The sequence below is a fragment of the Sturnira hondurensis genome, unplaced genomic scaffold (genome assembly GCF_014824575.4).
Source record: "Sturnira hondurensis isolate 20B ecotype Veracruz unplaced genomic scaffold, ASM1482457v3 Scaffold0006413, whole genome shotgun sequence".
Classification (NCBI taxonomy): domain Eukaryota; kingdom Metazoa; phylum Chordata; class Mammalia; order Chiroptera; family Phyllostomidae; genus Sturnira; species Sturnira hondurensis.
Window position 1 is genome coordinate 57,994,834 of NW_028079044.1, and position 139,418 is coordinate 58,134,251.

The 139,418-nt window shown below is 56.6% G+C and overlaps 2 protein-coding genes and 1 pseudogene across 5 annotated transcripts; 1 reads left to right on the forward strand and 2 right to left on the reverse strand.

The window, feature by feature from the left end:
- Positions 1 to 23,030: 23,030 nt before the first annotated feature.
- Positions 23,031 to 105,065, forward strand: HPCAL1 (hippocalcin like 1). Of its 2 annotated transcripts, XM_037048708.1 has the most exons (5): positions 23,031 to 23,319; positions 86,630 to 86,717; positions 100,313 to 100,704; positions 102,751 to 102,856; positions 104,203 to 105,065. In XM_037048708.1, the coding sequence occupies exons 3-5, from the start codon at positions 100,327 to 100,329 to the stop codon at positions 104,298 to 104,300; spliced, it is 582 nt and encodes a 193-aa protein (XP_036904603.1). In that variant the 5' UTR covers positions 23,031 to 23,319; positions 86,630 to 86,717; positions 100,313 to 100,326; the 3' UTR covers positions 104,301 to 105,065. The 2 variants fall into 2 exon arrangements, with proteins under 2 accessions (XP_036904603.1, XP_036904604.1); XM_037048709.1 differs by lacking the exon at positions 86,630 to 86,717 and having other exon boundaries at positions 23,155 to 23,319.
- Positions 105,066 to 119,313: 14,248 nt separating this feature from the next.
- On the reverse strand, positions 119,314 to 127,094 carry ODC1 (ornithine decarboxylase 1). Of its 3 annotated transcripts, none has more exons than XM_037048710.1 (12): positions 126,784 to 127,094; positions 124,397 to 124,516; positions 124,172 to 124,305; positions 123,717 to 123,890; positions 123,387 to 123,559; positions 123,016 to 123,150; positions 122,806 to 122,887; positions 122,539 to 122,622; positions 121,545 to 121,707; positions 121,350 to 121,462; positions 121,048 to 121,262; positions 119,314 to 120,327 (listed from the first exon to the last, which is right to left on the reverse strand). In XM_037048710.1, the coding sequence occupies exons 3-12, from the start codon at positions 124,271 to 124,273 to the stop codon at positions 120,183 to 120,185; spliced, it is 1,386 nt and encodes a 461-aa protein (XP_036904605.1). In that variant the 5' UTR covers positions 124,274 to 124,305; positions 124,397 to 124,516; positions 126,784 to 127,094; the 3' UTR covers positions 119,314 to 120,182. The 3 variants fall into 3 exon arrangements, with proteins under 3 accessions (XP_036904605.1, XP_036904606.1, XP_036904607.1); XM_037048711.1 differs by having other exon boundaries at positions 124,397 to 124,519; XM_037048712.1 differs by having other exon boundaries at positions 124,397 to 124,536.
- LOC118989019 (uncharacterized) lies at positions 125,195 to 125,339 on the reverse strand (annotated as a pseudogene).
- Positions 127,095 to 139,418: the final 12,324 nt, after the last annotated feature.

Sequence of the window (139,418 nt, forward strand, 5' to 3'; positions counted from 1 at the left end):
ACCAGAAAGGAGTGAAGAAATGAGAATTCAAAAAAATGAGGAGAAGCTTAGGAACCTCCAGGACATCTTTAAACTTTCCAACATCCGGATTATAGGGGTACCAGAAGGGGGAAAGAAACACCCACGAGTGGAAAACTTATTTGAACAAATAATAAAGGAGAACTTCACCAGTCTGGCAAAGGAAATAGACTTCCAGGAAATCCAGGAAGCTCAGAGAGTCCCAAAGAAGTTGGACCCAAGAAGGAACACACCAAGGCACATCATAATTACACTAGCCAAGACTAAAATGAAGGAGAAAATCCTAGAAGCAGCAAGAGATAAGGGGACAGTCACCTACAAAGGAGTACCCATCAGACTGTCAGCGGATTTCTCAAAAGAGACCTTCCAGGCAAGAAGGGGCTGGAAAGAAGTATTCCAAGACATGAAATCCAAAGACCTACAGCCAAGATTGCTTTATCCAGCAAAGCTTTCATTTAGAATGGAAGGACAGATAAAGTGCTTCTCAGATAAGGTCAAGTTCAAGGAGTTCATCATCACCAAGCCCTTATTATATGAAATGCTAAAGGGACTGATCTAAGAAAAAGAAGATGAAAAATGTTAACAGTGAAAGGACAGCAAACTCACAGTTATTAACAACCACACCTAAAACAAAAGCAAACCAGGAGGACAGCTAGATCAGGAGTGGAACCATAGAAATGAAGAACACATGGAGGGTTAGCAACAGGGGAGTGGGAGGAGGAGAAGGGGGAGAAGGTACAGAAAATACCATAGACAGTAGGTAGAAAATAGATAGGGGGGAGGGCAAGAATAGTGAGGGAAATATAAAATCTAAAGAACTTGAGACACGTGGTTATAAACTAAGGGGGGGAGAATGGTGGGGGAGGGAGTGTGCGGGTGGAGGGGAATGAAGGACGGAATAGAACAACTGTAATGGTATAATCAATAAAATATATTAAAAAAATAGAGGATGCCCACCCTGTGAAACGTGAGTTTCAGACAAACACGGAATCATTGTTTTGTGTGTGTCCCATATGGTGCGTGGATGTGCTGGAGTTTTGCTAATCTGGGAACCTGCTAGCAGGAGACCAGCCCGGGCAGCCAGTGAGTGCCTGTTGGAAGCCGAGTACTCTGCTGACTAGACACTTTCAACTCTGCTCTTCGTTCCGTGGATACATATCGGGGTGGGTGGGCACCTACTCCATGCCATGGCTGGCTGTTCCGGAGCGAGACAGGGATTCGGCAGGGAGCTACATGGAGCATGAACCCTGCCCTCTCAGCGCCGCACTTGAAGGAGGGGCAGGAAGTAAATAGATGAGTAAAGGTAGAACCTGTCAGGAGGTGCAATGGGCAAGGAGGAAATAAAGCCGGCCCACAGGGGAGGGGCCGTGCTTCGGACCTCTGCAGGCCAGAAGGGGGCCTTCTCCGAGCACAGTCGAGCAGGGGGAGGGACTGCAGGTGGAAGGAACAGCACGTGCAAAGGCCCTGAGGAGGCCGTGCTGGGAGAAGTCCAGTCCTGGAGCAGAGTGAACCGGGCCGGGCTACGTGCGCCACCAGAGGGAGTTTAGCTCCGAGCAAGATGGAGGGTTTGAGGCAAACAACGGTTAGAAGGCCGCTCTGGCTTTTTAGGTTTGATCTCACTCGGTCCTCCCCACAGCCCTGTGCACACTTTAGGGGGTGGGTGGGGCATGGAGGACAGTCGCCTGCTCCAGGGGCTCCTGCCCCCACTCCTGGCCCAGCCCCAGCAGCCAGCTGGGGTTGCAGGCTGCCCGCCTCCCCACTGAGAGCAGGCTGGGCTCCAGAAGAAGGCAGGGCGAGTTTCCCACACCTCAGACCAGACCAGGGTTCAGGAGCCAGGAGCCCAGGGGCAGGGGGTCTCTCTTCTTCCTTTGTTTTCTCGATTTTTTTAATTCGTTTTCTCCCACAGCTGTGGACGGGGGCCTGCTGGGTGCTAAACAAGCTACTGACAGGGACCAGGGCAGCGTGGCCGAGAGCAGGCTAGGGTGGTCAGGTGGGGGGTGTCAGGAAGACCCTCTGGAGATGGTGGCGTCTAGGAAAGGGAGGAAAGTGTGGACAGGCGCGTGAGAGTGGTGACCACTGAGCCTGTGCCGTCTGTCACCCGAGGCCCGGATGTGGGTGGGCGTATGGGCTCCAAGTTCCCAGGAGGAAGTGGTCCAATGAGGGCCAGGCTGGACTTGACCTGGGCTGCGGGGACGGAGGCTGCGCTCCTCTAGGCGCTGAGGCCCAAGTGCCCCAGGAGAAGTGGGGTCAGCGTGTAGTGACCAGCAAAGGCGGGCTCTCCCAGCCACCCTCCTCCCTGTGCCCGGCTGCGCCCTGTGGCTCTCATGGTTCTAGGACCACTCACCACCCTCAGGTGAGTGCCCCTGGCCTGAGGGAGACTCCCTCCTCCTGCCCCAGAGCCAGCCCCGCACTTAAAATGGACTCTGAATGCCTCTGCTTTCTGGGCCCTTTCCCAGCTCAGCAGGGTGAGTGGAGCCTCTGAGTTCTGATGAGGCCCTGCCCGGTGTCACCTCCCTGGGCAGGGGTGGCGCTCAGAGTCGCCTCTCAACACCCCCCACCCCCCTCCCCACCCCAAGTCTCAGCCGAGGGGATGAGCGGGGAGAGTGCCAGTCGAGTGCTTCACTGGCCCCAGGACGGCTTTCCTCCCCCTAATTGGCAGGGCTGCTACTGAGTGAGTCACAGCCCAGCAGGGGTCCCGGAGCCAAGGGCCCTTTTACTGAATGGGCTGGGCTGGGGCACAGGCGTTCCCCTTGAAAAACTCGCCAGGAGGGAGTCGTTTGCTGGGCTACGTGTGATGTATGAGGTGTGTGTGTGTGTGGGGGGGAAGTTGTGCCCTGCCTCAGTTTACCCCCCCTTGGGACATCTCCTGTGAAGGCGTACAGGAAAAGTGAGAAGGAGTCCCCCAAGCTAGAGCTCACAGCCGCTCTCTGGAAGGCTGGCTAATGCCCATTTTCTAGGGCACACCTTGATACCTGGTACCCAGAGGAGAGGCGAACAGTCTTGGGAGGGGTGTCATCGAAACTGTCACTGCTCTGTTAAGTTTCTCAAGGAGCACAGAGAGATCCCATCGGCCGGAGAGACCCGTGATTAGAGCGGGACCCACGATCCTGTTTAAACAGCCCCGTGTTTCTGCTGAGCCCTGCGTGGTGGCTCGTCTGCCCAACCACACTCATCTCAGCTGTCCCATCCCGGCCCCCTTTTCCTTGGTCGTTTTCCCCACCTCCCAATTGCCTTTGGGCATTTTTGCTGATTTTGTAGTGTGGCCTTCGCCCACGACCCTCAATGCTGGGAAGGCAGGCTTGGGGTCTAGTTTCCCTGACAGTGGCCCGAGCAGACCCAGGGCCAGACCCCAGGGTCGGTGCTGTGGGAGAGCCTGCAGGGCCGTGTGGCAAAGCTGTGAATACAGGGAGGGGAGAGGGGCTGGGCCAGTCAGGCACTGACCGCAGCTGTGATGGGCCCCAGGGGGCCTAGGCCATCCCGAGGTGACGGGCCAGGCCTGGGGCACAAATCCACCGCTAGGCCAGGGGGTGGCCAGATGCTCTGACAGCCCCTCAGAACCACCTAGAGTTTGGGGAACAAGGGCCCTGCTCCCCAGCTAGAAAAGGGTGGCAGGTCAGACCCCAGAACCCCACGTCCAGCCCGAGGCTCTCCACTCACGCCTGCAACTCCGCATCCAAAACGCAGGCAGGGCTTCTGCCTGGTGGGCTCAGACACGAGCTCTCCTCTCCACTGCCCTGAGCCCCTGTGCAGGTTGTTCTAGAATCTTCCAGGATGGGGTCCTGGATCTTCAACGCCAGCTGCATCTGTCCTGGTGGCCAGGGACCTCCCTCTCTCACTTCCCACAGTCCAAAGCGCGGGCCGGGTGGAGCCAGCTGATTCGGAGCAAGTTGCCCTGTCTCTGGGAGCTGGGGGCTCCTTCCTGCTGCAGGAAGGTGAGCTTCCTCGAGCGCCAGCCCCCAGGGCCGGTGACCTGCCAGCTCTACACTGGATCAAGTGTGAGGCATGGATGAGTTCTTGGCTTCTGGTGACTTAAAAAAGTGCCCTCTCAAATGTCTGCTCAAGGGCCCCCGATGGCAAGAGTGTGAGGGTGGCTTTCCTGGAGGGTGGGATCTCTGAGCACCTTGGGGGTCCCTTCCACCTGCCAGCTGGTTCGAAGCTGGAACCCCCCCCCACACACATTAGCATTCACTGCCATGAGAAATCCATGTCTGCTGTGATGTAAAAAATCACGCTTCTCTGCTCAGTCTTTGAACAAAGGGCACCCCAAGAAGACCTGACACCCAGCAGGTGGCTTGCACGCTCCCGACACCCCACATCGTACCCCATGAGGGCGACGATGCCTGGGTTTCTCAGATGCACTGTTCTTTGTAAAGCGGAGCTTCACCCCTAAACATGAGTCATTAGTACAGGGCTTTTAGAAACTATTTCAGGGTTACAGTAGAAAGACATGTGTGCGTGGGGGGGCTCTTTTGGGTGCCTCTCACATCACCTCCCTCCTCCACCCTCAACCCTCTGCCCTCCACCAGTCAGCCTTGCCTGAAATGAGGATGAATACCCAGACCTTGGAGGCAGACCCCCCTTGCTATGCTGGGGTCTGAGCAGCTTAATTTTTTATTCATTTTTAACAGAGAGAGACAGACAGAAACATCAATTTGTTGTTCTACTTATATATGCATTTATCAGTTGATTCATGTATGAGCCCTGACCAGGGATTGAACCCGAAACCTTGGCGTAGCAGGACAATGCACTAACCAACTGAGCTACCAGGCCAGGGCCTGAGCAGTTCAGAATGACCCAGGAGGCTGCCCTAGTCTCTGGCTTTCCTGCCTTTTACCTTTCTGGAAGGCCCGTGAACTTTCCGGAATTTCCCAACTCACAGCTGGTGTGTCTAGGAGGAAACCCCTGGGGGGCTGCACCAAGCCCCCTCCACAGGCCCCTGGATAGTGCTTTGCTCAGGGGCTTGTCCCCCTGGGCATCCTCAAGGGGTCAGCTCCACTGGAGGAAGAATCCAGCTCATCCCCTCTGAAGACATCCGTCCAGATTTGCTGAGCGTCTCTGAGCATGCCAGCCCCCTCAGCTATAAGTCCCCCGGGGGCTCCATGGTAAGAAAACCTAACATAGAAAAACCCACGAGTCGGCGAAGGCCCGCCATTCTCAGTGTAGATGGAAACTGCACTTGGCAGCGAAGGCACCAGGAGGTTCCCGTTCACTGCACATTTCCAGGTGCCTTGAAAACAGTCGGTTCCACATACCCTTCCCTGGGACCTGTGCTGTGAGGGGTACCATGCTGGGGACCCTGGGGATAACGAGCATGAGAAACACTCCCCAGCCACCGGGAGGGGCAGGGGCCTGTGTCCAGGCTGGGAGAGGTGAGGTCCGCGCCACCTGAGGGGTGTCTCGGGGCAGAAGACGTCCCCTGGGCTCCCCGGGGGCTGCGATCTTCCAAAGGGGCTTTACTGGGAGGATGTCCAGACGGAACTGCTTGTGGGGCGAGGCTCCCCACCTGCTGGCACCGCCCCTCTCCTGCCGCCGCGGCTCTCCACCTGCTCTGAGGCTGGATCCATGGGGACTAAGGTTTCCTCACTGCACCTGGGAGTCGGCTGGGTGCCAGGTCCGTGGCTTGGGGATGGGGCTGTAAGAATGGAAGAGACGTTCTCTGTCCCTCTAGGTGGCCAGATGCAGGCTGACCCAGAAACCGATCGTGCAACAGCTTGTCTCCGGAAGGATGCACTCCCAAGTAGGAGGCAGGGAGACCCACGGGGTCTGTGGGGCAGGGAGGGCTGCCAGGGCGGTGGTGAGCCAGGCAGGGTGGGACGGCTCCTCCTGCCGGCCTGGTCTGGCCCCCGCCAGTGCCTGCACCCCAGCTTGGCTCCCTTTCCAGTCCAGCTGACGTGTGTGGGCCCTCGTGCTGAGAGCAGAATCGTCTGACAGTGATTCTAACACAATGTTCCTGAGTCCAAGGGGCCGCCCTCTGACAGGTGCACCTGTGAGACACCGCGAGAGAACACTGGGGGGCGAGGCAATACAACTGCCTAATGCATTAGGGTTTCACAAATATTACTGTGTGGAGGGGCAGGGGGTGCAGCTGCCGCCTGTCTGGGCCTTGTCTGCCCCTCTGCCCAGAGGGGTGCCGAGTCCACTCCAGACCCCAGACAGGACCCAGGCCAAGGCTGAGTGTGGGGCAGAGGACAGTGTGGCTTTGGAGCTCTGAGTTCTGTGCAAATAAGTGACTTTATTCCTGTTCTGGTTGATCTTTGTGCTCCTCTGGTTATTGGGAGCCCGTGACCAACAAGAAGCTGTGTAAATGGGCAGGCAGGAGTGTACACACACACACATACACGCACACACACACACCCCTGCTGTGGGAGGCTGCTCAGGTGCTGGCCTGGCCCCAGGCTCTGAGAGAAGCCAGGTGAGAACACCTGCCCAGGTGTTCTGACTTCAAAAGGTGGGAAGGGAATGAGGACAGTGGGCTCCTTGTCTGGTCCCCAGTCCTGCAAATGTTCCCAACCCGGTGGAGCTGGCACAGACCGGGGAGGCCTGGCAGCGGGAGGACCCCCCTCCTGCTCCCGTCAGTGCTGCCATGGTAGTAGCCTCTGCCCCCGGGGTCCTTGGGCACCCACAGTTAGACACACGGGTGCAGAGAGGGAGGAGCTTCCGGTGACTGGCCGAGTGACCTTGGGCATGTCCTTCTGCAGGGCCTCTGCCTCTCAGCCGTGGTCAGGAGCCTTCTGTGGGGGACATTGTCCAGGTTTCTAGGTGCTTCTCCAGGGGCTGCCCGGCTCTGTCCGGCAGGCGGATCGTGCTGGCTGGCCCCACCCGGTGCCAGTGCCCATCGTCGGGCCGGCCCTGCCCACTCGCCCTGCCTGGGTCCCGCACACCCAGCACCTCCTCGGGGTGGGAAGCAGGAGCATGTGTTCACTCCCTGTGGGTGCTTCCGTTTCCAGGTTTAGATTGAGGGCACGGTAGCCTCAGAGCCTGCCTCTCCTTCCCAGGAGGGGCCGGCCTCCCTCAGCCAAGCTAATGGGAGGAGACAGCTGTCTGCGTGTGGAAGGCCCTCTCGGGGGCGGACACTGTCCCCGGGGCCCACATCCGTCCCCCCACGCGCACCCCCCACCCCCCACTGGAGAGGAGGTCACGGGCCCTGCTTTCCCTTTTCCTCCGACGGGTCGATTCACTTTTTCCAGGAGGCCCAGCAACCTCACCAACTTTATCGCCTCTGCGGTCGGGGCTGGGTTAAAATTTTTTCCAACTTCCTTTTACTCTTTCCAGCTGATTGAACTTTCCACGCTCAAGGCCAAACTGCACACCAGTCACCCCTCCCCCTCAGCAGTGCCAACACCAGTTCCTGCCTTGGTGGTGGCTTGACCTCTGAGGGCTGGACCTCCCACCCCCTCTGTTCCTAGACGTGGGAGCTGAGGCTGTGGGAGACGACAAGGCAGGGCTGGGCGCAGGGGACCCAGGGACCTGCCTGTGAGGAGGAGGACTTCTGCTTGGCCCCCCCTTCTGCTGCTCTGCATGCAGAGCGCATCTGCCCGCCCCACCGGCTCTTCACCGGAAAACTCCCGCTCGCCTGCTGGGAGTCGGCGGGGCCAGGGCCTGCTCTGGAAGCCCTTCGACCTCCCAGTCTGCACAGGATGCTAGGGTTGCGTGGTCCCCGCCCCACCCCCGCCACTTCAGACAGTGAAAACCCACCCCCAGCACTTCACAATGTGACTGTTTTTGGAGACGGGGCCTTCACGAGGTAATCAGAGTAAAATGAGGTCTTACTATTGGGCCCTAATCCGGCACAACCGTGTCCTTGTGAGAAGAGGAGACCAGGGACAGGAATAGGCAGCAGGACGACCGTGTGAGGACACTGGGAGAGGACGGCCATCTGCCAGGGGAGGAGAGAGGCCTCGGGAGAAACCACCTGCTGACGCCCTGGTCCCCGCCCTCTGGCCTCCAGAACTGAGAGAAAAGAAGTGTTTGCACCCCCAGGCTTGGTTACGAAGCCCTAACACAATGACCTCCCTGGAGAAGAATCGCTCTCCGCTCCTAGGTGCCTGAATCATCAGGTGTTCAGCAAATGTTTATTAGAGCAGACTGGACCATCCTTGGCCTGGACACACACCTCCTTCATCCAGCCCTCCCCAGGGTGTCTTAGACTCCACTTAGCAGATGCCTGCAGCCCCTGACAGTGTCCACAGGGTGCCCCCCACTCCTGGCCACGGCCATCGCCCTGTGTGCCACGTCCATGGGTACGCCTGGTGGTATCTCTTCACCTGGCCATCAGCTGTGTCCCCCAGTCCAGGTTCATTAATGCCTGTTATTATAATGACATTGTGTAGTGAAATGCACATAAACGATGAAATGTGAATTCAAAGAGAGAGTTTTTCTATGAATGCTAAACTAAATGACTGGAGAAAAACTCATTAAAGGTGAGTTGCTTTAAAAATATTGCTGGTGAGTGAAGCCTGGGATGATGGCCAGTCTTCATGATGGTCTTGGCATTCACACCTTTGTGGTGCCTTCCCCCTCGCTAAGCCAAGATTGGCCTGGGAGCCCGAGGGACATCCGGTGAGTGGGACCCAAGGGCTTTTGAGGTGCAGCTGGAGAGGCGTGGCAGCCCTGCCCAGTCCTCTGGGGCAGCTGCTCTGGAGGAAACCGCCCTCGCGTGACAGGCAGGACTCTGGCCTCTTCGGAGAGGCCCACGAGGGGAGAAGCTGAGTCATCCCACCCTCGGGGCAGAAGACACTTGAGTGAGCAGATGTGGAAGCAGGTCTTTGGCTCCGCAGCCCCACCACCACCTAGACTGGGCTCCTGAGAAACCTGGAGCTGACCTGGGGTCCTGGATTCCTGAGCGCCCGAGATGATAGTGAGGGCTTGGTCCTGGCTGCCCTGAGCCCTGAGCACTGGAGCGATTCCTGACACACCCCAGAAGGCCTTTTGGAAACGGACCGAAGAAAAAGTGGTGAAAATATCAATGAGGCCTGCACCCGGCCAGTGTGGGTGCTGCCGACGAAGGAAAGTCTACCCACATCCAGTCACGCTCCCCGGCCCGGGGGGCGTCCCCTACATCAGGGCCGACTGGTGGATGTGCTTCTGTGGGATTTCAGTTACAAATACAAAGTTGAATTGTTTAAAAATGATTTTCCACTTGTACCAACTTTTTGATGAAATAAACCAGTGGCCCTAAAAGGGTGGGAAAGGGCTTCTTCCGGGTAAGGGGTTCCGGACGCACGCAGGAGAGGTTGGCCCTATGGGCCGTGACCCTGGAGACTGAAGGTCGGTCAAGCCTGAAGCCCCTGAGCGCCGATGTCTCACTGGAGAGCTTCCCACCGAAGGCACCCACAGTAGACCCCGGACCTGATCTGGGCTCAGGTCTTGCAGTGGCTTAAAAGGGTCGACTTCTAAGCAGACTTGACCGGAAATCAGGGCGTTTCTGCCGAGAGCTGTTTTCTGCAGTCCCGCTGCGCCCGCCTGCCCTTTGGCTTGGTGGGTTTCATTGAGACCTGGTTCTTTCTTTAAGTTGTCAGGAACTGAAAAGTCGCTGAAAAAGGGCCTGGCCTCCGGGAGAAGGCTGGTGGGGCCTCTGGTTGCACAGCTTTGAGGTTCTGCCTGATCCTCATCTACCCTCCCACCCTCCCCCTCCCCCCGCTCCTCACCGAGGCTCAACCTCCCTATCCCGGCTGCCATCCCACACTCGCCCTCCCCCAGACCGCATCTTGTACGCCCAAGCCCTGCGGGGTACCTTGCAGATGCTCCTAGCTGCCATGACCCTCCTCTCCCTTGTACCCACGCCCCCTCCTGGCAGACAGAAACGTGTCCGCCCGACTCCCAAGCCAGCAGACTGGCCTTCTCACCTCTTCTCTTTCTTGCTGCCTCCCCTCCCGTCAGGGCAGAGTCCTTCTGGTCCCTCATCAACCCTCTCCGCTGTCTTTCTGCCTTCAAGCCCCAAGGACCCACTAAGAGTGCAGCCTCGAGGCCATGAGACCTGGGTCCCCATCCCTGTCCTGCTGGGCGCCAGCTGTGGGTCTCAGGTGGACATCTTCCCCCCGAACCTCCATTTTACCTTGTGGAGGAACGCTTCCATGCATCCGGCAATGTTAAGCACCTGCCGTGTGCCTTGCATCGTTCTAGGCATTGTCCCCGTCCCAGTAGGTGACACCAGGGGGAGGAGGTGGGTAGTAATCAGACCGTCACTGGTTAACCGATCACTGTTGCAGGGGGTGCCTGAGCATGTGAGAGGTAAGACTTTGTCCACTGGAGGGAGGTTCCAGGCCAGCTGCCTGACCAGTGGCACCTAAGTGGGCACCTGAAGAAGGAGCAGGGACTCAGCAGGAGGAGAGTGGGGTCCAGAGCCTGTCAGCAGAGAGCACGATGCAGGTGGGCTGCCTGAGGCTGCAGGTAGGGCGTTGGAGGAGCAGCAAGGGGCTGCGTGGTCTCTGGCATGGGGGGGAAGGGAGGGGGCTGGAGGCTGGTGAGTTGGGTGGGCATTCGGGCCAGGTCTTGCAGACCACGCCACGTTTCTGAGAACGATAGGAGCCTTTGAGGAACTTTAAGCTGGAGAGAGATGTGATCTACCCGTGATTGAGAACTGGTTTGTTCTGCAGGGTGGTGAGGAAAGAGTGGGTGTCAGAGCCAGAGAGAGGCTTTCCCCGATGGCCGAGGGCGAGAGGTGGGGGCCACAGGGAGGGACAGAAACAGACAGGTGCCAGGAGAGTTCTGGACGCTAGGCCAAGGGGACTTGGCGGTGGGTGGGATGGAGGAGATGGGAGAGGGGGGTCACAGACCTCCAGGCGCGGGCCCTCCCTTGGAACTCAACCCCAGGGGACCAGGAGCGAATGGGGGTGTGTGGGAGTGGGGCCACAGGTCGTTGAAAATTATAAGACACTGAAGAAAGTAACGGAGGAGAGCCCTGGCTGGTATGTCCCAGCTGGTTAGAGCATTGCCCCATAGCTGAAGGGTTGGGGGTTTGGTTCCCAGTCAGGGTGTGTGTGATCCCTGGTCTGGGCATGTGCAGGAGGCAACCGATTGATGTTTCTCTCTCCCTTCCTCCCTTTTTACAAAGCAATGCAAAAATGTCCGTAAGTGAGGATTAAAAAAAAAAACATAAAGAAGAGAAAGACAGGGCAACAAATAGAAAGGAGCATGGAATTCTGGGAAGGAATTGTTGTTACTGTTTTTCAGATGGGGGAATAGAGGGTGGGTGTCAGTTAGGCCTGGGTTTGGGGGTGAGCCTATTATGGACTGAATGTTTGTGTCTCCCCAGATACCTATGTTGAAGTGCTGACCCCAGATGTGATGGGGCCTTCGGGAGTTGATTAGGTCCTGAGGGTAGCGCCCCCATGAAGTGAGTTAGTGCCTGTGTGAGGATGCAATGAGAAGGTGGCCAGCTGCAAGCCAAGAAGAGGGGACTCAGCTGGAGCCAAGTCTGCCAGAGCTGTGACCTTGGACTTCCCATCCTCATTGCAGCAGCCCAAGCTCCCCGCTCCAGCCAGCACCCACAGGGTGTCCGACTCGTGGGAGGCTTTTTCCGTCAGGGAAGGCCTGCCAAGGGTGGTGGTCCAAGGTGAGAAGGGGTGTACCCTCACGTCTGCCACCCTGGCTGGCAAGTTTCCTGGGTCACTTATCGTGTGTCTCCCACACACACAGCCCGGCATTATCGCGGCCTCCTGGTTTCCCTCTGGCCCCTGGGCCTCAGGAAGGGGCCGCCTGGTCTCAGCCGCAGCCCTCTGGAGACAGGGTGGCAGGCCAAGATGCAGGAGCTGCCTGGCTTCAGTCAGGGCCTATGGGGAGGGAGCCCCAGCGTGGAGAGGGGCTGGGAAACAGAGAAACAAGAGCAGGTGGCTGAGAACCCCAGAGTGTCCTGCACCGTGGGCTGCGTGCGGGTGCCCCTGCAGCGTCGATTTGTTGAAGCCCAGCTTCCAGGGTGACTGCTTTTGGGGGCAGGGCTTTTATGAAGGTAATTAGGCTTAAATGATGTCGCAAGGGTGGGACCCTCATGCATAGGCCAGGTAACCCTATGAGAAAAAGACACAGAGAGCTTTCTGCAGGTCTGTCTGTCTGTCTTGCTGGCAGCCTTCTGCAGGCCGGGGAGAGCATCCCAACCCCAGGCCTCCAGGCCCAGAACTGTGGGAAATGAAGGCTGTTGTTTGAGCCGCTCAGTCTGTGGTGATTTGCTATGGCAACCTCTGACACTGTGATTTTTAATAAGAAATATATGTGTTTGGTCTTCATTTCCCCCACCCCCACTTCCTGGCACAGAGCTACTGAAAAGCCTTGGAATTTCCTAAGCGATAAGAGAGATAAAGATATCTTTTGTTATTCGTAACCAGCCCCTTTCAACCACACCTGTGGGTGTTACTGAGGTGACTTTTGGTAGGAAAACCAAACCAGGGGTAACTTTCAGTTTTACCCCCTGACCTCTTTGGGGAGGACAAAGGCCAGAGATGGAATTCGCTCCCCAGTGGCCAATGATGCAGTCAACCGTGCCTAACCTAATAGTGTCCCCTCAAAACCCGAAAGCACAGGAGGGCTTCTGGGTGGGTAGACGGGTGGAGGTGCTGGGGTGGTGCACCTGCAGAGGGCGTGGCAGCTCCGGCCCCACCCACAGGCCCTGCCTGAGCATCTCTTCCATCTTCCTGTTGCTGAGTTTCGTCCTTTTCTCCTAAACTAGGGACCTCCCAAGGCAAGTTCCTGCTGGACTCTGTGAGCTGCTCCAGCGAATGAGTGGAAACCTCCAACCCAGAGCTGGTGGGTGACAGCCTGGCCTGGTACGGGGAGTCTGGAGGGGTCAGGGGAGTCTGGAGAGGCGGAACCCCAGCCCGAGGGCTCTGACGCCATTTTCAGGTAGGGAGCCCCAGCACTGAGGCCGCTGGTAGAGCGCCCCATGGTAGGATTGTGTGACGTGGGGAAAACCAATGCCTGTGAGGACACAGGACTTTTTCCCAGACACAGGCTGAGCAGATGAACATGCCAGGTGTGTGTCTAGTGCCACCAGTGGTGAGTCAAGTTCGCCTCTGCTTTCTGCACAGCCCCTAACAGGGAGCCTGGCCCAAGAGCCCTCTGTGTGACTGTCCCAAGGGCGAGATGAATGAATGTGGTCCCAGCAGCCCCTTTGGGGATGGGTAGCAGGGCAGGAGGGCAGCCATCCACGCACAGTGGTGATTCGTGGCCTCCCATCTCTGTGGGTCCTCAACCAGCACACCCAGGGGAGGAGGCCCTAGGCCCAGAGGTGGTTCTGGTACGGGAGCTAGGAAGGGTAGGGAAGAGGTAGGGTGTCACTGCCGTGGCCTTGAAGCAAACAGCATTGTGGTCTGCCTCCTACAGGCTACTGTGTCCCCCTCTCTACACTACTGCTCCCCCATGGACCCACTTATTATGGGAGGTCAGCGAGCACTGCCTGGCTCAGAGGCTTCTCCCTGGCAGCTGGTGTCCTGGGCATCTCAGGGAGGGGTGTGCTCATCGGGGTCGACTCCAGGGTCAGCTATGGATCCCCTGACTTTGGCCCCCTGGGCGGTCCTTCTCCAGGCCCTCTCCCAGCCCCTCCAAGCAGTTCCTCTCTGACAGGACTAGCTCCCAGTTCAGGGCTCTGAGGGTGCAGCCCTGTCCTCCTTGCCCTCATCCTCTTTCTCATTCTCAAGCCCAATACACCCCTATCCTTCCATGTTAGACCCTGAGGGCCTCAGTTTACTTTCTGCAAAAGCCAGGCTCACTTAACTTCCACAAGCTTCCGGGATGGAAGGGAAAATATTTGCATTTTTCTTCTGAGAGGTGTCTTCAACCCTGGAGTGGGTTGCATCCTTGTTATGCAGCAAAGAAAATGAAGGGGAAAAGTATCTGTAGTTTCCCTATCAAACCAGGTCGTGGGCTTTTTTCCTGTCTCATGTCACTCAGACATGTGTTGTCTGGGCCCTGACGACATGCCAAGGGCACGGAGGGGATAAGACCAGTTCCTGCCCTCAGCTCTCGTCAGGTGGATGGAGTCTGAGCAAAGGCCTGTGTCACAGAGCAGAGGCAGTGCTGGCTGGAAGGTGGCTCGGGGGCAGTGACTCTGGGGCAAGGGCACTGGTTGGCCCAGCAGGATGGTGTGTGTGGATGGGGGCAGCTGCCCAGCCCTGGGACACAGAGGCAGAGAGCTTCAGCGTTCCAGAGAGAAGGAAGAACTTGCAGACATGCGGTGCCCGCTACGGCTCCCCTTCAGGAAAATCCTGGGCCCCCATGCCTCTGGAGCTCTGAGACTTGGGACCCTCCAGGCCACCGAATGGAGACCCCCCCAAACCCACACTCCAGGCCTGCCTGCCATTGGGCTGCAGGGAGCTGAGGCTGTGAGGAGCTGGCTGTGAGAGAGCCTGGCACAGGCGCAGGGTCGAGCACAAAGCCACACTGGGTCCTCTTGCTGACACTAGTGAATCCCGTGCCGCCAGCTGAAAACAAGCGCGGGCCTGAGGGAACTGGGGACCCAGCAGATGGGTGACTGTGCCAGCTCCAGTGGGGGCTGCAAAGTCCCTCTCCCCCTCCTCAGGTCTGAGCTCCCTCCCTGCCTCTGGTCTGCACACCTGGCAGGCCCACCTGAGGCAGCAGCAGAGGAGCCTGATTTTTGGTTTGAAAAATAGGACCACAGACCCCACGCCAGCTTGTACCCCGGGAAGCAGGCTTCTGGGACCTTCTTGACCTGTCCCATCCCGACTGCACTGGCCCTCTGAAGCTCCCGCCTGCCACAGGTGGGCTCATCCTTTCCCCAGCACCTGAGAGAGGGAAGCCCAAAGCCACCCTCTGAAGCTGCAGCTGCAGCTGCCTCAGGGCACCCCGCAGGGGCTGGCACCTGCATTCTAGTCCCTGCTTTTTTTCCCTTTTCTTTTTCATTTTAAAGAGTTTTCATAAGGCGCTTACTCAGGGAAATGCAGCCCTGGGCAGTGGCAGGACCAAAATGGACCCTGCCCCTCTCCCTCCCCGCACCATTTGTTTTATGCCTCCTACAGAATAGACCTGTGTATTCTAGGAAGGGGGTGTTCATGGGGAACGAAGAAGGGAGCTGACATGGGGGCTCTGGCACCAGGGTGAGTGGGACGCGAAGGGCACCCTGCCTGGAGGGAGGGCTCTGTGGGGCAGGGAGGGCTGATGGCGGTTTGTGATTAGCCTGGAGCCGTGTGCATTGCTTTTCCTTCACTGGCCACCTGCCCCTCCTCTTGCAAGAGGGGAAACTCACCAGCGCCTCCCCTGGGCCCTCCATGGGGACCCTGGGGAGACCTCGAAGGACAGAAATGGAACTGGCATGTGGAGAGCCACCATGTGGTGTCTCAAGTGCTGTGACCAAGAGGGGATCAGTGTTCTGAGAGCATGTGTCCCCCTCCTGTGCATCTGGAGGAAGGACCCTTTCTCCGTGGGTGGGATGGCTGAGCTGGGAGGGGGTCCTCCTCAGGACTGGAGGGGGCTGGTGGTCTGGAGAGGTAATGACAGGAGCACCAGGCCCCCGAGGTACGGGGGCAGGCCAGGGACGAGATGTCCAGGGAGGGGTGCTGTGTTCCAGCCCCCACTTCTCAGTGATGAGGAAACCCAGGTGCAGAGAGGCTGTGCGCCCACCTAAGTCTGCACAGCAGAGGATGGTCTTTTGGAAGCTCCAGTCTAAAGGCCTAGTCCAGGCTGGCATCTCAGAAACTCAGGCCCAGGCCCTAGAAGCTCCCTGCTGGCTGGCCAGCGGGCTGGCTGGCTGGAGGGTGGAAGCCGTGGCACTCTGAGCAGGAAGCCTGTGTCTAGTGCTGAGTCACTCTGGCCCCTGCCTGGTGTGGGGCAGGCTATGGTGGCCCATAGGCCCTCTGCTCCCCAGGGCTCCCAGCAGCCCCTTAAGTCCTGCCCAGCTGCATACGGGCTGACCCAGGGACCACTGCAGGGCCCGGTGAGGTTCTGCCCCTCCTCACCCACTGATTGTTTGCTGGGTTGGGGCTGCCACTGACAGTGACCGAGCGCCCACATCAGGATGAGGGCAGGGGGCAGGCAGGGAGCCCATTACTGTCTCTGGGTTCCGAAGAGCATTGAAGGGGCTTCCAGGGGAGAAAGAGGAGGAAAAGCTGTGTGGGCAGAGGGCATAGGAGGGACACGGCCTAGAGGCAGGAACGCTATTCAGTTGATCCCTCAAGAAGATACAGACAAATGAAATCTTTTTTTTTTTTGGTCACAGCTTTATTGAGCTATAACCCATGTACTATGCAATTCACCCATTTAGAGCACATGGTTCAGTGGTCTTTCTAGTGCATTTGCAGGGCTGTGCGACCATCACCAAGGCCGACTACAGAACGTTTCTGTCACCCCCAAAGGAACCTTGTATCCTAGAGGAGCACCCCCTCATTGCACTCCCAGCACCGCCTCCTGTCCCAGGAAACCACACACCCATTAAGAAAATAAAGTGGCTTTTACACAGGGTGTTTGATCTTTGCAGACCCTGACCCACCTCGACAGTGTGTACACTGGTGTGCACTGGCAGTGTGCTTGCTGGTGTGTGCCAGAGGTATACATGCTGGTGTGTGCCAGAGGTGTGCATGCTGGTGTGCGCTGGCGGTTAAGCCCAGTGCCCTCCCTCATGCAGCCGCTTGTGGGCAGGTTGTTCTCTCTTGGTCTTGGTGCACTTTATCAAAAGCAACTGACCATCCGTGCCAGGGTTTCTTGCTGGACTTGCACTTGAATTCCTTTCGTCTATGCATCTGTTCATAGGCCAGTACCAGTCAGCGCTGATGACCGTGGCTTTGCAGCCACGACACAGTTCTCCCAGCTGTAAACCAGCATGCACACCCCTTGCTGGCCCCTGACGCTGGTTCTCCAAGTGTGGTCTCCTGAACGGCAGAGGCAGCGTCCCCTGGGAACCCGCTAGAAATGCACATTCCTAGGCAACCCCCACCCCAAGCTCGGGGGTGGGGCCTAGCAATCCAGGTTGTTATGATTCCTTCCGGGGATTCTGGTGCACAGGGAAGTTTGAGACCAACAGGCACTGGCCACATGTGGTTGTTAAGCACTTGAATCACAGCTGGTCCCGGGTGAGAGGTGCTGTGAGGAGAGAACGTGCTGAGTTTCAAAGGTTTAGAAAGAAAAAATAATCCAAATACCTCATTTGTAATTTTTAGATTGAATACATGTTGACATTCTAATATTTTCTGTATACTGGATTAGGTAACATATCATTACCGTTAATTCCACCTGTGTCTTCTTACTTTAAAGAATGCACTGCCATATGTGATGGTGGTTTCCACAGGAACTTGGGCGGTGCTGGCTGGGAGACGGTGGGAGATGCGGGGGGCTGTGGGGTTACTCGTGCCCCCCTTTAGTCCTGGGCCTGTTTCCAGCTCCAGGCAGGGGCCGATTTCTCAGGCACCGGAGTTCTGTTTTCCAGAAGAGAAGCTGTCAAGAGCAGAGCTGGAAAGGCAAGCGGCCTTTTCTGGTTTGAACTGGTTTGCAACAGTGGGCAAAGCGGCTTGCTGGTGTTTGGCTTGGGGTTTGTGATTTAGCATGAGTGACGTGCAGCCAGCCAGACGGACTCTGGGCCGCTCCCGTCCCGGTTTAGCGGCACAGAGAAGGCGTCAGGCCCGCGGCTGGGGGTTTACACTTGGGGTGGGGGGCTGGCGGGCAGCTGACGAGGCGCCCCCTCTTGCACTGGGCAATCATGTTCTGCACGCAAGGCTCACGTAGGGCGTGGACACAGGCCCTCGTCCATCCAGCTGTGCAGACTGCATCAGACATTGGCCCTGGGGGGTCCAGTCCCACCTGCCCAGCCACTCCTGGTGTAGAAGCCCTTTCGGCACTCGCAGTCCTGGGCGAGCGCCTCGGTGGCACACAGAGCCCTCTCCCTCGCCTTGGCACCCCTGGCCTGCTCCCCCCCAGTCACCTCGGTGCAGAGCATTCACGAGGAAACAGCTCAGAGAGGTCCGGTGTCTTGTTCAGGTGACACAGCTGGGACGTGTCAGAGCTGGGTCCAGGCCCTGAGTTTCCTGACAGACTCACTGGATGGTTTTTAGACACTTGTACTAATCAGTCAGCCTTGATGAAGATGAAGATCGTGGACGTATCATTTATTGAGGACCTATCACACCATTGGCCCCTCCACATACATCGGTTGCCTCTTTCAGTCCAAGGGAGACAGTAATATCAATGTTTACATATTAGGGTATCAGAATCCTGGATTAGGGCTGGAGAGGTTACTGAGGAGCATGTTCTAGGCTTGCTAAAGGAGAGGGAGAATTTGAGGATGTCCAGTGTTGCTCATTAAAGCCTCTCCCCCAGAGGTAGTCCTGGAGGTCCAAATGGGGCTAAGGGACCTCCCAGGCCTGCTGCCACGGACCACAGGAGCCAGAACATGCCCCCGGGTCCACCTGATCCAGAACGCTGTTTTCCTTCCTCTGGTGACAAGACGGACCCCGGCCTTGAGCCCTACCAGCAGGCCAGGTTCCCTTCCACACTCCCACCCTGTTCCCTAGAGGTTAAGGTCAGGGAGAGGGTCAGAGAGCAGGGGCAAGAGGGCCATGCATTGCTCAAGGAGCAAAATGAGGTCCTAAAAGCCCCTGGTCCTGAGGACAGAGGCTCAGGGGCCTCCACTCTGAGATTGGAGAGGGGCAATGGGGCAGATGGGGTGGGCAACAGCACGAGAAGATGTACAGGGCATGCCTCAGACGGGCTGCCAGAGCAGGATGCCCTAGGCTGGGGGATGGGGCTTAAACAACAGATACTCATTTCTCACACCTCTGGAGGCTAGAAGGCCAAGATCAATGCCAACTGATTTGGAATCTGGGGAGGACTCTCTTCTAAGCTTGCAGGTGGTCACCTTCTCTGTCTGTCCTCACCAGGCCTTTGTGGGAAGAGGGAGAGACCTGACTTTCTCTTCCTCTTCTTATAAGGCCACCAATCCTATTGGATTAAGGCCCCACCCTTACGAACTCATTTAATGTCCGTCTCCCTCTAAAAGCCCTGACAGGTGTGTAGGGGCGGGGGTAGCGCTTCAATGTATGACTTTGTGGGGGACACGCTTCAGTCCCTCGCAGGGCAGTTGCCCTAGGAGAAGACACACTCTAGTTCGTCATGACCCTCTGGAACTTACAAGGATGAAGAGGGAAGAGGATCCATCCACGTGTGCCTCTGAATCGCACTTCCTGGGTGACCCATGGGGCGTGAACACGGGGGGCCCTCAGACGTAAGCAAGATGCCCTAATGATCCCATGTCTCCACTTCTGATGCATCTCCCGACTCACGGCCAAATCCAGCGACTCTTTCCAGCACATTCTCTGCCTGCTTCCTCTGCTTTGAGCTTCTGGGGTCAGGGGAAGGGCAGGCCGCCAGAGGTGCCACCTCCAGCCGAAAGGAACCTCGCCCACTCTCTTCCGGCAGCCACACTTCTCCCCTCTGTCCTTATAAGTGAAACCGTGTCAGAGCCAGAAGAGGACGTGGAGACACCCGCTTCCTCAAACACTGGGGAGCTGGCGCTTATGAGCAAGAGCCACGCGGATCTGAAAGAACCTCCTTGCTAGGGCGCGCCCTCAAGGGCATTGCAGCGCTTCAAATACATTTTTTTTGGAATAGGATCTTTTCCAAAGCCCGTGTGGGCTCAGCACAGTGACACTGAGTCTGGCTTTTAGACCTGGCTGTCACCGATTCCTGTGTGTGACCCTGGACATTTCACGTCTCCGGGCGTCGGTGTTCTTATCTGTAAAACAGGGGAATGATTTCAAGAATGATAGAGATGACGCATGTCCAAGCGCTTCAAAAATAACATCAGACACTACGTCAGATATTATTATTATTAAGAACAATCAATCACTCCTGCCTTTAAGGTTCTGCTGTCATTGTATGGAAGACAAATTGCATACAATACAAATTGTATATAGCATTGCACCCATTATATGTCAAATTGTTCCCCCCATAAAAATGCTGAAGGCCTAACCCTGGTGCCTATGACAGAGTAACTGCATTTGGAAACAGGGTGCGTACGGATGACCCAGCTAGGAAGAGGTCGCTGCACAGTGAGGGGTCGGCTCTAACACACTACGACTGGTGGCCTTACAAAAAGGGGGCATTGGGACAGAGACTGACATGTGCAGAGTGCAGACAGTGTGAGGGCACAGGCTGGAGACAGCCATCGGCAAGCCAGGAAACACCCGAGGTGACTAAAGCTAGGGGAAGGGCCAGGAACGGACGCTTCCTTCTAGTCCTCAGAGGGAACCCACCCTGCCCACACCTTGATCTTGGACTTCAGCCTCTAGAACCTGAGATAATACATGTTTGTCATTGAAGGCCCCCGGCCTGTGGTACTTTGTTACAGCAGCTTCAGGGAACTAAAGGGCACCGTACCCTGACACGGCTTTCTTACTCGCTCTAGTTTATTAAATGCCAAGGTACTTAATGAGTAACTCCAGCATGCGCTCCATCCATGGATCTCTGGCGGGGGTTGGGGGGGTCTGCAGTCCCGACCCCGAAGATGCGGTAGACACAAGAAGGAAGAGAGCAGGTGGCGTCTCACCCAAGGGAGACATACACCTTCTTCAGAAGTTTCGAGAAGGGAGAGGTACATGTGAACTGAGAGGCTAGTGGTCAGTGGAGTGCCGAACTGAGTGAGCCTGAAGGGGTCAGGCGGGTTCTTGGTTGCCAGGGAGACAGAGGCAGCCTGGCCAGGTGAGAGAACAGCCCCAGGCCTGTTGTGGAGGTCTGTGGGAGCGGCAGAGGCCAGGTACCAGCTCAGTCTGCTTCTGCGCTCTCTAGAAGCTTCCTCGCCATCCACCCCGCCTCCCACCCGCGTCCACCATGACTTCTTTTCTCCTTGGCTTTTAAAAAAAATTTCCACCAGAGGACATGCTTATTGATTTTAGAGAGAGGGGAAGGGTGGGAGAGAAACATCGATGCAAGAGAGAAACATTGATTGGTTGCCTCTCATATGAGCACCGACTGGGGACTGAGCCCGCACCCCAGGCCTGTGCCCTAATGGGGAATCAAATCGCAACCCTTCAGTTTACAGGATGACATTCCAACCAACTGAGCCACACCCGCCAGGGCCTCTGTGGCCCTGTGAGCCATTCCTGGCCCTCTTCCCATGAGCTGGGTTTGCAGCTGGTCAGCGCTCAGGCCCCGGTGACTGTAATTATCAAGCTTTGTGTGGACACCTGTGGCCGTGGCATTGTGTATGGAAGAAGGGGGCCCATTTCTGTAGTGGAGACATCATGATGTGCTCACCAAAGCAGCTGTTAGCTTCTGGGCACTAAGACCACTGCAGTTCCCAGACCCCTTGCATCCAGGGACCCTGTGGACAGTTCTAGTCTGTGAATGTGAGCAGGAGTCATGTGTGCCCCCTTTAGGCCTGGCTCCTCCTGACCCTTGAGAATCAGAGACAAGGCTCAAGATCTCTTGGAGATGGCTGGAAGTAGAGGGCCCAGTGGAAGTTCAGGAGCCCCGAAGGAGCGGAACCTCTATATAGAAGATGCCGGGACTCCTCAGCACCTGTGTGGAGTCTACCCCACGCCTGCCAAACTGCCCCAAAGTGGGGTTGGAATGTGACCACAGCAGACTGTAGCTACCTCTGCTGACCCAGTGACTGCAGCCACCTGGCTGATGGGCCCCGTCTGGGCACCGACGGAGGGCCCTTCCCCTGGAACACTCCCTCGGCATGGGTATACTACAGAAAGCCTCCACAGTGACCTCGGCCACTGGTCTCTGCTGAGAAGGGGAGACGGCAATCCAGTGCCAGAGCTGGCTCCACGTGGCAGGCATCGTGGCTGTTGCTCCCAGGGGGGCGGGGGGGGGGGCCCAGTCCGTATTTCCTAGTCCTTGATGCTCACTGCAGGGCCAACGAGGAGACTGGCTCGTCCTGGGGGTCCCGCCCTCTGCCCGAGGAGAGGGGTCCGGGCGCAGACTACCCGGCTGCCAGGCCCCACCCGATGCCCAAGGAAAGCCACTTACCACTGTTTCTCTCCGCCGCCTCCTGGGTAGTGGGAGTTCACACGCTGTGTTTTTATGGAGGAGGATTTGAGTTTTCCCTAGATGCACTAGCAAGACAGTTTGTCTCAGCCTAACACTAAGGCCCAGCTCCACATTTATGGCTGTTTCTGTGGTTACCTTTCTTCAGGGATGTTTGGGGTGGGCGGTAGAGGTAGTGGTGGGTGTGAGTGTGTATTAGCTCCTCCAAGGCCTCGATTTTCCAGAGCTCCTGGAGAGATGTCCCTGATCCCTGCCCTCTGACGCAGGTGCCCTGGGCAGGCGGGTGGAGGAAGTCCGCCAGGAACAGGCTCTGCTTCTCCCTGAGACCCAGGGGGCCACCTGTCCCTGGGGCTGACATATCAACCAAGTCCCTTCCTCTGCAGAGGCTGAAGACCCACAGTGCGTGGGGAGGGAAGGGCCTGGAGCCTGGTCCTCCTGTGGTCCATTTTATGGGGGGGGGGAGCCGAGGCCTGGGCGCCCGGGTGGCCTGCCCCAACATTCCGGAGGTAGCATTGTCAACTAGAGCCCCAGCCGGTCTCCCTGCTCCGGGCCCCGGGCTCCTGCCCTGCAGGAGGCGCAGGAAGGTTGGTGGTATCTGCTCATGGGACAAACAGCAGGGGTTGGGGGTGTGGGGGTAGCCAGAGGGGCCTGGCCGGTGTCCTGGGGCGACTCGGCCTCTTCCCCTTCTGGGCCACCGGAGCCGCACTTCCTGCAGAGACCTGGGGAGGCGGGAGAGCTGGCGCAGGGCCGGCTCTTCTTGGGCGCCGCCTCCCGGCTTCTCCCACACCCGCGGGCCAGAGGCCAAAGGTTTGGGAGGCGGAAGCAGGACTCCCCTCACCCGAAATGCGGGCGGGGCTCGGACTGGGTTGGGCTGCGGCTCCGCCGAGAATGCGCCTAAAAGAGCTAGGGGCTATTGTGGAAAGGTGCAGGGGTCCGGCGCCCAGGGACCAGCTGGGGCGTGGCCGAAGCGAGGGCCTGGGAGGGGCTGGTATGGGGGCGTGGTTGAGGCGGGGGCAGGTCCACAGGAAACTTGAGCACCCTCCCCGGGCCACGGGCCCCGCCCCCGGCCCCCTCCGGGCCCCGCCTTCGCGTCCCTTCCTTCCCGGGGCGGGCAGACGGGCCTCTGCGTCTGCAGGCGGCGGACGGGCGGACGGGGCTCGCTCCCTCCCTCGCTGACGGCTTCCTTTTGTTTTTCTGGACGGCGATGAACGCAGGGCCGGTGCAGCTGCTGCGGGCGCAAGGAGGCGGGCGCTCCTAGCCACCCTTCCCGGTCTCGGCGCACTCATCCTAGGCAGCGGCCAGCGCCTGCCTCAGCGAGGCGGCGCCGAACTTGGGGATCGGGAAGCCAGCGGACTGCGTCCTGCGCTGGATCAGGTAGGGAAGGGGCGGGCTGCGGGGCTGCGGGGCTGCGGGGCTGCGGGGCTGCGGGAGTGCGGGCGTGTGCCCTGGCGTCCACTGTGACCGGGCTTTCTCAGTGTGTGTGCGTATGCGCGCGTACACGGTGCGTGTGTGTGTGTTTGTGTGTGTGTGTGTGTGTGTGTGTGTGTGTTGGGGGGGTGACTGTGTTTCTCTGTGTGGTGGAGTTGTGGGTAACAGGACGCTAGTGTATCCCCGGAATGGCTTGTCCTCATGCGGATCTGTGTGTGCACATTTTGGGCTACGTTTGTGGAATTGTGTGTCAGGGACAGTTGCTGGTGGGGACTGGTACCGGGCGGGTGTGCAGTGCGAGCGGCTCTGCGTGGGGCGGAGTGGTGGGGTGGACGTGGGCGATCCAGCTCGATGCTCTGAGCCCTGTCCCCGCTGGCCCGTGCAGTGCGGAGCTCCAGAGCCCGCGGAGACAGCTGGGATCCCCAGGGGTTGGCGCGGGCCTCGGAGTCAGCTCGTATTAGCCCTGCCAGGAGGCAGATCCACACGGTCCACGTGGGTCATCTTTGCGCTCTGACCAGGGGAGGGTGCATGTCGGCCATCCGCTTCCTTTTTCCCTGGCGGAGGGGCTGCGGACAGAGCCCTGTTCCCGAGTTAGGAACTCTGGTGTATCGGGGACCTGCACTGTGACTTGGGTCAGACACCCCACCACACCCCATCTTTCTGGGTTGCAAATTGCTTCTCAACCAAATGGGGACAGTTCCTCCCTCGGGGTCTTTCGTGACAGTTAAAATGAGAACGTACTCAAGATAGATCTAGTGCATAGTAGATGATGCTACGTTCATTGGGCTCTCTTTTTAAAACAAAATATTTTCTCTTCTTTATTGTGGGTGGGGCTCTTACATTTCCCCTTCTGCTCGTGTTTTGCGCCTCTCTCGTGGCCTTAACTTAACCGCGAAGCACCAAGATTCGAGAAAGTTTCAGCAGGTAGGCGCCGCCTCCTCCTGCTGGTCGCACCTCCCGACAGAGCCGCCTCGGGTGTGCAGGAGCGCTCAGCGCGGCGCTCGGCCAGTCTCCAGCCACGAAGGCTCCGGCGCCGAGCAGGGGCTCTGCTTCTGGCCAAGCAGCGGCTGCGAGGGTGCGGAGCCCTTTCGTTCAACAAGTGCCTAGTGCGTGCAGCTTGTGGAATCTGACAGCCATGGCATGAAAGTGGCGCTCCGGGCAGGGCCGGATCTCGGGCTCTCGGCGCATCCTGGCTGGGCCTGGTTCCCCCTGGAGGAGAGTGCTTGCCAGTACGCTGCCGAGTCCTGCCCTGGGCCTCCCCGGAGCCCACTCCCTTTGGTCAGGCTCACGCAAGAGGCGGAAGGCCCGTGCGGGGTTCTGCATCCCTAGTGCCACACCTTAGTTTTAAAAACATTTGGTTTGGAAACCTGCTGCTGGTAACATTGCACCGTACAGTGAGCGCACCCACTGCCCTAACCGAGACACCATGCGCTCTCGGGGAGAGCTCTGCCAACAGAGCCAAAGGCTTGCTCAGACCTTGCCAGGCCATCTGGCAGCCACCTTCTGCCAGGGCCACTGACTCCTTCCCTCCCGCTCCCCGGTTTCTTCTCCTCAGGACCCTGCCCAGTCTGAACAACCAATAACCTCTCCCCAAGGGAGCAGCCAACCTTACCACGCAGGAGGCTCTTGTAATGGGGCTGGGTTGGCTGGGCAGGGCTGAGGGGAGCGGGACAGGGCTGCCTCCGGCTCCCCGCTGCGTTTCCCAGAGGCCGGTGCTCCACTGGTGCTCTCAGGGAAGCCAGAATGTGCGGCAAGCTTTCATGGCACAGCCCCAGAAAGCTCTGGTTTGGTTCCTGTGGTTTGTTTTCCACCAGGATCTCAGCCGTGATGGCGAGGTGGGAGGAAGCGAATAAGCAAAGTTTTCACCCTTCTTGGTGCCAGGGGCACACTTAGGATGCAGCCTGTTTCGTAAAATGATTTTATATCCTGGAAGAGAAGGGGCTTTTGGATCCTGCTCTCTTCCCCATAATCATATTCCACAGTACATCTTTTTAAAAATCTGGCTTTCTTAGAAGAGGGACCAAGAGCTGGGTTATTTTCCCCCTGGCTGACCAAGGCCAGCCCTTGGTCTCCAGCAAAGCAGTGTTTTGGCCCTATAGCTCTATTTTTTGTTTCGCTTTTGAAAGGGCCTGTAATCACTGAGCTCTTGGGGTTTTATTGAATAATGTGCCAGAGAGAGTGCCCAGGGGCTGTGCCTCCCGCTCACCATGGGAGGTGAGGCTGGGCTCTAGCCCTGCCTGCCCCCTTGGCGTTCCACTTTACGCTTTCTATAAGGTGGGGGACAGATGTCAGCGTGTGGCAGGCAGTGATTTGGGAGACTTGGTGTCGGGAATCGGATGCCCGGAAGGTCATTCAACTTGAGAAACAGAGGTTTGCCCAAACTGTAGCCCACGATCCATTCATTCCCAATAGTCCCTCCTAGGGAGAGACTCTTAAGAGAAGTAACGGCTTGGACGGATCGCTGCAGAATTTGTCTAATGTCTTCTTCTGGCCACAGGGCTGTGCCAAATGGGAGCTCGGGAGGGACCAGGAGTGGCCTCCCTCCCACCCCCACACACACCTGGGTGCATTCCTACCTGGTGCTACTGTGCAGTTCATCCAGGTGAAGCAGTGCTGCTATCTCCCCGGGCTGCACCCCCTGCCTCCTGGGCCTCACACGCGCAGCTCCGAGGGTTGCCGTTCACAGGAAATACCGTATGGAGTGCCTGGCATCCATCCGGGCAGCCTGTCTCCGCATTACTGCTGTGGTCCTTCCCCAACACTTACTCTGAGACCTCGTCTTGCCATTTCTAAGTGATAGAGTGCCAAACTTACAGCACCCATTTATGAACCAGTGATAATCCAGGATACTTATAAGAAGCCTCAGAGTTTATTTGGCACCGAAGAGTAAGCCACTTGGCAGCTGACATGTTATTGAGATAAGGATCGGGTTTGTATTAGAACTTAGCATTCCAGCCGGTCCTAAATCACACTTGTTTGTTGCTGGGTAATGCTACCAATTTATGAGCTGCCAGCCCAGACTTGATGGAGGATTATGTGTCATTTGCTAGTTTGTAGCGCGTGATGTCATTGCGCTTGGGGAAGGAGGGCACTGGAGACGCTAACTGTGCTCTGCCTGGGATTCACTGCTCACCCCCCTCTCCCTGGGTTTCTTTAGGGTTTTCACATCCACGTGTAAGGCTGCCCCTTCGTGTGGCCCTTTGGGTTGAGTTCCCCATTGTATAATGGGGACCATGGAGCAGGCTTAGGGGTTCTCTCAGTGCCGCTTGCCCCTTGGGGAAAATGGTTTCTTTCAAATCACTTTCCACCAAAACAATAGCATAAAAACAGGTTGGAAGCTAATGGCAGTGGGTTTAATGTAACTGGGTAATCGATACTGTTTGGCAGGTGGACCATTTCTTTAGCACTGGTGTAAGTCTAAGGAATTTTTTTTTTAATCATCTGAAAAGCACAGTAAATCCTTTACGAGAGCCCTACCTTGGCTTTGTCTTTTCAAGTGTAATTGAATTTCTGAGGCAGAGCTTCTTATTTCTGCACTTATGAGGCAGGGCTAACTAGACACCTTCCAAGAGATTGCCAGCTCTCTTCCTGTCGCAGCTCTTCCCTGCCGACATCGGGGCAGCAAAGGGGTGCTTCTTGGGGTGCTTTTCATGTCCCTTTATGAGCCAAGTGTACTGCCATGCTTGCGAACCAGGGCTGTTTTTCCTGGTGTGTTTCTTTGAGCACTCACTCCGAGGTGCAGCCCAGGGAGGCAGGAAGCCTGGAGACTGGGCCCGGGGTGGCGGGGGCGGGGGGGGGGGCGAGGGGGGAGCATCAGCCCTCCTGCCTCACTGGACGAGAAGCCTGAGGAGTGAGAGCTGGGTCTCCGACCCTTGGCTGAGAACACCCAGGGTTGTTCAATGTTGACTCTGATCCTGAAGACAGGAGGAAGGCTTTGGGGTGCAGGGCTCCCCGCCAGGGAGTCCTCCCCGCAGCCTCCACACCCTGCTGCCCTAGCCAGAGTCTTCCGTTGCTCTGTGTGCCCTGGGGCAAGGGAGGTGTCCCTGTGTCAGGCTCGGTGCTGAGGGCTTGGGTGAGCAATGCAGAGCTGTCCCCACGCTCATCCCCAGCACAGTCCCCCAGGACACATCAGAGCAGAGCCCTGAAGTGGCCCCCAGTTCCGAGACCCTTCTGCAACCCGCAATGCTGGGCGAATCCCATCTACTCGCTCGCTGGCCTCAGCCTGAGCTCTCAGGAGTGTTTCTGTGCTCTTGCCCCTTTTCCTGCCGCCATCGAATGGGCCCGTCCTCTCTTGCCCTGGCCTGCCCCTGCGCCTCCTCTTCCAGGAGCGAAGCCTTCGCTGCAGTCATGCTGTTGTGTGGTCAGTGTTTGAATAGGTTTTGTCGTCTCACGCAACAGCCCCGCTGCCCCCTGCCCCTAGTCCATTCTCTTCCTCGATAAGCAGAGCGGCTGTGGACCTTTTCCTTGGGAAGCTGGGCCCTGGCCTCCCCACTGCCTCAGGTGGGGCTGGTCCCGCCAGCCCCGCAGGTGCTGCAGGGGGGTGGGGAGGAGGCCCGCTCCCCGCTGGGGCCAGGGCCTCCTGGAAGGCTGTCCCCACGCTGACACCCAGGACTGGTGCGGGTGTCTGGGAGGAGGCCAGACGAAGAAGTCTGGCGGGGGGAGAAGAAAGGCAGGCGCCTCTGTGGCCCCTGCACAGAGGGTTGGTTCTGGACCTGTCTCGGTCCCTCACTTGAGGTTGGAGGCAGCGTGTCCAGCCGTATCTGGCTGCTCACACAGCTGCTCACACAGCTGCTCACGCGGTGGTGGCTGCTGTTGGTTATTTAAATGTTTTGATTTTTTTTTTTGCGGGGAGGGGGGCAGCGTGTCCTCTGTTCTTAAGTATTTCTTTTCAAACTCAGGGAATTTTAGGCCTATTTTGACCCAGACTGTAGTAGCAAGGCATCTGATGTGAGAGTCTGTGAATGTGTGTGCGAAGGCCCTGGAAGTGAGCCAGGGAGGGGCACCACCTGGAGTCTGGGAGCTGCTGGTTTGGGCTGTCACAGCTCACATCTTCCAAAAAGCATCTCTCGGGATCCTTGACGAAGCTGCAGTGACCCTGAACATGGGGGAGCACAGAATAAGGAGGCCCAGACCCCTCATCCCCCCACCCTCCCCAAGCACTTAGAAGGTGTTTATCAAATTTGGATGTGTGTGCCAGCGGGCCGCCAGGACTCCCGGGAAGGTCGGCAGGATTCCGGGTCTGCAGAGCAGTGTGGGATCGCAGAGGCACCCCGCTCCCGGCGGCAAAACGCTCAGGTCTCAGCTTCCTTCCTGTGCCTTCGACAGACGTTTCCAGAAAATGGAATTGACCACAGCTCCCCACTCCTCCCTGAGCCTCCCATCCTTTCTCTTTGCTGCTCTGTAATTCATGTTTGGAGGGAAGTGAGAACCTCTCAAAATCCATCGCTGGGGTTTAAAAAAGTCATTTTCACCATTGTACCGTTTTCTGTGTTTATGTGTGTGGCTGGAGAGTCGCTCCTGGCAGAGCGAGCGTGGGGTGTCCAGAAGAGCCGCGGCTGGCCGTGGGCGGGCAGGACTGCAGGCTCGCTCCCGCTCACGCTCCCTGTCTCCCTGTCTCCCTCTCCCCTCAACAAAGCGTGGGGTGGCAGTGGCAGGAGCCAGACTTTATTAAAAATCCTTCCGTCAGGCAGTGCCCATCCCAGGCTTGGTGACGCAGCCAGGGCAGCCTGCGTCCAGGGGTGGGGGACAAAACGTGGCCGCTGCTCTGTCTTCTGTCTTCTTGGTGTTCCCTCTGCCCAGTAGGTGAAGGTGGAAACAGGCCTCAGGCAGATGCGAAGGCCCAGCAGCCTTTGGCGTGTTCGACCCCTCCTTATTCTCGGGAGCACGCTCTTGCTCCCTCTGTCTGAAGACGGGACAAAGAACTTGCTTTTATTGGCAGATATTCTTGGTGATGTGCTCTCGCCTGACCTAAAGTAGCATGGCCGGCCGGTCGTCCTCAGAGCTAGCTGGAAGGTGAATGCGTATGCTTTGGGGAATGATTTTCACCATTGTTGGTGGGAGTGGGGGGAGGGGAGATGCAGCCCAGGTAAGGAGTTCCAGGTTCTCTCTGTAAGGGACTCTCACTAAGCACAGGTCTCACTGTGGCCTGTAGCTCCTTCCCCCTGTGTCTTGTCCTGGGCCAGTTGCTGGCTTTCCAGTAGAACCACACCCTTATCTTCATCCTTATTCTCACCATCATCACCACCTCACCCTCATCCTCACCAACTACCATCAGCCGTCACCACCAGCATCAGCACCAAGTCTCTGTGTCGCTTCCCACCCTGTGGGCCGCCACCCCACAGAGCCGTGTTTCTGCAGAATTAGCTGTTGCCACTGGCCTGGGGTGGTGGGGGGCTGGCATACTGTGAGGGGGTCGTGAGGGGAGTCAGGACAGGAAGACAGGTCGGGTGAGGAAACCTGAATGGGTGGATGATGTTACTCTGAAAGTGGCCTCGTGAGAATGATCTGGAAGATTCTTGGAAAATCCCAGCTGTGGTGGTTAATTTTATCTGCCAACTTGTTCAGGCTCAGGGACACCCAGACAGCTGGCAAACGTTGTTTCTGGGTGTGTTCGTGAGGCGTCTCAGGAAGAGATTGGCATTTGAAGTAGTGGACAGAGTACCGGAGACCACATTTACCAATACTGGGGGGGGGGGCATTGCCTGATCTGTTGTGGGCCTGAGCAGAACCCGAAGACAGGCAGGAGGACCGAGCTCTGCCTACGTGAGCCTGGACATCTGCGCCGAGGGGCTTGCTGGGCAGACCTGCCCATGTGTGGGGCAGGTCAGCGCGTCAGCGCTGTTCTCTGCTCCTGGCTGAGTGTCGAGGGTGTGCTGCACGTGCGTTACGACCGCAGGGGGGCGGTCTGGAAGCAGGCAAGGCTGCAGGGGCTGGGGGGCTGACCCCCGTCCCGTTATCGATGTCCGGCTTTCACTGACTGTGGGTGGCTTTTTATCTCCACATCTCAGGTTCCTCATCCGTCCCAGGGAGCTCAGGGCTAGATAACCTTTACATTCTCTCCACTCAACGACTCAATGCAAACGTCTGAAAAGGTGCACTTGCGTGCGAGGGTGCATCCGACCTAAAGCAGCGGGAGGATCTTCACAGCTGAATGGACTGCAGAAAAATGAAAAGAACGAACCTCTTAGGAAACACAGACGCTTCAGTAACTGCCATGTTAAAGAGCCGACATCCTCATTCAGCAGAAAGTGATAACGTTGAGCAACAAATTCGTGGAGCTCAGATGAGATGGAAGGGGCGGGGGCAGAGGGCACTGCAGTGCAGGAGGTGAACTCTGGGGGTTTCATCCGCCCGTCCATCCACGCGACACCTTCTCATCATTTCCTGGGCTGGGAACGGCGCTGGTGCTGGGGCCTCTCAGACCGAGAAGATGGGCTTGGGGTACAAAGGGGGCAGGTCACCGGGGCAGCTGGGAAGAAGGCTGGCGGCCGGGTTGGCTTCGGAGACTCGAGGTCCCCATCTCTGTGTGGCAGCTGCTGACGGTCCCTTTAAGGGGACACCAGCCCAGCGAGCCAAATCCGTGCAGAGGGCGTCAGCTCCTCGCTGTAATGATGCAATTCTGCTCTTTCTGGGAGGTCTGGCCACTGGTGACCTCAGAAACCCGTGGCCTGAACTTCCTTGTTTCGACTCTGTGGGAATTAGAGAAAAGGCAGAATGAGGGAGTATTCATTGGATTATTTTCAGACAAAAGTATCTGTCTTTGTGCAAATTCCTGACCAGATTTCACCTCAAAGTGGTCTTTTTAGTGGATTTCAAGGAATTCTTTGAAATGAATACATTTGTCCTGATAGGCTAGTAGGTGATAGGTATTTGCTGAAGGAGTTGAAAATAAGCGGTGTAAATATTTCTCCTAACTGGGGGGCTGAGAAGCAAGGTGTAGAACTACAGACTTTCACTTCACTTCTGTTCCGGAGAGAAAAGGGACGGGAAGGAAATGGACCGAAGGCCTGATGTGGGTTGATTCTGATGGGATCGTGGTTTCTCTTTCCTGCTTTTTCGTGTTTTTCTACGTTCTAAATTTTCACCATCGGGTATGTATGACTTGTGCAATTAGGAGGGAAAAAGGCTTTTAAAAGGAACCTGAGAACACATTCCTCTGAGAGCCGTGTTTGCTTTCTCTGTTTGCTCAACAAAGGGTTTTACGGTCAGACTGGCCGGAACCCGCCAGTCCTGTACTTGGGATGATTTGAATTGATGGAAAATTGTCATCATGCATCATTAGAATTTGCTAATCTCATCTAAATGCAATAGTGAGTAGCTCTATTAACAGTGACATAAAGAAAAATGTCCTCTGTCTTCCGAGAAATTCCCTGTTTCAACGTGGCAGGGGGCGGAGTTAGTATATGGCCTTGACGGTGTTTCTTCTTTCTCAGTGTGCTTGCATTGGGGCATTTTCTTCGTTTCTTGACCTGGGAGGAGCCTTTGTGGCTCATGCCTTGTTAACCTCGGGTATTTTATTATTTTATCTTTTTAAATTTCATTTATTTATTTATTTTCAAAGATTTTGCTTATTTATTTATTTATTTATTTAAAATACTTGTTTTTTTTTTAAGATTTTATTTATTTATTTATCTTTAGAGGGGAAGGAGAGAGGGAGAGAAACATCAATGTATGGTTGCCTTTTGTGCATCCCCTGCTGGTAGTTAGCCTGCAAGGAACCGGCCTGCAACCCAGGCATGTGCCCTGACTGGGAATCGAACCGCGATTGTCTGGTTTGCAGGCCCGCGCTCAATCCACTGAGCTACACCAGCCAGGGCTTGTTTATTTATTTTTAAAGAGAGGGGAAGGGAGGGAGAAAGAGAGGGAGAGAAACATCAATGTGTGGTTGCCTCTATCATAGCCCCCACAAGGGACCTGGCCTGCAACCCAGGCATGTGCCCTGATTGGGAATTGAACTGGCGACCCTTTGGTTTGTAGCCCATGCTCAATTTGCTGAGCCACACCAGCCAGGGCTATTTATTTTCAGAGAGAGGGGAAGGGAGGGAGAAAGAGAGTGAGAGATACAGTTGTCTCTCACACGTCCCCAAGTGGGGACCTGGCCCACAACCCAGGGATGTGCCCTGACCAGGAATCAAACCAGTGACCCTTTGGTTCATAGGCTGGTACTCAATCCACTGAGCCACACCAGCCAGTGCTACCTTGGGTATTTTCATGAGGTGGTTGGATGTCCTCGTCCCAGCGGCCCCCTGCTTTCATCTTTTGTTATCACCAGTGTTCACGCAGTGGCCTGATTCCAGGCGTAATCTCCTTATTGTCTGTCCTTCAGGCTGATGATTTTCCGCTCCCTTTCTGAAAATAACTTCGCCCGTTTCCCACCCCTACTCTTCCCTCCTGACCTCCTGACCCCCTGAGAGTGAGCCTGCCCATCTTTGGCTTCAGTGAGTTGCGGGACCCTGGGGGGCTAGGGGGCTGTCTCCCATCGCTGGGCTGCTTCTGCTCCCCACTTGGAGTTGACCATTGGGCTGACCGAGGGTTGGCCTTGGGCTGACCTGGGATGGCCAGGGGCTGACTTGGGGCTGACGGACTGTGTAGCGGCTGGCCAGCAGGGTCACCCGGGCTCTCGTTAGAGCTGTTCCTGACTTGTGGTGACTTCCCTCCAAAGACTTCTTAGGCTGTTATTCCCTTCATTTTTCAGAGGTTTAATCTGAGTCCAGGATATTGAATCAGCAGTGGAAAGGTGCTGAAAATGAGGCCAGCCATCAGAGAAATTGACTAATATGAGAGATTAATTTCAGGGTAAATGAAGGAGAAAGATGCCTGGGGACTGGGCTGCCTCTCCAGGCCAATAATATCGCCATAAGATATGAAGAACCAGGGGCCGCCTTTGCTACTAGGTCAGTGATTGCTTGAGGTTTCTTGGATGAGAAGTTTAACCAAAAAAATCACATCTCTATAGTTTGCCGTTTGTATTTACGGTCTTAAGAGAGAAATATAATTGTCAGCAATTCCGTACACATCTGGTGAATTATTTCAGGATCTTCATCACCAGGAAACCATATTTGAAAAAATGAGTGTGGCTCCAGGGTTCAGAATGGCTATTTTCAGGAGCCGGGGCCTCCGGTTATTGCAGGATTCCTCTCGGAAGCTGGGAGGTAGATCTGCCCCTGGGAGCTGGGAGGTTACCATGGAGCCTGGGTGTGCCCCTGTGGGGACCTGGGTCTCCCAGTTGTCCCAGAAAAAAATACACTCCCTGTATGGGGCATATCTGAAACTAGGTGTGAGTTAAATTTTCCTGAACAAAGGTCATGTGTTTGGGTTGACTTAAGATTGGTGGGTGACATAGTTTTGCCCTCTGCTGTTTGCTTAATTATCAGCGTAACCCGTCTTTCTTGCTGGAACACTTAACCTGCATCTGGGGAACGCCTATCCAACCCGGCAAGCAGAACGGACTATTTTAATAAAGCCAGGACTGCGGCTTTCTTTAGTGCACAGGAAGTGACCCCCCAGGGGAGGTTACACGGAGCACACCACGCCTGCTCTGGGCCCGGGGTACACAGTGAGTGGGCCGGTGGGGAGCCCTGGCCTAGTGGAGCTTATGTTGTGGGTGTGATGGAGGCAACACAGCAGGACCCAAGGAGGGGCCAAGGGCTGATCTGCACCCCCCCCCCCGCCCGGCAGACGCCACCAACTACCCAGAGGCTCAGAACCCCCACCCCCCACCCCACACTGTCCTGGGGGCGGGCGGGCCCAGGCCTGGTTGGAGGGGCTCTCCACCAGCTGTTGTGTTGGACCCGGTCTTCATACCCATCGACATTTTCCCATAGACAGAACAGCGCTTTCCCAGCTGCCTCTCCTACATTTAGACACTGAAAACCCCCTCTCCCTGCCTGCTCTCGGGCCCCGCCCCGGCTAAGGGTTTCCAAAGGCAGTCGCTAGAGGGTTAGCTGAATGAAAAGCTCTTTGCACTCGGTCCTGTCAAACACCTGGCACTTCCCATTCTCCTTTCATCCAGTTGGGTTTCAGTGGCCGCTGGCCCGTGGAGACGGAGTGTCCGCTGTGCCAGCTGTGGGGGGTGCTGTGCTGGGCATCCCCCCTTTCGCCTGCCCTGGGCTTCTCTGCAGTCTGTTCACCAGCAAAAGGCACGTCCCCTCTTTTCCCTCCTTTCTGCTGTTTGTCACAGGCAAAGGCCTCCGCCGGGAGGCAGTGCTACACAGGCTTGCTGAGTGGTGGGGACCCGCGCGGGCTCCTCACAGCCTGAAGGCGGTGCACGGGGCCTCGGAGCGGGGTTGCTGGCTGTGCCGGATGTTGGCAGCATGAGAAGGGGGGCAGACCCCAGCCTTTGTGTGCATCGTGACCCGACAGGCGGGCTTGGGCTTGGGCTTCTCCCCACAGAGGTGGCCGCAATCCGAACAAGAACACCAGCCTTGGCCCCTGGCACCCTGGGCGCAGACACGTCCAGCCTTCGTGAGCTCCAGCCGCAGACGAGAGGGGGCTCCTCTTAAAGCTGGACTGACGGACTTACTGTCTGGTGGACAGGAGCAGACCATTCTCGCTAGAGGAAGAAGGCACCTCGGTGGGCGCTGTCCCTGTCCTGCCCCCTTCCCAGGGCACCACCATCACCTTCTCTGTGCAGGTCCCTGGTGCATCTGTTTCCCCATCTGTCAGGTGAGATCGCAGACCCTGCCTCCGGGACTGCTGTGCAGCAGCCCCCAGACCTCCCGAAGACCCTGAGATGCTGCGGAAATGTAAGGACCGGCACCGGCATCAGCAGCCTGGGTGCCTGGGCACGGGCTGCTCGGATGAAAAACACCTGTTCGGATGCAGCCAGTTTGGCTGAGGTCCAAGCATGTACTGAGTAAGCAGCTCCCCTAAACCGCCTCCTGGATGACAGCCTGCGGTGTGGTCACCTCTGTCAGGACCTGAGGGCCAGAGGGGTGGGGAAGGGTGGGGACTGGGGCTGCAAGACTGTCAGGGACTAACTTGTCACATATGACTGTGCCAAGCTAAGGGGCTGATCCTAGATGGCAGTGCACACCCCACAGTGGGCCCTGGGTTTGGGGAATGTGGGAAAGAGAACTCCTCGTGGTCCTCAGCGCCATCCTCTGGGGAGAGGGATGTGTGCTAGCCCATCTGGTCCCCTACCCCTCCTCAGATCACCCTCACAGCTCCCAGCCTTGCCCAGGGCTCGCCTCTACCAAGAAGTCTGCTGGGCCTGCTTGGCCACCTGCTTTTCCTGGCGCACTGCTGCCGGGGCTCCCAAACGTGGCTCTCATCTTTCCTTCCTCCCAGGGGCAGGGACCGTGCATCGAATAGTCTCTGATCAATCAGAGACTGGGCCTGGAAAGGGAATCCCCAGGTAGGCAGAGCTGTTCTTCGTCACTCACTCACTCACTCACTCACATAGCTCCCCCGCATGCCGCTCTATGCTAAGACCGATCCAGGCAGAAGTCCTGCCGTCCCCATAGCTGGGAGCACCGGACAGTAAACTCGGGATGTCGGTGATGTAGGAACAATGTAGTAAGACCTGGAAGGTATAAGACTGGGAAAAAGTAAACTGGGGAAGGGGTAGGGGTATTAGATGGGGGTGGGGAGTGTGGAACACTGAAAAGGGTGGTCAGAGAAATCCTTGTGGGACGGTGACATTTGAGCAAAGTCTGGAAACAAATGAGGGAGTCGCTCCGAGGAAGCTGGGCAGGGGGACAGCAGGCCCAGGGTACAGCAAGTTGAGGGCCCCTCCACTCTGAGGCTGGGTGACCGAAGGCTTCACCCTCCAGCCAGGAGAGCCCAGTGAATTCGAGACTGTCGGCATGCTCTCCTGTCCAAGCTCCCTTCTCGAAGAAAAAGCCCAAGTCCCAAGACAGAAAGGCTTGAGGCCCATTCATCTTCCGCCTGCCTGGAAAGCAGATGTGATTTCTGGAAGTAGGGCAGCCAGCCTGTGACCACGCGGCCGAAAGTCACGTGGGGAGGACAGTGGAGCCGGAGAAGACTCTGGGTTTCTGATGGCATTCTTGAACCGCTGCCCGGGCTGGGGCACAGAGGAAACCCGTCTTGTTTCTGCCACGCTTGTTGGGTCTTACGTTGATGGAACATCCAAACCAAGTTTACCATGTGTCCCTCAGTCGCTGAGACTGCCCACGGCCTGCCCCCACACATGGGCAAGCCTGGCAGAACTTGTGGCCCCTTTTCAGCTTTCCTTTCCCTCTGGCCCATCTCATTGGTCTCCGTTACTGTGGAGATCAAGATCCCGGACAGACCCCAGTCTCTCCGCCCTCACCTGCACTGCACTCGCTGTCACCTGCCTGCGTGCGTTATTGTTGGTCGCTAGAGCCCCCTGCCCTCCAGGCCCATTTCTCATGCAGACCTGGCAGGAGCCTCTCTCGCACACCGCTCAGTGCTGTCAATCCTGGCCTGCAAGGGCAAAGTCAAGTGCTGAGCTCCACCCGGAGGACCCTCCACGGCCCTCCCTTACCAACCCCTCACTTGTCATCCCCCCCACGCCCACATCCAGAACTGCGCTGATTGGCACGCCTCCGGGCCTTTGCACGTGCTGGACCTTCTGCTGGGAATTGCCTCCCCCACGCCTAGTGTGCACCCCTCTTTCTAGAAGTGGGCAGGGCTTCTCCTGCCGGTGGATCCCTTTTCCCTGCCTGTGCCCTGTGCACCTGTACTTGACCATCAGCGTTATAGCACCTCTCAAGGGGAATGGCTTTAAAAAAATACACCTTCTTCCCCCTGAGCAGAGACCAAACATGCCCACCCGTCCGTCCCTCCCGCACCCGGCTTCTCCTCAGGACTGCAACGGCTCCCCGCAGGAGGTGGGAGTTCAGTGGGACTGTGGGCGGTGCTGGGTGACCAAGCTGGGACAGGCATTGGTTCCCCGGGGAGGCCCCTCCCCTCCCACCGGCACCCCTCCCCCTCACCAGATAAGGGTACTGCACCTCACAACGAAAATGGTAAAAACTCACATACCTGGCGCTACTGCAGCACACACCTTAGCTCAGATAGAACTAGCCCACGTTTATTCATTGGACACACCGCTTCTGAGGGCCTGCTCCTGCCAGGGTTTCTTCTGCGCGCCCACTTCACAGGCCTCAAGCTAACAGCCCACACCACTCCAGTCTTTAATTTTAAAATGGGATGACCAGCAAAGTCTGAACCACGACGCTCACCATGCAGAAGGGCCCGCTGTCTTCTCAGGAAAAAAAAAAGGAAGCAAAACACACTCCCAGAAAGTCAGTGACGAATTCTTCCAAACACAGACATTTTAAGTTATTAGCTTTCATCTTGCTGTTTTAAGGGTCCCGCTCTTTAGTAACTCACTCACCCTGTTGTTATGTAAAAGCCAATTAAAGTGAATTAAATGCAAATACTGTTTCATTGTAAGGTTGATTTTGAGAACTGGATCGATTCAAGGTTGTGGAAATGCCAAAGTTGTTAAGACTTCGGTTGCCATGACAACGGCGCTATCCGCGAGGGGTCTGTTATTCGGAAATTCCTCCTGGGCTCGGCCCGGGCTCCGCCGCCTTTCTCCGGCAGTGGGCGGGACTCTCTTGAGTCTGGTCCAGGTGCTGAAGAGTCGCTGACCTCCCTGCCTCGGTTTCCTCGCCTCTGGGAGGGCCGCTCTGCGCTGTGGGTGGGACAAGAGCCCTCCAACCTTCTCAGAACCCACCGCCCCGAGTTTTGGGGGTTGCCATTGGCCTGCTGGGTAGCAGCCCGTGGTCTCAGCTGACCTCTGATGAAGATGTGCTGTATCACCTTGGCTAATGAGCAGTGACTAACAGCCCAGCTCAGGTTTGTTTTGTGGGGCTATGTGTAGGGGGTCTGTTAGGTGAAACCCGTAGCTTCCATCTCCACCTGTTCTCAGGGTTTTTCCTGGGGCCGTAATTGTCTTACAGCTGAGGACACAGGATTTCAGACTGCCACCAGCCAAGGTCTGGATGCAGAGGCGGCCACCCCAGGACTGCTGCAGGCCCCCGAGTGCCAGGCTGGGTGGCTTTCCCTGCACCCTCTTCCTTGCAGGCCCTGGAGACCCGCCATCCCCCACCCCGCGCTAGCGCCTGGCTGACCAGGCCCAGCGCTCTCCTGGGATGTTTCTACCAGGATGTCCCTGCGGAGAAGCATCCTGCCCCAGTACAGGGTTCAGGAAGTCAAGAGCTGGAACTGCAAGGGTCTGGTTTGTGTCTGCTCTTCCAGGTGAGGGGAGGCTGCTTGAGACCCGCCCTTTGGGAGGCAGGGATTGGGCTGTGATGAGGCAGTGGGGGTGTTTAAAACTCCACGCAGGACGTGGGTGTTACCCTGACCTTTGACCTACTGCATAGCGCCCTGAGTGTGCACCCAAACCAGAGGCCCAGGAGAGTACCGAGCGCTGAGATTGAAGGCTGGGTGTTTGCCACGGGCCATCATTTGTCCTCTCTGAGGTGGCAGGGCTCTGTCTCGGAACCGTCACCTGCTCCGTGCTCACTGAATGTATCCTGCATGGGATACACCCCTAGGGTGGCAGTTTGCACTGGGGGATGGTCATTTTCGGGGTGTAAAGGGTATCACCTCAGTCACATTCTCCAGGGGTCGCTTTGAAAGTAAGGGGTCAGGAGTGAGTGCAGGCAGGTCAGCCCCAGCACAGTGCTGGGGGCGGGGGTGGGACGTCAGTTCGTGTGTGTTATAGGCTGTTGGCCTGTCATCCTCCTCATCCTCAGATGCTTAAGCAGTGGGCAGTGGTGGTCGGGGTCGGGTGGTGTTGGCTGGACTCTGGGGCCGAGAATTAGCAGGGAGGTGCTGCCCTTCAGCCCCCTGTGGAGAGAGGTGAGGCCACCACAGGGGACTCAAAGCCAGGGGCAGGGAGAGGACGGGCTGAGCCCTCATGAGGGAATCACAGCCCTTCCTGCAGTGGCTCCCACTCGGACGCGAGCCCCGTGGCCTCTCCCTTTGGGGACAACTGGGGCAGTGTCACTTGACACAGATTGGGTCACTTATGGAGCGCTTGCCCCGCCCCCTCCGCTCGCACTGTGAAATTGGCTGGAGCTGACAGCCAGATGCTCCAGGCTCCCAGCCTGGGCCGTGGGCCACCGTGGCCTCTCGCCCCATGTCCATCCCTCGTTCCAGCTGGGTTGGGCTGCTGCCATCCCCCAGACACATTGGGGTGTTTTCATCATCTCAGCTGTCCCTCTGGCTCAGCCCCAGGCGTCAGCCCCTCTGGGAGCCCTTCTCTGCCAGGCAGGCTGCTGTAAGATCTCCCAGCCCTGGCAGCCGGCGCACATGGCGCTGACCCCGACTTTAATCGTGGGCCCTGTTTCCCAGAGGGAGATGGCGCCAGAACCTCTGGGCCGCAGCATCTCCCAGGGAGTTGAGCACGTCCAGGGTTGCAGCCAGGTGCATCTTCCCTGCGGCCCCAGGTCCCCTCCAGCCTGCAGAAGGCACCTGTCCCCTGAGTCAGCCGGGAACCCAGCTTCCCCCCTCTGGGCTGTGCGGCCATGGTGAAGAGCTGAGAAGATCCTTTGCATTGTTCCAGATCATGTTATAAGATTCCAGAATGTGCATTTTGTGGGTACTAGTTCTGTTACCCGCAAACTCGAGGCTGCCTCTGTGAGTCCTGCGCAGTGACCGGCGGAGGGGTTGGGCCCTGGCGGTCTGCTCAGTGGCCTGGGAGCCCTCCCCATCCCGTCAACTTCTCATCCCTGGTTTGCTCACGTGTCGATGGTGCTGGCCCGGTGAGGCTGTCACGAGGAAGATGCAAGCTCCTATATGTTAAAGTTCTTTATCCACATTAGTTATTTTGTTAATGTTGGGGCTCAGTTGTTGGTGTTTTCTTCTTTCTGATTCATCTTGAAGACTGTGCAGGAGCCAGTCTCCCGGAGGCATCTGTGGGTGTGGGTACGTTCACCTTCAGCCAGGACTTAATTTTGGCCAAGAGCCTCATCTTACTCTGGTAGCGAACGGCGTGGTTCGGAGCCAGACTGGATTCTCGGGCAGCATTCTCTGCAGATGGCGTGAACGCTAATGACTTACTATATTTATATTGCAAGTGGGTGATTTATGGTTAATGCCAGACCCGTAACTTTTCATCTCCTGACTCATGTCGCAGAAGCTTCATCCGTAATGGCCTGTTAGATTTAGGAAGTATAAAAAGACTCAAGTGGAGGCCATTTCTGTCCTCGAGCTGCTCATGCAGTTCCCTGTAGCCCGGCCTGGTTTGCTGGGGAGGGACGGCCGAGGTACTTCTCCGAGGGGCCACAGCTCCGAGGCGGCAGTCTGTGTTGGCACTCGGCGTGTGTGGCTCCAGCCCGGACCAGGTTGCTCAGTGAGATTTGTGGACCAAGACCCAGGTTACTCCCCGACCTGCTCACTCTCAGCCCCCAACGGTTGAGCCTGTGAGGGGTTGATGAGATTATTTATTAAGTGCAGCTTCTTGGTCCCATCCACATTTCTTGTACCAGGGACCTGAGGGTGAACCTACAAAGGCCTGGGAGCTGCCCTGGGCTTTGTGCACCCAGGGGGTCCAAAGCCCCTACCCCAGCTTTGGGGACAGCATCTCTGTCTGTGACTGTCGTGTGGCGGGCGGGTTAGAGCCTCTGAAAGGCTCCTTGACCTAATCCCTGGATCCGTGATGGTGTCGCTGCACACGGAAAGGGCTTTGCTGTGTGCGATTGAGGAGCTGGGATTGAGGAGCTGGACGTGGGGAGAGTGTCCTGGAGTGTCTGGGAGGAGCCAGTGCCATTGTGTGAGTCCCGTCCCACTGTGACTTAGAGTAGCCTGGGATGCATCCCTGCGGCTGGCTTTGCAGGTGGAGGAAGGGGCCACAAGCCAAGAGATGGGGACGGTTGGTAGGAGCTGGAAAAAGGCAAGGAGACGGAAGCAGCCCTGCGACGCCTTCCTCCCAGCGAGAATGCTCTCTTCCTCGTCCCTTCCTGCTCTCCCTGCAGCGTATCCCCCCTTCCCACCCTCCTGGCCATTGGACCCACCCCACGCAGGCCAGATTCCCGGCTGCGGGAACTAATCCCACGGATGCCAGCCCCGCCCCCTTGGCCCCAGATCTGCCTGTCTTTTCTACACGAAGTGGCAGTGGCGGCACTAGGCCCTGTGGTGGTTGGGGTGGGGGGTGCGGCACGGGCCCAGGGCACGTCGAGCACGGGGCTGCAGGAGAGGCAAAGGAGCGGTGCGGAAGCGGCAGGTGCCCTCCCTCCCCAGCTCCCATGGTCTTCAACCCTCAAGAACACTTCCTGTTATTTAAATCTTGGTCCTTTTGATTTTTTCTCTCTTTGAATCAAAGACTTGACTTTGTGCAGTCTTTGAGCAAGAGGTGTTTTCTTTCTCGGCATGGCCCCGGGTGTGATGAGGGTCTTGTGTGGGTACCACGGGGGATGGGAGGCAGGGAAACCTGCTTGAAGGTCCCAGTTTAGACACTTCTGATGAGCAGGAAAGATGGTCCATCCTGAACTTTCCAGGGGGCTGCTCCCCATTTACAGAATGCTTTCCCAGGAATATTCTGATTTCGTCTTTTAGGGAGAGTGATACCGAATTGGCTTTGAAGGGGCTGGGGGCCTTGGGTCCCCTCCTTCCCTCCCCTCTCTTGTTGGGCAAGTTCCTTAGCTACCCCATTCTCAGTGTTTGCTCTGACTCAGCAGCTTAAACAACAGAAATTTCTCTCTCACGGCCCTGGAGGCTGGAGGTTTGAGGACAGGGTGTTGGCAGGGCCGGGTTGTTCTGAGGCTCTCTCCTTGGCCTGCAGGCGGCCACCTCCTGGCTGTGTCCTCACACGGCTGTCCCTCTGTGTGTACCTGTGCCCTGATTTCTTAGAGAGACACCGGTCAGATCGGACTAGGTCCACCCACATGGCCCCATTTTAACTGGACCACTGCCTCCAAATACAGCTACATTCTGAGATCCTGGGGGTCGGGAGGGTGTCAGACTGTGAGTCGGGGGGGACACTGTTCAGCCTGTAGCCTATGGCGAGGAGAGTGCTCAGCTAAGGAGTGTGTGAGGGGTTAATTTAAGTGATGATGTGTGGAACACATTCCTTAGCTTCCTCAAGAGATGGCAAGGAAGAGCACTTTTTCCTTGAGTGCCCCCTGCAGGCCGGGTCTAGGTGCTCCGTGGCTGTCCCCTCACTCAGTGTGCACAGCAGTCACCCTGGTGCCGAGTTTCTCGAAGCGCGGACCCTGACCACTGTCCTGGGGCTTTTGGAGTCAGAAGGGTTGGGGCTTGGGAATTAGCATTTTAAATAAGGACCCCATGCACTCGAAGCCCGGTCAGTCCCGCCTCGGTACTGTGTGCCCGAGCTCGCCCCTCTTGTCTGCTGTCCTGTGACCTCCATCCACTCCTCACCCGGCTCCCGTGGACTGGGCTGTCCACTGCTCTGGCAGGCTCCATTCCCATCTCACGCCCCGCATCTGTTCTCCCAGCTGCAGTAGTGACTTTTCTAAGACACGTGGCCTCGTCGCCCTTCTGCTGGGCGCTTGGGTGGGGGAGGGAGTTGCCAGGAGTCTGCAGGGGGCAGCTCAGCCTGGCCTCTGGCTTGGGCCCACCTGGGCTCTTGCCCACCTCTCCTGCCACTCTCTGGGTGCCCCTGGCCCCTCTGGCTGCCCCAGCCTTGGACAGCCAGTCCCTTTGGCCTCCCCAGCTCTGCCCATGGCCTGCCTGCTGCCCAGGACCCAGGGGGCACCCCTCTGCTGCCTGTCCTCCCGCCCGAGTTCTCAGGCACAGGGCTGGGACCCCCATACCACACTCCATTTCTGAACCCAGGACACACTCAGGAAATCTCAGCTGGCTAAAAGGACACAGAAGTGAGTTTCCCTGCTAGGAAATGAGCTCCCAGCACCTTTTCCAAGGCTGTGTCACAACCAGTGGCAAAGCGGAGAGGGGCACCTGGCTTTTCAGGTGTGTTCTCTGGGCCCTTCCCCACATTGGGAGCCGAGACCGCCTGCCCTTCACTGAGCGCCCTGGACCTCCGTGAGCTCCCATCATTTGTCCCGCTCCGTCTCCTCCTCAGTTCCAGGCTCCGTATCTTCTCCGGCTGCGCCTTCCTACTGATGTTTCTGATCTTCTGTGGACCTGGAGATAAAACATGTGCACTGATTGCTCGTCCACTTCGTGGTGGCCCCTGGCTGAGCTTGTCCCTGTGCCGGTGGAGTGCCCTCAGAAGGGCTTGTTGAGGGAGCTCGGTCACCTGTTCTTGCAACAGGAAGAGCCCTGACACCTGTTGTACTTCCTGCCCTTGGACTCGTGGCTGTGCTGTTACCCAGCGGGCGCTCCTCTGCAGGCTATTGACTGCTCTGCAGAGGCGCTTCCAGGGACCCGAGAGGCCAGGAGAAGAGGCCAGGAGGCCGGGAGTGGCTGGGGAGGAACCAAGCGGGGGGCGGGCTGCTCTGCCTGCCTGTAGGCCCCCGAGTCCGTGTTTTATTGAGGGTCTGGGCAAGGTTTCATTTTAAAATCCTTAGTCAAAATGTGTGAGAACCCTAACCTAGACCATCTCTAAGGCCCTTCCAGCACTCACCTTTGGCTAACAGAACCAACCTCTTTAGAACTCTAGATGTATGTCCTGGGGGTCACTAAGGTCAGGTAGACCTGTCCCTGCTGTCCCGGCCACCCAGGAAGGACAGTTAGCATGGCTGAGAGGGAAGGCAGCTTGGGGGGTGGCAGGCAGGGCTCCCTGGTGTGACGAGTGGACTGGCATTTGTCCTGGCCTTGAGCGTCCACAGTAGCCCCCCCACAGGTCACTTTGAAGACTGAGCTGGTGGGCAGGGAGCTTTGACACTTGCTTCAGGCTACATGGCTAAGCCTTGGGTTCCAGGTGTCCTCACCCTGTAGCCTGGTGGACATAAGCCAGGGAAGTAAGCTTTAGGGGTATGACCACAGCTTTGGGGAGCAGGGTGACATGTGGGGTCCACTCCTGAGCTGCCGGGAGATGGCAGGTGCCGGAGCCTGAGGCTCTGTGGGGTGTGATCGGCAGGCACGCGGCAAGGGTGCCCCGTGGGAGAGCAGGATGCGTGTCGTCTCATGAACCAGGCCCGAGATGAACTGCAGCCTGTAACGGGTTTTCTGAAACCCCCAAGTCTGAAGTCTAAGAACGCCTGTTGACTGGCCTCAGGGTGCCTGGGCCAGGCTGTGGCTTATGGATTTTCCTTGGTTCTCTGAACAGCCAGAGCCTGGCTCCTTATCTCACCCCCTATTCTTCCCCCACTTCTGAAAAGGACGACAAGGGCGGTTCCGGGGAAGTGACCTGCCCGGTCACCTCCTGCTCTTCCCACGCATCCTCCAGCTGGCCTCCTTTTCGCTGCTTCTCTCCTCTCCCGAGGGGTTACCCTCTCCTTCCATTCCAGGCTTCGCTGCCAGAGCGCAGGCTTCATCGTGTTCTCTGGCCTGTGTTTAAAAGCACGTTGAAGCCCCATCTGCCCTGCAGTTGCTGTTCTCTGACAGCCGCCCCCTTCCCCCAGCCCCATCCCACCTCCACCACCCAAGGTTTCTCTTGATTTCCGGCCCCTTCCTCAGGCTGCTCCTGCCTCGATGCCTGGGTGGGTGGGGCCCAGGCACAGCGGGGCCTGGACCCCTCCCCGGGCGTCGGGCTGTTAAAGCACAGTGATCCTTGTACTGGTTCAGTGGTGGCGAGACTTCCCTCAGGACCACTGGGACAGGCGGGAGAGCACAGCAAGGTCAAGGGCACAGCCGAGGCGCTGAATGAAGGGGTCAGTGGGTGGGAAGGTGCCTCATTTTGCTGTGTGTAAGGTGCACCCACATTTTTGGCTCAAACTTTCATGGGGGAAAAATCTTCCATTTTAATTTTTAAATTCAATTATTTATGTTTAGATATTTGGGTTTTTGTGTGTTATAAAGGAATTTTAGCATTTATTTTTGAACGAATGATGGTACAAGAAATTGTATGTAACAGATAATTACAAAACTGTATCTATTACCAGAATAGATACAGAATGTTTCAGGTACTATCCATATATAATGCTCATCCTTATTTTTCCCTCAAAAATGAGGGTAAAACTGTGCATTATACATGGCAAAATACGGCACTAAGAAAGCCAGCAAGGTCAGGGGCGGGGCTGAACCTGTCTGACCTGGATGCTGAAGGCAAGTCCAGGACTTCCGAACTGGGGGTAGGGGAGGGGACGGGATCCGGTATTCAGTATTCAGGGGGATCAGACGTCAGGGCAAGGGGGGTTCTCACTAAACTGACCGGGCTGGGCAGGCTGAAGCTGGGAGCGAGGCCGAGGTCTAGGCCTCGGGGACATCAGGGCTCTGTGGGAGGGCCAAGGGATAACTGGACATGTGGGTACAGAGGCCCCTCCCGGTATGAGCAGGGTCACCCTGGGGTGGGCATCATGGCCGTGGGCAAAGACACTCCTCTTTACAGTTTCTGTGTTCTCCTGGGACAGGAGCTGTGGTCTCACTTGGGCGGCAGAGAGCAGCCTAGAGCATGCTCACGGTCACCTGGTCACAGTTCATGGTAGAAGCTCTCGCCTTCGCTGTGGGAGCCTCCGTGGTCCTTCCGACTGCGCTCTTGGCGAGCCCTCCGGGGAAAGTTCGCCTGAGTTGCAGGTCAAGGGAGGCAGCACCTGGTCTCAGCAGCCTCCTTCCTGCAGCTCAGGCGGCGGGAAGCCTGTCCCTCCGGGGAGTGGGGCTGGCTGCAGCCTCCCAGGTCGCTCCCCAGGGCCCTGGCTGGGGCTCCTCCACCTGGCCACACAGGGGCAGGGGCATCTCCCAGAGTGACCGGAGCTTCTGGTCTTGTTGCTGCAGGAGGCAGGTGTTTTTCTCTCTCCCTGCACCTTCCCTGGTGTTCAACTGGTTTGCTTTTGAGCTTGACTTAATTTTCGAAGAAATTCTTTTTTTTTTAAGCAAGAATTCTGCATCACTTCAGTAAGATTGGAAAATAGAGGAAAGCAAAGAAGAACAAATGCCCCCCCCCAATCCCCCCATATAGCCCCTGAGGACTCACTTCTGTCCACACAAAGGGGTCCGTGCAGGCCAGACACAGAGGCGGGCAGACACAGTGTCCTCACGGACAGCTTCGGTCTGCAGAGGGACAAAAGACTGTCTCCATGTGCACACTTTCAAGATGCCCTGCAGATGCATGAGGTGAGAATGTGGCTACTTAGCAACAATAAGATCACATTTCCATTAAGGATCGATTGTTCATAAAGACCTGTACGCAGGACGGAGCCAGGCAAAGTCCCGCCTGTCCCCCTCTCTGCTTTCTGCCTCCCCGGGGAGCCCCCCGCCCCGGGAGCAGGGATTCTGTCCATGCGTGTGGTGTTCTTACCACCCGTGCACATGGCCCGAAACGGAACATTCGTCTTCACGTGTTAGACGTGCGCATCGGTTATAGTTGCGCTCGCTGCTCCTGTCGTTTCGTGGTCTGCCCGTGACAGCCCGTGCCACATGGTGTGTGAGCTTGACCATGTGGGTCCCCAGACAGGGGCCCGGGTCCTGTTTTCTCTCCTGTGTGAGCTGCTGTGTGGAGTTCTGTCATATCAGTGAGCCGCCGTTTCTTCATCTCCTGAGTTATGTGCAGCCAGTGTTTTCCATTTTTCGGCGAGACGGAAACAGCAGATGGAGGGGCCATCACCTTCGCAGCAGGTTATGAAAAGGCTGTGGCTCCATCTTGGGTGCTTTCTCGCTGCCTCTCTGGTCACTTGCCCCAGAGGAAGCCAGCTGCCATGTGGTCAGGCGGCCCCACAGGGAGGCTGCCAACAATGCCGTGAGTGAGTTTGGGGGCAGATGCCCGCACCCTTCCCAGCCGAGCCTTCAGATGAGACCACAGCCCAACTGGGACCCCATGAGAAGCCCTGAGCCAGGGACACCCGCTGAGCTGCACCTAGATGCTGGAACCAGAGGACCTGTGAGATAATGATGTTGGCTGCCCCACACTGCCGAGTTCACTCGGCTGTAGACAGCCAGCACGAGCGCACCCGGAGAGTCCCTTGGACGTCCTGCCGATCTAGCAGAGGCACCGCTGCATCCTGGGATCCGCTCACGCCCACGCCCCGTTGGGTTGATCTCCGAGTTTGTGCTCCCTGCTGCAAGGACGAAGCAGTTCCTTTGCCCCACGGCTGTGCAGCACTTACAGGTCAGACGTTGCCATTTTACCTCATTTATTTGATGAGTGTAAAATAGTATCTCATGCCCTGGCTGGTGTAGCTCAGTGGATTGAGCGCGGGCCTGCGAACCAGAAGATCACGATTCAATTCCCAGTCAGGGCACATGCCTGGGGTGCAGGCCGGTTCCCTGCAGGGGATGCACGAGAGGCAACCACACATTGATATTTCTCTCCCTCTCTCCTTCCCTTCCTCTCTCTAAAGATAAATAAATAAAATACTTTTCAAAAATAGTATCTCGTGATTGTTTCAATTTGCCCTTTCCTGAGTTCTAGCCAGATTAAACACTTTGTCAGTGTCTGTTGTCTTCTGGTTTCCTCCACTGTGAATTGCAAGTTCATTTCCTTTACCCATGGTGGGGGCGGGGGGGCGTAAATTATCTTTTTCTTACTGATTTATAGATTTAAAAAAATATTCCAGAGACTAATCCTTTGTCAGCAATACTATTTTACGCTCTGCCTTTTAAAGTTAACAGCATATTGAGAATATTTTCTAAACGATGTATACATCGTTTTATTGTAGATGCATATATATCTGTATGTATTATAATGTATCACATACAGTTATATGTATGTGGGTGTATACATATATACATGTAGGTGATTTATGTAGCTGACTGTCTAGGTTGTTAGCAGGTTTGCATTAGGAGGAATGGAGGTTTGCATTAGGCTTCATATCAGTCAGCTACGTTCCACTGCAGTCACCAGCGTCACCGCCCCAGACCTTCGTGGTTTGCAATGTCCTTCGTGGTTTCTTTCTCACTCCAGCCACCTGACCATTGACTGCTGTGACCCTGCTCTAGCCCCTTGTCCCTCTGGGATCCAGGCTGACGGCAGCCCTGGTGACACAACTGGTCTCCTGGCAGAAAGAGAAACGGTGGCAGAACAATATATGGTTCTTTCTGCTTCAGCTCGGTGGCAAAGTCCCCTCTGAGGGGACCTTCATCGGTCCCCTCAAATGTCATTGGCTCAAGCAGACCTGTGGCCTGGTCTGCCCTCAGGGTGGTGTGAGGCATCTCCAGCCCCAGGGACAGGGAAAATTTTGAGTCCTGTAGTTTGTGAACATTCTCCTACCCTCCTCCCCTCCTAATCTGTGTGATTGTGCTTCAGGACAAATTCTTAGAATTGCTGATAGGTTAGGAATCTGTACACTTGTAAGATCTTGCTGTTTAGTATGAAGTTGTGCCTAAATATTACTCCTGATGACTATTTCTAAAGGACAAAAATACTGTCACCGTGAAACACTCCACGGCACCCCCTGCCCCCCAAGCCTGTAAGAACTTCTCTAGCTTGGTCATTCTCGGATCGTTTTCATGTTCTATTTTCTTCTCCCGCCGCCTCGTGAGGTTTGGTGTTGTTGCAGGTGTCCTTCGCGGGTGTACAGATGGGGGCCCGAGGCTCAGAGAGGCTGAGGAACTTGCTCAGGCTGCACTCCATCTGGGGGGAGGAGAGGCCCTGGCTCCCGGGCTCTTTCTCTGCCATCGGGCCTTTGGAAGTTGTGACTCAGATGTCCTTCCTGGTGCATGTCCAGTTGTGTCCAGTACTGGTCAGTCCGTGCTCAGGAAGGTCCCGTCCGGGTTCCTGGGGACAAGCCGGCCACGGCTGCAGCTGCTCAATCTGTATTAAGGTGTCACTGACCATCCTTTGGTGGGGGGGGTGTGTGTGCTATTTTTAGGAAGAGTTAAGGGAGCCTTGCTAATCCCATTAGCAGGCAGGACAGGCCTGAAGAGGTGGGATGGTCTCTTGACGACTGAGACTTTTTCTTAGAGGAGGAGCACTGGAGACCTAGGAGACTGGCTAGAGGGACCTTTGTATAAGGGCTCAAGTCTGTGAACCTCACCACAGGCCAAGTGCAAGGACATGGCCCCTTCCTCAGTTCCTCGAAGACCTCCCAGCAGCTGGTCCATCTCTGGGCCAGAGGAGAATTTGAGCCAGGACCAGTACCTTGCACTTTTGGTTTCCTGGCGGGTGAGGTGACATCCTGTCCACTTTAGTCAGGTTCTCCATTTCCTCTGTGCCTGCAGCCCACTCGTCTGAGAAAGGCTGTGAGGGGCCCAGGAGCTTTCACAGAAGGATGGTGTGAGCTATGAATAAGGACCCACTGTATGTGGGTGCTCCCCACCCACGGCGGGGGCGGGGGCCAGGATCAAAGACGTGGACAGTGACAAGTGCTGACGATGTGGAGAAATTAGAACTCGGGTGCATTCCTGGTGGGCTTCATGGTGCCGAGATGGTGTTCTTTCACTCAGTCGTGTTGGTCTGGTAAAAGTGTGGGCATGGGACACCACGGGCCTTGTTCTCGCACTGTGACCTTCGAACTCTTCAGGGATCAAACGTGGGGGTGCGTGCACCTGCATTGCTTTCTCCCCCCGCCCCGAGCAGAAGTGACACATAGGCCTGCAGGTGAAATGTGGCCCCCCAACAGATGTGTGGCTTTGAGGAAGTGGTTTAACCTCTCGGAGCCCAGTTTCCTCACGTGCCCGGGAAGGCTGGCAGCGCTTCCTTCGTGGCTTTCTGGACCCCGCCCGTGAGGCACAGCTGTTCTGCCGCGGGGCCTGTGGCTAGAACCTCGCCCAGTCTCGGTGAGGATGATGTGTTGCCAGGATCGGCAGGGACACATTCTGTTCATGTGTCTTTAACGTTGGGTGACGCAGAACGTCACTGACAATAGTGGAGGAGGGGACGGGGGCCTGGGAACGCCTGTGCAGGGGCAGTGGCACCCGGTCGTCCCCTGGGGACTGGGCTTGCGGCCACACCAGCCCTGTCAGCAGCAGCGCTGGGCCCTGACTCCAGGCCCCGGAGCTTCACTTCAGGTGCCAGGGGAGGCTCCTTTGAGACTCAGTCTGACCTTGAAGCACCTTTGCGGCTGAGCGTGTGCACGGCCCTGCTCTCCAGCCACCTCTGGGGCCGGAGCCCTTTACTCCCTCCGCCTACCTACCGCCCTGGCCTGTCCGTTTGCCTCTGGCCAAGACGGAGCTTTTATAATCCTGAGGATTTCATTAAAGTAGCCCTCGAACTTCTCTTCTCTGGGCTTAGTCCTTCCACCTCCCCCCCCCCTTGCAACATCTGTTACAGGTTCTAGATACCGCATTGGATGTGTAATAATTTGCCACTACAGTTCATTGGAGGCCCACTCCACTGAGCCCCCTGTGTGCCCGAGGTGGGTTCTCCACTGTCTTGCTTTAACCCGGCTGACTGGGCAGTTTTTCCTAAAGCCTAGTTTAACTCCCCGAGGGTCCGGATTTATGATGGAATTTGTGCCGAAGACTCGCGTCCAGGCCTGCTCTCGGGCCTTCTCTGCTGTGCCCGTGGGTGGGGGCTTGTGGGGACTGAAACTCTGTCCTAGACACATGGAAGGTGCCGGAAGACTTCAGGACCCTGGGTGGAAGCTGCAGGCTTTGCTCTGTGGGAATGGCGGAGGGGCTGGGAGAGGCATGTAGGGCCGAGGCTGGCCCGGCCCAGCACTTCCTGAAGGAGGCCGAGGCCCTAAAGGCTCCACCGGGGATGTCCCCAGGGAAAGTTAGTATTTGGAAAAGATCCAGAAGCTTGGGGTTTAAGGGGCCTTCACTCCAAAGTTGCGCTGTCTGTTGCATTTAGGTGGGGGGTGGTTTGTATGATCTCAGAAGGAACTTGTATTGCCGGTGAGGAGTCTGTGACTCCCCCAGGTGAGCGCGGGGGCGTGTCCCTGTGCCTGTTCGTTCCAGGGTGCACGCTGAGTCCCCCGGAAGGTGCCTCTGGAACACCCAGCCCTGCCTCCGGTGTGCACAGCCAGACATCTCGGGGTCCTGGGAGTTGGTAAGCTGCAGTTGCTGGCCCACAGCTGGGTGGAAGCAGACCATCCTAAAAGCCAAAGCCCATGGGACAGGCTCCCAGGCAGTTCCAGGGGGGAGCAACTTCCCCAGCCCAGGAGGGGCACTTGCCCGGACTTTCAGGGGCGCTAGGCTCTCTGCATGGGGGGGACATTCCTTATGCATTCCAGGCATAAGGAACAGCACGTGCTAAGGCCTCTGGGCTGTAAAGAGCCAGCTGTTTCAGCCATGTGCTGAGCTCCTGCCTGTGGCTCTCATTCTCTCTAGCTGAGTTTCGTTTCCCTGTCACCAGGCCAGGGGAGGCACAGCATGTTCCTGGGCTGGGCCACCATCCCCCAGAGGCTGGCCGGAATGTTCTAGCCTGGCCTCTGAGGAGTCTTGGTCTTTCTGTCCCGTGGCCTGAATCCAAGGCCGTGGTGCGTAAGTGGCCCTTTGCATCTTCCCCACCCACATTGCCTGTCCCACTTATGGGCAGGTTGATGCTCAAGCCTGGCCATGGCTGAGCCAAATAGCAGCAGCGTGAGCTTTAAGACAGTCGGCTCCTGGTCAGGGCCCCGTGTGGGACAGGAGAGGGGAGGAGGACCAGGTTCCTGCTCCCTCCTTCCACCTGCCTCTGTGTGGGGGTGAGGGCCGTGGAGTTTTAGGACGAGGGAAACGTTTGCCCCTTTTCATTCCTCTTCATGCCCCCTTCCCTAGTGTGCCCATTCTGCCAGGCTGCTGTTTCCTAAGGCGCCTATTCCAGTGCCGTGGAGGCCTGTCCCACCCCCTGAAACACACTGCAGTCCTTACTCATCCCCGTGTCCCCAGCCCCACCGCTAAGAAGGCCATTCTGGGAGTGCTGGCTCTTCTCTGTGCAAGGTGAATTGGCCTGGTGGTAATTCATACTAGTGTGTGATGGACTTTTGCCCGGGTGTTTGGATGGTGAGCCAGCCTAGCTCTGCCTGCAGAGCAAGAAATAGCTTACTTCCACGTAAGCTATTTCTCCTGCTCTCAGGGTTGTCCTGTCTTCCACTTCTGACTTTGGAAGTTTTTGAAGCATTTTTCAGGTGAGGAGTGGCTTTGGCTGGGGCCTCTGGTGGACGGGTTTGTGAGCTGTGGCTACCTGCCTCGGACTGCAGACCTTGTGTGGAGCGTGGGCCCTGCTGTCTCGGAGAGGTCTGGCTGGAACTGACTAATACTAAGTTCGAGGCCAGAAACAGCTCGTCCTTGCAGAGCGGCCTTTAGATTGGCCACCGGTGGCATGTCAGGTCTGTCTGCTGTCCTCTTGTTGCGGGGGGTGGGGGGGTAGGTGGTAAGAGGCCAGAGGAGCAACCAGAGAAGACAGAAGAGCGTGTCTCTGCCTTTTCAAGGCTGGCTGGGCGACTGGCCCATGGCCGCACTCTTCCTAAGCAACTAATTCCAGAGCGAGCCTTCGCCAGATTGTCCTGGGCGTCCAGGAAGCCCTGTGGTTACGGAGAACGTCTGTGCACCAGGTCTCCGAAGTGCAGACCCAGCCTGGAGTGGAGGGCTGTGCTGAGCTACTGCGCGCAGAGCCTGATGTGTTGTTGCCGTGGAACCTGGTTATCCAGCGGTGGATGACCTGGTGTGAAGGGTCCCTTATTAAAGGCTAAACAAAACCTGAAAAGGCAGAACGAGCCATGCAGAAGACCGAGTGCCACAGTGAACTCATCAACCCCGCGGCTTTGATCTTGCAGGACCAGGCAGACACGGTCTTTGATGATGGCTCTCTGCACCGCGGTCCCTGGGTGAGTCTGTGAGGGAGCGCCGTGCCGCTGAGCCAGGGATTAATTATATAACAGAGCCCGGGTTCCTGGGCAGGTGGCCCGCTGGGAAGGGGCCTGGGAGGCTGCTGGCCAGGGCCCCCGCGGCTCCCCCGGTGCCTGGGGATTAGCCTGAGGCCTGCTCATCTGGGAAGCGTGAATACACGCACATCTGTTGAGCGGACGCCTGGTATGGCATTTCTTAAATTGTACAGTTACTGTCTTTATGGAACTGCCGAATAGCGTCTTGGATATCACCCGACAGGTCCGTGAAATGGAGCCCTGTGCAAAGAAATTAAGAAAAGCTATCAGGGCATCTGCGGCCGCTATCGGGCCATCTGGTGGCTCAGAAATATTTTATAACCAAATGAGTGAGACAGGCTTCTTGCGTGCTGCGCATACGCGGCTCCCACCCTCTCCTGTCCTTTCTTCTCCTCTCTCTCTCTCTCTCTCTCTCTGGGAAACATCAGAGAAGCCTTTCTCAGGAGTGAAGATACTGTGCTCTGGGCTTGGGGCACACCTAGCTGGTGACCTCGGGCAGCTCTGTCGTCTCTGNATGGCATTTCTTAAATTGTACAGTTACTGTCTTTATGGAGCTGCCGAATAGCGTCTTGGATATCACCCGACAGGTCCGTGAAATGGAGCCCTGTGCAAAGAAATTAAGAAAAGCTATCAGGGCATCTGCGGCCGCTATTGGGCCATCTGGTGGCTCAGAAATATTTTATAACCAAATGAGTGAGACAGGCTTCTTGCGTGCTGCGCCTACGCGGCTCCCACCCTCTCCTGTCCTTTCTTCTCTCTCTCTCTCTCTCTCTCTGGGAAACATCAGAGAAGCCTTTCTCAGGAGTGAAGATACTGTGCTCTGGGCTTGGGGCACACCTAGCTGGTGACCTCGGGCAGCTCTGTCGTCTCTGTCCTTGGTTTGTTCCTTTGTGACCTGGAGGCCCTAGTGCTCAGCGCTGCTCCGTGAATCAAATGAGGTTCGTATGTGTGTCTCTGCTGACTTGTCTTGGACTTTAAAACACTGTGTACTTGAACTTTTTCTGCTACATGCACACTCACCGTAGAACATGTAGAAAGTAGAAGGGGACTAGAACACAGATTCCTAATCCTGCGGTCCTCCCTGCCCCCGGGGCAGCCCCCGGGAACATGCGGCTGCATTTCGGAAGCCTGAGCGCACAGATGGCCTGTGTGCCCAACCACGAGGAGAGATGTGGGCGTAAATGGGGTGTGAGCCTGCGCCACGTCTCTGTGTGTGTCCGAAGGGGGAGTGTGTGTGCACGTGTGTACACATGTGGGGTCCTGAGACCTCCCACAGTTGGAGCAGGGGCAACAGCCCCCTGGGCAGGGCACCAGCTCAGTTCTCTTAGTGCCCTTCTCCCAGAGGCAAGGTGGGTGCAGGGGACGTGGGGGGACGTGGCTGGCCTCCTCAGGGGTCTCTCTGAGCTGTGCCCAGACCAGGGGGCGGGCATGGTGGCCAGGCCAGGAAGCTCTGGGACGGGGCAGAGGAGCCCTCATCCTGTGGCTGCCTGGAGGTGGGAGGGGACCCTTGGAGTTGTCCTCAGCCCTACCACACCCTGCACACCTTGCTCAGGACCTGCCTTTGGCATCTGGGAGGAACTGCTCCCTCATCCCCAAAGCTTTGTCCCTGCCACCCCCACCGCACTGCACTCCTTGTGGCTTTTTTTCCGTTTTGAATCGGAGCCAGTTCTGTTTTCTAGAGACAGTTGAGCAAAACAAACCTCCAGATACCCTTGGAGGTGTTAGTGTCTTAGGTCTGAGCCAGTGGGTGTGAATGACCAGGATAGAGTGTCCCCCACTGGGGTAACTGGGCAGGTAGCTGAGACCCAGGGACCCACCTGACGGTGGGCGTGCGTGTTTGTACTGACTGGGCCCGGTGTTCGGCATCCTTGCCATCGAGCGGAACTTACGTGTGCTGCCTTCCCCGCACTGCGCCCCCCTCCCCTCTCGCTCCCCTGTCTCTTGTGCTCCCCAACTCCCCCGCAGCAGCACGTTTGCAGGGGCTGGCCTTCCCCTCCCCCGCCTCTCCAAGCGTCCGACCATTCTGAGGACCATTCTGAGGACGGCCAACATTCCATGTTAAACCTTTGTTCCTCTCCCTCGCCACACCCCCTCCGCCCCCCTCTCCCGCCCAGACTGGTTTCTAAGGGATTTTTATCTGCTCGTGGAGCCTGCAAAGTGTTTTCAGCCTCAAAGGCACAGAGTGTTCGCAGATAAGGCCGAGTGTGCATTACTGGAATTCACTTCAGCAGCCTCCAGAACTCCTGCCCCGGGCGCTGGCCGGGCCGAAGCCATTGTTTACTGGATGTGAAGGCCAGCCTCAGGGAGGGGCGTGTGTCCAACCACTGGGGCTCTGGGGTCCCTGCGGTGGCCCCTGCTATTTAGAAGGACTTGCTCAAGTGGTCGCTGGTTTGGTCTTCTCGCTCCCTGGGCTCCTCCTTCGTTCCAGGCTCAGCCGGGTTGGGACCATGCTGGGTGGGGACAGGACGCCCAAGGAAGTCTCCCTCCAGAGCTGGTGATGGCTGGGCCACTGTGATCTCAGGTTAGGGGCAAACTGTGTGCACCCGCCCTTAGGTGGGACAGAGGCAGAGGGTGGGGCTGGGCTGGAAAACAGCTTTCAAATGGCCCCACCTACCACCCCTCGCTGGGAGTGCCCCTGGCCACCCTGGGGTTCCAGGACCTCACTGGGGACAGGGTGTTAGTCCCAAATAGCCTTCCCTTCCTGCAAGCCCAGCCCCTATACTCTGGGACCTTCCACCCGGCCCCGGTTCCCCTACAGGTTGGAGTGCACATTGATTACTGTCTCTTTCCGTGGTGCCGAGGTGTTTATTCCCATCTGGTGTTCATTTGGGGGTTCCCGAGGTCTCCGTCGTGTGCCCGGCCGAAGCAATGCTGTGTCCTCTTGCCTTCCCCTCCTCATCCCTGACTTCTGTGTCCTCACTGGGTCTGACAGGACCCTGGCTTAGCAAACTGTATTTCAGACAAAAATGTGACGATGGGAATGTGCTGGGGGAGGGATGTAACCGGAGGACTGAGCCTCGGCCTCCGCCCCGTCAGAAGCCCCAGCGCTCGGTTATCCTCGTTCTGTGCACCATTACTACCTGCTGTGAACCCCAGAGGTGAGGGGGCGCAGCAGCCAGGCCAGAGATGGAGGGACTTCGGTGCAGAGAGACAGACCTCTTAACCCTCTCAGTCTGCGTCGGTCAGGGCAGCAGCTGTGTGTTTATTTCAAAACACCCCGAGTCCTGGCCTTCTCCCAGGACTCCAGGTCTGCGCGGTGCGCTGTTGAGTGCCTGTCTGGTCCAGCGGCCCGGCCTGATTTCTAGAGGCGAGCCTGCCTTTGGAACCGTGCCACAGAGCGCGGGGAGGGCCGGTCATAGTTTCACCCGAGCTAAGGAATCTGTGGCAGTGTTTCTTAGCCCTCAGGGGAAAGCAGCCGTCCACCGGAGTCCGGGCGTCCCGATGCGGCAGATGGTGTGTGTTGTTCCCCGTCCGTGTTGCCTCCTCACCCACCTCTGTGGCCTGGGGGCACTTGCCCGGCTCAGTGGGGACCGCACTGGCCAGTGCAGGGCAGTTTTTATGAGCTTCTTCCTGTTGTTAGCGGGAAGAAACGGAATCTGAATCTTAAAAAGGAATTTTATCACGCATCTTCTCTACTATAAAAATGGTGCCTCCGCATTAGAACTTCTCGAAATACCAAATGGTAGCCTTCTAGGAAAAATGGCATCATGTCGTACCTGCCAGTTATATGCAGAAAAAGCCCCTATCCGGCACCCTCAGCCCTGGTGGAGAGATTCGCCACTGGAAAAGGTTATTAAGAGAGGATTGGGGAGCCATGGTGGGCGGGGGGGTGGGCAAGGCAGACAACTGTACTTGAACAACTATGAAATTAAAAAAGGAAAAGAAATAGAGAAGATCACAAAAAAACAAGACAGATAGACGTTGAGCATTTTATTTTTATATAGAACATTTTGCGTGAACATAAAACATGCATTCATTCCCCCAGCTCCTGACGTAGGGCCGAGACCTTGCTTGGAGCGCCGGTCCGCCAGGCAGTGTCCACACACCATCTTTCTTGCGTCACCCTTTAACGTGTTCTCTGCGAGTCTCGGTCTCTGTTCCCATCAGTGAGCAGGAACTGGGTGCCCAGTCCGTGCTGGTTTCTCTACGTCCGTAATATTGTGCAGTTATTTGGTCCATGCCCGACTTGCCAGTGGTCGTCCCCAAGCACTGAACTCTTGCTTCATAAAAACAGTTCCTTTCTAACCTCTGTCCCAGTGGTTTATGTGTCATGTAACTGCGTGATGTACTTACGCAAGTACAATGGTGTACGTCGGTTTGATGAAAAGCACGCCCGAGTCTTGCTGAGCTCAGAGAGCTGCTCTCCCCAACAGCCTGGAGGGTCTTGAGGGGGCCCAGTGTATCCCATGGTCCAGGGGCAGTTCAGGACAGGCTGTCGAGGAGGCTTCATTTGTGTGTGTTTCCTATCTGCATTCCTGTTTATGTGCAGAACATTTTGTGTGCTTTCCCTCCCTAAACTGCTTGGAGAGATCTCATCATGTTATCAATTCCAAGCTGAAGTTTTTAAACTTAAACATACAGCAGCTGACACGATACTTAACAGTGAAAGACTGAAAGCGTTCTCTCTAACATCAGAAATGAGACAAGGATGTCCACTGTTTCCACTTCTGTTCAGCGTTGTCCTGGAGGTGCTAGCCCCAGTGATCAGGCAAGAAAAAGAAATAAAAGACATCTAGATGGGCACATAAAGAAGTAAACTCTTAGCAGATAAGATGATTCTGTGTATAGAAAATCCTAAAGAATCCACTGAAAAAAACCAAGAGAGCTTATAAATGAGTTCAGCAGGGTTGTAGAGTGTGAGACCAATACAGAAAAAATTAGTTGAATTTTTAAACACTTGCAATGAACAATGTGAAAGATAAACTCAGACAATAATTCCATTTATAAGTGCACCAAAGAGAATAGAAATGCTTAGGAATAAATTTGACAGAAGGAGTGCAAGACTTACGCTCTGAAAACAACAAAATATTTTGAAAGGAATGAAGACCTAAGTGATATAAAGGCATCCTGTGTTCATGGATTAGAAAGCTACGTGTTGTCAAGATGGCGTTGCTCCCAGATCAATCAGCAGATTCAATTCAGCCCCCTATGAAAATCCCAGCTGGATTCTCTGCAGAAATTGACAAGCTGATTTGAAAAATCGTGTGAAACTCAGGGGACCCAGAAGAGCCAAAACAGTGTTGAAAAGGAACCAAGTAGGAGGAGGGTTCACACTTCCTAAGATCAAAACTTAATACAAAGCAACAGTGATCGAGACAGCGTGGTGCTGGCACAAGGACAGACATACGGACCAATGGAGATGAATTGGACATCCAGCAGCGAACCCTCGCACTCACAGTCAGCTGATTGTAAAGGGACAAGTAGTTCAGTGGGGAAAGGGCAGTCTTCACAGCAGACAGAGCTGGTACAACCGGACAGCCATGCGCAAAAGAACAAATCTGGACCCCTGCCTCGTAGCCTTTATACGTATAAACTTGAAGTGGATCAAAGACCTAAATGTAAGAGCCAAAACTATAACATTCTTAGAAGAAAAACAGGCATAGGTCTGTTGAATTAAGGCGATTGTTTCTTAACTATAATACCAAAAGCCTAAATGACCAAAATAAAAAAATAGTTAAATTGGACTTCATCAATATTAGAAACTTTATGCTTCAAAGGATGCTCTTAAGAAAGTGAGAAGACAACCCACAAAATGGAACAAAATGCTTGCAAGTCATATATATTCTAGACTATAGAAAGAACTCTGATAACTCAATAATAAAAGACAAACTAATTTAAAATGGGCAAAGGCCTTGAACAGGCACTTCTCCAAAGAAGATATACGAGGGGCCAAATAAACACATGAAATGATGCTTAACATCATTAGTCGTCAGTGAAATGCAAAGCAAAGCCACAATAAAATACCACTTTCCACTGAGATTTTGAGAGGCAAAAAAAGTCAGATAAATACAAGTGTTGACAAGGATTTGGATGTTTGGACCCCTCACATACTGTGGGAATGGAGATGGTGCAGCTGCTTTGGGAAACAGTCTGGTGGTTTCTCACGTGGTTAAACAGAGAGTTTAACCCATCTGATACACCCAACAGAAACGAAACCTTCTGGACACATGAAACCGTGCCCATAAATGTAGGAATAACCCGAATGTCCATTAGGAAAGTAGCACATCCACGGAATATCTGGTCGTAAAACCGAATGAAGACTGGCACGTGCTGCAACACGGATGCAGCTTAAAACCAACGTGCTGAGTGAACAGAGTGAGTCACGGAAGACCACATGTTGTGGGATTGCGTTTGTATGAAGCGCCCAGAACGGCGGATCTGCAGGGACAGAAGGTAGACTCTGGGGCCGGGGCTCGGGGGGTGGGGAGTGGCTACTAATAGGTTCGGGGCTTCTCTTGGGGGAGATGAAGACGTTCTCGGGTGGGTCTCGGTGGTGGCCGCACAGCCATCTGCAGCCGTTGCGTCCTACACTGTGGGGCTGCGTGTCGTGTGGAACGTGAGTTATGGCTCCATAAAGCTGCTGTCTTATAAACTCCTTCTGAGGATGTAGAACACCCCTCGACCCCCATGCACACGTCACTAAAACTTTCCCACTTCAGTCTCGATCTCCTTCTCCATCTTAATGGGCTGATTCCCTAGTGGATTCATGTAATTGGCTTCATCCTCCGTCAGTGGTGCCATTGGCATAGGGCATGCATGCTGGGGCAAGACCCAGGCCTGTCCCTTCCTCCGTAGCTCTCTGGGGACGTCTGGGAGTGGTCTCGTCGCCCTGGGGTCAGGAGAGCCAGGAGAACCCACCTCTGGCCTCCCCAAGGGTGTAGGGACGGAGCCTGGGGCCTGTGCCCCCAGCTCTGCCTAGGCTTCCAGCCCAGAGTGGGGACTGCCTGGCCTTCTGCACACCCTGTAGCAGAATGGAAAGAATCTTCCAGGCTTTCTGACCAGCGAGTCATCTCCTCCAAGGCACAGACCATTCTTGACATTAAAAAAATATATGTGCTGGCCCTGGCTGGTGTGGCTTGGTTGGTTGGAGTGTCGTCTGGTACACCAAAAGGTTACAGGTTTGATTCCCAGTCAGGGCACGTACCAGGGTTGCGGGTTCAATCTCCAGTTGGCATCACATCAATGTTTCTCTTTCTGTCTCTCTTCCTCTCTCTCTCAAACCAGTAAACGTCCTTGGGTGCGTTAAAAACACACAAACATTCCGACCTGGTTGCGCACTTGCTGCTGCTTGGTTTGGACGGGTCGCTGAAAAGGAGAACTCTTTCTGAGAATGGTGTTTGTTCTGCAGAGAGGGTGGTTGGCTGAGTGCAGAGGTGGCCCCGTGCCCTGGGCGGTGGCCGTCAGTGACGGTGTGCTTCTCTGCCTTGCTGTTGAGTTTGCTGGGGGACCTTAGAAAGGTCATTTTGCCTTTCCACACCTCGGTGTCCTCATCTGCCAGATGGGACATATTTCTGCCCTGCTGGTCTCCAAGGTGTGTTTGAGGACCAACCAAGTCCTGTGGGGTGTAGGACTGCGGGGTCAGGTGGGTCCCATGGCGAAGAGGTCCCTGGCACCTGCTCCCCTTCTCCACGGTCTTCCGAGGCTGTGGTCAGCTCAGCTGGCAGGGGGTTCTGGGGGTGTCACACCTCTGTTTTATGTGGGAGATTGGGGCAGCCCGAGGGAATGTCATTTTCTAGGACCCAAGGAGGGGGCAGTGGCTCCTAGATGTCAGGATTCTGTGAACTGATTAAAATTTTATTTTATTTTATTTTTTTAAAATATTTTATTTATCTTTAGAGGGGAAGGGAAGGAGAGAGGAAGAGAAACATCAATGTATGGTTGCTTCTCGGGCATCCCCTGCTGGGAACTGGCCCCTGCTGGGAACTGGCCTGCAACCCAGGCATGTGCCCTGACTGGGAATCGAACCGCGATCATCTGGTTTGCAGGCCCGCGCTCAATCCACTGAGCTACACCAGCCAGGCTGATTAAAATTTTAAAAAATTAGGATGAATATAGGGTTGCAAACTTTATACTTTGCCCAGTAAGGTGGTAAGACATTCTCATCACTATTTGTATTCTTTTATAATAGAAGGGACCTTTTCACAGCAAAAGTGATAAGGAAAAGTGTCCTTTCAGAAGCAAAGACTGCCCTCTGAACTACCCCCCCCATTGTCATTATTCTTCTTTTTGTTGCATTGGTCCCAGCAGGGGTGTGCAGGGGCCCTTGGGCCTGGACGCTGGTTCCTAGTGCCCTGGCTCTTGGGGGTCAGGGAGGCCAGGGTAGAGATGGTCAGCTCTCCAGGTAGGTCCACCTTCTGGGGTGGACGTACAAATGCAGCAGGAATAGGAGAACGGAGGGTGAGAGTTTAGGAAAATGGGAGGATGGGTGTCTAGGGTGCTCTAAATTGGGTCTGAAGGCAGAGAGGTGTGGGTTCATCATCACCTGCTAGACATTTACCGGAACCGTCTAGAACCAGGGGCCCAGGGGCCACACCCAGCCCCTTGCTTGTTTTGCAAATAGTTTTATTGGAATAGCCGTGTTTTGCTCATCCTGTACGCCATTGCCTTTGGTGGCTCTTACTTGGCAGGCAGAGTGGAGGAGTGGGGACAGAGACCCTGTGGCCCACCGAGCCCAGAATATTTCCTCTCTGGCCCTTTACAGAAGTCTGCCAACTCCTGGTCTAGATGTGACTGCTGAAACCCAGGTGGAAAAGGGACTCTTTGTAAAAGTTTTTGTTCTGAGTGCCCCCCACACAGTGCTCGGGTCCCTTGCACTGTAGTTTTGTGACCTGATCTCTGCTCTGGGTTTGCATTCCTCCCCTGACAGCATCGGCACGTCCCAACATCGTGCAACCCCCTGCTCAGTCGTTCCTCCGCGGGCTCCCCCTGACGCAGCTGCTCACAGTCCAGCCCTGCAGCCTCGGGCTCGCCACTCCCTCCGCATTCCACAAATGTTTTCTGAGTGCCCCTACCTGCCAGGCAGTTGAGGCCTCTTGGGAGCCTCCCAGCGCCTTTGTTCTCCCCTTAAACTGTAAGTGGCCACTTCGCCCCTCACTTGAACAGAACCTCCGACCTCTTCCCAGAAATTCTAGGCTGGAACCGGGGCGGGCCTCGCCCAGTTAAGGCAGGCCCGGGCCCACCGCCAATTCACTCGCGGAGTTGCTTTGGAGGCATCGTGTCCTCCTGGTACCGAGGAGTCAGCTGAGGCTCCCGGGGCTCATTGCGCAGCCGGAGGGAGGCCCAGTCATGGGGATGCGAAGAAGCCAGGTCTCTCGGCTGTGTGTCTCATGCATGTTCTTCCTGTTGCCCCCTACCCACCATCAAGGCAGGGGCAGGGGTCCTAACTACTCAAAGCTCCTGTTGGCTTCTTTCCGGATTCTGCACAGGCTCCACGCAGAGACTATGGGTGGGGGCCTACTATACAAGTGCCCCAGGGTTTTTATGAGCATCTGGTCCTGGGTATGCAGCCCCCTGAGAACTGGGGGTGCCATCTTTCTTCACAAACTGTGGTCGCCTGGCCTCCAACCGAGGGGCCCACTGAGCCCCCTCCATGTACCAGGCGCTGTGGGAGGCACGGGGTAGACAAAGATAAGGACGACAGTGTCCTTGTGCCCTGGAACTCACAGACCAGTGGGTTGGGAGCAAAGCAAGCATGTGCCCCAGCCTCTCCAGGGCCGAGGGAACAGTGGGCGGGGCCTTCCTGGGGTGGGCGGCAGTGGCAGAGAGAGAACGTTTGAACCGGGCTTTGAAGGATGCATAAGCATTTGCCGTGGTAGCCACACAAGTAGCCGATGCTGACAGGGAGGCGAGGAGCAGTAATGGGTGTTTATCACGACGCTTTTCCTAGCCGTGACTTTGTTGGTGGGCGTGGTGATGCCCGGGAATGGCTGGGCGACTCAGCCTCTCTGACTTCGTTTGTCACTGCTCACCGCCCTGGGCTCACAGGGATTGAGAAGCTAGTGTTGCGAAGACTTCAGCAGGGTGCCGTACTGGTTTTTCTTTATGGAGAACAATGGCAGCGGGAGGTTTCCTCGGCTCCATGTGGGGGCCGCAGAGCACACTTCGTGGGGCGCCTATTGGGAGACGCGGCCCCTGCTGGGGCCTTAGGTTCCGTCTCGGCTGCTGCGTTCCCTTTCCTGGGACATCAGTCATGAGTCAGTGACTGACCTCAGGAACTGCACAGAGCGGGATGGTATTGATTTGTGGGCTTTTTGGCAAGAGAACCAGCCTGAAGACAGTCGTACCAAGTGTGGTCCACAGCCGGAGGGCCTGCCCTGCTCTCTGAGTGTGGGGAGGGAGGCCCAGAGGGAGACTGGTGGCGGGGAACAAAGCAGGGAGGTGGGAGACAGGGAGACAGGCACACAGGACGCCTCAGAGGAGAGGGAGGGAAATGGAGAGAGGGGGACACAGGCAGTGACCCCGAAGAGACAGCCAGAGACCAGGTGGAGACAGAGACACCGAGAGAGGGAGACAGCGAGGCACAGACAGCGAGGGGGGTGGGGGAGAGCAGGAGCCCAGCAAGGCCAGCGCCTTGGAGTCGCCCGCATGGCTGGCCCTTTTCTCTCCTTGGGACACCAGTTTGGCGTTGGGCCCTTGGGCTGGTGGGAGTCAGCTTTCTACTCCGTGTGCTCCCTCCCCCCCACCCCCCTACGCCAACCATGACTAAGCGTTTATCCTGCACCAAACCTGTGATAGGTGCTGTGGGCGCACACGCACATTGTGCTCACAAGCAGGTGCTCACCTGGCCGTCACCGTGCCCCCTCCCCCACTCCCGATGCCACCTGGTGACAGGTGCAGACTAGGAACTGCTAACCCCTGACGTGCTCACTCTGCCAGGCCCTTCTGTTTTCTCGTTTGTTGGTTTATTCGCTCACTTGCTCTTCTGACTCTAGCAGCGACCCTGTGAGACGGGTTTTACTTTCTCTGTTCCACACATACGTCGGTGCTCCGCAAGGTCAGGGAACTCGCCTACGGACACACAGCTCGGAAGTGCATGACGGGAGACCCTTCTTGTAGGTGGGATTCATGGGGTGGCTTTGAACAGGGTCTCCAAGGGCAGGCTGAGGGACAGCTTGAGGCAGGAGGGGTGCGCCGGGACAGTGGGGACGGGGAGGGCTGTCACACACTTGTCCTTGTGCAGCAGCCACTCAGAGAGGCTGAGTGACCCATGCTCAGGAGCCCTGCCACCCCGGGGCCAGGCCAGCACCCCAGCGTTGGTGGCGTGAAGCCAGGGGTAGATGCCCTGAAGAACCCTCACCTTCTCCAAGCGCCTCTGCTGGGGTCTCAGCCCTCTGGCCCCACCACGCTCAGGGGCCACCCCTTTACTGCCCCCACCCCGCAGACTGGGGACCTGTGTCCTCATCTGTGAAGCTGTTGGAAACAGTGATGCTCTCGATGGTGCCTCCTGCTCCTCTGAGACCGGTGCTGTCCGTCAGGGACAGTGCATGGAGGGTGGCCCCGTGGGATGGAGCAGGTGTGCGGGGCACACAGGTGGCCAAGTGGCTGGGGAGAGGGGACGGGACAGAGCACCTGGCAGGGACAGCCACCACAGGGCTGAACTCACAGCCCAGGGCCACATTATACTGTCTTAGGTTTTGTTGCTTCTCCTCCTTGCACTTTGCTTAGGTTTTGCAGCGTTCCCCTCCCTTCCTCCATCACAGTGCGAGCCGTGTGCTGTGAGACCCTCTGAGGCTCAGGTGCTGACCCCCAGTGGGGGCGGGCGCGGGGGCAACAGGTGCGTGGGGCTCCATGTGGGCAGATTCAGCCTCCCCGGGGTGCCCTCCTCCAGGGCCTGCACTGGAGAGAGCAGAAAGGCCGCCTGCGTCTTTATCGGCTCGCTCTCCATGGCACTCGCACGGAACCGGGTGTTCTTGCAAACATCACGACCTGCCCTCCCACGAGCTGTTTGCAGAACAGGGTCGTTTGCTTTTGCTGTTTCCCCACCTGCCGTAGAGGAGAAAACCCGAAAGTCACGTTATTGTCCCGCACACAGTCCCGTCCCATCAGTAACAAGAGCAAGACTGCTTTCCTGCCGTGAGGCAGCAGCAGGCTCTGCAGGCTGATGTGTGCTGTGTGCTCGGTAGGAAGGGGCAGCGCCGCTGGCCCTCCCTGGGTCACTCCCCCGGGACTCCTGCTCCTCAGAAGAGCTAGCTGTGCCCTTGACTGTGGACCTGCCCGTCATGTTCCTCAAACACTTTTCCTTTCCTGGTTCAAACATGGGACACCACTCTGTGGCCTGCTGTGTGCAGCCCGGGTGAAGGGGCCTTTCTCCTGGGCCACCGGGACTTACTGGAAGGAAGAAGGTGGCTTTAGTTTCTGGCTCCTTGATTGCAGTGACTCGGGTCCCCTTTATACATGGAGGACCAATGGTGTGGTAGGTTGCCAGCATAGCGGGGGTCAAGCCCAATTTTTTTAATAGAAAGTAAGAGGAGAAATGCAGGAACAAGTCAGCAGTAACCAATAGAAGAGCCTTCTCTTGCTGCCTTCAGAAACCCCGGGTGCCTGGGATAGGCACCTGCCTGCAGGCTGGCTAGTGAGGGTCTTCTGGCAGCCTCAGGGTGGAGTCAGACCTCCAAGGCGATCTGGGTGTCCTTGTGCCTGCCACAGGAGTCCCCGGGACTGCCTTGTCCCTGGGTTCCCCGCACCTGCTTTCCTTCATAGTCCCTGCAGGCAGGTTACTGCAGGCAGCGGCCAAGCTGAAAGAGACGCCTGTGTTCCTAGATGTCCGCTCCTGCCTGTCCTCGTGGCCTCTGTGGCAGCAGCCAGGCCACAGAGTTGGCACAGGGAACCTCCTCCTGCTGTGTGCCCCCGGGGGAGCCCCTGAGCCATGCTGGTGGGGCACATTTCTCTGGCCCTCTCTCTGGGGGAGGCCCCCAGCTGGGGCCCTGGGCCACAGATGGAAGGAAGCCATGTCCCCAAACCATGACCACGCCCTTGCCTCCAAGCCCACACAAACCCAGCCCTCACTTCCCCTCCTCCTGGGATCCTGAGGGAGTCCCTCGTTGCCTTGCGGGCAGTGGTCAGGCCGGCCCCTCCACCACGAGTGAGGTGCCCGTCCCCGGGGGCACATCCATAAGGGGGTACACACACAGGGTACCCCTTTTCGGAGAAGCAGGGTGACTCAGCCATCTTCCCCCAGCTTGGGGGACCCTGAACTTGCTTTTTGCCCCCTTCCTCGTTGCCCCATGTGACCTGGGGATTGAGCAGTGCAGTTATTCACTCTTCATCTGTTTTGGTCCATTTCATTCTTGGCCTGACGCTCACCCATCGGGGTTGGGGAAGCATGGCTGGAGGGGGGCCTGACACCCCAACCCCATGGGGTGAGGGGATGGGGAGGGGTCCTTGGAAGGGGGTGTCTGAGGTGCTGGGCAAGAACAGGGTTCTGGGCACATGAAGCCTCAGATGAGACGCTGGTCCCTGGAATACCTGGGACGGGGAGCGGGGGCTGGGAGGTGGCCGGACCACCTGTTCACGAGAGACATCCGTCACGGAGTGCCTGAGTGGTCGGCCATGAGAGACTGGAACATGGAAAGCAAAACCAGACGTGACACAGACTCTTACCAAACTCTACTTTGGAAAACATCCCCTTTGCCAGGGGACCCAGCCATCCTCCGAATACTAGGGCCCAGTCCTGCGTATGTTCCAGAAGGTTCCTTGAGATCCTCTCCTCTTCCCTCCTCCCTCCCTGTTCTTCTTTATACATACCCTTGAGCTGCCTCAAGCACACTTCCCATCCCAGGAGGTCTCCCCGAGTGCCCTGATGTGCAGGGTGCGGGGCCATGTGGATCCCTGGGGCTGGATGTGGGCCCTCCTTCGCACCGGCCAGGGACTGTCCCTGCGACACTCAGGGTGGTGGGACAGCCCTGGAACACCTGTGCACAGCCACCCCAGGGCACTGTTGCTTCTCAGAAACTTGAACATCACCCTGACTAACTGCCTTCCAGTGATTGGAAGGGAGCGCTCCCGACCAAGGATAGTGACCGGCCTGCTGTTGGGCCGTGGCCCCCGCTCCTCATTGGTGTTGTGAAACCAGTCCTGTTTGGGGACCTGAGATGACCTTGACTGATCTCCGCAGCCCTGCCCATCCTGCCTCACGTTGCGTGTGAAGCGCCATCCGCGGTGTAACTGCTGGTCTGTCAGACCTGCAGCTAGTGCTTCTCTCCCGGTGGCTGTTACCTTTAGTGATAACAATGGCCTTGCCAATGCTTTCATTAGCTCATTGGAGCCGCGCAATAACCCTGTGCACTGGGCTCATCACCTCTCCTTTGTGAGGAGGAAATTGAGGCTCAGAGAGGTTACCAACTGCGCTCAAAGTCACACAGCCAGTGTGTGGTAGGTAGATCAGGGCCTTGGGGCTGATGCAGCTTGACTCTCCTGCCATTGACTTTGGGTTGCTTGACCAGCGAGTATCTATTGAGTGCTCGCTGTATGCTGTTGTGGAAGGGAGCAGTCTCAGCCGTTGGTGCTCCAGCCCTGGCCTGGGAGGGCGGGGGCAGCTGCAGACTGGGAGGCCCCAGGCAGAGGAAGAGCCAGGGCAGGTGCGTAGGTGGGTGCTTCAGCCCATCAGGTGGGGACGGCACCTGCGGGGGGCTAGTGTGACAACAGGCAGCGCTCAAATGCATCTGGGTCCTACACCCAGAACCATGAACAGCAGTCAGACCGGGGTTCTCCGGGGGTTGTTTCTGCGGAGAGACATCTGGGAGTGTGTGGGATCCGGCCTCCAGTGGGAGGAGAACGGGGGATGTTTCTGCTTGCCCTCTGTTTCCTTATTTAGATGAGCCACCGTTCCTTCAGGAAAGAAAGGTGAGCCGCGGGGACAGAAGGAGGCCGAGGCCTTCACAATGTTCTCTTGTAACGCTCTGCCAGTTGGCAGTGTGAGCGGGCACGGAGCCGTCCCAGACGCTTATCTGTGCGGGCAGGACCGGATCCCCTTTCTGCCGCAGCAAGAGTGCAGGGCGGCCGTGTGGCGGTGCGGCCTCCTGTGGTCCTTGCCCTGCTTGCCCTGGGACTGTGTGAGTGCATATGGGTGTGTGCATGTGTGTGTCTGGGTGCACCTGTGTGCATGGATGCCAGTGGGTGGGCACACATGTGTTTGTGCACATGTGTCATGTATGTGCACCTGCCTTCAGGGGGAGATTCACTAGACTGGAGGCTCCTGAGGGTGGGGTGGGTTCCTCTCACCTCTGTCCCCAGCGATCAGTGCAGACCTGGCATTTAATCAAGTGGTCAGTGTGCTTTGGTGACAGCCCGTGGCCTCCCTGGGAGCCTCTGCCTGGACACAGGGAGCGCTGTTCCCTCAGGCTCCGTGCCTCCTCAGTGCTTTTCCAGTAGCACCCTCCCGAGGCCTTGTCCATATTTACTGGGTTCAGTCTGCGCTGCCACGCCCCCGACCCTGACCCCCCTCCTCAGGCCCTGCCCAGCCGTGGTGTCTTCTGGAGCTGGCCTGCAGCACAGCACCAGGCATGGGGTTCAAGGTCGGCGGGCAGGTTCGGGTCTGAATGATGATGTGTTTACTGAGCGTTTCCACCGCCTGCACCGTGGCTCCAAATGACATTTCAGGAATCGAATTACAGCGTTTCAGTACTTGCACAATTCAGAAATAGATAATTTGATTATATCTGTTGGAAGTCATTGCCGCGCTGGCTTTGTTTTCTTAGCCAGCATCGTCCCGAGCGGGGAGACGGCAGAGCAAGGTCTACTGACTGGCTTCTCCCCAGAGCACGTCTGCTGAGTGGCGGCAGCCCTCGGCTCCTCCCTGGACCCAGGAGCCCGGGGACTGGAGAGCGCCTCCTGCAGGGCCTGGACTGGCACTGCCTGCCACTCACCTGACGCCCAGGGCAGGACCTGCCCCGCACGCCTGGGCAGCACACTGACCCCGAGGATGTCGCCACAGGGTAACGGCTGCCACCGAGGGTCCTTCCCTCCAACTCCTCAGGGCCAGGACAAGGGAGCCAGCTCACTCAGCTTCAGAAAGTCACATTCCCCCTGGGCCTGATCTCCAGGGCCCATCTCGCCCATCAGGGGTTGGTTGTTTCCTCGGGGCTCACACTTCATTCTGACCTCAGCAGCCCTGGTGGCCATCTGCTCTTTTGTCCGCCCCTTGGGGAGTTCTCTCTGGGTTTCCTCAGCCCGGAGAGAACCCCGGGGGTCACAGGTTGCCCTTCTTAGCCCCGCAGGGCACTGCTTTCCTGCCTTCCGAGCCCATAGCAGTTACATGGCGGAGGCAGGATGCTGGGGCCCGGGGCTGGGGCCCAGTGGCTGTAGCACTTACCCTGTGTGTCCTTTGGTGCTGGGTGGAGCTGGCCGGGGCTGTGAACGGGGAGCTGTCTGCTGCTGCAGAGGAGTGGGGGCCACTCTCCCCCTCCCAGCACAGCGAGGCAGGAGGCAGGTTTAAACCTGGGTGTGCCTCCTACCCCCACTGCCTCCGGAAAGAAGTGAGTTCTGAGGACCTGCCCAGGAGAGAATCTATGCAGACAGACAGTCCTCAGCCTCTGCCGGCTCCCTACCCCAGCGAGGCCGTCCCTTCTTACCCACCTGCTGGGTCTCCAAGGGAGGAAGTCAGCTGAACTTCTGCCCTGGGGTGATCTTACGGGTGGGGTGAAGCTGCTGCAGGGGACCTGACCAGCAGCTGGGCCCTTGCTTTTGTCTCCCACCCCGTGCCAGGCATCCGGCTCTGTTGGGGTGACCCTGCATCTGCGTAAGGAGGAAGGATCGGGCCCATGTAAGAGTCAAGCAGCTCGTGGCTAAAACATGCTATTGTGTGCAGTTATTCAATGAGCAGTTATAGATAGGAGCACCGTGCGCCTCCTGGTTGCCTCATTGTTCCTTCCTTTTGACAAGCTCAGTAAGCGCCTGTGCGGTGCCAGGTGCAAGTTCAAGAGCTGGGGGACCCAGCCCACTCCAGGCCCACAGGCAGAAGGAGAGGTGCTCCTCAGGGCTCTGACAGTGCTGGGATGGCAGCTGGTATAGCAGGAACCCTGGTGTGGATCCTGAGGCCTTCCCGGAGGAGGCAGCAGTGGAGCCAGCTGGCTTTATAGTCACTGCTTCCCCAGTCATCGAACAGTAGAGAGTGTGTTGCATTTGGATGCGCTGGGGAGAGCAGAACGTGGACTAAAGGAAGCCTGGACTCAACCATACAGACAGAGGTAGTTGCACTTTAAGACGTTCAACTTGGGATTTTGAACAAGGAAAAGGCTCAGCCTCGTTAGGCTACCTCCAGGGTATTCCCAAGGTCTTTTCACGTCTTGAAATGTGCTTCTTAACATGGTGGAGAAAACAACTTTCTCCTGCTACGAACAGCCTTGTCTCCACCTGCAGGCGCACCGGTCCACTTCCCTTCGGGGAGCCACTGGGTTGGGCCCCCGGGGTGCGGGCACCCAGGGCTGTGTTCCGCCTTCTGCCCAAGGGGATCCCAGACTCTGCCATTGGTGGGGCCCCAGTGGGACAGCTCAGCAACCCAGGGCCACCTTCTGCGTCCACTCCTGGACTTCTCCCATAGCAGCGGCCACTCTCCCGGCCACTCTTCCTCACTCCCAGCCATCCTTGAGCCGGGCAGGGTGTGGGCTGGAGTACGAGTGTGCCCACAGCGCATCCATGGAAGCGGGGAGGGCAGCAGGGCACTGGGCTGGGTTCCGTCTGGCCCTCTTTGTGACTCCCGCATCAGTGGGCCTCGTGTGTAGGGCTGGACTGCCACTCTGCAGGGCAGTGATTTCCGCACGGGCCAGAGAGGCTCCCAGCAGCCGAGGAGGTGCCGGTGACCCTCGGCAGACTGCCCTGTGACGCCTGGACACTGAGATCAGGCCCTGGACGATGAGGGGACACCGGTACTAGTCTGTGGCAGGCTACAGGAGCCTGCCAGGGGTGTGACCCAGGGCCACCCAAAAAGGTGCAGTGGGTCCCCCTCTAATGCTGAGCAATCCCAGGGTGTGTTCCTTCATCAGTGGCACCCCATTCCTGAGGGTCTCAAGGGCTCTCAGGCAGCAGCCCTGTCTCAGGAGCACTGGGGTTCCAGTTGCCCGCCTTGCCGCTCGCCCCTGGCTGGCCTCAGCATCCTCATTGGGGGTGGGGGGCATTGAAGGCTGTCACCGAATTGGACTTGGCTTGTCGCGGGGCTGCCCCCTGTGAGACGCAGTTGTGAGCCGACCAGCAGGCAGAGCAGGGCCGTGGAGTGGCCAAGCAGTGAGGGGGCAGTGTGGTGGGTCAGATGAGTGTGTGGCCCTGCTGTCTGCAGTCTGGGGGTGAGCTGGCCAGTCTGGCCTGCCCCAGGGCCAGGAGGCAAAGCCAGTCTGAATGTCCAGCGGTCCCTGGAGCCCTGGAGCGAGTGGCCAGGCAGGGCTGATGCCCATATTCACCCCTGTCTGACCCGGTTTATGACTCTCCTCTACAAAGAGCTCTTCTTACCCTTCATCTCCCTTGGTCACTTGGGGGCTCTTTGTGTCCTCTGAGTGCAGAGTTTTGCCTGGGCTTCGAAGCCCCATGTAGCTCACTGGATTGGGGTCAGGTGACAGGGCGGCCTCCCAACTGGCGGCCCTGGGTGCTGGCCCCCCACTGGACTCAGCACTGGCCCAGGCATCCTGTTTTGGTGGGGAGGGGTCAGAGGAGAGCAGGGGCTGTGGCAAGTCCGCATCTGTCCTCCCATGGTGGTAGACACCAGCCTTTGTCTCCCGGGCCAGACTCTTCCCTCGGCCTCTTCATCTCAAAGAGGCCAGGCCTCTTCCCTGATGTCGTGCTGCCCGGGAGTCCCCATGGCTGGGCCTCGGATGTCACCCCTGAGGTGTGTGGGGGCCCCTCTTCTCATTCCCATCCCTCAGTGCCCTCTGGAGGGAACAGATCAGTGCTGTGGGGACCCCCAGAAGTGGGACAGCCACATGCCGGGCCTGTGAGGACAGCAGGCCCGAGCACTGAGGATGCCCTGGGAAGAAGGGCCTGTGGGCCAGCCCGGTGGGTAGGATCCCCCCACCATGGGAACGAGAGCCAAGGAGACTGAGGCACAGAAGGAGGGGCTCGTCCCGGAAGGGGCAGCCCCAGGCAGGCCCCCCCGCAGCTTCTCCGGTCACCCCGCTGCTCCGCATGAATAACGCATGAGGCGGCAGAGGCCTTCAAGTATCATTCTCATCTGACTTGATAATAGAAAAATTAAAATTTAAAGTGATCTGAAGTGACAAGTGACAGAAACGTTCCTAGAAACCGGAGATTGGGTGCCGGAGCAGAGCTTGGCACAGATGCTGTCAGAGGCCAACGCCCTGCAGCCCCTGGTTTTCCCCCAAGTTCAGGCCGCTGGGCCGAGGACAGGGTTCCTTTGTTCCAGCGGGGCTGGGGGTCCCTGAGTGTTCCCCTGTGTCCTGGCTCAAGGCTGAGTCCCATACACAGCTCAGCCTCCCAGGGGTGGGCTCCTCCCCCTGCTGGGGACCAGAGCTGGACACCCTAGCACCTGAAGCCCCCTTCTCACTCAAGTCCCCCCACCAGCTTTGGGACTCAGCCTTGTGTCCCACCTGGCCCTCAGCCTCTGGAACCAGGAAGGCCTCCTAGCCAGACGTGTCCAGGATGAGCTGGGAGTCCTGGCTTGGCCAGCAGCATCACCCCACAGGTTCGTAGTGACCTAGCTCCACGGGAGGCCCCGCCCCAGCACTTGGGACCCCTCTCTGCATTGTCCCCGAGGAGCTTACCTGGGGTGAACCTTCATAATGCCCAGTCTGCCCCCCCCACCCCCCCCCGCCTCACCTGGGCTGCTGCTGCTCTGACTTTCTAATGCATTTGAGCCTCTAGGGAGGTCCAGCCTGGGCAGGTCCCCCGGCCCCCGGCCCCCGGTCTCCTGACCACTGTTCCAGAAGCTGGGGCCACCTGGCTGGGTTGGGTCCCCTGCCCTGTCCCTGCAGCTCCACGCCCTCCCTCCTCGCTGCAGGGTGATCTGGATCGTGCCCTGAGCTGCTAGGCCATGTCCTCCGGGTCAGTGGGGCAGAACGCCAGAGCCTGAGGGAGGGTGGGCTGTTAAAACACTTACTTTAATTGGAGGAATTATATAACATTATATGAGAAAATGGCAAGATACAGGGCAAAAAGAAATCTCTGACTGTGGAGCCCCAACCTGCTCCTCGGCCCCGCATGCTTCCTCCGATCTGTGCCATCAACGCTGTGCTGGCGCCTGCCTCTCCCACCCCATGTCTGGCAGGCTTCGAGGGCTCTTTCTCCACGACTGTGCGCACACGGGACCCAGTCCTGCCTCAGGTAGCTGGCCCTGGGGCAGTGGGGGGAGCGCTGCGGTTTGGGGGGAGCAAGTCCGGGCGAGCGCTGCCTGCTGGCCATGCTGGGTTTGTGACAGGGTCCTGTAGAGGCCGGAGCAGGCTGTTGGGGCAGGGGGCTGGGTAGAAAGGGAGAGAGTGCTTCTGCTACGTGGGTCTGGGGAGGGCGCAGGGGCTGAGCTGGGTGTGGGAGGATCTGGGCAGAGGAGGGTGGCAGACTGGTCCCCCCAGGGCACAGAGGTGGTGTCCTCCCTGGCAGGACCAGGGTCTGCAATTACCTCGTTTGTCTGTGTGTGATCGGTTGATGGCATGTGTCCTGCTCTGGTGGAGGACATCCCTGAGATGAGCACTGCGCTGGCCTTGTTCACCTCACAGAGCAGATGCCCTGAAAGTGTTGGACAGAAGGACAGAGGTACTGGGAGGAAGAGGCGGTGTCCGTGTAACAGTAGAATTCCATGGGCTGGCCACCGAAGGGTGGGGGGTCCGAGTCTGCAGGGAAGTCTGGGGTCTCTGTTCTTGGGAAGAAAAATTAGAAAATCATCTAAGAACAAAGAGGTGGGAGGGGGAGAGAAGAATTGATACCCATAATCCCAGCACAAGAGGTAGCTTTGGGTGCACACCCTACCCCAGGCCCCTCTGCACAGGGGCTGCTCCGAGAGACGTGATTACTCGGCAGCTCTTGTTCTTTGTGACTCTCACCAGGCGGGGCCGGAGTGACGAGGAGCCTCTTCTGCCGGGGCTGGGGGCACTGGGGGGCTGTTCTCAGGCCCAGAGTTGTGTGTCAGTCATCTGGGTGAAGAAGGGAAAAAGAAAGCACAGTGGGCAGAGGGAAGGCAAGTCGCAGCCACTCCTGTTTCCTATTGGTTAGGAATTCAAGGCAAAGCTGTCCGACCAGACTCGGATGTAAGAACACCGATTCCAACAACTATACCATCATTCACAACTACTACATGAGCTATATCCTCCTTCTTCGAGTGAATGTGAATTCCAAAGTCAGAAATGACCTGGATTTAAGCTTCTGATCTTCCTTTTAATTTTTTTATTTCTTTTTTAGAGGGGAAGGGAGGGAGAGAAACATGGGTGTGTGAGAGAAAAGATTGATTGTCTCTCATAGGTGCCCTGACTGGGATTTGAACCTGCAACCCAGGCACATGCCCTGACCAGAAATTGAACTGGCAACCTTCCACTCTGTGGGATGACTCCCCACCCACTGAGCCATACCAGTCAGGGCACCCCAGACCTTCCTTTTAGCAGCTGGGTGACCTTGGGCAAGTTGTCGGACTTCCAGACTGTGGTTTGCTCACATGTAGGGTTAGGACAGGACCTCCCTCTGAGAGTTGCCAGAGTCTCTCCCACAGAGCCTTGGGCACCCAGCAGGTGTGGGCTCCCTTTTTGCCCTTCTTTTGTATCTGGAAAAAAGAAAGATCACTTAATAAAACAGTCAGGAGAGTGGTTGGAAAGAAGACTCCACATGAACTGTAACCACTCACTAACATAATTTTCAAAGATCCTATTCTTGTGCCAAAAATGTGAGGTAGGTATGCAGTTGTCAAGCTGAACTGTCTATGTAGATGAGTGACTTTTACTGTATGTAAGTTACACCTTAAAGAACTTCACAATAAAAGACTCCAGTCATCATGCTGACAAAGCATATGGAAATACCCTGGTTGAGCATTAAGGAGAAATGTGCCTGACCCAGATGAAGAAGAAAACGGCATTGAAATATTTGGCTATCGCTAAGTTTTTCTCATTACAAACATTACACGGGTGCCTGCTGTGTGCCCGCACATTTTAGGCTCTGAGGACAGTCCTGAAAAATACAAAATAACAAACCTGCCTTTAGGAGCGCACATGTGGTGGGGGGACTGTAGTAAACACAATGAAAAAGCGACTGACAGCGAGTATTGGGGGCAGGAGCCAGGGGAAGGGCCTGGTCAGGATACTGGGGAGTTGGGGGTGCTAGAGAGGGCACCTCACAATTCTAGGTAAGTTCGTGGTGGCAGACCTCACCAAGAAGGTGATATTTGAGCAAGGCGTGGGGACCGCCGCTGGTGAGTGTGGCCCAGACAGACCAGGTGGGAGGGGCCTGGCGGGCTCCAGGGGAGGCAGGGAGAGTAATTTTGGAAAGCTTGCAAGTCTGGGGAAATAAACCCTCCCAGCCCCACGAGTTGTCTTATCTTTCCTACTCCCCTGAATGCCACAGAATCTTAAGTTCCCCATGGTAAGAGTATTTTTTACAGACTGTGAGATAACCGTTTTACATAATAACTTACTGAATACATTTTTCTGTTTTATTAAAGCCATCCTTTGTGACCGATTTGCAGGCTTTGGCAGTACTTCACTCCTGGGCATGTGCTGTAATTTATTTAACTACTGCCCTGCTGTGCAGCGCTTGCTCCTTCTAGAAGGCACCGTGGTGCGGCACAAGGGAGCAGGGCCCGCCCAGTCCAGTTCGCGGCGGCGAGATGAGGTTGCTCTCCGCACCTGGCGCACCTGAGCTGGACAAGCGCGTCCTTCAGAGTACTTCCGGTCTGGTTATACGTTCTACGTGCCCATTGTCAGAAAGGGGAAACGTGCAGACGAGAAGAAAGCGAGTATAACCCCGGGTCTATGATTCAGAGAAGTCACAGCAGACACCTGGGACTGTTTCTTCCAGCGGGTACTTATGTACAGAGAGACAAAGGGACATGTGCTGTCATTGGCGGCGCGTCCATTTCGCGTCCTGCTTACCTATTATCCCATTTTCCTGTGTCCCTGAAACAGTGTTTGTAAACTTCATTTTTAATGGCTAGTCCCAGAAGGTTTTGGACTTGGACATTATTCAGTCCCGTCTTCTCTGTCCCTGAAGGGTGACCCTGGGGCCCTCGGCACCCTCCAGGGGATGTCAGGGCAGAGCCGAGACTTGGGACCAGGCACCACCCTAGTGTCCTCCCCACCTGACCAGTCCGTCCGCCTCTATCTACTGGGCGCAAGGTCCAGTCTCTACTGCGCAGGCCCGTCCACCTGAACCAATGAGATGGGTCATTGCAGAGACCAGACTTGAAGGCGCGGTCACGTCCTCAAAACCCTGCCTCCCGCTTTCTGTGCGATTCTCCTAAAATGGTGAAGGTGAGCCAGGTGTTAGTCGTGGGATTTACTTTGAAGGGGGCCGCAGGCGGAGGGGCACCAGAGCAGGGCCTCCTTTCTTGGTGGGCGGGGCTGCAGGAGGAGAGCCTTGCGCCCAGCCCTTGGAGTTCAGCCGGGCGTGGGCGGGGCCTCTGGCAACGGGAGCTGAGCAGTCGAGTTGGATGGTCTAGAGGACAGGCGGACGACCGGACCCCGAAGGGCCTTGAGTGCTGGCAGTTGTTGCCTCAGACATCTCACGACAGGTGCTGTATCGTTGGCCCTGACCATGATGGCATTTTCATCCGCCGCTTTGTGGGCCCTGGCGTGTGTATCTGATTGGCTGAGTATAAAAAAGCTGGGCAAGTATTAAGTTCCAGGGGCTCTGGGAGGTTGAAAGAATGGGCTGAAAATAAGATGGAAGAGGTTGCAAACAAGCTGTGCCCTTTGGTGTAAGGATTCATTCATTTATAAGTGTGCAAGCTTGAGAAAAAAATAATTGGACGCTTGCGCGCTTGCGCAGATCAGCCACGGAACTGGAACCAGGGGTAGCCCGGCTGTGGGTCCTTGGGGCAAAGCTTTCAGGAGCTAGGGGTGCCCTCCTAAGGCGAGGGCAGGTGGCCTCCGTGGCTGCGTCCACCGGGAGGTGCTTTCAGGACTTGTAATTGCCCTGGAAAGCCCTGCACAGCCCTAACTGTACGAGTGCCCAGAGCGCTGAGCTGCCAAGAGCTGGTGGTGCAGCTTCGGGGCGGGTTTTCCCTCGACTGCGTCAGATGTGCAGTGGAAAAAAATTCAGCTCTTGTTCAGGAAGTGCACGAGGCCTGGTCTGGAGACAGCAGGCGCCTACCCTCCGGGGCTGGCGAGAGGCCCTAGGCAGGTCTGTGGAAAAGCCCTGGGTGTCGGAGCATTGCAGAGTGTTGACGCAGGAGCTGAGCCGTGGACGGGGTCGGGGTGGGTGAAGGTTTGCAGTTCGTGTCTTTAGCGTGATCAGCCCCCGGGCTTTTTCCAGCCAGGCGGGCACAGCGGGTACCTGGGCAAAGCCCTTCCCACTCTGATGCACTCCGGCACCTCTCCCAGGAGAGCTGGAGGTGCTGACCGCTGTAGCCCCTCCCCTTTGTGGCATGTAACTGGGTTGCCTGCCCTTGCCTGGCTTCGGGAGCTTCTTGGGGAGTCCCTGGCAAGGCCACCTCTCGGCATTTCTTCTCTCTCGCTGCTTGGGTAACTTATTCGTCCTCAGGTCTCTCGTTTAGCCGACACCTCCTCCAAGAAGCTTTCCCAGTTCCTTAAGTAGGATTGCTCGCACCTTGGCACTCCCTGCCCAGCATCCTGCATGCCCTCCCCCGGCATGGCCACTTTGCCCCCTCAGCTCCTAGGGCACCCACGTGAACACCCTGGAAGCCAGAGTTGTTTGTGTCTGCAGGGCACCTGAGACACCTCGCCCAGGGCCGGCACCTACTGAGAGTTCAGTTAAATGTGTTTTGAACAAGAGAAAAGAATGAATAAATGAGACTTCAATTTTAGCTCAAAGACCTATCCACCACTCCAATAAATGGGGTCAAATATGGGGCGTCCTTGTTTGCCTGGGTCCCCTTGGGGGTGCTTCCTTCAGCGGTCCCTGTGCACTGGCCTGTGTCACCAGTGGAGAGGTTCATGTCAGGGTCTCTCCCCCTGGGCACTGCTGACGTTTCCTGATTCCGTGTTGTGTGGGCGGGTGTCCAGTGCCCTGCAGGATGGTCTGCAGCATCCTTGGCCTTTGCTCATCAGAAGCCAGGTGACGACCCCAGTGGTAATAGCCAAAAATGTCTCCAGATGTAGCCAGAAGTCCCAGGGGCCCAAACTGCCCCAGGTGATAACCACAGGTTGCATGTGCGTGCGCACACACATGCACATGCTGCCTTCTTGCTGGCAGTCTGGCCGTGCAAGCTTGCTCTGTGGTCGGAATCCCCTTTCTGCTGCTTGTCCACATCTTTAAATAAATGTCCCATCGAAGGCAGACAGCGGAGCGGCTGTCAACCTCCGTTGTAAGGGGACAGAAGAGGCAAGAGGGGCACCAGGCTGGAAGGTCATTGCTTTCTTGAGTCGGATCAGAAAGGAGCAGCCAGGGCTGGAAGTCTGCAAGTATTGTTCTTACAGAAGACTCCTCATGGAAGGACAGGGACAGAGGGACAGAGCACGATTTACGTTGAGTCACATGCTCACCAGTACCCCCCCACACTGACCCTGTGGCTGTGTACCCCATGGTGAGCTGGGCTCTGGTTGAGACCCCATCCCCTCTGCTATCCCCTCCCCTTTTGGGGCCACAGACCCCAACCCAAATCCCAGCCGAGTGCCCTGCTGGAAAAGTAAGGAGCCAGGAGCTTGGGGGTGTCCGGAAGGAGGGCGGTGAGCCAGGATTGGAAGGGACAGAGGTTCCAGGCACAGGAAGTGGCCTGTTGGTTGGCTAGAGCTTGGCACTCTGAAAACCTCGCCAACCTGTCTTCCCAGTCGGGACATGAGCTGAGCTACCTGGAATTGAAGATGGAAAAATGGAGACGAGATGAGGGGCCATGCACAGACTCCGCCGTGAGTGGCCTCTGCTGAGTCCTGGTGCTGGAAAGTCATTTTGCAAGTGTTCCTTCTTGTCATCGAAAACCCACTGGAGTATCTGGAGCCCCAGAGCCTGAGGCCCTGATGGGAGCTGCCTGCCTAGTGCGGCCGCCTAACTAGCCTTGACCCAAGGCTGCCCTGGCACCTGAGCCCTTTCTCCTGGTGGCCTCTGCTCTGGCCTTTGTCAGATGGGCAGTGTCCTGGGTGGCACCCAGAGGCCTGGGGCTTGGGGATCTGCATTCGCCAACTCCAGGCTTGTGTCCCTGGCCTGGAAGTTGACTCAGACCTTGGAAGGAGCACGGGTGGGGGGGCTATGGGTGAAGGGCAGCTCTGGGAACTGACCCCTTTGGGGTACATGCACTCTGCTCCAGAGCCCCGCCTCCTGTTGGCTGGGCCAGCTGTGATTTTCCGTCTGACACTGTGCTGATGTTGCTCACTGTGCAGGATGGAAAGCGGCGTGAGCAGATCACAGCGAGAGCTGTGTGCGTGCCGGGGGGACGGCAGGATCCGGGTCTGCTTGGCAGGCGGTGCCGCACGTTGGACGCACTGAGCCTCTGGGTGTTTGAGGAGCAGCGGCTGGTGCGGGAACCCAGAGGCTGCTCATTTGTGGGGAGTGAATAATTCATTTCTGTTTTCAGATGACTTATCCGATCATCACAGACAGGCAGCTGGATAAGCCGTCAGCTGCTGAATGTGTGGCTCAGGCAGGAGAACCTGCCTTTATGCCCCAGGCCCTGGACGCCTGCTTTTAGGTGGCTGACTTTCGGGCGGCATTCCAGCAGAGTCCGGATGTAGTGCTGTCTGGTTTTCCCTGTTCTTCCACAACAATTGTGCTTAAAATAAAATGTGAGCGCCTTGGCCTGGGTGGGGCCGGGGTGGGGCCAGGGTGGGCAGGCTCGGGGTGGGCACCTCCCTGTTTGTCTGTATCTCTGAATTGATGTTGAACCTGTGAGCGTTCAAGGACACACGTCACAAGCGTACAGCTTGTTGAGTTTTCACAGAATGAGCAAACGGGTGTAACCAGCCCCCAGGGGCCCCCCTCCCATGACCCTGTCTGGTCATTACTCCCAGCATGGGGAGCCATTGCCTCGCTCCCGTCACCGCCCACTGGAGGTGCCTGTTTGCATTCTCCCTGTGAGTGGGACCACACAGCATACGGCCTTTTGTGTCTAGCTGCCTCGTTGCTCAGCCATGCATCTGGAGAGCCGTCTGTGCTGCGTGTTGCAGAGATCGTTCTGGTTGCTCTGTGACTTTCGTGGGGTGGGGCACACTACAGCCTTGTCTGTCCATCCATAGCAGATGAACACTGGGACAGTTCCCTGCGAGGACTGTCACCAACCGTGCAGCTGTGCATTCTTGTATGTGTCTTTGGTGGATATGGTCTTTCTGTTGGGAATAGATCAAGGAGTTGAATTGCTGGGTCATAGGGTATACGGGGCCATCTTTAGTAAATGTGCCTGACAGAGTGGTTGGGGTGGGTTGGTTCCTTGGGTGACAAGAGTGTCAACACGCTGGTCATGGGAGTGTACATGCACACTGCCTGGGAGTCGGGAAGGTGCTCTGCCAGTGCCCAGTGCCCTAGGTGACCAGAGGGCCGGCTCTGGGCCCTGGTCATGGGCACGGAGGGCTCAGTGCTCAGCTCACTGTCATGTCGGCCATCCTTTCCAGCCAGGCTGGGCTCCTCTGCCTTTCTTGGCGTCCACAGTGTGTTCTGGGGCTGTTCCCAGACTGGACCGCACCCGGTGACATCTGCAGAGCCCGTAGCCCTGCTAACTCAGTGGGAGAAAATGCCACTGCGGGGGGGCAGGCCTTGTGCAGAACGTCAGTGCGAAAGTGTTCCATGTGCTACTGCCCTCACTCCAGGGGGCTGCGGTGGAATCAGTCACCCTGAAACCACAGTCTGCTCAGACACAGTCATGGTCCCCAGCCCGTCCGTCTCTGACCTGGACCCTGCTCTGCTTTCCTCCCTCAGGGGCTTTGCTTCCTAGTGAAGGGACGTAGTAAAATGACCTGTCATCTCTGGAACGCACACACGCCCTGGTGTGAGCGGGTGGGAGAGACTCCAGTTCCCGCAGGTCCCTGGCCCAGGGGTGTCCAGCTCTGGGAGAAGGTGCCTTTCTAGCTGCTTCTCCCAAGGGCTGGCAGCAAGGACAATGGGCACTGAGTCCCTACAGGCCTGGGCCGGTAGAGGAGGAATTAACCCTAGAAACGGCCCCAGAGCTGAACCTCCTAGATGGCTACCGCTGTGCCCTGGGGTGGCTGCCTAGGCTGCCCCAGGAACCGAGCTGACATGTCATCGGAAACTCCTCATGGATGGGACTGAGGGTTATACCTAGGGACTGCCCCCACCCCCCGAGTGCAGAGGGGTCCGAGACTTTGTGCACACAGCCCACCCTGACATCTAGCACATGCCTGAGGGAACCCTACTGGGCCGAGACCTCCTCAGATTGTCCCTGCACCGAGCCACACCCCTGGACCTGAGGTGGTCAGATCTTGATGGGCAGCTGGGGTGATGAGCGCAGAGGCCCGGACGCCCCTGGTGGCAGTGCTGGGAAACCCTGCGGTTCGCCTCCCCCGCACCTGTGACCCTGCTCTTTGCCCTTTTGACCCCTGGGATAGAGAAGTTCAAGAGCGTGGGCTTAGACTCCTTTTCTAAAACAACTTCATTGAGGTACAAGGTCCATACCACACAACTCGCTCAATGTAATGAAATGCTCGTTAGTGTGCTCACAAAGATGCGCACCCGCCACTGCAGTCACACCCAGATGAGTTCCGTCGTCCCCACAGGAAGCCTGCACCCTGGAGCTGCCGCTTCCCGATCCCCCACCCCCCATCCCCCAGCCCCAGGAAACCGCATATCTACATTATCTCTCTGGAGTAATTTCCTGTTCTGGGCGTTTTGTGTAATGGAATCATGCAGTAGCTGTCCTTTGGGGTGTGGCCTCCTCACTTCACATTTCCGAGGCTCCCCCGTGGTGCAGCACGGGCCAGTCCGTCCCTTCTGTTTGTGGCCGAGTCATACTCCACAGTACGAGCAGACCACATTTTGCTCTTCCCTTCCTCTGCCGACGGACATTCGCCTTGTCTCCACCCTCTGGGTATCCTGAGTAACGATGCTGTGCACATTGCATACGAGGGTTTACGCGGGCATGCGTTTTCATTCCTCCTGGGCGTGCATGCCTAGGAGTGGGTTTCTGGGATGTATGATGGCTGCATGTTTGGTCGTTCACAGAACTGCCAGACTGTGTTCCAGAGTCGCTGCACCACGCACATTCCCAGCAGCAGCGAGGGAGGGCTTGGGTTTCCCCCCATCCTCACCAGCCCGTGTACTGGCCTGACGTTCTGGTTCCGGAAATCTTAGTGGGTGTGACGTGGCATCTCATTGTGGTTTCGATCTGCGTTTCTCTAATGGCTAATGGTGTCGAGCATCTTTTCATGTGTTTATGGGCCCCTCGTATGTCTTCTTTGGAGACATTTCTATTTAAGTCCTTTGATCATTTTTCAATTGGGCTATTATTTGTCTTCCTGCTTTTTAAAAGATTTTATTTATTTATTTTTAGAGAGAGGAAGAGAAGCATCAATGTGTGGTTGCCTCTCACACGCCCCGCACCTGGCCCCTGGCCCGCAACACAGGCCCCTGCCCCAGCTGGGGATCATCCTGCGGCCCCCTTGGTTCGCAGGCACCTGCTCAGTCCACTGAGCCCCACCCAGGGTGGAAGAGTTCTTTATGTATTCTAGATACAAGTCCCTTGTCAGGTGTATTTCCACCCACTTTGTGGGCCGTGTCTTCATAATCTTGAATGTGTTATTTGAAGCACAGGCTTTAAATTTTGTTTAAAGATTTTATTTATTTATATTTAGATGGAGGAGAGGGAGATAAACACCAGTGCATGGTCAACTCTCATGCACCCTCCACCAGGGACCTAGCCCACATACCCAGGCATGTACCCGACTGGGAACTGAACCAGCGGCCCCTTGGTTCACAGGCCAGCACTCAAGCCACTGAGCCACACCAGCCAGGGCAAAAGCTTTAAGTTTCAATGAGTTCAATTTATCTGTCTTGTCTTTGGTTGTTTGGGCTTTTGGTGTCTTACCTAAGAATCCATTGCCAAATCCAAGAACATGAAGATTTATCCATGTGTTTTCTTCTACAATCTTTATAGTTTTAGTTCATATGTTTAGGTCGTCGATCCATTTTGAGTTAATTTTTACATGTGGTGTGGGGGAGGGTCCCACTTCATTCCTTTGCATGTGGCTGCCCAGGTGTCCAGCACCATTTGGTGAACAGATATGCTTTCCACCTGGATGGACTCGACACACTTGTTGGAAATCAGTTGACCGTAGATGTGCGGGCTTACTTGTGACTCTCAAACCTCTTTCATGGATCTGTGTGTCTGTCCTGTGCCAGCGTCACCCTGTCTTACTCGTTGCTGCTCTGTACTAAGTTCTGAAACGGAGAGCGGTGGGTCCCCCCTTGTTCCTCTTCAGGATCATTTCAACTGGTCTGGGTCCTCTGCAGTTCCATAGGGACTTTCGGGTGAGCCTGTCCCTTTGTACAGAGCAGTGAGCTGGGAAACGCATCAGATCCGCAGGCTGGTTCGGCAGCATTGCCCTCTCCACGCTGCAAAGTCTTCTGATCCATGAACGTGTGATAGTTTTCCAGTTGTTTAGAGCTTTAAAAAAACTTTTCAACAATGTTGTGTAGCTTTCAGAGCGTAACTTTTGCACTTCTGTTGTTAAATTTATTCCTGTGTATTTTATCCTTTTTGAGGCTATTCATAATGCAGTTGTTTTCTTTTTCTTTTTTATTGTTGTTCAAGTACAGGTTCCTGCCTTTTCCCCCACCCCAGCCCACCCCCCAAGCCCTCCCCACCTCCCTCCCGTCTCCACTCCTCCCATGTTTTTGTCCATGTGTCCTTTAAACTTGTTCCTGTAAACCCTTCCCCCTTTCCCCTGAAATTCCCTCCCCTCTCCCCTCTGGTCACTGTCAGCCTGTTCTCTGTTTCAGTGTCTTTGGTTATATTTTGCTTGTTCGTTTGTTTTGTTGTTTAGGTTCCTGTTAAAGGTGAGATCATATGGCATTTGTCTCTCACCGCCTGGCTTATTTCACTCGGCATAATGCTCTCCAGTTCCATTCATGCTGTCACAAAGGGTAGGAGCTCCTTCTTTCTTTCTGCTGCATAGAATTCCATTGTGTAAATGTACCAGTTTTTCGATCCATTCATTTACTGATGGGTACTTAGGTTGCTTCCAGTACTTGGCTACTGTAAATTGTGCTGCTATGAACATTGGGAGTACGATGCAGTTGTTTTCTTAATTTCATTTTTGAATTTTCATCACATCTCTATGGACATACGATTGATTTTGGTACATTGAGTTCATTTCCAGGAATTTTGCAGATCTTGTAAACCGACGGTGTAGACTTACAGTATTGATGTTGTACACTACTACAAGAGTATTTTCTCTTTCTCATGATTTCCTTAATAAGATTTTCTTTTCTCTATCTCACTTTATTTTATTCTTTTTAGATTTTTTTCATTTCTTTTTAGAGAGAGGGGAAAGGAGGGAGGGAAGGAGAGAAACATCAGTGTGTGGTTGTCTCTTGTGTATCTCCTACTGGGGACTTGGCCCACAACCCAAGCGTGTGCCCTTACTGGGAATCGAACCAGCATCCCTTTGGTCCGTAGCCCACAGCTCAATCCACTGAGCCACACCAGCTATGGCTAGCTTACTTTATTGTAAGAATACAGTATATAATACATAAAATATACAAAATTCATGTTAATTGATATTTTATATAATCAGTATGTCTTCCGATCAAATGTAGGATATTGGCGGCTAAGTTTTGGGGGGGTCGAAATCACACGAGGGTTCTGACTATGTGGGGGCCCCACACCGGTGACTGCATTGTTCAGGGTCCACTGTGCATCTTTGTTCCGGACTGCCTGTTTCTTCTTGAGTCTGTGATGATGGGTTGTGTCTTTAGTTGGCCTCATTCTCCCACAGGTTTTCAGGGCCTGCCCCTGCTTTCAGACACAGGTTGAGTTCTGTGTGCCAAGCATTTTCCATGCATGAGCTCATTAATCTTTACAGGAACTCGATGAGCTGGGTAGGATTATCACCTTCATTTATATGCTAGGAAGTTAGATAATGGGCCATGGTCCCACAGCTAGGACGTGGTCGAGCTGGGATTCAAACCCAGGCCGTCTAGCCACCCCTCCCTGCCCTGTTGAGGGCCCGGGTCAGACCTGGTCACTGCCCAGGCCACCGCCCAGAGATCCCAACCCTAGGAGACGAGGATGCCTGAGGCCTAACATGTACAAAAGCCCACAAGATCAGGGTGTCAGGAAGGGCCCCAGGGAGAAAAGGAACTGGGTGTGAACTGGGCGTGGGAGGAGGGTCTAGTGCAGGGGGGCCTGCAAGGTGACTTTGGGAGTGTGGTTTTTCCAGGGCTTTGTCTTCTGCCTCTCCTGTCCCAAGTGCTGGGGGAGAGCATGTCACCGAGTGCCCAGCAGGTCTGCCTGAACTGCCCAGGCCTCCACGGTTTGCTCTTCTGGAGAGGAATAGCCATGGCCATTTATATGACAGTCGCTAGACAGAAATCGGGCGCCACCAGGCATAACTCAACACAATTATTTCTGCATATTGGCTTCTCCTACTCACTCTGCCTGGAGCAATGACGGCAGCCTTCATCTGTCACAGGAAGGCCCATGAGCACGTGGCTTAGCGATAGAGCCAGCCTGTCCCCTGTGTAGCCTGGAAGCTGCGCCTTCAAGGGCCCCGGAGAGGTGGGCCTCCTCCTGCAGGGAAGCCTGGGTCCCAGCTGGCCCAGCCTGCAGGGCACCCAGCCCACCGGCTTTGTCACGAATGGGAAACTGACTGGCAGGGACCGCAGGGTGTACCTGTCACAGGGCCATTCAGAGGCAGAGTCATACCTGGGACCCGTGCTTCCCTGTTGTCCCTGCCACCCAGTGCTTTCCCCGTAAGAGTGGTGTGCGTCTCAGTGAGACAGGATGGGCTGTGACAAGGTGTCCCTGTGGCTACAACTGCTGTCCCCTGTCATGGAGCTGGCTGATCACTGAACCTGTTGGCCGTGGTGCCTTCTGACTGTTCATTGGGTGTGGGGGCCAGTGAGCGCTCCTGAGAGCCGGCCCTGTGCTAGGTGTCCCTCACCATGACCCTGAGGGTCAGAGACTTTGGTGAGGTGGCAGATGGAGACGTGACGGGCATCAGTGACTCTGAGGTGACTCTACGGTGCTGCTGGCACCTGAACCCAGGGTGCAGGCCATGGAGGCTGCAGGTCACACCTCACTCTGGCTCTGGCCCTACCTGGTGGGCAGCTAGCATCTCACTGGGGGGACTTCTGTCACTACTGGGGTGGCCTTCCCTCCCTCCTGGTGTCGGGGGTGTACGCGCTGTGGTCCCTGTCCTAAATGGCTGTAGGGTGGCCAGAAAACAGGGTCTTTCTGGGCTTGGCATGGGGCTTGTGGAAGCAGTGGTTCCCCCACAGGCAAGCGACTGGAGGGAAAGGCAACGGACTTTGGGCCAGGGTGTCCACAGCCTGACTGACTAGTGGGGCCTCTCTTTCAGGGCATGGTCTAGTGGCCCCACCCAGGTCGTGGAACCAGCCCCCCGAGGTTCTGATCCCTGCTCCATCTCCACCTTCACTTGGCCTTGGGTAAGTCACCCTGGGAGGCCTGACAGGCCTGGGGGGGTTGGGGTGGAGGCAGCCATGGGGGGGGGGCTTGAGGGAAGGGCCGTTGGGTCTCAGTGCAGCCCAGGAGAGCCCACCTTAATGCTCTAGAATTTCCTTTTTTCCCAATAAGTTTATTTTTTATTTTTAAAGAATTTATTTATTTATTTTTAGAGAGAGGAGAAGGGAGAGAGAAAGGGAAAGAAACATCCATGTGCGATTGCCTCTCACACGCCCCCTTCTGGGGACCTGGCCCACAACCCAGGCATGTGACCTGACTGGGAATTGAACCAGCGGCCCTTTGGTTCACAAGCCCATGCTCAAACCACGGAGCCACGCCAGAAATGGAGGGCGCCTCTTTGTGACACTCATCTTTCCACCTGGAAGGAATCACCTAGCGTTCAGCCACAGGGCGGAGGTCCAGGCTTGACACCATGTCACTGCCTGAATTTCAGAGGTTGTGGGGGCCTAGCATAACAGCTACTGTGGCAAGGGGGAGGGCAGGTGGCAGGTTGCTGATTCTTTCTATGTGCAGAGGTGTGGCTCTGCGGCTCAGGCGACAGGCGCTCAGCAGGGTGGAGCTGCTGGCGTGCCCACACCAGCGCTTCGAGGGCCAGTGCCCTGTCCCCACCTTCTGCCACCTGGGAAGCCCCGCCCCTGGTGGGCGTCTCCTTTCCCTCTGTCTGGACCGTGGGGTGGACCTTCTGCCTTGATCTTCCCGAGGAGGGGGTGCTTCTCCCACCACACGTCCTGGCTTGTCCCCTGTCTCCTGCTCACCTTTGTGAAGACACTCGCAGGGTAGGGACTGGACCCCCGGGTGGGTGCCTCCGCCTCTGCGGACAGGTCAGTGGTGAGTCCCTGGGCTTTTCGCACCCAAAAAACAGACTCAACTTCACGTGGAAGGCGCAGCTTTCACTACAGTTGACTCTTGAACAATGCAGGGGTCTGGGCCTCCCACCCCCGCACGGTAAAAAATCAGCTAATGGCTTTTGGCTCCCCAGAACTCAGCTGCCGTCCCCTGATATCTGCAGGGGACTGGTTCCAGGACCCAGCCCCACCCCCTGGGTACCAACACCTGCAGGTGCTCAGGCTTCTTCTGTAAGGGAGCAGAGCCTAGGGTTGGCCTCCGCATCCACGGATTCCCAACCGCAGGTCGGAAATGCTGTTTTCAGTTTGAGGTTGGTCGACTCTGGGTGCAAACCCGGGGGCAAGTTGGGCCAGTTGGGGAAACCCACATGTAAATGGACCCACCCAGTCAGACCCGGGTCGTTCAAGGACGAGCCACAGCTGGATATCCTTCCACCAGCCCTGCCGAGGGGGCTGGGAGACGGGCGGGAGAAAGAAAACCAGGCTCAGTTACTCGGATGTCACCTGCCTGCACGCAACCTGGCTGGAGGCTCCAGGGCTGGTGCAGGAACCCAGGGGGACACCTGGTCAGGTGGGTCCTGCTGAGGCTGGTGGCCAGGAGTCAGGATGCCGGAGCAGGTGGGGGGCTCCAGGAGGCACAGGAGGTGGTCTGCAGCATTGCTTGTCATGCCAAGGCTGGGCGGTGGGGTGGGCCTCCTGCCTTGAGCTTCCCGAGGGGCTGTTCCTCCCGCCACTTGTCCTGGCTTGTCCCCCGCCTCCTGCTCGCCTTTGTAAAGGTGCTTGCTGGGTGGGGCACTGAGTAACCTCTCCCCACCCCCACCACCGCCACCACTGAGAGGTGAGGAGCTCTAGGAATCAGGCGGCCCATGAACATGGATGTAAATGGTATTCCACAGTCGGGGATGGTGAGTGGGAGGCCCCTACTCGCTGCCCCTGGTCCGGGCTCTGGACAGGAGGTGCCTGCTCACTCAGCCAAGGGTCCCAGCCCCCCTCCCTTGCAGTTATGTGCTCATCGACTGCACAAGGATTTGCTGATCACTCACTCTGTGCTGGGAAGCTTCCAGGCTCATGGGGAACAAGCCAGAGTGGAGCCAGCCCCTAGGACCTTGCATTGTAGTCATAGGGCGAGAGGCCAGGACCTCAGTCAGGTGTAGAGGAAAACCAGAGTAGGAAAGGGGGGTACAGAGCTGTGCCGGGGCTTCCGCCTTGGACAGAGCACGCGGGGAAGGCCTCGCTGACAGGTGCCTGGAGCAGAGAGCTGCAGGAGGCACAGAGGCAGTCTTAGATCAGAAGGGCAGCCGTGCAAAGGGCCTGTGGCAGAGGGCCCCTGAGTCGCTAAGCAGCAGCAAGGAGGTCCGTGTCACCAGAGGGGGTGAGCGAGGGTGGGTGCCGGTGGGCCAGATGGGTGTGTGAGGGAGGGGTCCTACCCGAGGGGTGGGCCCCTCAAAATGCTAACCCAATGAGAAAAAGAGATGAGAAGCATATAGCCAAAGTAACCCCCAGGTGGGCCTCCCTGGTCTCTGAAATAGTGACCCCCTCCTCATACATCTCAAAGGTCCTTGTTGCTCACAGAGATTTGTTTAGTTACAGTTCTTCCGGAAGGTGTTAGGTTGACAGGGGCATGGGGACTTGGGGTTCTGCAGGAGAAAGGCCAGGAGGGCGTGGTCCCATCTAACCTCTCCCCTGGGTGTTGGGCTGCTGGCTCCCAGCGTGCTAACTAGTCTGCACATCTCAGGTGGCCTCTCAGAGCTGCCCGGCTGGCCGGCCAGGTGTGCACCTCGGCAGTCCAGGGCACGGCCGAAGGGAGGGGAAGTCCCACCTGTGTGGGAAGTTGAGGGGTTTTTTAGAGTGACTCAGGATGACTTTGCAGTGCCACTTCCCGTGGGCAGACACGTGTATCCATGTGCATGTACGCACACACTGTGGGCACACACATGCACACACTGTGGGCATACACTGGGCACACACACACAGAGTGTGGGCTCGTGTGACAGCTTGGCACTCTCACCCACTGTGGAGTCTGGGGGGTTGGGGACCAGTGCATCCGTCTACAGGACTGCCAGCCCCAGGCAAGGGACTCGCTGCCCTCTGGCGCCCTGAGCTTCTGCTCTGGGGCGTATCTGTGTGATGTGCTGTGTGGGTTCCGACTGAGCGAGACCCAGCCCAGCCTCGCCGCCCAGCTGGGGGAGCCCAGGTTGCATACGAAATCCTTTACCCTTGGGGTGTTTCTATCCTTGACCCCTTGGACCTGTTAGACCCCGTGTACAAGTTTTCAGCTCAGAAGTTACACCAGGAACCTGCTCAGCAAAGATGCCTGCTCTGTGTCACTGAAGTGAGGGACAGTCTGGGTCAGGGAGTCCCTGGTGGAGATTCGGAGACCGAGGGTTTGGGGTGGTCGTGAGGAAGGCAGGCCCCCAAGGGTACACTGGACGGGGCTGCGCAGCTCACAGACCCACTCTGACACTACAGGGCTTGTGAGGAGTGGGGTTTGCTGGAAGGAGCCCCCACATCAGCTGGACCTGTCTCCCCTCCCCGCCTCCTGACTTCGGTTACCCGTCCCGCCTGTGTCTTGGGCACTGGGCTAATCAGTCACAAGTGATCCCTCACCAGGCCCCCGGTGATTGGAACTCAGCCCCAGGGCCTTGGGGAAAAGGGTCAGGTGGGGAGCTCAGGCCCAGCCAGGTCTGTGGACTCTGCTGGGCACCTGAGCAGGCGCGGGCTCAGTGCAGCGGAGAGGAAGCCCGTGCCTGGCCTTCCCGGCGAGGCTGTCGGTGCTGTGCGGGCATCGTACACTTCGTGCTCCCTCACACCCAGCACCGGTTTTCACTTTGTGGGGGCTCGCTGACGTGCATGCACCCTTCCAGAGTGCGAGTCTGTGCACCGGTGCCAGCTGTCCCTGCAGAGTCTGTGGCTCCTGGCGTTGTGATTTTTTTAAACGGCGAAAGGCAGCATTGATGAGCTGTCTTCACTGCCGACGATGAACACAGCCTCTGGTGACAGCTGATGGCTGTAGTTGCGAGGCCACCAAGGGGCAGCAGGCACGGGGCCGTCGGGCGCCTGGCCTTTGCGCCTGGCTGATGCCATTTTCACTGAGAATGACGTACTGTTTTTATTTCTTCCCAGAGACATTAAACATGAATCAAAAAGCATATGAGATGAGTCACTGGAAGTTTTCTTCCAAGTGTAAAAACACAAAAAGCAATGTTTTGGATTGGTGTGCCGAGCCATACGTGAAGCCAGACAGGCATTTGGCAGCAGCCCTCCCTCTGGGCGCTCAGCCATGGGCAGCCCCCCAGGGGGTGGACCCTGCCCCCCACACACGGAGCCCGCTGTCAGCGGACACAGCGCCCAGGGGCCACCAAAGTCCAACATTTATAATGGCATTGCTTGCAGTTTCTATCCAAAGATATGTTAGCATGTGGCTTGACTCCATTCATTGGGGGCCCATGCATTGAAAACTTAGTCACCACCCAAGCAGGAACCTGGCAGAGGTTTGGCCTTCTGCCGTCCACCGGGGAAAGAGCTAAGCGAGCGGTCTGCCAGGCAAGATCCCGGGGGGAGGGACGTAGATTCCAGCTAAGTGAGCGAACTCTGCAGCTGCCGTGGAAGCCACCAGTGGGGAGGGACTCAGTCTGGAGGGCTTGCTCGCACCTCGGGCCGCCCAAGGTCATATTGTATGGGTGGGGAAGGTCACCGGTGAGGCTTGTGACAGATCCCCAGTCACCCAGGCCCCCAACTCCATCCTGCTAGGGAAATGGCAGACGTGCTAGTAACACCCAGTTCTTACCTGCTTCCTACAGACGCCCACGCGTCCACCTACCTGCTGCCTCAGTCTGTCCCCTTTACCCAAAAAAGAGTTCACAGACGCCCTTCTCGTGTGTCTTTGGACAAAGACTTCACAGATCCGAGCTGTCCTTCCAGAGATTAGGCGGGACTCCTGGGGCTCCATGGTATTTTCCTTTTTTCTCCCTGATGCCCCTCCCTAATACCTTTGTTGATCTATCCCTGTGTCCCAGACTGATCTGTACTGGTCTGTATCTTGTGTAGTTAGCCCTGCCCCTGCATGTGAAGGTGCCTGGGGAGGTCACGGGCCCAGGGCTGTGGAGCAGGGATGAGGCACTTCCTGGTCACCCCAGAGACTTGGGCCTGGGGGTCAGGGAAGCCGAGGTGCATCCCCAGGATGAAATGCAGGGCCCACCCAGCTGCCTGCCCAGCCACGTGCCCCTAAGTCAGCCCTTCCCAGGACCACTGCACATTTTCACGCCCGCACACCTCCCCGCACACGAAGGCTCCTCCAAGAATGCTGCTTCTGACCCTGTTCCCCAGTGACCGTTCTCCCGGGTGGCTCAGGCTCCTTTGCGCCTTTCTTCATGCCAGGCCCACCTCTCGCCCCTTCCATCTCAGGTCCTCACGCGTGAGCTGTCTGGGCAAGCTTCGTAAGCCCGGGGAGTGGCTGTGGAATGAGGGGATGAGTGGCAAGTGTGGCCCGTGCTGTTTTCCCTGCGAGAAGATTCCTAGGGCGAAATCCTCGTCACTCCACGTACTGATAGGGTGGAAGGCCTGTGCCGAGAGCGACCTCCAGGCCTGGGTTCTCCCACACTGGGAGCCTGAGACGGCTCGGGGCTTTCAGATGGTCAGTCCCACTCTGGGGTAGAGGAAGGGCGAGTGGTGTGTGGGGGGGATGCAGTACCTAGTATGTGTGGCATTTACGGTCTGGTGTGTGTGATGTATGTAGTGTGATGTATGTGGCATGATGTGGTATGTGACGTGTGCACAGTGTATATGGTCCGGCGTGTGTGGTGTGTATGTGATGTGGTGCAGAATGTGACATGTGGCATGGGTGGTGTGCTTTGCATGTGTGCACGCCCGTGTGTCGCAGGCTGGTGGGGGCTAACCTGTCCTGCTGATGCCTGCATCCCCAGCTGAGCCCAGACCCCTCGTGGGCAGCCCCCTACTCAGCCTTCGAGGAGCGGGGACCCAGACCCACAGGGTCCCCCATGGCACTTAAAACAGACCCACCCCAGGCAGAAGCCACAGACTGTCCAGGGCACACCCAGGGGTGGATGGTCTGTGGTGTTCCTTGGCCACCAACAGGGGGCAGCACCCCTGCAGCTTCTAGCTGCAGCCAGTCTNAACCTGTCCTGCTGACGCCTGCATCCCCAGCTGAGCCCAGATCCCTCGTGGGCAGCCCCCTACTCAGCCTTCGAGGAGCGGGGACCCAGACCCACAGGGTCCCCCATGGCACTTAAAACAGACCCACCCCAGGCAGAAGCCACAGACTGTCCAGGGCACACCCAGGGGTGGATGGTCTGTGGTGTTCCTTGGCCACCAACAGGGGGCAGCACCCCTGCAGCTTCTAGCTGCAGCCAGTCTTGCGTCTGGGTGGTGAGAGCCCGCTGAGGGCCCTGTGCCTCGGTGGTCGGCCTGGGCTTTTTTCATCCTTTCCCTCATTTCCTCCCTGCCCCCCTCACAAGTCTGGGCCCCTGGGGTCCCAGGCTGTCTGCCCACCCCGGCGTGCGGATGAGAATTGCTGGGCGCAGCCTCCAGCCTCGAAGCCTGGCTATGTGGGGCTGTGACTGGGCTCATAGAAGCTGCGATGACGCCTCTGTGGGTTGGTCTGATGCTGCAGATGTGTCCGAGCCTGTCACAGCCTTTGTTTCTCTTGACCCTCGAGGCTACACTGTAAACCAGTAGGTAGGGACCGTCACTCCCATGTCACCTCTGTCCAGGAAAGTGGGGCCCAGAGACCTTAACAGACCACCAAGACTGTGAGGCTGGGAGGAGCGGGGCTGGGAGGAGCCCAGCTGGGCGGCGACTGCGCCCCACTGCCCTGCTCAAGTCCCAGAGTACACAGCCACCTTCCCACCGGCTGCTCTGAGGCTGGCCCTTGGGTCCCAGTGAGCAGATGAGCAAAGAGGCTTGGTGTGGGGGGAGTGCTGAGACTGGGAACTGCCCACGCCATGGCTCTGTCCGGCACCCCCCCAGCAGCTGCCAGTCCTCTGGGTCCCCTCCCAGGGGTGTTGGGCTCTCTGGTTGGCCCGCCTCCCGCGGGGCGACCTGGTCCTGGGGAAGGGCCGAGGCTCACATCCCGGCCAGAGCGTCAGACTTGCGCTGCCGCCTGCTGGGCAGGTCTCCCCCACAGATTTGACTGGTACTGGAGTCACTCTGGGTGGCAGTGGTGGCCAGCCTGTGCGGGGCCGGTGTGGCGGGTCAGACCAGTGGAGGGGCTGGTGGCGGGGCCTGACATCTCAGAGCGGCCCTGCCTTCAGTCTGCGGTGTCTGGCCTGCTGTGACCGCGGAGATTGCCTTCAGGAGCTGGATTGGCCTGTGGCCCGCCCTGCGGTGCCTGACAAGAGCTGCAGGGGCTCGCAGGTTGGGTTCAGTTTCGGAGTTTTTGACCTACGACCCAGCTGTCCTTGAGTCTTGCCAGTGGATTGATGCCAAGTGTGTCTGTGGGGCGTGGGCCTCTGCTGGGCAGGTGACGGGAGCAGAGTGCGTGACAAGCCCCGCCTTCCAGTCCTCTCTTTCCTTGACCATCTCCTCCTGCCGCCGGCACTGTGTTCTTGACACAGTCACACTGTCAAGACTTGCCAGTCACGCTGGATGCCAGCGTCCCAGCCCCTGGGGCCCAGCTAGGTCCTGCCTGTGCCTCTCTCTGTCCCAGCCCCCCGCTGCCCACCTGGACCACTCCGGGGGCCGCTCCGCCCAGCTCAGACCTGACCTGTAAGGCCTCTCGACCATGACCCGGGGGCAGGCCACTCCAGCTCCCTGGGCGTAGCATCCTCGTGCCCCACAGCCTTTGGGGGCAGGCACTGTGGGCACCTGGGAAGCACCTCTGTGTCTCATTCACCAGGGGTCCCCACGCCCAGCACGGAGCGCGCTCAGAAACATTCGGGGTACAGGGAACGATCCGAAGTCTTCCCTTTCTGCCCCAGCCTGGACTTGCAGGCTTGCGCCCAAGCCGCACGCCGAGAGGCACAGAGGCTCAGGGCAGGCCGGGGAAGGTGCGGACCCTGTGGCCAGGATCCCCCCTGGGCTCCCACCCTCCCACCCTCCCTGCTCACCTGGCTCCCAGGTCCCTCTGCAGAAATAGGACCCACCTATGGACGGGCCTACGGAGCAACTCCGGCTTCATGACAAGCCACAGGGTCTTGTTTCCGGTCCTGTCTAGAGCCCTTTTCCTGTTGTGCCGGCAGATTCCTTAAGGGAGGGGCCCCTCCTGTCAGGCATTTCCTCTTCCCTTCCCCATTCTCTCCCCAGGGGCCTGTTTGCGCCTGTCCCACTGGGAAGTGCCTCCCCAGAGCACTCACAGGGTGTCTGTATGGGATGGTGCCTCCCCGCTCAAGTGAGAGGTTCAAGGACAGGAAACCCCCACCCCCCAGGCTGAGGCCCTGGAGCCACGGGTGTGTTCACGGGAAGGGAGGACATCCGAAGCCCCCAGGCTGACACGCCCCAGGCCCTCTGCTCAGCCCTTGTTCAGAGTGCTGGTAAATGGAGTTTTCCAGAACACCGAGTCTCAACCACAGAATGTCCTTCGTCACCCTAATCCCTGATGTTCTTCCCCTTGTCCTTAGTCCTGGGACGGCCTGAAACGTTACAGCGAGACGGGTCTAGAAGAAGCCAGCGCTCACTCCTCTCTGTTTGTGCTGGCTCTGTGCCCCGCCCTGGGGACACGGATGCTGTTTCCCGTGCTTCTGCTGGGCACTGGTCGTGCCAGTCCGTGCTCTGGGCACGGTGGACACGGAGGTGGACGGCCCACAAATGCACCCACCGAGTGCCAAGTGCAGGACAGGCCACAGGGGCCGGAACAGGCTTAGCAGGTTCCCTGACTGGCAGGGATGCCGACTTCTCTCCCCCTCAGGAGCTCAGACTAGTGAGGGAAGACACGAGTGAAGAGCGTGACAAAAGCCGAGGTCCTAGTGGACACAGGCCAAAATGATGCTATCGGAATGCAGAGGGAAGAGCAGAGGCGGGGGACTGGGAAACACCCCCCCCAGGAGGTGACCTCGGAGTTGGGTTTTGCTGGATGAGAAAGAGTTTGCTGGGCAACTGGGGCGGGGAACCACGTGATGGACCCGTGTTTTGGGGGCCGTGGGTGTGTGGGGATAGTGACCCCCAAGTCCTCTTCCCGTGGCGGTAGCCATTTCTTCGGTGAACAAACACTCTCCGAGGGATTTTTCTTCATTTCCTCCACCTCTGTGTCTCCCCGAGCCTCAGGGAGGGGGCGACGACCTCAGGAGCACGGAAAGGGAGCAGGGCTCAGGAAGGGGGCGCGGTTCTGGGCCTGCTCTGTCTGCCTCCCTCCCTCCTGCCGCCTCCCTTTGTTTTATTTTGTTAAGCTCTGGGGAGCCTCTGGGACTTTCAGCTGTTGGGATGAGCCCAGAAGTCAGCGGGGTTTTCCGTTGGATTTCTCAACCACAGGCCACTGGCCTGGGGCCCATCCAGCCGGTGGAACTGGTGATGAAACAGGGTGTCCGGAAGCCCTCCGGAAGCAGGCCCAGGGGCAGCCGGCCGGGCTCGGCCCTGGCACAACTGTTGGTGCCTGTCAACTCCTCCGTGTTCTAGCGTCTTCCTTCCCCAGACCTCACTCGGGGGCCCTGCCTCCATACCCTCCCAAGAGGGGAAGGACGTCCCCTTCCTGGCAGGGTCAGACCCCAGTCCTCATAGCAGCTGGCCTCTGGCAAAGCTCTCAAAGCTACTGAAATAGAAACCTGTGGACTCACATAACTGAGAGGCGAACACCGTTACCTTTCACTGAAGGCGCCAAGCAGGGAAGTAGGCAAAGGTCCCCTCTCCCAGCTGGGTTACTGGTAGTGCTGGGCCTGCAAACAGGGCGCTAATGAGCTCGAAGAGTCAGTCCCTTGTCCATGGGGCCACAGGTCTGCAGTGTCCCAGGGATCACCCCCTTCTGAGCAGCTGCTGGAAATGCAGCGCCACATGTGTGTGTGATTTTAACTTTTCTAACAGCCACGTTTAAAAAAGTAAAAAGAAACTGATGAGATTAATGTTACCAAATGATTAATTGAACCCTGCTGTGTCCCAAATGGTATCATTTTTCATTTCACATGTAATCAGGATAGAAAAATTATTGATAGGAAATTTCACATTATTTTTTCCCCCAAAAAAAGCCATCAAAATCCAGTGTGTATTTTACTCTTAGGGCACGTGTATGAATTCAGGTAGTTACTGTCTGGGATAAATCTAGCTCACAGATGGAGAAACCGAGGCAGCTGTCAGGTGGATGGGGCATGACAAGGGTGAGACCAGGAAGCTGGGAGGTGGGGGCTCCAGCTCCGGTTCTGGGAAGCCTGCCCCAGGGCCCCTGCTCCTGCGTGGGCCCAGGACCCGACCAGCCCGTCCCAGGAGCAGCTGTGCCAGAAACCAAGGCTGCAGGCCGCTTGCCTCTCGCCTGCTCACCCACCTCTCCCAAGACAGGGCCCCGCCCCAGAGGAGAGCTTGTCCGTGGGGACACTTCTGTTGGAAACCAGGGTGGTGGCTTTGTCCTGCAGAAAAGCTTGCTTTTTGGCAGCTGTCTCCGTAGCAAGCCAGTCATTGGTGAAGAGAGCTCACTGGCTCGATTAACAACAGAGGGGTCGTGCACACGCAGCGTCCCACCATCCAACTGTCCTGGTCCCGAGAGGTTGCTTACTCTGGGCCGAGAGCCCCCCGGAGAGAGCGAAAATGGGGTGCCCCCATTAACTAATTCAGCCGAGCCCTCTGCAGACGCTCACAGGCTGGCCTGGTGCATGACTGGGCTGTGTGTGGGGCTGCGTCGGGCATTCACAGGCTTCACTTCATGCTCCATGGAAGTCCCAGGGGAAGGCAGCTTGTGAACTGTCCTGGCCAACAAGTTCAATGTCTAGGGAGCAGCTGTGAGCACCTGCTGGGGGCCCCTTGGTGGCTTCCACGCTGCCCAAAGACCTGGCCCTGAAAGGGCCCAGGAAGGCCGCAGCCCGCCTGCCACAAACAAGCACGTGCCCCCGAGTGGCCTTGGTGCTGCCTCTGAGACAGAGGCGACCTGGTCTCCTCCCAGCCCAAGCATAACTGCCCCCTCCCCAGGGCCTGGAATCGGCCAGGGCTCCCTAGAGGTGGCCAGCGGGGATCAGACCTCCAGGGGCCTTTTCAAGTCCTCATCATTCAGTTCTGATTCCACTTGCCGGCTTCCTTGGCAAACTGCCTCAGCCCCCATGAGAATGAATGATTCCTCCTAGGAGCACCCGCCACCTCATGTCACTTTCTGCCCCATCCCTCAGCAGCCCAGGACCGTGAGAGCCAGGGCCTGCGTCCTCAGGCACAGGGCCCCAAGGACACGCCGGGGCGAGGATGCCGGGGCGAGGACGGCGGGCACTCCAGGGCTCGGGCTCTCGGGGAGCAGAGCACCAGCAGGTGGACTCGCATGCACAAGTGTTCCCACACAAAAAAGGGACGCAGGACACAGGGCAGGGTGGCAGGGGAGGAGGCACATGGGATTTCCAGACAGTGTGTTTCCAGGTGCTTCCAGGGAAAGCTGTGCCTTCCCAGACTCCACTGCCTTTGGCTTAGTTGGGTCGCCCTCGTGATGACAGGCTCCCCAACCTCAAATAGGGACACAGGGGTCTTCACCTGGGGCCTCCAGACCCGGGGAGCTGGACTATCAGACTGGGATGGGGCCTGAGGGAGGCCCTCCCCCGCCAACCCCCCCGGAATATACTTCCTTCCTTTGTAATTGTGGAGAAACACATGTGACGTCAGAGTGGCCATCGTGGAGTGCGAGGTTCGGCAGTGTCGGGCTCACACGCACTGCTGTGCAGCCGACCTCCAGAGGAGCCCTTCCACGTAAACTTCCCTCGCTCCCTTGGGGAGTTCTGCCTGTCCTGGCCCCCGGCTCTTGAGTGTCCCCTGGTGCTCCAGGTTGGCTTTGACTCCTTGCAGTTGTCGTGAACTTTCTATGGCAGAATTAACGTCCCTGGCTTGAAAAACAGCTGTAGTTCATTCGGCTAACTGGGTGTGGTCCAGGTACCCTCGGGGGTGGAGGGGGCCCCAGGTCACAGCTGTGGGGTGTCCATGTGGGGGGCTAGAAAGTCAGTGATAGTCCTGTGCCTTCCTTCCCAAAAACGTGGTCTCCCGTCGGCCAGGATTGTACTAAGTCCCGTTCAAGACAATGGCCAGAAAACGCTTTTCCACCCATCATGTCCTGACAGTTTTTCTCCAACATAAAACTGATCTCTTGTTTCCTGGACCCCCACTCCGTCTCTCCCAGCCTTTCTCTGTGACGGCCGGACGTGCGGGGGCCAGGATTGGTGCTGGAGCCCTGGGGTCAAGCCCAAGGTGGACTAGTGTCCACCTCCCAGCTCCCTGAGCTGTGGGGCCCTGGGCAGGTTCCCTGATACCCCAGGTCTCAGTGTCACCATGTGTCACACGGCCTCCCAGGCCCAGCAGGGCACAAGCACCCAGTGAGCGGCAGCTGCAGTTCGTATTGCTGCCGTTGGTGTGTCTGCTGCGGCGACGGGCCGTGTGAGCAGCTCTCGGTTGCTCGGGGCTCTGAAGCAGGACCTCGCCCCACACCTCCATCTCCCCGAAACAGCCAGGGTGGCCGTGGGTGCGTTCATGTTAAACATTTGTTCTTATTAAATATTTGCTCAGAGTTCTTTCAAGATTTTCAAAGATGGTCAACATTGGACTCTATTCATTCTCTGTGGCTATACCTTATTTTTTTACAGTAAAAACAGCAGCAGCTAATGGAGTGGCCAGCTTTCTGGGGGGGGGGGCCATGTGTAGTGCTGGTAGGTCTTGTTGGCGGGCACAGGGGTGGTTTGGTTTCTCCAGAGAAGGGTCCCCCAGTTTTGTGGGTTGAGGCTGGCCGGCCCTTGTGCTGGTAAGGGGGCTCTTGGTGGTGTGCTGGCGAGCCCTCAACTTCTGTGTTGGTTCTTCGCTCCACTTCCCTGGGCCTCCCGTTCCCTCGCTCAGGGTCCATCCACCAGCTCCCACCTTGGCAAGGGGGGGCGTAGTCACCTGACTGTTGCATTGAGGGGCCACTTAGCCGCTGGCACAAGCAGCCCCAGGTCTCCCTGCTCTACTGGGTCCAGGTGCAATTCCTGATCAGGTTCCAGGGTCTTGTGATGGGGGGGGGTGAGGTGAGCTCCGCTCCCTCCAGTCATCCAGGGCCTTAGGGGTGTCCTCGTTATCGCTCTGCCGTCCACACCCTGTCTCAGCTGGGGGTCCAGGGAAGAGCAGGCAGCTGCTGGTCAACTTCTCTCCTGCACACCTGGAACGGTGCTGATTATCACCCACCACCCTTCGGAGGACTGAGAAGGCAGTGTGGTCAGAGGAGGAAGCCGGTTGAGAAAGACTGGGTCTGTGCTGTCGGGGCCCCCAGTCCTCCCCTGGCCCTCTGTGTCCAGCGTGTAGGCAGGAGAGTGGCTGAGCACTGGGCCTGGAAGTGGTGGAATCAATCACCCCACCCACATTCCACCTGCCAGCACACAGCCATGCCCACCAGGCTGCAAGGGGCTCTGGGTGGTACTGTGTGGCCGTGTTCCAGGGAGGGGAAGGACACAGTGCTGGTGGATGACGACCCCTTTCCCCTGGCCGTGCCCAGGGATGGACGGCCCTTTGGGGGGCTCTCCAGCCCAGGGCTCAGGGCACGCTGGGGACCTCCCTCTGCCTGCTCCGTGGCTGTCGTGGCGGGGAGCCAGGTCCCGCCCCAGCGCCCTCAGCAGAGTCCTGTCCTGCAGGAGTCTCGAGCGCCATGGGCAAGCAGAACAGCAAGCTGCGGCCCGAGGTGCTGCAGGACCTGCGGGAGAACACGGAGTTCACGGACCACGAGCTGCAGGAGTGGTACAAGGGCTTCCTCAAGGACTGCCCCACCGGCCACCTGACCGTGGATGAGTTCAAGAAGATCTACGCCAACTTCTTCCCTTACGGCGACGCCTCCAAGTTCGCGGAGCACGTCTTCCGCACCTTCGACACCAACGGTGACGGCACCATCGACTTCCGGGAGTTCATCATCGCGCTGAGCGTCACCTCGAGGGGCAGGCTGGAGCAGAAGCTCAAGTGGGCCTTCAGCATGTACGACCTGGACGGCAACGGCTACATCAGCCGCGGCGAGATGCTGGAGATCGTGCAGGTAGGGGTGCTGGCTGCTTCACTGGGTTCCTGCCTGCCCCTCCTCCACCGCTGCCCCGCCCCTTCTGAAAGGGAGCCACTCGCCTGGCCAACAGTGAGGATAGGAGTCCCTAGCTAGTCCTCAGGCCCGACTTAAACACTATAGATGATCATTTATCGGCTTTGGTCTTCATAACCCCACAGGGGGTCGCTGTCAGCATTTCACAAACTCTGAGGCTCAGAGAGGGGGTCTCCCAAGAATTAACAGAGCTGAGAGCTCCAGTAACAGCATGGACCCTGGACACTCGCAGAGGCCCCTGCCCAGGCCCTTGTGAAGCTCCAGGCCTGAGAGAGCTGCAGACAGCTTGCCCCAGCACATGCAGTGGGACCCACAGGAAACGCAGACACGTGAGTGGTCTCAGTGTGAGCTCAGGCCCCTGTGGGAGACCTCTCCCTTCACACCTGCCCTCGGCTCTGGCGGGTGACCTGTTCTCCAGAAGGAAACCGAGTTCCTTTGCCTCGGTGTGTGGTAGCCAGGGGAGAACTGCAGAGCTCTGCTCCCTGGCGTCCCCTCTGCACCCTCGCCCCCACCTCGGCCTGGAGCCCCAGCGTTCTCTACCTGCAAGGGGCCCCAGGGCTGAATCTGAGCAAAAATGTCAGACCTGTGGGCTCCTAGGCCAGCAGTAAGTGGCCCAAGGAGTGACCAGCCCAGTTCCGGGAGTGGCTTTCCCACAGTGAGACAGAAGCATGCCAGTTAGGGGAACTCTGTGGTCGGTGTCACTCCCAGTGGCCGTGGCGTTGATGGAAGTCAGAATTCCCCTTCCTGGGAGTCATTTCTCCGAGGCCACGTGCCAGCCTTACCCTTCTGCAAACGCACCTGCCCGGCCCTGCCTCCTCAAGTGGACCTAGCCAAACCTTAGAGAGCCTGGTAGGACTGTTCGAGACAGTGAGGGGCAGCCACCCCTCACTGCAAGGGGTGCAAGGGGAGTCTGGGTGCTGCGCCCCCAGACCAAGTGCCTAAACCCTGAGAATCTTCCCCTGGCACCTGTGGGTGGCTCCTCACCTGCTGACTGGAATGCCCAGCTACCACACCTTTCTCTGTTTTACACGCCTCTGAGCCCACAAGAGACCTCGGAGGGTCCTGGCTTTGCCCCTGCCCTGGGGCAGGAGCAGCCCAGCCCCAGCAGATGCCCAGAAAGGGGCAGCCCTGTGCAGATGGCCCTGCAGTCCACACTGCCTGACCCTGAGGCTCCTGGGAGACAGCGGGGAGGGGAAAGGATAGTAGATTCTAGAAGCCTCCCTCGGGGTCATTCTGCTTGGTGCATGCTTGTTTGTTTTTTAATGGCCTGCTTTTAAGATGTGAGAACTCCCAGACCCCCACAGGGCCCCACAGTGGCCCCACCCTCCTCCTGGCTCTTGCACTCACACACACACACACACACACACACACACACACACACACACACCCAGTGTGTGGGGGGTGGGGTGGCAGTGCCCTTAGGGAGGCAGCTCAACATCCTGCAAGGAGCCCCGTGCCACCCTAGTGCTCGACCTGCCCGGGGTTCTCCCCGGGGGCTTCAGGGCCTGAGTCTTTTTTATCCTTGCGGGTCTCATGACCCTACAGTGATGCGCTCACAGCCCAGTGAACAGCAATAGGTTGTATGAATACAGGCCTGCGGCCCTGCCACCCTCAGACAGTCACGGAGTGTTCTCAGCCTCCGCCCACCTGCCTCAAAGGCTCTCCCTCAGGCGCCTTCCCCACACCGTCCCACCCCCACCCCCACCCCTAGATGGCCCCCATCTCCTGGCTGTTCCCGGGGACTCGTTTTACCTGCCCTTGAACTGCCCACAAAAGTGTCCGGCTTCCTCTGCCTGACATCCCATCATCAGTGTTCCCCCCAGGTGTTGGGAGCAGTAGGGGACATTCCGCTCTCTGGGGAAGGGTTCTGAGAGCCCGTGAGCACCCCGACCTCCCGTGGTGTGGGCTGGACAGAATCCCGCACCTGCCCTATGTACCCAGGAATGTTCCGGAAGTTCTGGGCGCACACCTCCCCACCTCCCTTTGCAGGCTATTTACAAAATGGTGTCCTCTGTGATGAAGATGCCTGAGGACGAGTCCACCCCGGAGAAGCGGACGGACAAGATCTTCCGGCAGATGGACACCAACAATGACGGTAGGACACTGGGTCCCCGTGTGTCCGTGCGGCGCTGCAGGGGCACAGATGTGTTCAGGACGGGGGCCTCCCAGTCTGCATCCTTTCGGCCCCCCACCCCGACCACCTCTCCACTGTGCCGAGGGAGGAGCCCGGAGTCAGGGCCAGGGAGCCTGGGGCTGCGTCCTGGCTGTGTCCCCCTGCTTTGGGCCACACCCCTGAGCCACTGGACCCCAGCAGCCCTGTGGGTGTGGCCAGCCTGGCCCTGGAGGAGGGGCGGTGCCTTCAGAGGCTCCCCAACCTGAGGCTTTGGGGAGAGGCAGCTACAAGGTCCACCAGCTGAAGGAGAGAAACAAAGGCCAAGAGCCCTTCCGCATCAGCGAAGGGTCCCAGAACTTCTGTCCTGGGGACGCTGTCCCCTCCCCTCCCACTCCACCCCTTGGCCGGGGCATTGTTGTAAAGTCCCCCAGGGGGCCAGCCACCCTGCCCCCAGCTGGGGGCCCACATGAGGGTGGCCCCGCTGCAGAGCAGGTGGTCCCTGCAGACTGGCTGTGTCTGTCCCCTGCTGCCTGCCCCTGGCTCCTGGCAGAAGCCCACTGACTGAGCTTGTCCTCCACCGTGCACTGGGCACAAGCCCTGAGCACCTGCTGTCCCCAGTGCATGTCACTCCTCGCCGCTGCAGAGCCTCAGCATTGAGAGCAGGTGCCTCCTCGGGACACAAGCCACAGGACAGGGACCGCTGCGGGTGGGGCCACTCGTGTGTCCCAGCACGGCTCCCTCTGGAACTGGAGTTTCTGCAGCACCTTCGTTTTAAAATCTGCTTTCCTGTCTCCTGGTCCTAGAAGTGGCAGGGTCCATGGGGCAGTCTCTCCAGCCACCCCCCTGCCCCCACCCAGGGGCAGATGGTGCAGAAGCAGAGGGTGACGCTCCCAGCGGGCCCATGCCACTACCACTGAGCCCGTGCTGCCACCGTGGTCAGTCACCCGGGACCCTGGGCAGCCTCGGGCTCTGTCCACCCTGGACTGGTTGTGGTTAGCGGCTGAGGCCGTGGTCTTTCTGGGCAAGTCACCTCTTCCTTAGGTAAAGGGCAGTGATTTCTGAGAGAGTGTAAATTGCCCGCCCATCACTGCCTGCTGTCATATTGGATGTGTCCCTAAGTGGCCGGATGCTCTGTGGTGAGCCATGAAAGCAAAAAGGGTCTTTCCAGAAAAGCCCACGGAGCAAATGGTGCCGGGAGAGTGTCCCACTTCGGGAAGGCTCCAGGGCAGAACCGGAGCAGGCGGCCTGATGTGGGGGCTGCTCCCTGCTCTGGAAGGTGGAGCGCAGGGAGTGCCAGCTCACGCCCACGTCCCGTCCTCCCCCCACAGGCAAACTCTCTCTGGAAGAGTTCATTAAAGGTGCCAAGAGCGACCCCTCCATCGTCCGGTTGCTGCAGTGCGACCCCAGCAGCGCAAGTCAGTTCTGAGGGGCCCGACATCTTGACGGTGACAGAAACACAGGCTTGTCCCGCCATCGAAGCTTTGCTTGCAAAAGTGGATGCCTCCTCAACCGTTCCTGCTCTCCCGGGCCAGCCAGGTGACACGTGGCACCTGCCCGGCCCAGCGCCTGCACCTCCCTCTGCCGCCCGGCCTCCCAGCCCCCAACCCCGTCCCGTCCAGGGTGACTTCCAGGGATGTGGACCTGCAGGGCTCAGTGTTTGCACCTCCAGGGCACTGCCTCCCCTGCAGGGGGCCCCGAGGACACCCCAGGACACTGGTGGGACTTTCCAAGATGGCACCAAAGCCAGCTGATTTACTGGGTGACTGCTGGTGCCTCGTGGGTAAGACGAGGACAGGAGCAGAGGGAGAGGAGCAGGCCCTCCCCGTGCATGGCACCACCTCGCTCGTGCGTGTCCTCCGACCAAAGCCACCGCACGTCTGTGTGCTGTGGTCTCCCTCCTTTGAACACATAAACCACGTGTATGGTGATGTGGCGTGTCATGTGTAGGTCCCGTATTTAATGCCTCGATCGCCTCTGAAGCGTGGTTCCCTCGTGGCCTGTGACCCCTCCGAGCCCGGTTCTCTTGTGGTATTTATGCCCTCAGTCTGCCCCTTTCAGAAGGAAGTGCATGCGTGCCCGTTGCCGTGGAGACGCTCGGGTCCACGTGGTGAATGCAGCGTCTGTGTGAGGTCCGTCCTGTTGATCGGTCTGGCATTTCCTGTATTAAAATGATCCAATAAACAGAATTCTCCGAGTGGTGTGTTGGCCTGTGCGAGCCCCATTCTGCTGCCCGGGCCCCCCGCTGCTCCCAGTTAGAGGGGGTCTGGCGGGCGCAGCTGCCGTTTGCAATCGCAGCCCCTGCTGTCTCCCTGGAGTCGTCGCTGTGTCTGCAAATCTTGTGCAGCTCGTTCTGCAATATCTGCCTACTGCCAAGAACTGTTGGTGGCAATAAAAGATGACTGTTTTGGCAGGTTGGACTGCGACGCTCCTGCCTCCCTCCTGCTTCCCCCTACCCTGTGGTTTAATCAGCAAGGTAGCAGGACAGCACATTCCACCAGTGGGGGCAGGGGGCACCAGGGGCGTCAGCTCCAACCGTGGGGGCAAACATCAAGGTACTTCCAGTCCCAAAAAACCCAGTGGAAGTTGCTTCAATCATAGGGACATTTGTCTGATTCTGTAGCTCAGGGACCTCCAGGTTCTGTCCAGCCCACCACCCCATCCTCCAGCCTCACAGTCAGCTTTTGTCCCCACAGCTGTTTTCTCAGTGTCCCCCCCCCTCCCGGACTGTCCCTGTTCTGGGTGGTACGGCTGACGTAGGAGCCTTCCCCAGGCAGGATGAGAAGTGGCTCTGTCTTCTGTTTTTCCTTCAGGAGAACTTTCTAGAACTTTCCCTCCCCAGCAGTCTCATTTCTCATGGGCCAAAACCCAGACTAGGCCTTGGCCAGGAGCAGGAGGTGACTATGACTGGCCAGTCGAGATGCACCCTTGGCTGAGGACCGCTCACCCTCCCCCACAGGGTGTGGCCCCGGGGAAGTGGTCGGGATGGGGTTCTGTTTCCCGGATGGGCACCACCAGCATCTGTCCCACCTGCCCTCGGTGCCCTCTGAGCCTCAGCTGCAGAAGAGGCGTGACCAGGAGGCGGGGGAGCAAGGTAAGGGGGCCAAAAGTATAGCTCGGAGCCGGACTCACAGCAGGCTGTCCAAGATGGCTGCTGTCTTGCTCATTTTAGTATTCTTACTGCTAAGACGTCATGCCTCTGAATAGAAGTGACAAGCCTGCCTGCAAGTGCCTCCTGAGCCAGGTGCACCACCCAGAGCTGGTGGGCAGCACAGTTCTGATGGCCATCCACACCAGGGCCTGAAGTGCCAGTGTGGGATGGGCGTGGGCCCAGTTTGCTATAAGGAGGCAAGAGGGTACCTTGGATAGCCCTGCCTGGAGACAGGTATCCCCCACCCCACCACAGAGGGGTGTGGAATGGAACTGGCCTCGGTTGACCAGGCAGTGCTGGCCATGGTGGGCGGGGCTGCCATGGGGGATGTTGCCCAGCCGAGTTCTCCAGGGAAGCAGCCAGTGGTGTCTGTCTGCAGTGTGGGGTGTTGGAGACACCGCAGTGAAGCAGTGCTGTGAGCCCAGGCCTGCACAGATGGATGGACAGGTGTTGATGGAGCGAGCATTCTGGAGTGCGGGCCTGGGGTGTGAGCAGCAGGGCACTGCCAGGGGCCTGGGCAGGGAGGGAGAGCAGAGTGGGGCTCTGCTCTTTGTCGCCTGTGAGCTCTTTCCCTGGCTTCCATGACTGAGTGGGGGGCGGGTGTCCCTGGGGCCCAGACCTGAGGGGAGGCTGTCTCCAAGGGCCTGCCAGGCCACCTGCCCTCCTGCAACCTAAAAGGGCTCACTGAGCCCATCCTGGCCTTGGCCAGAGGAGCTGGGCGTGCCCACAGCTCATGCACACACTCTGTGCACACGCACATGCCCTTGCTGCCTGTCACACATGCAGTCCCCAGCACGGCTGTCCTGTTGGCACCAGTTAACGGGGTATCAGGGCCTCCACGGTGTGTGTGCTCCACCTGCAGGTGGCCAGGAAGCAGGGACAGGAAGGGAACCCTCAGCAGCAGCAGCCAGGCCCCTTGGGGCTCCTCGGTCCCCAGCCCTAGCAGGGGCAGGATCAGAACTAGCGAGATCGTCTGACCCCCGTGCCCCTGCAGCAGCACCCCTTTCACTGGGGCGCGTGCGTGTTGCACATCCGTGTGGTCAGGCATGTGTCTGTGTGTCTGTTTGAGGAGGGACCGGCAGTGTAGCCGGTGGCTAAGTCTGCAGGCATGGCTCTGAGGGACAGGTCCAGTTCGAAGTGTCTGTCCTGTGTGGGGGTCACAGATGCACATGCAGGCGCATCCTGTGCAACACTGGGTGCCGAGGGTCCAGAGCGTCGGGCCTGGGTCTGTGTCGGCAGGTGGGTGGCTCCTGGGGACACCTGTGAGGCTGCATTGAGTGGCAGCCATGGAAGCTAATTCTAGTGGGTGGTGTGGGAATCCCAAGCTCATCTACCCTGGCCAGCGGTCAGCCCCGCTCTGCCCCAGCCCCCTGGCTGACAGTGGCCTCCTTGAACTTCACCTCATTCATGTTCCAGGCCATTCTTTCTTAAAAAAAAATTACTGTTGAATTTAATAGGGTGACCCTGGTTAATAAAATTATATAGGCTTAGGTGTACAGTTCTATAACCCATCACCTGTATATTGTATTGTGTTCACCACCCCAAGTCAAGTCTCCTTCCATCACCGTTTATTATTCCCCTTTACCCTCTCCTACCTCCTCCCACCCCCTTTCACATGCCAGTCAGTTCCTAAGACCTCCCTGCAAATGTCCCTTCCTCCGGAAGCTGTCCCCACTCCTCCCTGCGTGCACACTACACTCCCCACCTCTCTTGGTGCTGCTCATGCTGACCTTGGCCCCAGAGCCAGTGCCAGGCTCGGATTAGAATGAGCTGCTCAGTGAGCAGTGAATGACCCAGCCTGTGGCCCACCCATGCCCACTGCTGGGAAATGCACCCCCGTGGGGGCTGGCACACAAGTCCTGGCTTGCCTACATGACCCTGGCTGTGTGACAGGGCCCTCCCTGTCCCACCAATAAGAGGACTCAGAGCCAGGCTCACTGACCTCAACCTTTCATGTCAGCTGTCGGAGGGCCATGGGGTGTGCAAAGCCCCGCTATGGGCCAGGGTCTGCCTGACTCTCTGGCTTAGAGCAAGTGTGGGAAGTGGCCCCGGCTCCTTTAGATGTGGGGCCGAGCCGGGGCTGGGACCAGGCGCCCCTGTCCGACAGCCCTGGGGTGGATAGAGCTCAGAAGGAGCAGTGCAGAGTGGGGAGCAGGTGGCACTGGGACTGGTGGGTAGGGACCAGGACCTGGACCCTGGCAGCTTCAGGGCTGGCGCAGGGACTGGGGGACGGGTGAGGGCAGCACCCCCTGCTTCCCTAGCCCTCACCTGCTGCACAGACAGGGCCCACAGACAGTGAGCAGAGCCTGGGGCTGCAGCTCCCTGAGGGCACCTCCGCAGGTGACTGGTGTTACCCACTCCCGACAGCAGGGGGCAGCAAGAGGATAGGCTGCAGAGCCCCGCCTGCCGTTCACTGGCCCTGAGGCAGGAGGCCCTGGCTGAGCTGGGGTGGGTGTCCTCTGTGGGGCTCAGAAAGGGTTTCATGGGCCCTGGCTGGTGTGGCTCAGTGGACTGAGCACAGGCCTGCGAACCACACGATCGCGGTTTGATTCCCAGTCAGGGCGCATGCCTGGGTTGCAGGCCAGTTCCCGGCAGGGGACTCACGAGAGGCAGCCATACATTGATATTTCTCTCCTTCTCTCCTTCCCTTCCCCTTTAAAAATAAATAAATAAAATATTCTTTTTAAAAAAAGAAAGGTTTCATGGGGAGCAGCCTGGTGTGGGAACAAGGCTGCAGGGAGCCCCCTTCTCAAAACCCAGGGCACCATGGTGTGGCAGGCCCTGGGTCTCCCTGCATCAGGACACATTCCTGTCCCAACAGTCCTCCTGTCCCAATGGGCTCTGTCAGCGTTTGCAGAGTGATTGAGTGACCTGACAACTTGGTCAGGACTCCCACCACCACCTGCTCCAGGTGGAGCGGAGGAGCCTCAAGCGCTGGGTGGTGCTTCCCCCTAGTGGCCATGGCCAGAAGGGCCCTCCAGGGCTTGGATGTCTGGCTCCCTCAGGTCCTCCCTGTACTGGTTTCTGAGCTGCTTCGGCCCGAATTACACTGCAGCTGTCTGGCCCCGCCCACCTGACAGACGGGGAGACTGAGGCCTGCAGGAGCACCTAATTTTTCGTGAGCCACCCAGGCTCCAGAGTCTGAGGTTGGGTTCCTGCTACCCTGGACCTGGAGGCCTTATCAACAGGACTCCTATTAAAATGGAATTTCAGACAACAGCAAGTGATCTTTCCGTACGTGTGTGTCTCACGCAGTGTTTTGTGTCTGATTGGCTGTATCTGGCAGCCCTACCTCTCAAGCCATGCAGCTGAGCCTGCACAGCCCTGCTCAGCCCTCACCACCAGGACCACAGCTGAAGGCTAGTAAGGTTAGGACGCAGGTGCCATCTCAGCAACCCGTATGGCCAGGGTCACAGACTGTCCCGTCATGACCTGACCTCACTGCGTCCCTGAAAACGTCCCCAGGAACCTCATACGGAACCAGAGGGGAGCTACTGTCGATGCGGTGGCTCGGCAGTGGGCCCACTAGTGGGGGGACTTGGGAGGGCCCCCCATACCATCTGCCCCCTGCCCACCAGCAGCCACACAGCACTCCAGCTGCCCCTACTGCAGTTCCTGGTCCCCAAGTGAGCGGTGAGTGAAAGTTCTAACTAAAGGGGCTGAGATCACCAGGGCCGTCACAGCCCAGGGATGGGAGTCCCCAGCCCCACCCGGAGCAGCGGCAGGCTCCACCGGCCACCACTGGCCACAGGGCTGGCGCATGGCGCTGGGGACGGAGGCACATCCCCGTGTGAGCCTGTCTGCAGCCAGGACCCACTCCCTCCAGGAGGCAGCGCACAGGGCGGCAGCCCCATCTCCACCGAAAACTGAGATGCTGGTTTGCCAAAAAAGTAAAAAGATTTTTCATTTGTGAGTTGGATTTGAGATGTCCTGAAGAGAGTTGAGGATCATATTCATGAATCAGCTTTATCACAAAAATAAAACTATGAAATCAGACCTGTGTCCGCTGCCCACTCCCCGGTGAACCTAGCTGTGCCCGGTCTCGGGGGTGGGGCCTACACAGCCCCCCACTTCAAGTGTTGCGAGGGGCAGGCAGACAGACAGGTGGACAGGAACAGCGCGGTGTTTGGGGAGACACTGGGAGCCATGAAGGAAGTGACTGGGCAGTGACGGGGACGACACTGGTTTTCTACCACAGCCCTAACGAAGGGCCTCAGATGGAGCGCCCACTCCACGGAGGGGCGCTCGCAGGTGCTGGGGGCCGGAACGCTGAGCGGGGACATCGGGCTGGGCTTCGCCCAGGAGGCTCTGGGAGGCCCCGCCCCCACCTGTGGGGTGCTGGCGGAATCAGCTTTTTATGGGACAGGCCCCTCCCATGTCCCTGCCAAAGCCACTCCTGGCTTCTAGGGGCCCTCGAGAACCTCGGCCTGGAGCCCCTTCATCCAGCCTCAACCGGTTACCTCGGCCCCCAAGCTGACCCAAGATGGTTGCCAGGTTACCTCTATGACCTGTCTTACCATTGTGACCTGTCTTAGTTCTGTGACCTGTCGCCACCTGACACCAAGCAGTGCAGGTTGGGACCTCTGCAGGGACTCCCCGGCAGGCTCAAGGGCTCCCCAAGACCTTGTCACATTCAAACACAGATGGCTGTTGAGACAGAGCTGGACCCACAGAGAATCGGGGAAGCCACCCTCAAAGAGACAACAAGTGCCCCCAGGGTGGGGCCGGCCAGGCTGGCTGGGGGGCAGGGCAGGGCAGACAGGCGGGGAAAAGGCCTTGGGTGGGTTGAACATGTCACAGCCATGAAGGCGTGTAGGCACGAGAATGGGATGACCTGATTTATGTTTTTTAAAGGTCAGTCTGTGATTTGACATTTGAAATGATATTTGACACAAACCTTGAGAGCAGGTCCAGTGGAGACAGATGAGGAGGCTGAGACGTGTGCTTCAGGTCCAGACAGTGGGCCCAGCCCATGGCCCAGGGACACGAGACGTGAGCACAGAGACCACAGCACAGGCCCCAGAGAGACCTGTGAGTGAGGGAAGGGACAGGGAAAGGACACAGAAGACCTGCCACGGAGGGGGCAGTGCAGGGAGTGGGGACTCTTTATCCAGGGGGCAGGGCTGGAGCGAAAGGGAGGAGGGATGGAGACGCCCTCTGTGCCTGAGCCACGCCTCCCCCTCCTCATCTGTCTGAAGGGGCGATTTCCCACCAGCGTGCCGCAGCACCCAGGGGTGCCCACGTAGTGTTAAAACACGCAACACCTGAGTGTGCGGTCCGGGCACTGGCCTGGCCCCTTCGATTGTCAACTAAGAACTGGCAACGTGGCTTCAAGTCGGAGCCGAAAGGAATGTCTGTGGACCTTTCCAGAACTTAGGGGTGTAAAGGTCCGTTCATCAGAAAGAAACACCTGAGAAAAGGCAAAAAGGAGGGGAAGAGAAAGAAAACAAGGAAGAAAAAGGAAAAAATGACAATGGCCTTTGAAAGAGGTCAGTGCCCCTGAATTAATCGTCGGGCGAGGCACGTTCTAAAGATTCTCGCAGTGCACAGGTGTGCCTGCCGCGGCCAGCTGACCGAGACCAGCTCCTCGCCTCTGCTGTGTGGAGTGCGCAGGTTCCTTGGCCTCCCCGTGCCTCCGTGCCCCGTAAAAGGAAACGAAATTGTTCCCTGCCTGGGGGGGATCGCTGTGAGGGGTAAAGGAAGGAATCCCTGTGAAGCCCTGGGGGGTAAAGTGGTAAAGGAAGAGAGCGGGTGGGGGGTGGGGTGGGCAGCGTTGCCATCCAGGAGTCCTCGTCCAGAACTCAGTGGTGCCGCCTCACCGGCTCTATGTCTCACCTGTGCAGCCGGGGTGAGGACGCTGCCCTCACCTGAAATTGTAATGAGGGGGCATTTCTGGAGGGAGCCGTCCAGCAGTGTTCAAAGTCCCGGGGGCGCACTCTTCCCCCACAACTTTGGGATGAAATGAAGCACATGGGAACCGGGGTCAGGTGCTCAGTCAGACCCAGGGGCCCACTTGAAGGTCACGTGTGAAGGTCTGCAGTCCCAGAGTCCTGGCAATGCGGGTGGTGAGGAGCAAAGGAGGCACAGGTGAGACTGGCCTCAGTGTTTGCTGCACGGCTGTCGTGTGAGAAAGACGAGACCCTATGGCATCAGAGCCAGCCGCCCCTAGGAGACCACTCGGTTTTAGTTCTCAGAAACCTCAGTCCCAGAGACAAAGACCTCCCATTTGGGAACCTGATTCAGGAACCTGATTTAATTTTTGTAAAGATTTTATTTACTTTTAGAGAGGTGAAGGGATGGAGGAAGAGAGGGAGAAAGAAACAGATTGGTTGCCTCTCCCATACCCCCAACTGGCCTGCAATTCAGGTATGTGCCCTGACTGGGAATAGAACCCGGGACTCTCTGGTTTGTAGGCCTACACTCAATCCACTGAGCTACACCAGCCAGGGTGGAAACTGATTTTACTGTTTGATCAAATTTATTTAATTTTATTTTTAAAATATATTTTACTGATTATGCCATTACAGTTGTCCCATTCCCCCCCCTTCATTCCCCTCCACCATGCACACCCCTCCCCCACATTCCCCCCCTTTAGTTCATGTCCATGTGTCATAAGTTCTTTAGCTTCTACATTTCCCATATTATTCTTGCCCTCCCCCCGTCTAGTTTTTACCTACCATCTATGTTATTTATTCTCTCTGCCTTCTCCCCCCTTCTCCCCCTCCCACTCCCCGGTTGCTAACCCTCCATGTGTTCTTCATTTCTATGGTTCCACTCCTGATCTAGCTGTCTTCTTGGTTTGCTTTTGTTTTAGGTGTGGTTGTTAATAACTGTGAGTTTACTGTCCTTTCACTGTTAACATTTTTCATCTTCTTTTTCTTATATAAGTCCCTTTAGCATTTCATATAATAAGGGCTTGGTGATGATGAACTCCTTTAACTTGACCTTATCTGAGAAGCACTTTATCTGTCCTTCCATTCTAAATGAAAGCTTTGCTGGATAGAGCAATCTTGGTTGTAGGTCCTTGCCTTTCAATGACTTGGAATTCTTCTTTCCAGCCCCTTCTTGCCTGTAAGGTCTCTTTTGAGAAATCTGCTGACAGTCTGATGGGAACTCCTTTGTAGGTGACTGTCCCCTTATCTCTTGCTGCTTCTAGGATTCTCTCCTTCATTTTAATCTTGGGCAATGTAATTATGATGTGCCTTGGTGTATTCCTCCTTGGGTTCAACTTCTTTGGGACTCTCTGAACTTCCTAGATTTCCTGGAAGTCTATTTCCTTTACCAAATTGGGGAAGTTCTCCTTTATTATTTGTTCAAATAAGTTTTCCACTTGCTGCTCTTCCTCTTCCCCTTCTGGTACACTTATAATTCGGATGTTGGAACATTTAAAGATGTCCTGGAGGTTCCTAAGCCTCTCCTTGTTTTTTTGAATTCTTGTTTCTTAATTCTTTTCTGTTTGGTCATTTCTTTCTTCCTTCTGGTCCACTCCATTGATTTGAGTTTCAGTTTTCTTCCCATCACTGTTGGTTCCCTGTGCATTTTCCTTCATTTCCCTTAGCGTAGCCTTCATTTTTTTCATCTAATTTGCGACCAAAATCAACCAGTTCTGTGAGCATCCTGATCACCAGTATTTTGAGCTGTGCATCTGATAGGTTGGCTATCTCTTGGTCACTTAGAAGTATTGGCTCTGGGGCTTTGATCCGTTCTTCCATTTGAGCCATAATGTTTTGGTCTGTTCACGCCTGTTACATATGAGAGGTGGAGCCTTAGGTGTTCACCAGGGCGGGGTGACCTAGGTCGCTGGGTTGTGACGCTACGTTTGGGGGCGGGGTCAGAGAGGGAGCAATGGTGCTTGTTCCACGCTCTCTCGGATTTCGGTCCCCTCTGCCACTTCCCACAAGCAAATTGGGCCCTTCTGGTGCTGGTTCCCAGGTGTGTGAACTTGTGTACCCTCCAGGACTCTGTGGGTCTCTCCAACAAACTCTCCTGTGAGTCTGGGAGCCTCTCCCTCAACCCCTGAAAGTTTTTTCAATCAGTGCTTTTAGGCTTTATTTCCCATTGCTGGGGCCCTGGGTTGCGCAGTCTGTCTCACTGCCCCTTTGTGTCTGGTTTATCTGAGTGTGAATGTGTGACCGTGGTCAGCCAGCCGCCTTGTGCCCTCACTGGGTTTGCTCATTTCCTCCCCGCGCCCAGTTCTGCCAACAACCGTTTTTTCCTGCCTGGACCCCTCTCCGCCAGCCGCCAACTCTGCCCCTCTTACCAGTCTGGATGAATGGTTCATTGTTGTCGGACTTCGGTACAGTTCAATTTTCTGTCTGTTCTGGTTGTGTTTTTGTTTCTAAATCTTTGTTGTCCTTAAATATGGTTGTGTGAGGAGATACAGTATTTCCACCTACGCTTCCATTCGGCCGGACCCGAATTTATTTAATTTTAGAGAGAATGGAAGGGAGGGAGGGAGAGAAACATCAATGTGTGGTTGCCTCTCGCACGCCCACCACTGAGGACCTGGCCCGCAACCCAGGCGTGTGCCCCGGCTGGGAATCAAACTGGTGACCTTTTGCTTCACAGTCTTGTGTTCAGTTCACTGAGCCACACCAGCCAGGGATGGAACCCAGTTTTAAATTGTAATCTCCTTAAGGACAAGAGCCATTTCCACTCAAATCATAAAGTCATTTTGAGTAAATGAGTTGGTCAGTATGAAATCTCCTCCCTCAGGCATCTGTTTTGTTAGCTTTGTATTTGTCTAACGGGCGATTACTCACACACACTTGATCATTTGTGTCTGTGATAGTAAGTGATGTCTCACTGAAAAGTGTAAAACATAAACGAGACATGCTCCTGCCTTCGAGAATGTTATCGTGTGCTTGAACAAGTGGGACATGGTGAAACTACCTGCAGTGGAAGGTGAGATCGGTTAGAACGATGGGTTCGGTGCGCGGTGTGGCGCAGGGGCGCTTGGCTTTGACACTGGCTCCTCCTCGGCCACCTTCTTGAATGTGGCTGGTCGTTCCACTTCCGTGAGATCGTGTCTGCAGCCCCATTGGCATTTCCTGCCCTGGGAAACGCGAGTCGCCAGCCTGCCGGGACCGAGGTGAGGATGCAATGGGCCCTCCACCTAGTGCTGGCCGCAGCTCAGGCCAGCAGCTGTCAGCCCGCCTCACAATCATTCCCAGTAACTCAGGGAACTGGACCAGTATAACATGTCCCCGCCACGGCGGCGCACAGGCCTCGAGGGAACCTTTCTGTATTCGTCCCGTCCGTCTCCACAGCTTCCCTTCGCCGGGCCGAGAATAAAATCTCAGTTCCAGGTTTTCTCAGCCATGTTAGGTTTAAGCTCAGTCTCTTCACCGTCTCTGTCTCCCAGCACAGGAGGTGCTTCCTGCAGTGCCCGGCCTCTGCGGGCGTGGCTGGCTGGGCTGACTGCCAAGGGGCCTGGTGGCATCACCCCTCCACGCTGGCCACCTCCTGGGGACCCCCAGGCTCCAGCCGTCTGTCGTGACATTGGAAGACGCGGTCATGTTTTAGCATGGTAGGAGCTGACTACGCTCAAGATTTAAAATAGACGGTAGTCATTTTTCACTCATTCTAGGGGAATAGTACTGGGTCCTGCGGAGCATCTAACCGAGGGCACACTCAACTGCCTGGGACACTTTGCCGATCCGAGTCTCCAGTACGCACACACAGGTCATTTCATTGTTGGCTCTTTAGCTTAAAGGTTCTAACTAGTTAGAGTTTTAACCTTTTTTTTTCCTACAAAAATTCTCACATAGGAATCCAGACATTAAAATGGACTTGCCCATTTTAACAGGGGCTTGTCATTTTTGTGTCTTTCTTACAGAACTTCCCAACCTGTGTGCCCCGGAGCCCTGGCTCCTGGGGATGGGAATGGGTGTCTGCAATAAGAAGGGATGGACAGGTTTTTATTTTTGTGTTATGTGCAGTACACTTAGCTACAATCTGTTTGGGCAGCAACACCTGTCCCTCTCCTCGCGCGTGTCTCCCTCACCCACCCACTACATGCACAGGGGGATGCTGAAGGTGGTAAGAAGTCAGGCAGGAGAGCGACAGGTGCAGGCAGTTTAGCAAACGCATCTGGCCACAGAATCTTCTCAGAGGAATTGCCATCAGGAGAACCTACTGCAGAACAGCCAACGGATGGAATCCCTTCTACCCTGGGTGTGTGAATCCTCCCTCCGTGGTACAGGGTGGGAAGGTGGACGCCCACGTCGCCCAGGTGGCTGGAGCGCCACTCAGGAGCACCACCCCTCCTAATGACTTTTGCAGGAATCCTTCTGATGAAATTGGCTGGGCTCGTAACAGTTGCCCTGTGTTCTGATGTTTCACAGGTGATCCAAGAGCCAGCCAGCACACCTGGGTCTGACGTCAGGCCCCGTGGGGACTCGGTGGGCCGGCGCAAGCACGAGGCCTCCACCGAGGCCCAGCAGCAAACCCGAAGTGGGTCGTGGTATCGTGGGGCTTATGTGCAAGTAACCCTTATTTTACTTAATAACGGCCCCAAAGCCATTCGCAACTTTTATTATGTTATAGTTGTTCTGTTTTATTATTAGTCATTGTCGTTGATCTCTTACTGTACCTGAGAAATGAAACTTTATAGTAAGGCCTCAACCCGACCCTGGGGTCCAGGTGCTCTCTGTAGTTTCAGGCACCCACTGGGGGTCTTGAAGATGATGGCGTTTATGTAAATAGAGGGTTTTAAAATTTCAGGCATAGCATTTGTAATGCAATTAACTCAATAAGGGCTCTTGTTTCTAGGTAGTTATTCTTATATGTAGCAGGGTTCTATGAAGTTATGATGACACGCCTCCTTCTATAAAATCCAAACTCTGGAGAGTTTATTTGAATGCAGTCCACATTTTCATGTAATAGTGCGTCCTTTGAGCACCACGGTAAAAACAAGAGTCATCCCTTCCAAAAGGCTACTTCCCGGGCAGATGCGCAGTGCTGGGTCTGCAGGGAGAGGTGGGTGGCTCCATTTCCTTTCTTCTCCCATCTGTGGAGAGGGAATAAGTGAGCCGGGAAGGAGGCTGGGGGCCAGGGAAGGGAGGAGGAGCAGGACCCGGGGGACAGGGCGGGGGCGCTCCGAATCCCATCAACACAGCATTTTTTCCTGCTCTCTCCTTGGGGTGGTTGTGAATGACTGGGCTTGTTTCCCCGTAGGGCTTTATCTGGGCCTGACACACATGCTGCATCCTCTTATCGAGGTTCCAAGTGCTCTGTTGCACCAGGAGGTTTCTCAGGGTATGCAGACAGTGTGAACTTGAACCCACAGCCTATCTGAAGGCTCACAAACCCTCAAGGATGCTTTTTCTGCATCCAGAGTACAGGCTGAACCCGAGCAGCTTCCTTACAGCTGGTCATCTTTCTTTCCTGCACCCTTTCCCCTGGGCTTGGCCTCCAGCCTTCGGCAGGCAGCTGTCTTGGGCCCTGGGGGCTGATGCGGGTGGGCCCTAAGCCAGGATAGCTGGTGTCCTTATAAGGAAAGGAGATACCAAGTTTCTCTGCCTCAAGGTTCACACTAACTTAACACATTTCAGTTTCTTCTTTGGGTGTAATTCCCTCATGTTGGGTGCAGATTTTTACTTTTTTATTTTTTTAAAGACTTTATTTACTCAACTTTAGAGAGAGGTGAAGAGAAAGAGAATGAGAGGGAGAGGACTGCCCATGTGTGGCTGCCTCTCATGCACCCTGTACCAGGGACTTGCACCGGGGACCTGGCCCACAACCCAGGCCTGTGCCCTGAGAATCGAACTGGCGACCCCCGGTTCGCAGCCCGCGCTCAACCCACTGAGCCACACCAGCAGGGGCTGGGCGCAGGTTTTTAAAAGAAAACAAACACACCACTCACAGGCAGCTTATCAAAGTTTCCTGGTTACATAGTATTTAGAAATGGAGACAGAAAATGAAATTCTATAGCACATTTAAGGTAATTTCCCAGTCTGTTGACATGTTTTTTGCCTGAGGAGGCTGCTGAATGAATTGTCCCACTAAGTGTTTTGGTTTTAATGTCATTTTTCTCCCCCATCTCCCCCTCCCATGCCCATCAGAAGCTGAGTGCAGCACAGGGCTGGATTGTGGTCTCGTTGTCACCCGAGGGTGTTAGGTGGGGCCCTCATGGTCTCCCTATAGGGAGAGAAAGACAGCAAGAAGGCAGCAGCCTGCACAGCCCAGGACAGAGGCCTGGGGAGAAGCCAGCCAGTCAGGCTCCTGACCTCAGACTTTCAGCTTCCGGAATGGTGAGTCGATTTCTGTAAAGTCACCCAGTCAGTGGTACTGTATTACAGCAGCCTGGACAACTTGAGGTGCCCACTTAACGCTGAGTCATGGCCACTTGGCAGACACACCTGCGCTACTCGCAGGTGTTTTCTGTATGAGCACCGACAATGCTGACAAAGGGCCCCGGGAAAGACCCGCCACTGGAGCTCGCACGGAGTGGCCTGTCCACTCCTTTGCTCAGTGACCCCAGGGGATTTCAAAAATGTTCCACATTTTCACCTTCGAATGTTTCACTGAACTTCTGCCTGGAACTGACCGGTAGCGGAGTTGGGGGAACCGATGTTTGCAGGCCATTTCCCAAGCGCGCTGACCCACCCTGGTGTCTGGGGTAGGTCTGGCAATGGCAATGTCCACTGCCACACACTCCGAGTGACCGAGTCGAAGGTCTCGTGTGCCAAGGTTTGGACTTGGTGCCCCCCCCGTTTGGGGGGCCCAATGATAATTCCTTTATTCTGAGCATCAGGCGCAGGCATCGCCTCCCGAGGAGCCAGAACCGATGGGCTTACGCACAGGAAGTGGGGCGGACCGTTGACCACAGCTCTCCCACCTCCAGGAAGGACCTGTTTGCTTCATGGCTGACGGCACTCTCCTATCACATGCTGGCAAGTAAAGCCCTGTTCTTTGCTCCAAGGGAGAACGGAGCTGGTGACAAGCCTAGCCCTTGGGCCGCAGGGACAAAGTCACAGCAATGCACTGTTGGCCCTGTTAAGCCCAAGAAACCCCTCCCCTCCAGGCCTTTCTGAACGGCTGGTCGCCTGTTGCAGGGCTCCCTTATGCTCCTGCTGGAGCAGAACCGCAGGGCCCCCGCCCCCACCCCCACTCCCAGAGGCTGGTCCGTGCGCTGCAGCGGGCAGCCCCTAGTGTGTCCCTAGTGACATCTGGCTTTATCGTGGGCTGCCTTCCTCACTGCTGCTTCTGCAGGAAATAAAAATCCCCACTTTGGGGGTCAGGTAGCATCAGAGTAGGGGTCAGAGAAGGCAAAGATCTACACACACAGTAATTTGTTACTGAATTTATTAAAATGACTGCCAAATGCTGTACTACATTCCCAACTTGGAACTATGCAACTCATCCTGGGAGCGAGGTCTGGGCGGGAAGGCCAGTGGCCTTGGTCCCTACGACAGGGGTCTGGCCTGCCTTCCCTGGGCACTGGCTGTGATGGGGGCAGGCCACACCCCAGCCACCTCTGTGGACCCTGGGGTAGAGCTGAGCCACTATGGCAGACACTGGCCCTGTCGGCAGCAGGGGACATGGGCTTCTCATCCATCCTTTTCCTTCTGCCGGCACAGACCCAGATCTATTCCTTGTGAGAGCCCCCGGCCAACTCTACACAGGAGTCACGCACTGGAAACAAAAAAGCTGATGGGGAGAGGGCACACCCACGGAGTTTCAAAGTAACAAACACCACTGATTCCTCAGTCCTCTGGGACAATTCCTTCAGCCTTTGGGGAAATAAAAATATTAATTCCCGCTTGTAAAAACACATGCAAGGCGAGCCACGTGGAACGGTCACACTAAAAATGCCCCAGTGCCTAATTTTCAAGGTACTTTATTTTTAAAACAGGTCACAGCACCGAGCTTCTGGCCCGTTAACACCAATGAACAAGCTACAAATGCTTGCTTGGCAGCTGAGGGGCACTCTTTAGTAGCGTCTGAAAACTGAGTAAAAATCTGTATAAAACAAGTAATCAAATAGTTTCCATAGGAACACAGATAAGTGTGACCCCAACTCCTAGCCTTTCGTCATGCTCCATCTGTGCCACCCCACTTACAAAGACATTTCAGAACTAGCAATAATTAAGTTACGTGGTCCCTCCAACCCCGTAATTCAAGCTACCCTCGCAGTAACAGCTACATGTACGGCATCTACACATTAACACGAGCCGAAGTGCAGGCTGCTGGGTGGCGCTCCATCCCACTCTCCCAGGCGCAGGACACCCGCAGGGCGCTCACATCCTGCTCCTCCACGGCGGCCAGGACGTCTCGGTTCTGGACTTGCTGCATCAGTTGCCTGGGAGAGAGAAACGGCACACGCAGAACCCCAAGTGAGCCACCCACACTGGACAGTCTCTGGGAAGCTACGCCCGAGCCCGTTCCCTGGCTGCTGGGCCCCGAGGAAGCGACGCAGTAGCGCTTCCAAGCAAGCGCGGCTTTGGAGCCGTCTTTCTGGTTGCCAGGGAACCTCGGGGCACGTGCGTCGTCTCACTGCACAGGAACACCTCCCTCCACCTTGAAAAATCTCAAAATACTAATCGCTATTATTGGAGAGATTTTTCCACCCATTTGTATTTTCCAAATTTTCTAAAGCACATATGCCTAATATGGGGAGTATAACTTACAAAAAAACCCTGTATTTAACTGTAAACCAGACAATTTCTTTCATTTAGAGTAAAATAAGAACAAGTATAAATCCAAAACACCTATTTTTCAACTAAATTTCAGAATATGTTTATGAGAGCTGGGAACAGTGAAACCGGGTAGGCTGAGGACAGGGCAGGGATGAGAGCCCCTCCGGCTCACCGAGAAGTCAGAGACGCATCAGAGACAGGTTCAGAGGTCAGCAGAGGACGTGCTGCTGCCTCCCACCACTCCCCGGGTTGCAAGCCTGAGAGGGAAGAGACACGCCCGAGGGGGAAGAGAGTGCAGGGAATGGCGAGGGCGTGCTCCAGACAGGGAGGCGCTGAGAAGGTATCTATTGTTATCAGGCCCGTACACTCGCGCTGCCACTAACCATGCCGGCCCTGGCATCACGTAGTAGACGGTCGGCCTCTGGAACCCATTGAAGGTGGAAGCAGCAGCAACGGTGTAAGCACCCATGTTTTCAAAGAGCATCCAGTCCCCCACGTGCATCTCGGGCAGGGCGCAGCGCTCTACGATGCGGTCAAGGCCGTCGCACGTTGGCCCCCATATGCTGGATGAGTAATGCTTCTCATCGGGTTTGGGCCTCTATGATGGAGAGAGAGAGACACCCTGTCACATCTGCTCCAACCGATCCCCTTACCTCTCTCACACAGTAACAGTAACCAGAGGTACCTTCTGCAGAAGGGGCTTCACGTGCGCATGATCATACAGGATGCAATTGAACGACCCGTACACGCCGTCATTCACGTAATACATAAAGGTCTTCTCACTCGACTCATCTTCATCTAGAAAGCAAATCAGTCTCAATCACCACCTTTTGTACCAGTTTCCAGTGGCACATGCAGTGATCCCACCCCTGACACCTACCGTCGGAGCCTGTTTGTTCCTTTAACACCAGTTTTTTGGCGATGATATTAACTGCAAGTGTGAAAGCTGATGCAACATAGTATCTGCCGGGCTCCGCTATGACTGTCACTCCTGAGTCGGGTGGGAAATACTTGTCCAGAGCTGGGTTGATGACACTGGTGATCTATGAGAGACAGACAAGCGCAGTCAGCCATCAGGGGAACCACACAGAGGAACAGCACAGTGCCATGCCACGACGGGACAGAAATGTGTGACCACTACCAGCAGAAGGTCCCACCATCCAGCAACAGCCCGGGCGGTCCCACGGTGCCGCCCGAGTCCCCTGGGGACACACCGCCCACCCTTGCTAAGGTGCCGTGGGCACAGCTGCATGAAACAGGACAAAACCAATCTATTACCATTATCTGAGGTATCCGAGTGCCCGAAAATACTTTGATTTGGCAAAACACGTGCCACCAGGATGAAACTCTTCTGTCACCCTCACGTAATTTTAGCTAACCTTTAATGGCTTAACCTCAGAAGTGACTAAGCAGTGTTTCAATGAGAGGAAATACAAATTCTAACAAAGTGTATTCGGTACAAAGATGCATAGCAATTCTTCCAGTTCTGCCACTTTGAGCCAGGGCCGCCATCGGGACCGGACCTTGTTCATGCCGGCCTGCAGGGAACCGGCTCTGCCGGAAGCCATTCCGTTCAGAGCCACAGACCTGCTGCAGCGCAGGCCGAGCACCCGTCACCACAGTCGCGTTTCTCCGTGCAGTCGGTTGGTTCCCAAGACTTAGGGAAAACCAACCCATATTTTAGTTTAGAGAACCAAAGAACATTAGACTCAATTCTAAACAACAGAAGTCTCTCCTCAAAAGACCACACCTCGACCTTTATTTTTGTGTTGGTGCAGTCCCTTCTGGTATCAATTAAAACACTGAAGTCTGAAACGACTCCACCAGGGGACATGCTAAAACAGCTACTCTGATACAGTGTTGCTATGAATTACCTCTTCGAATTTAAGCTTTACATCCTCAGATCCAGGAAAGCCACCACCAATATCCAGCAGATACATGTTGAAACCGACCTCAGCCTGGAATCAAGAAAATTAAGTTAATGCAACAGCCAGATGCATAACAAGTTGTGAAAAATGAACACAACAGGCAGGCTGAGGCCTCTGCAATGGGGACAATGTCTCTAATATAGGCTGGTCCTGGAACGGAGACAAGTTCCTGCCAGCCCTGCCGCACCCCCAGGGGGGTTTCCTTATACTCACCCCCATGTCAAAGACACAGCGGGCATCAGAGATGGCCTGCACAAAGGTCTCGGGGTCGTTGCAGCCACTGCCCACGTGGAAGCTGGAGTGGTAAGGAGGAGAATATGCTATGTCTGATTATCTCGGAAGATAATGAGTCACGGTGGGAAGGCGCTGTAAAACCCGCAGTCTAACATTACCGGGGCCTCTACTTCTGCAGCAAGACCTCACCTGACACCGATGACATCAACATGGAGCTCTTTTGCCCGCTCCAAGAGCAGCCTGCTGGTCTTGAGAGTGGCACCAAACTTAACACTGAGACGACACACTGCTTTGGAATCATCAGTGGCGATCCGCAAAACCAACCTAGAATCAGGAAGCGGGCATCAAGTTCATGGGACAGGAGGTCACGGATGCGGCTGAATCAGAACTCCTGTTTCAGTCCGACAGGGCTTCACTAATCAAGGGGGTCACCCTGTTTCATACTCTGCCTCTGGCCCAGCACACAGATGAGTCTAACAACTGGAGATTCAGTCTCTCTGACAATACCCAGCTTACACCTGCCCACGCCCGCCTGCGCCCACCAGCAGAGAGGGACTCACTTGGCCTTTGGATGTGCCCTGGCCACTTTCATCAACTCGACTTCACTATCGAAAGTCATCATCTGGACTCCATTGTTGGCAGCGTATTTAATCTGAGACACTTGTTTACAAGGATTTGCATAGATGATCCTCTCTGGAGGCACCCCGAGGCTCTGCACCAATTGTATTTCCATCTGAAAGAGAGGTATTACACTATACCTATGTAGCTAATAGGTGAAAGACACACAGAAACAAAGGAAGTTGTAGACCCCGCCCCCAGCACCTACTGCCTAAGAAACACACCTGAGGCCCTCCCAGCAACAGCGACCGTGGAGCCCGAGTTCTGCTCACCTTGCTGGCACAGTCAAACCCCGTCCCGATGGCAGCAAGGGTCTTCACTATGGTTCTGCTGTCATTGCACTTGACCGCATAAAAAGGGGTGACCCGAGGTAGAGCTTTCAACCACCGCAGATGTTTCTTCAGGACGTCTCCCAGGTCCGCAACGTAGAAGGCATCCTTATCATCCTGCAGGCAGATCGGTCACAGGGACTCAGACCAGCCCTGCACCGTCCAACCGCACCCCCCTCCCCCTCCCACTTTTCTCAACAGGTCCTGCTCCTCTCATTCCGTCACGGCTACGGATGTCACTGTGACTGCTGGGCGACCCACAGCCAGTTCAACTCTGAACTCCAGAACAAAACCTGTAGGTTCCACTGCACTCACTCCCTCAGATCCCACTGAGGTTTCCCACGGAGCTGCCCGGCACTGTCAAAGTAGCCCTGCCAGCACAAACTCAATACACGTACAGAAGAAGAAACTTCATTAATTTTTTGGTCCAGGATGTCCTTGGCAGTAAAGCCTTCATCAAGGAAATGGCAGCCAAATTCTTCATCAGTAAAGCTGTTCATGGTTTCTCGATGTTCGTCTGAGACTCCACAAACTGCAAACAAGGTAGAGAAATTCACTCAGAAGCCCTAGCGATACTTGGTAATTCTTAAAAAGATTAATGTGCAATAGCCAGGGATACTTACAAGGAAAACTAAGATGGAATCTATAAAGGAATTATTGCCAGCTCTTCACAAAGGCAGCTCTCCGGGAATTCCAAGTCCCTCGGAAGATGGGCCTTCTCTGGCTGCAGCAGCGGCACTGTCCTGCTAACACAGATGTCCTCCTTAGGGACAAGGCACCAAACGGAGAAGCTGGGCTGCTCAGGCCCCACCCAGCCAGGTCTGTGGGTTTGGGAATCCCACTGGCACCTGGGTGCAACTCACGTGACTATCAACCTCTGCCACACTAGAGGACACCAAATTCAACACCTTTGATCTTTTTGAAATCCCATACATCTCAATGAGCACTTCAAATTACACAGAATTTTAGTAACTGATAAGGCATCATGGAAATGTCAAGGGCTCTCAATTTACTGAGTGCTCTTAAGTCTCCTGAGATTTTTATGAGCTAATGTTATTTTCAGACTTACATGCAGTTTTAAAAACTGCCCCTCAAATTGACATGGCGTTCTATCCCCGCTCTATCTGGTCACAGGCCAGCGTCCTCGGCCGACTGCTGCCCGCACGAGAACGGCCACTCTAGGACTCCCGACAGGCACTCAGACAGCTGCTTGGCTATGAGTGATAGTCAAGTGAGAGTGATTTTGGCACACTTTACAAGTAACAAAAACAAGCAAGTGTAAATGACTCATGAATAAGCAAAAAGCTCGTAACTATCAGAGGCACTGTCCTTGGCCTTGGTACAAGGTGACAGGGGTGAATGTCAGTTATCTTAAACTCATTTAAACCAACCTGACCCCTGCTGGGTGGGGCGTACTTTTCCACTGTGCAGCCCGCTTCAGTGCCTGCGGCCCATGGGCAGAGGCTGGGCCATGGTTCTGGGCCAGGGTGCTTTGGTATGGGGCACTGTGAGAGACCCAGCCGGTGGGGGGGGGGGGGGGGGGCTGCCATAAATCCAAGCCCATGCGCGGTAGAACTTGCTTCAAGACTTGACCAAATGTGAGTTTTTGGCATTGCCAACCTCCTAAATCACCCTCAACCCCCAGGGAAGGCAATGGACCAAGGCCAGCAGATCCACTTCGTCCACATAAATAACCCTCAGTGGGCTGAAGTGGTGACAGGCTAGATTAATTGGGGTCTTTGTTAAACATCCTTAAGGCAATGCTCAGGCCTAACCCTGAAAAGTTGTTCTTTGAAATGCATCACTAGTTAGTGCTTTGCTGTATCTTTTTTTAAAATCCTCACCCTGAGGGCTTCTTTTTTTCCTGTTTGAGAGCAAGGAAAAAAGGAAGAGCGCATGCCCGGATTGGGAACCAAGCCCAGAACCTTTGCTGCGGGACGCCGCCCGGGTCACCTGGGCCCGGCGGCCCGGAGGGAGCTCTCCCTCTCGCGTCTCGAGGAGGCTGTATTTGAATAGCCGGCAACAGAGACGTCTCACCCCTCCGGTGCTCTGGCACAGGAAGTTCCTTAAAAGGGTCGATGGACTAGCACAACACAGCACTTCCCTGCTGGGAAGGTCTGCGGCAAGGCGGGTCACCATACGAGACGGGCTGATTTACACGGGAACTGAAAACATTTCTCAAGCGAACGAAATTCTGCCCGATTTCAGGGGTGAATCGCGCCGACGATCCCTGCTCTTCCCGTCATTTCTAAGAGAGGCCGCCCCCCACACATGCCCCAGTCATTCAGGATCCCCAGGCAACAGCGGTCGTTCCCGGACACCTGGGGGAGGGGGCTCTAACCCCCGTCCCTAAACTGGGTTCCCACGCCAGGCGTCTCTTAACCACTAGGCCACTCCAGGGCTCCTGATAAGGCAATCCCAAGCCGGGGCCGGCCGAGGTTTTATTTGCACAGCCGCTGCAGGGCTCTCTTGGAGCCGGCGACTCCTGCGGGCTCCGCGTCGGATACTCGCTCTGTCCGCAGAGAGGGAAACCCTGACACAGACGTCGAGGACACCAAGTCAGGACGTTAACCGTAACCCTGTAACCGCGAGCGAGCGACCGGAGCCCCAACCCTGCACGGACTCGTCCCGCCTCTGCTGCACCTGCTACCTGGCCACGTGGGCTTTTAAAAAAAGCTGCGGTTAAAGCAACCACCGGCTTTCCCCAACGGCTTCCGGCCGAGCCGCAGCCCCACGTCAGTGGTGCCGGGCAGGCGAGACGAGGGCCCCGGCGACCGGGGCAGGGCGGGCCGTGCCGCGGGGAGGGCCAGGGGCCCACCCTCACCTTCCCGGGAGAAACCGGCGCCCCGAAGGCAGTGGCTCGCCAAGGTCAGGGGCTGGCGGCCGGCTCTGCGACCACGTGCCCCTCGCGGCGCCGGGCGCGGGTCTGCCCGCGACCTCCGGCCCGGCGCGCAGGGACACGTGGCCGACCCCCTCCTGCCTCCCCACCGCCCGCTCGCGCCCCTCTCACCTCGCAGCGCACAGGAGCCTCAAGCCGACCCCATGGAGATGCCGCCGAAGCCGCCGAGCGCACAGGACCGCCGAGCGCCCCGTCAGCGCCCGCCCTGCCGCCGGCCCGCCGCCTCGCTCCCTCCCGCGGAGGACTGCCGGCCCGAGGTGGCACCGGAGCGCTGGGAGAGGAGAGGCGGCGGCGGAGGCCGAGGGGACTGACAAAGCCCGACGCGCCGCTGCTCGGCTACTTATAGCGCCGCGCGTGTCGTCATGGAGACGCACCAGCTCAAACCAGCCGCGATCGGTTCCGTCCGGGCGTCTTGCGAGGGAGGGGGCGGAGCGCGGCGGCGGCGGCCAACCGGGACCCGGCGGACGGGCGGGGGGCGCCGGCAGCTTAACGTCAGCGCCTGCGAGCACCGCCCACCGCCCCCGGCCTCGCGCCCCTCCAGCTTTGCGGCAGGTCCGCGCACGCGCACGGCGCCGCAGGCACCTCCCCCACCTCCGGCCTCCCTCAGCCAGTCCTGCGGCGGGATCGCGCACGCGCACGAAGCCCCAGCCTGAGTCCCGCGGGCGCTTGGCGCTGCTGTGGTCTGGTCCTTCGGCCTTGGGACTCGAACCGCTGCCGCAGAATTGCAAACCCGGCTGCTGCACCCATGCCACGCAACACTGTTCTTCCACCTGGCGTTCCGTGCCGCGTGCCCTTGGGCAGAGAAAGAAATCGGGAGAGAGCGGGCTACGTGGACCCCGGCACCTCCATTTCTGTAAAAGGAACCTGGAAATGGTTGTGGCGCTGCTCTACTCTACCAGGAGCAGAACAAAGACGCTGACGGAGGGGTGTGCAGAGGGGCACCCCGCAACAGAGGGGCACCCCGCAAGTCACCTGTATCCTGAACCGTGTCCAACACAGGGGTGTCTCCCAACAGTGGACGCGCAAGGACCTACGTGCGGCTTTATTAAGCCAGGAGACTGGTTCAAGGGAGTTAGGGGACCACGGGGTGGGAGGGAACAGGTCCCAAACTACCAAGCCGCTCCACCACTCTGTGACATATGGATGCCCCTCATCAGTGACTAGACACTTTTCAGGGCAGCTGCAATGGGCACCTGGCGGCACGTTTGAGAGTTACATAAAGTACCAACACACCAACAGGGTCCACGCAGTGAATACATATGGCCACAGCCTGGAAGGAAATTGGTTGTTCCTAAGAGCGGAGCCAGTGCCTCCAGTGTTAGGACAAGAGTCTCATGATCTGGGCCATTCTTACTAAATGCTATTCTTGATAGATGTTAAAATGTAGCACAGTATTTTGCAGACCAGCCTTAAACAGGACCAGTTTGACAGGGACCCAACTACAGAGAGAAGTCCACATGTAGTTCAGGGAGGCAGAGCTTTGGCTGCGGTCCCTTTGTTGGCTTTCCTTGCTGCAAGTAAATAAAACTAAGTGGTGACAACCCTGGCCCGCTTCTGAATGGGGCACCCCAGGTGGCAAACCCCTTGAGTTCCGTGGTTGGAGGACTGCACCTCTCTGGGGTGGGCACTGCCCCACTGCTGGCCCCTGGGAGGGGCTTTCTTCTCCCACTCCCATTTTTTCATTCCTTCTCTTAAAGATGAAATCCAACAGACAGTTGTGTTCCACCCTAGGGTGTGGGTTGTAACCAACCCGAGGGCTGGAGTAAGAGTTAGGGAACATGTAGAACTAGGTTTGGCCAAGCTGTGGGGCTGCAGGGGAGCCTGGAGGAGCTCAGGGCTGTCGCCTGGCCCTCGTCCCAACTTGCTGGGTGATTTTGAGTAAATTGCCTCCCTCCCTGGGCCTCAGAGGAGGCCAGAATAGCCCAAGGTGTTTACAGCTACCAAAGCCTGTGAGGTTTTGAAAAGCCTTCTTTATGCCAGCCCTGCAGCATAGTGGGTGAAGAGTTGTTGAATGGATGAGTGAATGAATGAATGAATGATCTAACTTCCTGGAGGCCAAGAACCACGGATTCTGGTGAAGGAGGGGGCAGTTATCTCTACCCTAATACACTTTAATCCCCTGGGGTTGGGGGCAATGGGATTAGCAAACCCTGTACAGGATGTTAGAGCCCTGGTGCTCAGTGGGACTGCTTTGGCTCCCTGTGAGCACCCTGGGATTTGTTCCCCCTGTGCGAGGAGAACATTTTGTTCCAATAACACAGAGTTTTCCTTGCGCTCTGAAAGTCTCCCATGTCCAATTCCACGGCCAAGAGACTAGCACTGTCTGCACTGCCGCTTTCCAAGGCTCATCAACCATTGGCTGCACGGCAACACTTTCCCGCTATACGGACTCCTCCCAGCAGAGGGGACACGATGTCTCAGCGTGTGGTATCCTGGGAGTAGCCTGGCATGGAGGAAAGGACAGCTAGCCCCTGTCCCGCCAGCAGCTTGCTGCTGTGTGACCTTGACTACCACCCTGACCTTCTGTGAGCCTCTGCTTCTCTGGCCATCAGGAGAAGAGCTTAGGCCCAATCTAGGGTCCCTTCCAGCTTCATTCTGTGATTAGATTTTAGATTTAGAAATATAAGCTGGGCCCTGGCTAGTGTAGCTCAGTGGATTGCACACAGGCCTATGAAGCAAAGGGTTGCAGGTTCAATTCCCAATCAGGGCACATGCCTGGGTTGCAGGCCAGGTCCCCAGTAGGGGACATAAGAGAGGCAACCACACACTGATGTTTCTCTCCCACCCTTTCTCCTTCCCTTCCCCTCTCTCTAAAAATAAACAAATAAAGTATTAAAAATTAATTATTAAAAAAGAAATATAAGCTGGAATGTAGAGTTCAGTTCCTGATGTGGGGGGACTGGGGGTCTGTCTGACCCACCCCAGACATTGTAAACTGCCTACATGCTGCACTTTGCTCTGGGGAGGCCCGGCCACGCCCAGAGGACCCATCTGACCCAGATGGGGAAACAGAGGCAGGGGAGGGAGCAGAGCTGCTCCTTCACGTGCTGGCCCTGCTGCCTGCGGGTAGACCACTGGAGAGGCCCTGGACCTTGAGTCTGGGAGTAGCAGGGCCTGAGTCACTAAATCCGGTTAGTACACTGGATTTGGGGTATAAACCTCTGGTGACTAAACCTGGCCTGAAAATGCTGGGCGTTAATGCCTTTGCATATTTTCAGTAGACTTTATCCTCTCCCTTACTATATTTTCCTTAGCGAGATAGCAACAGTGGAGATGTGCCTAGCACTAGAAGCTGCCTTTATGTGGAGACAAGGCTTTTGTGCTTGGGGCAGACACAGGAAGGGAAGTGAACAGAAACATCAAAATGCACATTGAACGTTGCCAATAAGATCTGCATCCTCGGCCACCCCACCTAAGTTCTGGGGCCAGCTCCAGTTTCTTTCCGCTACTCTCAGCACCCAGCTTGTGAGGAAGCTCTGGGCATCCCTCCCCTCTCTGGGGATCAGGGTCTGCCTGTGAAATGCCCTCTGGCTTGATTGGACCGAGTTGAAAACTGAGGAGGGTCTGGCGGTCTGACCTGCTAAGAATCTCTGCCTTCTTTTACAGAGAGAGCTCTGCATAAACACGCTGACAACCACATTTTCTGGCCCGAAAATGAGGACATACGTCTGGTGAAGGAGGTGTTTTTTTGATTGTTTACACAGAAGGGCTTATAAAGGTATATGGTGATTATAAATGTAAGGAGTTGTGTATACTGGATGGCGTAAAGCGACAGAAATGATGACCACAAGCATTTACGTATCCAGATATTCAATACAGAAATGTTTGACTTTGAGAACTCTCTGGAAAATAGGTTTGTGTTCTATCTGTGGTCATATTCTGCACCGAATTGTGTTTTCCCAGAAGCATAGTAAGAGTTCACTACAGAGTGAGGCTCGTGGCATCCAGCCCCCGGGGACTTCGGGTGGTTAGGACCTACCTTGGGAGACCGGCGGAACTCAGGACCCCTGGGTAAGGGCAACAGCCACGGAACGCTCTTGTCACATGTTGATATTGGACTAAAAATAGTGTTCCGATGCTCAGTCACTCACCCACACTCTAGCCTTGCCCTTGAATTGTTTTAGGTGTTTCCGAAAACGCCATCCACCCTCTAAAGTGGAAAGTGTGCCATCTTTGCCAATACCCAAATGATGAGCCCCAGGCACCAAGAGCTTCCGGGGAGGGCCTCCCCGCCCTGAGCCACATGGGCGTCATCAGAGGAGTGGAGCATCCCCATAAGTATCTGTTGAAGCCAAAGACACCTGTGTGTTAGTGGAAGTGCCAGGATGTTTACTTTACAAAGCACAGTTGCATCACTGCCCCACCTTGCCCCCGCCCTGGTGCGGCTCCCCGGGAAGTTGCTGGGATGTGAGCCATCTGATGGCAGTGAGCCAGGGCCTCCTGGAGCCCAGTAGGGCCCTGCGGCAAGTGGGTGGCCACCTACTACATTGCAGAGCAAAGGTAGTAGGCTCCGTCCACACACAGGTGGAGAAGCCATTTGTTTGACCGGCAGGTGATTTCAGCCATGCATTCTCTCTCACAGCCTGCCTTTCCACTGGATGGAGTCTCAGTGAGCGTGTGCTGAACTGGCATTCGGACACGAAGCCCCGCTAACACGTGGGCTGCCCCGAGGCCTCGCTTGCTGCCGCCACAGCCCTCCTAAACCAGTCCGCTCTGTAGGACCCACCCGCCTGCCAGCACAGCATGGGTCACACAGTCAGGACAGCTTGGGGCTTGTCCCTTCTCTCTGCTCCCATTCCCTTTGAAGTCAAGACCACGATTTGCTTGTCTTCATACCTCCAGTTTCTAGCCCTGTACCTGGCACATTCTGTATTGTCCAACTAAAACCAGTCCTGAAAAATCTGTGATTTGCGGTTGCTACATGGCTAATTAGCTCATGGGGATTTCTCCCCATGTGCTCTCTAAAATTAAAGGGACAGGAGATTCTAAATAGACTTAATTTGGTCATTTGCTCACTCAACACATGTTTATCCCGAGAGTCACCTATGTGCAAGGGTTGTGCTGGGCAAGCGTGAGCTCTCTCTGGCTGCCAGGAACTGATGAGGCCAATGCGAATGAAAATTGCCTCTTTTGTTTTATTTTCTCCTAAGCTCCTGGCGACCGCCTCTGACTCAACATGTCACAGCACCTCTGCTGGGTTTGCCACTGACCCATTTTTGCCAGAGCCCCACCCTCGTGGGTCCCCACCTTGGGGAAGCCCCAGATCAGTAAGAGTTAGGGAGTAGCGTGTGGAGGGCCCTTGCACAACCTAGACCTTCTGGAAGGCGCATGCTCTGCCTGGGGTGGGGTGAGCTCCACATTCTTGCTGAGTCAGGACCGCGGCCATCTGTCCGAAAGTCCCGGCTGAGCCATGGGGTGCCCCTGGGCACGGGTGGCCATGCATCTGGGCACCATCTGAAGGGGATGCATGTCATCTCCCTTCACACGGGCCGTGAGCACCTGTTCCAGGCCAGGGTCCCTCTAGCTACTAAGGAGAAGGAGTTGAGCTCACAGCCCAGAGGGGAGACTGAGCCCTGGGCTTGTGTTCTGGTATGTTCTGGTCCCCAGGACCATGGCCATGCAGGGTGCCACTCTGGCACGTTCGCTTTGCTCTGGCTATTAGACCCAGGTCGTGGAGAGGCCTGGCCTTGGAGAAGCTCCTCCAGGGGTGAGTTGGGGAGGGGCCAGAGCACCCAAGGCAAGAACAGGACCGGTGAGTGCACAGAAAGGGGACCGTCTGTATGTCCAGCTCACATGGGGGAGGGGACTGAAGGCTGGAAGAGGGGTCATTCTGGGGGCAGCCGCCAACCCCGGGGTCCATTCCTTTGTTGTGCAGACATCCAGCTCTGCTTCAACCTTCATTTCCATCAGCCCAACAAAATCCCTGCTGACGGCAGTGCCCGGAGATCTTAGAAGGCAGGTTTGCCACGATTAACAGGCATGAAACAACCCCCTTTGGCACGTCAGGCCGTGTATCACTCAGGGCCTGAGCAGGTGGTTCAGGAGGGGAGCTCGTTACAGGATCGTAACATGGAAGAACCGCAGGACGCTGATACCCCTCCCAGGGGTGAGCCTGCCAGGGAGCAAGGGCTCCCAGCAGAGTGGTGGGCACCCGCAGCTGTCAGGTGGACACTGGGACCACGGAGCAGCGCAGACCGGAGGGGGCCGAACCACCGGGAGGACACAGCCAAGGCTGGGGACTCTGGTCGAAGTGGAGACAGCCTCTCTCACCCTCCATTCTCCTACCAGGAACCCGTCCTCGAGGGAGCTGGTAAGTGTGATTTGCAGGGCCAGCCCCATCTCCGCCCCACCCCGAGGCACAGAGCAGGACTAGGCAAGGTGGGGTGTGGGTCTGAGACCAGACTGATGACCAGCACAGCCTCCTTCCCAAGGGCTTGCCCCAGGTTCCTGCCCGCTTGCAGGACACTTCCCGGGAAGAATTCCGGTGAACACAGTGGTACTTTCATGTTGGCTTAAGCAACGGGAAATTAATCATCTCATCTAACGAGAAGTCTCAAGGAAGGGAGGCTGCGGTCGGAGCCCCACCAGGGAGCCTCCACGGACCCGGGTCTGTCCCCTTCTCACTCCAGTGCCCAGGGTGCGGGCCCAGCTCCCTCCCTCACCAGACGCAGACGGGGCCAAGGGTTGTGGAGACAAGGGTAGAGCAAGGGCTCTGTGTCTCTCTTTACCCAGGAAGTACCTCTTCCCGGCACATGTCCCTTCCTGTCCGGCTGGGCGGATTGTATCGCGTCCCCTTGCCTTCGCCCTCCCCAGAGGGGAGGGAGGACCTTCCTGTTGACTTAAACTGCTGACGATTCGCTGCCGGCCCTGGAAGTGGGCTCGGGCCACCCATGAAGAGCGAGGCTACTTGGAAGATGCTGTCTGTCATGGGCGGCATTGTCCCTCCCAAACTCCCGAGTGGGGAACCTTATCCCCAGTGGCCCAGGATGTGGTCGTATTCGGAGAGAGGGTCTTTGCGGGGGGATCCGGTTCCATGAGGTCTTTAGGATGATTTCCGATCCAACACAAGTGGTACCCCTCACAAACGGGGGGAATTTGGACACAGATGCCGATGGAAGGAAGATGACGGGGTGAGACAGGGGAATGCCGTGTGACGGTGACAGTGGAGGTCAGGGTGATGCCTCCAGGAGCCAAGAAACCCAAAGATGCCAGAGGACCACCGGCCGCTGGTGGGTGGGGCCCGGAGCACACTCCACTAATGGCCTCAGAAGGATTCAGACACCTGGGTCTTGGGCCTCCAGCCCCCAGAGCCACGAGAGAATACCTTGCTGTTTTGTAAGCCCCCCAGCCAGGGGCTGTGTGCTATGGCAGCCCGAGTGGACTCATGCCCTCTCTGAACAAAATCAGGGTTTGACCACCAGAAGGAAGAAGAGAACGGCGTGGCGTAAGAGGCCGTGGGCAAGCAAAGCCGGCAGGGCCGCCACGAGGGAAGAGAAAAGTGTGAGTGTCGGCGAGAGACAGAATTCTTCCCAAAGAATTCAGGGACGCGGTTAGACGGGGGCTCACTTCAACACAGAAGAGTCTGAAACTTCAGGGTCTGAATAAATGCTTTCACTGACAGTCCAGGAAAGTAGCTACTGTGGGTCCGTTACAAACGCCTCCAAAACTCAGCAGACATCCTGCACGTCACAGGTCTCCTGGTGTCTGCTTCTCTCCCAGGGCCACGCCCGGGGAATGCTCTCTGGCTTGGGCTGTCTGACAGCCCCAGGCTGGGCTGGGGTCTGGTAGGGGCCAGAAGTCCCAGGAAGTCAGCACCAGCTGGGCAAGAAACAGGCGAAAGAGCCTGGCTGGGTAGCTTAGTTGGTTAGAGCGTCCTCCCGACACACCAAGGTTGCAGGTTCAATCCCCAGTCAGGACACAAACAAGACTCTACCAATGAAAGCATGAATGAGTGGAACAGTAAGTCGATGTTTCTCTCTCATTCCCCCTCTCCCTCCCTTCCTCTTTCTCCCTCTAAAATCAATTTAAAAGGAAAAGAGAAGGAGTCTGGCCAGGCTGGCGATGGGCTCAAACCTACAGAATGAAGCAAAAGTGATGCCCGGTGGACCTTACTGGCGGGGATGTTTGCCCTGGAGCCTTGGGTCACCTTGCTAGCGGTGACGCCTTGCCGCAGGGGGAGCGGCTGGGCCCTTGGGGCATAGCAGAGTTCCCAGCTGATAACCTGCCAGAACAAGGGCAAGGCAGATAAAATCTAGCTCCAAGCCGCAAAGTAACAGGGCTGCCCAGGTCTTCCTGGCTGAGGGCTTAAATGTCGTGGACTAGGCCCTTCCATCCTGGACCTGTAGAATCTGTGCACACAATTGGTGGCTGTTTCTCCTGGCTGAAGTTTGGGGTGATTGGTCACAGGGCCATGTAACATGGAAAGAGGCAGCTATGATATTCTTCCCCAAATTTCTTAGCCAGGCCCGCACACTCCAGGCTTCGGGGCTGACTACATCCCTGCATAATTGTCAGGAGCGTGGACTCTGAGGACCAAGTGTGGGTTTGAACCCCAGCTCACCCTGGTCCATTAGGTCACGCCACCGGCTCTCACCTCTGTGTGGATGGATCTCATTTCTCCAGCTCTGAACGGGAGAGCAATAAAAGGCCCCTCCTAGGGTGGCCGCGCCACTGATGTAGCCCCTAAAAGGGGAGCCTTGTAACGCGGCCCCCCCACCCTCTTCAACACAACGCGATGTTGTCTCCGCAGTATTCATTATTTCTTTGATTTGTTCTTTAGGTTTAAAACCAAAAATGATTTTTAGAGAAGAAGCTTTCATTGTAAAGCTTAATCATTCAAATTAAGTTCAACATCTCAGGTGCAAACTGAAATCTGTACGCACAGAGCAAAAATGTGACGTATTGCAGTTGCACTTGGGCGGTGTGTGTTTCAGCACCACAGCCGCCCAAGGACGACTCAAGCCCTTGGGCGGCTTGAGCCCTTGCCTCCGCTTTCACGCCCCCTGCGATCCCGTGGTTCGTTTCAGAGACTCGAAGACAGGAACTGCGCCTGGGCTGAGTTCAAAGCAGGGTGGCCGACCGTCCGGGACTTTCATTGCTAAAACGTGCAGTGTCCCAGGCACACGGGGACAAGGTGGTCAGCCCGTGGGAGGACTGCAAACCGTGAGAAAACTCAAAGTGGACACACGCTGCCCAGTCTGTGAGCATCAGGCGCCAACCGTGGAGCTCATGGTTCTCTGAATTCATTTAGGGGCGGAATATGAGGCCCGTGAAAGGGCAAGTGGTGGGAACGTGAGGTCCACGTGGACATCATTAAAACTCCATCGAGACCTTGGCAGTTTTGGGGAGCAAGGACTTATTTTCAGGGAGGGGCGTTTTGCCAGTGACGTTGTTTAGGATTGATGAGCATGGCAGTAACCAGCAGAGCAGCTCTCGGTCACTGTTCTTGTGGTTTTCCAAGGACCGTAAGAGAGGGCCTGCTTTGCCCGCTCTGTCGTCCCGCCCTCCTTAGGCCCAGGGAGCTCTCGGGACAGCGAGCTGCAAAGTCTGTCCACCCCGGGAGTCGGGGCATCTCACCATTACTTTGTTGGGCTGCTGGGCCTAGGACGTCAGAGGGCTGTTGGTTGGAGGGTTATTCACTACGCTCTCAAGGGCTTAATGAAGGCCAGTTCTCACATCTGCTTCTACATCTGTCCCCGGGGCTTCCCTCTCTGGGAAGGAACAGCTTATCCTTGTCTCTGCCGATCAAATGTACCCCATCTCCAGTCAGTGCAGCCCCCAGGCAGCGGTCCTAGGGGCGGTATTCAGTCGGGTCTCTGCCGCTTTGATGGGGAGGGGAATGAGCATCCAGGTGTGTGAGTTGTCTTGTCGCTCCACGGTCCCAGGACTGTGGGTCTAGGTTTTCCCTTTGCTGCACCCACATAGAAGCCAGTCTCCAGTAAGGCCCCCTTTTCAGATGTTTGGGGTCTCATTCCGTACAGACTCTTGGGGCTGACTTTAGGGTAGACACATGGTCCCAGGTGACATTTAAGTCCAGTCTAAATCCTGGTTTGCGGGGTACAGTCCGCCATGGTTTGTGCTGTTCTGCCAGGGTAGTGATTAATAGTGTCCCCTTTGCCCTGGCTGGTGTGGCTCAGTGGGTTGGACATTACCCGGCAGACCTAAAGGTCACCGATTCAATTCCTGTCAGAGCACATGTCTGGGTCACTGGCCAGGCCCCTAGTTGGGGGTGTGCGAGAGGCAACCGATTGATGTTTCTCTCCCTTTCTTTCTCCTTCCCTTCCCCTCTCTCTAAAAAGAAAGAAATAGAATCTCTAAAAAAGAGTGTCCCTTTTCACTCTCACCGTGTCCTGGTTTGGCCAAGAAGTCCCATAATCTGTCCCTCAGGGCGGCCCTTGCTTCTTGCCTCCCAGCCCTCCGAGGCCTCATCTGCACTCACCTCCTCCCTCCCTGGGCTGCGTGGGAGGCCTGCTGCCAGGGTGACACTGGAGCCCGCGGCCTGAGGGCTGTGACCGGGCTTTCCACCCAAAGCAGCGCCTCCTGGCCGGGCCAGGCACCTGGCGGGAGGAAGGGGAGAAGCCACGCATGCCTAGACGTGAGAAATGGCCGCGGGTAGGCCACAGGGCAGTGACCCTGGCTCTCTCACGCAGAGCAGGGCCAGGGTTCCGAGGTCCGACATTTACCGGATGCCACCTGGCCGCAAGGGTCAAAAGCATGAAAAATGCCACAGCCTTTCACTCGGTAATCCCACTTTCAGGACTGTATCCTAAGGATATACTTTTAAAAGCCTACGAAGTTTTATGCACAAAGTCATTCACAAAAATGTCGTTGTTAATAACCAAAAATTGGAAACACTCTCGATACCCAACAGGAATGGAGTGTAATGGTGATATGGTTAGCTGTGGCCATAGCGTGCAATAGTATTATTCCATGTTCCCAGTTACATCTATGAATGTCTTCTAATGGGACAGAGAGATGTAGAGTCGTATTGTAAAAGAAAAACAAAGATTTATAAATTATGTATCTGGTGTGAATTTGTTTGTGGTAAAATATATGTATCATAAAACCTGCGCTTGTAAATATTTTAAAAATATTTTTGTTTATTTATTTTTAGAGATGAGGAGGGGAAAAGAGGGAGGGAAACATCCATGTGCAAGAGAAATATTGATTGGTTGCCTCTCACACGCCTCTGTCAGGGACCTGGCCTGCAACCCAGGCGTGTGCCCTGACTGTGAATCAAACTGGCGCTCTTTCGGTTTGCAGGCCAGTGCTCAGTCCACTGAGCCACACCAGCCAGGGCCCTTATAGCCATTTTTAAGTGTGCAGTTCAGTGGCATTAACTGCACTCACAATGCTATGCAGCCATTACTATATCCCATTTCCAGAACTTTTTCACCATCCCAAACAGGACAGTGTGATGATATAAACACATATGAAAAGATGGGATTTTGATTCTTTTTAATGCTGTCCTGTATTATCTAACTTTTAATGTACAAGCAGATTGTTCATTTAAAGCCCTTTTCAATGCTGTCTGATGGGAGAAACACCATCTCCGTCTTCAAAATGACACTATCACGTGCCACCTGCAAGACTTGTAACGGTTTCGGATACTTACACTTGCTACGGTGAAACTGAGCAACAGAGTAAAGAAGGAGGCATTCAGATTTCCTTCATCATTTTTAGGATAAGCGCACAAACCTACACGTGCTTGCGTGTGTAACTTGTGTCTTCCCCACCAGTGTTCTGAGAGGGGGCTGTCCCTTCCGTGGTCCCCTGCGTGGCCCTGCTCCCCGTGTGGTGTGGAGGGGAGGTTTTCAGTCACATCTGAAAGGAAGATACTGGAAACTATATGCCCCTCCTGGGCTCAGAAGGAAGAGGTGTTTTCTTTTTTCTTTTAAATCAAATATACGATAAGAAATTCCTGTGCTCTGTGACTCAGTAGCAGTGCAATGAGTTCCTTCCTCCCTCCCTCCCTTCCTTCCCTTCCGTACAAAGGTTCCCAGAGCACATCATTGCACAGGCCCCGTTTCAGACACTTGCGCACCGAAAATTGGGTTCACGTCTTGAATTTCCAGCTGATTTGGTCATCATCACTGACGGCAGAGACCGTGACTATTTCGTTTCCTGTTTTCTGACCATGTGGCGGAGGATGTTTCAGTTTATTGCCTGCGAGCTGTACCAGGAAGGCAGCTCTCTTCCAGCGCACCTGTGCCTTCCACAGCCTTGGAATAAACCTGCCCTCAGGCTCCAGAAATGGGCCCTGGGGCCAACGGCTGACCTGACCTTCTTGGGGGCCAGATTTCCTCTGCCTGGATTGCTCACGTAAGTTAGTTCCGGCTCACTGGAGAGATAAGTCCCGGGAGCAGGGCAGGCAGCCAGGGGACCATTTGAGCTCACATGCCCAGAGAAGAATGACCACTGTGGCCGGGAAAGCAGTGAAAAAGGGACGTCGTGGGGGTTGGGGGGGACCACACCAGGCTTATGCAGGCCACTTCCAGCTACTGTCAGAACTGACCCGCCTCCCTTGAGTTCCCAGTGGTTGCCTAGCTCTTTGCATCATCTGGGTTATTTTGGTTCCTTGAAACCAAACATGCCCCAAGAATAAACAAGAACATTTTCCTGGAAGAATCATCTCTTCATGATGGAATTTCTAGGACTAGAAAGATGGGCAAGGTGCAAAATAAGAGATTGCCTGTCATTCCACTGTGTCTCCAGGTTGTCCTTGCAAAGTGAGGTGTGTCCTGGAG

Bases quoted from the DNA above. Each gene is read 5' to 3' on its own strand.
- HPCAL1 (XM_037048708.1), top strand. From the start codon at position 100,327: ATGGGCAAGCAGAACAGCAAGCTGCGGCCCGAGGTGCTGCAGGACCTG. The intron at 100,705-102,750 runs GTAGGGGTGCTG...CTCCCTTTGCAG, and splicing joins AGATGCTGGAGATCGTGCAG to GCTATTTACAAAATGGTGTC. The intron at 102,857-104,202 runs GTAGGACACTGG...CTCCCCCCACAG, and splicing joins GATGGACACCAACAATGACG to GCAAACTCTCTCTGGAAGAG.
- ODC1 (XM_037048710.1), bottom strand. From the start codon at position 124,273: ATGAACAGCTTTACTGATGAAGAATTTGGCTGCCATTTCCTTGATGAA. The intron at 122,888-123,015 runs GTGAGGTCTTGC...TTACCACTCCAG, and splicing joins GTTGATGTCATCGGTGTCAG to CTTCCACGTGGGCAGTGGCT. The intron at 120,328-121,047 runs GTTAGTGGCAGC...TCTCTCTCCCAG, and splicing joins GTGATGCCAGGGCCGGCATG to GCAACTGATGCAGCAAGTCC.